This window comes from Calliphora vicina, chromosome 3 (genome assembly GCF_958450345.1).
Source record: "Calliphora vicina chromosome 3, idCalVici1.1, whole genome shotgun sequence".
Lineage (NCBI taxonomy): Eukaryota > Metazoa > Arthropoda > Insecta > Diptera > Calliphoridae > Calliphora > Calliphora vicina.
Genome location: NC_088782.1, coordinates 18,738,636 through 18,872,490, shown reverse-complemented (window position 1 = coordinate 18,872,490; position 133,855 = coordinate 18,738,636). Strand labels below are relative to the sequence as shown.

Here is a 133,855-nt window from a genome sequence, read left to right as displayed (position 1 = left end):
TCAACCAAAACAAATATCGCCAAATCGGCACCACTCTCTGAAAGGATTCCGAATACAAATACATTATAGAAACGGAAATTAAAACTTGTTCTTAGGTATATACTTTTGACAATTATGGTGAAGGATATAAAAAGTCAATTGTACCATCTCAAAATATTAGGATACACAACGTTGCTACTCTTGAGGCTATTTTTCTTTATATTTTAATTTACAAATTATGTTTGTATGTGAATTAATGGGAACAATTTTAACGTACCTTTATATTTTATGTTGATTTTACTTCAATTCTTCTTAGGTATTACTTCTGCGGCAGAATTGAAAGACACAACTTCAGCTGCGGTCACCACAAAAACTCCATGAAGAAGATGCAAAAATTCACTTTAATGTTAACAATTTTCCCAAAACTTCTTGCAATAACACAAAATATAACCATTATATTTTATAAAAATCTTATATTTCAATATTTTCATAATTTTAAAACATAAATTTGCCTCAAATTAACAAAAATCCAAAAATTACACACGGCCGCCACTTGTTAAATAATAAACATAACCAAGAAGAAGCAAATAAACAGAGAATTTTGGTGAGAGTCTTTTCTTTAAACTAACAACAATCATGAATATAAGAAAACAACAACAATTGGAATGCAACTTTTTTGCATTTAACTTCGCACACAATTACTGTTATCTTTTTTATTAATAAAATTGTAATTTCATTAAATATTTATGTTAAATTTCATGTTATTAATTATTTTTACACAAAAACTTATAAATATAGTTAATAAACTTATTTTATTCACTGCCAACAATTTGATCGTACGAAAACTGAAATGAACTAAAAGCAAAGCAAAAGGAAGGAAGTAGAATTGACAAAAACAGAGATGTTAAATGATAATTTGATAGGGACAGTGTGGCCATCTGGTTGTGAAATTGTGGATTAAAATAAAGGTTGTGGAAAATGATATAAGATTTAAATAAAATAAAAACGGTTTAAATAATTTAAACCGTAATAATATAAATTTAAATAAACTTATATTATCCATATTTTTTAATTATTTATAGTAAATACATAATTAACGTATTCATACATAACTAACTTAATATTACTATGAAGCACAAGTCTATTACATGTTATTATTACAATTTTTTTAATCGTAATTAAAAATAGTTTGATAACGGAAATTTTATGTAGGTTTTAAGGATATGTATAGCATTATATGCTTGTAATGATGTTATCCTACATTCAGTACGTTCTATAATTTATGTGTGTTTAATTTCCTGGTACTAGGTTCATTATTATAAAAAATTCAGAAAGTTGTCCCTTTTTGGTACCTTAATACCATAAAGTACCAATTTTCCTTTTTGCTCTTAAACACCTTTGAAATTTATATTTGGTATTTTTTGATAAGTAAATATTATTATTTAAAATTTATTGGATTAAAGGATACATAGGGTGCCAAAACATGTTTTTTGCCTAATGGATTCGAATTTCAAAAAAGTTCCAAACACCTGCTAATTTTTTAAGCTGATCAAGATACATTTTAAATTGTTCTTTTAGTTTAGAAGATATATAATTACCGAATTTATCCTCCAAATCTTAGAATTTCTATGAATTACTTCTTAATGGATCTATAGTCCAAATGGGAACCTATAGTCCAAATTTCATGTCTCTAACTTTACGATATTAACAGTTTATAATTTTCAGATTCCAACAAAATGGTATTACATATATCGCGTAATTATTTATAATTTATGTTTTATTCAGAAACAAGACAATTTTGCGATTAATATTTATTTTGGAAAATCATTAAATTTTTCTTAAAATATTGGAAATGAAAATTTAATTTTTGAAAAAACTTTTTTTCTTTTATTCTTATATACATATCAAAGTTTTTTTCTTGTTTTAGGTTCAAAATTTTAATCCAAAGATCCGAATTTGCTCTGTTTCGCACTTTCTCTCTTAGTTTTCGAAACAACGTCGTTTTAAACATCTAATTTTTCAGTTTTTTAATATGGAGTTACCTTGTTTTTACATGAAAATAACTTTTATATGAGAAACTATATCAAAATTTCGATCTGACATAGTGATAGTAAATGAAACGTACATTCTATTTTTGGTGTTATCTCAATTTTCTCAAAAAGTGGAGTTACCTAGTTTTTCCAAACCTCCAAAGAAATATTTCCTTTAGATTGCCTTATTTTAATTTCCAAATAGAGACCAATATTTACTTCAAAATACTAAACATTTTTTCATTTTAAAAAATATTGGAATTTCTTGTCAAAAATCATCGTTATTTTTTAAATATTTTAAGAAATATTTAATGTTTTTCCAATATTAATACGAAATTTTAGGCGAACATTTGTTTAGTTTCGACAGTATTAAAAATAATTTAAATACATTATGTGTGCTGAAAGCTATTGACATTAAACTGAAAAATGTCTTAAGTTTCAAATTATTGCGTTTTTTAAGATTTTATTATAAAAATCATTTTAATATTAGTACATTTTTTCTAAATATAAAATTCAATTGTCCATTCCACACAAAACACATATCACATCTAGATGACACTTCATTATTATCAACTCAGCCATTTGACATCTCTGCATTTGTTGTTATTTTTTTTATTATTCTAATTTCCTTTTACTCCCTTCAGTTCGTGATTTTATTTCGTACGTTTAACAAGTGTTGGCCGTGAAAGTACGTTAAACTCTTAATATTTATCGGTTTTACGGTATTAAATAAAATAAAAGTGTTAAATATATAAAAATAAATAGTTAAACTATATGTTTATAGAGTTTTTTCAAAAATAATAATGAAATTCCGGGCAGTAAATGTGTTTTAAAAAGTCAATGTAAAAAAATTGCATGTCATCATATAGGCCTGTCTTGACTGTTGCTGTTGTGGGGCTAGTGACTAGTTGTTGTTGTTGCAGTTTAGTAATTTGTTGTTTTTGTTTATTTCATTGTGATTTCGTTAGTGTGTGTTGTTTTTGTTGAGACTCGTGGTAAAAGCTCATTTCCTTTAAACGTAACGTAAAGTAAGATGTTCGATGATTTGGAATTTTAAACGTTATTTTAAAGATATTAATTATCACAAATTAAGAGGTTTTCATGTAAAATATCGGTTTTCGGTCGCTGTAAATGTTTAAAACTATAAAATTTATTTCAATTAAAAGTAAACAAATAAAATATTGAAATTATATTCAAAGTAAATTTGTCTAAAATGTAGGATCAAGAAAAACATGTGTGATTAATAAGAAAGTGTTATTGTTTTTAATAATTCATAATTAAAATTAATACAATTTATAAAGAAATTACAATTGAAAAAATAGTGTGATAAATTAAATTAAAAAAAAATAAAATTATTATGAAATCAAAATAATACAAAATTCAAAAGTATAAAATTAATTAGAAAATTAAAATTTATAAAATTAAAAATCGGTAAAAATTAAAAAATAAGAAATAATAATTAAATTTATAAAAAAATAATAATGAATTAAACTAAATAAATAAAAATCATATAATATTAAAAATAATACCAATTTTAATATGTATTTCAAAACAGCATTTTTCGGTAAGTTGTTTTTTATTTAATTTTTTAATAAAATGAATATAAATATAAAAAATTGTTACGTTTTTACCTTTTAAAAACGCTGGTTTATTTCCTTTAAATAAACCGTATTCTTTTGATTGCAAATGAAAGAAGTTTAGTAGTTTAAAATTTATTTATTCAAATTTACACAACAACAGTTTAAAAAGTCAGCCCAATTATGAATAAAAATTCCCCGAGAGTTTTTTCCCTTTTCTCATTTTTCCTATTCAAATTCAATGGGAAAAAACTCCCGGGGAACAAACTCCCGCGGAATTTTTTATTCATAATTGGGCTGTATGTGTTTTTATACAAATACACGTTTATAATTCACAATAATACACACACTTAAATTACACTTTATAATGTAAAATAATGCAATTGATGTTAACTCTAACTCTAATATTGCGCCTATGATAAATTAACTACTGCAACCTCTACCATTATTTATACACAGCTCCATCTTCTTTCCAGTAGCTTCATGAATGATCTTAACGGACAAAACTAGAATATTCGAATTCTAGAGCTTTTAGCAGCTTCAATTTTATTGTTAGCAGCTTAGAATTCAGAAAACAACAAACATTTCAAAAAAAAATTAACTTTCAAATAAATTTCTTAAGTTTTAAATGATTTGATTATGAAATGAAGCCCTAAAATGAGATAGGTAGTCGGATGAGTAGTGGAATTGGTATCAAATGTTTATAAAACTGTGCAAACAGTACGTGACATTCGTACGCATTTAAATGAAAAAAGGAATCAACACAAGTATTTTACTAATTCCATTTTTCGATATCATTTTAGATAAATAACTGTACATTAGCATTAACTATACCGGTTGGCAGCCACATATGGGAATTTCCGAGGTTCAGACATGTAGCGTTCTTTATAATCTATATCTTCAATACAAATGTCCCCTCTGAATATTGATTGAGCAGTCATAAATATGTTGATTATGCGGCAATCCTGATAAAATTTTGCACAAACTAGTTGGAAGTACTCTGAAATTATATTATAAAGTCCCCTTGCAAGGTTCTCCTCAGAAAATTACTTAAACGTTAATAATTGTCGTATTATAATTAATATCCTGATGAAATTTGACTTAAAAAGGATTTATTTGAACCTAAATCTTTCTACCAACTTTTGTGAGGATCCGTCCATAATTGACTCTACTCCCCTATAATTGTTTTTTTATTGTCACATATTGATGGTGGGTAGACACTCTTACTTGTTCTAAACTAAATTATAACAATATAGCTTTCTGTTAATAGTTGTCGTGTTGAAATATTTGTATTCGTTTTGTTTTTATAACCTTTAGTAAATATGATTTAGCACGCGACATATTTTCCTGTTAATATTGTATTGTTATAAGGATTACTTCAAGGAATTTCAACACAAGTTTAATACTTAAAATTTATTAATTGGTTCGGCACACTTTTTATATAGTGATTCATAACACCACTGGTAATGCATTTTCTATATTCTTAACTGCTTCTTCTAATATTTGCTTGCAGGTATAAAACTAAAACTTCTCTTTTGCTTTAGTATATCGCCCAACTTTTTCTGTCTTCTTTCTTTTAGCAGCTTGCTATTTGGTTTATCCAATTTTCATAGCTCTTTACGGCGCTGTCTTCTCAGCTTAATTATGGCAAAATTGTTTACGTTTTAGCGGATCTTTTTTTAATTTTTCAAATGTACTATATTGTTACTTCCATTTTTTCGACACATGTTTTAACCATCTAAATATGCATGTTAAAATAATAAAAAACTTTTGTTTTTGAAAAAGATACATTTACTATAGCGAATGCGACTTACTTTGAAAATCAAAATAAAATCTTTAGTGTGTTTATTACAAAGATTACTTTTTTTAGTTACAGCCACTAAATTTGTAGCCACTTGACTCAGATTAAATTATAGCGAACGCGACAAATTTTAATAACATAACAAAATATCGTTTAAGTCGACTGAGCTATGTTCGTTTGCCAGTGTAAAGCACGCTCACTTCCAATATACAAAATTATTGAGATTGACCCAGAATATTTAGCATTATACATAGGTCAATGCTAAACAATCTGGAAATTAGTAAATCGGTTCATAATATGGGACAACCTTAACAAATATTTGACGATGCAAAGGATTATCATATTATAATTCAAACTAATTTTGCTCATCTTTTATTAATACGATTTTTTTTTATTAATTTCTTTTATCAAATTGAAAATTTATCTATGTCATGATACTATTGAAAAGAGGTTATGAAATCAACTGTACATAATAAATTTTATAAATCAACAGGAAACGGAAATTAAATAAATGAATAATTTAAATCAATGGCAAAAGCAACACAACTTCTTTCTCTTCACAACTGCATAAATACTTGTATATCAAATAAATTTAATTTATATACAAAACAATGTTAGACACACCAAAGAATAGTAGGAGAAAATAACACCTTTAAGGTGTAAACAAATTCTTGTTTTCAAATACAATATTCAATTTTATTATTTTATGTAGCTGATGAAACAAAAAAACAAACAACCAACCATCTGACTAACACCCAACTCTCTACTCCAAAACTCTACTACCCTCTCCAGGTTTCCCGTTTTTAACTAGATTCAACAAGAATTTCCCTAAAGCATGAAAAATAACGCGTCAACATGTTCAAGTGTTCAAGTGTAAATTTAATAAGCAGCCTAAGGGACTACAAAACTCACGTTCAAATACTATTCTCTGGTACGTATAATAATACGAGTACTTCATGTTCAAAAAAAAAGAAACTCCCAGACTCACACACACGAACAATTTCAAATAAAAAAGATTCTCTTTGTAGGAATGGTTAAAATCCCAGTTGGAAATTTATTATAAGGTATCAAATATGTATTTTGCCTTTAATTTTTTATTTTATAATTTCGACTAAAACTAAGTTTAACTCCAGATTACGATTTGGAATTTTGTAATTATTTAAGCTAAACTTACAATAATCGAGTTTAACTAAACTCGGTTTAACCCAGTTTAACCCAAATTTGTTTCACTAAATAATTTACGATTTAATAAGTAGCATGAAATCATCTTTTATACAACGATAATATAGAAATTGTTTAATTTTTATCACTTTTTTCTGTCTTTATAAAAGTAAGGAATATTTTCATTAGTTTATAAATTTCCTGCTGGGCTACATATGAAATAAACAAGATATATTTTACGTGCATGTTAGAAAACAACAACAAAATTTTATACAAAACACGCATAAAAAAACGAGATTTAAATATAGACATTATACTGCTGCTCGAATCCTCGGAATACATCATGACTCCTATTGTGAAACGCTAAGACTTACACAGCAGCAGCAACGCGCATCTTGTTGACTTCATTTTAAATGCCTTACAACACAAGAGCAGCAATAATATAACTAAACAACAGCAACAAACCATGATATGTTAAACAAACAACTCCCTCTTTCTTTTTTTATAAATGTGCACACAACCCCCTCCACCACCACCTTCTAACCATTGCCTTTTGTGATTCATTAATGCAAAAGACGAAGTCGTTTTTACTTGTGTTCAGAGGAAACTCTGGGATAAAGAACGTACAGGTATACATATGAATATGTTTAAGAAAATTAAAAGAATCAGAAATGCCACACATTTTTGATGAACTTTTTAAAAGATTTTAGCAAAATTTTCTTTAAAGGTACTTAAATGTGGTGGAAATTTGTTTAAAACATCTTCTGAAGGAATATCTTTTTCACAGTTTAACCTGATAAGAAAACTCAAATATCTTAAATCGTTAATAACTTCGTAAATACTGTGATTTTAGGGAAAACTAGCTCAATCTGTGATCACTCATGTTTCATACCAAAAATCGATTTTTAGTTTAAAAAACTCAAATATCTTAAATCGTTCATAACTTGGCTAATACTACGATTTTAGCCAAAATTAGCTCAATCTGTGATCACTCATATTTCATACCAAAAATCGATTTTTAGTATAAAAAACCCAAATATCTTAAATCGCTAATAACTTTGTAAATACTGCGATTTTAGCCAAAATTAGCTCAATCTGTGATCACTCATATTTCATACCAAAAATCGATTTTTAGTAAAAAAAACTCAAATATCTTAAATCGTTAATAACTTCATAAATACTGCGATTTTAGGGAAAACTAGCTCAATCTGTGATCACTCATATTTAATACCAAAAATCGATTTTTAGTTTAAAAAAACTCAAATATCTTAAATCGTTAATAACTTTATAAATACTGCGATTTTAGGGAAAACTAGCTCAATCTGTGATCACTCATATTTAATACCAAAAATCGATTTTTATTTAAAAAAAACTCAAATATCTTAAATCGTTAATAACTTTGTAAATACTGTGATTTTAGGGAAAACTAGCTCAATCTGTGATCACTCATATTTAATACCAAAAATTGATTTTTAGTAGAAAAAACTCAAATATCTTAAATCGTTCATAACTTCATAAATACTGCGATTTTTGGGAAAACTACCTCAATCTGTGATCACTCATATTTAATACCAAAAACTGATTTTTATTTAAAAAAAACTCAAATATCTTAAATCGTTAATAACTTCGTAAATACTGTGATTTTAGGGAAAACTAGCTCAATCTGTGATCACTCATATTTCATACCAAAAATCGATTTGTAGCACAAATAAACTCAAATATCTTAAATCGTTAATAACTTCGTAAATACTGCGATTTTAAGTAAAACTAGCTCAATCTGTGATCACTCATATTTCATACCAAAAATCGATTTTTAGTATAAAAAACTCAAATATCTTAAATCGCTAATAACTTCGTAAATACTGTGATTTTAGGGAAAACTAGCTCAATCTGTGATCACTCATATTTCATACCAAAAATCGATTTGTAGCACAAATAAACTCAAATATCTTAAATCGTTAATAACTTCGTAAATACTGCGATTTTAAGTAAAACTAGCTCAATCTGTGATCACTCATATTTCATACCAAAAATCGATTTTTATTTAAAAAAAACTCAAATATCTTAAATCGTTAATAACTTTGTAAATACTGTGATTTTAGGGAAAACTAGCTCAATCTGTGATCACTCATATTTAATACCAAAAATTGATTTTTAGTAGAAAAAACTCAAATATCTTAAATCGTTCATAACTTCATAAATACTGCGATTTTTGGGAAAACTAGCTCAATCTGTGATCACTCATATTTAATACCAAAAACTGATTTTTATTTAAAAAAAACTCAAATATCTTAAATCGTTAATAACTTCGTAAATACTGTGATTTTAGGGAAAACTAGCTCAATCTGTGATCACTCATATTTCATACCAAAAATCGATTTTTAGATTAAAAAACTCAAATATCTTAAATCGTTAATAACTTCGTAAATACTGTGATTTTTGGGAAAACTAGCTCAATCTGTGATCACTCATATTTCATACCAAAGATTGATTTTTTGTAAAAAAAAACTCAGATATCTGAAATCGTTCATAACTTCGTAAATACTGCGATTTTAGGGAAAACTAGCTCAATCTGTGATCACTCATATTTAATACCAAAAATCGATTTGTAGCACAAATAAACTCAAATATCTTAAATCGTTAATAACTTCGTAAATACTGCGATTTTAAGTAAAACTAGCTCAATCTGTGATCACTCATATTTCATACCAAAAATCGATTTTTAGTATAAAAAACTCAAATATCTTAAATCGCTAATAACTTTGTAAATACTGCGATTTTAGGGAAAACTAGCTCAATCTGTGATCACTCATATTTAATACCAAAAATCGATTTTTATTTAAAAAAAACTCAAATATCTTAAATCGTTAATAACTTTGTAAATACTGTGATTTTAGGGAAAACTAGCTCAATCTGTGATCACTCATATTTAATACCAAAAATCGATTTGTAGCACAAATAAACTCAAATATCTTAAATCGTTAATAACTTCGTAAATACTGAGATTTTAAGTAAAACTAGCTCAATCTGTGATCACTCATATTTCATACCAAAAATCGATTTTTAGTATAAAAAACTCAAATATCTTAAATCGCTAATAACTTTGTAAATACTGCGATTTTAGGGAAAACTAGCTCAATCTGTGATCACTCATATTTAATACCAAAAATCGATTTTTATTTAAAAAAAACTCAAATATCTTAAATCGTTAATAACTTTGTAAATACTGTGATTTTAGGGAAAACTAGCTCAATCTGTGATCACTCATATTTAATGCCAAAAATCGATTTGTAGCACAAATAAACTCAAATATCTTAAATCGTTAATAACTTCGTAAATACTGAGATTTTAAGTAAAACTAGCTCAATCTGTGATCACTCATATTTCATACCAAAAATCGATTTTTAGTATAAAAAACTCAAATATCTTAAATCGCTAATAACTTTGTAAATACTGCGATTTTAGGGAAAACTAGCTCAATCTGTGATCACTCATATTTAATACCAAAAATCGATTTTTATTTAAAAAAAACTCAAATATCTTAAATCGTTAATAACTTTGTAAATACTGTGATTTTAGGGAAAACTAGCTCAATCTGTGATCACTCATATTTAATACCAAAAATTGATTTTTAGTAGAAAAAACTCAAATATCTTAAATCGTTCATAACTTCATAAATACTGCGATTTTTGGGAAAACTAGCTCAATCTGTGATCACTCATATTTAATACCAAAAACTGATTTTTATTTAAAAAAAACTCAAATATCTTAAATCGTTAATAACTTCGTAAATACTGTGATTTTAGGGAAAACTAGCTCAATCTGTGATCACTCATATTTCATACCAAAAATCGATTTTTAGATTAAAAAACTCAAATATCTTAAATCGTTAATAACTTCGTAAATACTGTGATTTTTGGGAAAACTAGCTCAATCTGTGATCACTCATATTTCATACCAAAGATTGATTTTTTGTAAAAAAAAACTCAGATATCTGAAATCGTTCATAACTTCGTAAATACTGCGATTTTAGGGAAAACTAGCTCAATCTGTGATCACTCATATTTAATACCAAAAATCGATTGTAGCACAAATAAACTCAAATATCTTAAATCGGTAATAACTTCGTAAATACTGCGATTTTAAGTAAAACTAGCTCAATCTGTGATCACTCATATTTCATACCAAAAATCGATTTTTAGTATAAAAAACTCAAATATCTTAAATCGCTAATAACTTTGTAAATACTGCGATTTTAGGGAAAACTAGCTCAATCTGTGATCACTCATATTTAATACCAAAAATCGATTTTTATTTAAAAAAAACTCAAATATCTTAAATCGTTAATAACTTTGTAAATACTGTGATTTTAGGGAAAACTAGCTCAATCTGTGATCACTCATATTTAATACCAAAAATCGATTTGTAGCACAAATAAACTCAAATATCTTAAATCGTTAATAACTTCGTAAATACTGAGATTTTAAGTAAAACTAGCTCAATCTGTGATCACTCATATTTCATACCAAAAATCGATTTTTAGTATAAAAAACTCAAATATCTTAAATCGCTAATAACTTTGTAAATACTGCGATTTTAGGGAAAACTAGCTCAATCTGTGATCACTCATATTTAATACCAAAAATCGATTTTTATTTAAAAAAAACTCAAATATCTTAATTGGTTAATAACTTTGTAAATACTGTGATTTTAGGGAAAACTAGCTCAATCTGTGATCACTCATATTTAATACCAAAAATCGATTTGTAGCACAAATAAACTCAAATATCTTAAATCGTTAATAACTTCGTAAATACTGCGATTTTAAGTAAAACTAGCTCAATCTGTGATCACTCATATTTCATACCAAAAATCGATTTTTAGTATAAAAAACTCAAATATCTTAAATCGCTAATAACTTTGTAAATACTGCGATTTTAGGGAAAACTAGCTCAATCTGTGATCACTCATATTTAATACCAAAAATCGATTTTTATTTAAAAAAAACTCAAATATCTTAAATCGTTAATAACTTTGTAAATACTGTGATTTTAGGGAAAACTAGCTCAATCTGTGATCACTCATATTTAATACCAAAAATCGATTTGTAGCACAAATAAACTCAAATATCTTAAATCGTTAATAACTTCGTAAATACTGAGATTTTAAGTAAAACTAGCTCAATCTGTGATCACTCATATTTCATACCAAAAATCGATTTTTAGTATAAAAAACTCAAATATCTTAAATCGCTAATAACTTTGTAAATACTGCGATTTTAGGGAAAACTAGCTCAATCTGTGATCACTCATATTTAATACCAAAAATCGATTTTTATTTAAAAAAAACTCAAATATCTTAAATCGTTAATAACTTTGTAAATACTGTGATTTTAGGGAAAACTAGCTCAATCTGTGATCACTCATATTTAATACCAAAAATTGATTTTTAGTAGAAAAAACTCAAATATCTTAAATCGTTCATAACTTCATAAATACTGCGATTTTTGGGAAAACTAGCTCAATCTGTGATCACTCATATTTAATACCAAAAACTGATTTTTATTTAAAAAAAACTCAAATATCTTAAATCGTTAATAACTTCGTAAATACTGTGATTTTAGGGAAAACTAGCTCAATCTGTGATCACTCATATTTCATACCAAAAATCGATTTGTAGCACAAATAAACTCAAATATCTTAAATCGTTAATAACTTCGTAAATACTGCGATTTTAAGTAAAACTAGCTCAATCTGTGATCACTCATATTTCATACCAAAAATCGATTTTTAGTATAAAAAACTCAAATATCTTAAATCGCTAATAACTTTGTAAATACTGCGATTTTAGGGAAAACTAGCTCAATCTGTGATCACTCATATTTAATACCAAAAATCGATCTTTATTTAAAAAAAACTCAAATATCTTAAATCGTTAATAACTTTGTAAATACTGTGATTTTAGGGAAAACTAGCTCAATCTGTGATCACTCATATTTAATACCAAAAATTGATTTTTAGTAGAAAAAACTCAAATATCTTAAATCGTTCATAACTTCATAAATACTGCGATTTTTGGGAAAACTAGCTCAATCTGTGATCACTCATATTTAATACCAAAAACTGATTTTTATTTAAAAAAAACTCAAATATCTTAAATCGTTAATAACTTCGTAAATACTGTGATTTTAGGGAAAACTAGCTCAATCTGTGATCACTCATATTTCATACCAAAAATCGATTTTTAGATTAAAAAACTCAAATATCTTAAATCGTTAATAACTTCGTAAATACTGTGATTTTTGGGAAAACTAGCTCAATCTGTGATCACTCATATTTCATACCAAAGATTGATTTTTTGTAAAAAAAAACTCAGATATCTGAAATCGTTCATAACTTCGTAAATACTGCGATTTTAGGGAAAACTAGCTCAATCTGTGATCACTCATATTTAATACCAAAAATCGATTTGTAGCACAAATAAACTCAAATATCTTAAATCGTTAATAACTTCGTAAATACTGCGATTTTAAGTAAAACTAGCTCAATCTGTGATCACTCATATTTCATACCAAAAATCGATTTTTAGTATAAAAAACTCAAATATCTTAAATCGCTAATAACTTTGTAAATACTGCGATTTTAGGGAAAACTAGCTCAATCTGTGATCACTCATATTTAATACCAAAAATCGATTTTTATTTAAAAAAAACTCAAATATCTTAATTGGTTAATAACTTTGTAAATACTGTGATTTTAGGGAAAACTAGCTCAATCTGTGATCACTCATATTTAATACCAAAAATCGATTTTTATTTAAAAAAAACTCAAATATCTTAAATCGTTAATAACTTTGTAAATACTGTGATTTTAGGGAAAACTAGCTCAATCTGTGATCACTCATATTTAATACCAAAACTCGATTTGTAGCACAAATAAACTCAAATATCTTAAATCGTTAATAACTTCGTAAATACTGAGATTTTAAGTAAAACTAGCTCAATCTGTGATCACTCATATTTCATACCAAAAATCGATTTTTAGTATAAAAAACTCAAATATCTTAAATCGCTAATAACTTTGTAAATACTGCGATTTTAGGGAAAACTAGCTCAATCTGTGATCACTCATATTTAATACCAAAAATCGATTTTTATTTAAAAAAAACTCAAATATCTTAATTGGTTAATAACTTTGTAAATACTGTGATTTTAGGGAAAACTAGCTCAATCTGTGATCACTCATATTTAATACCAAAAATCGATTTGTAGCACAAATAAACTCAAATATCTTAAATCGTTAATAACTTCGTAAATACTGCGATTTTAAGTAAAACTAGCTCAATCTGTGATCACTCATATTTCATACCAAAAATCGATTTTTAATATAAAAAACTCAAATATCTTAAATCGTTAATAACTTTATAAATACTGTGATTTTAGGGAAAACTAGCTCAATCTGTGATCACTCATATTTAATACCAAAAATCGATTTTTTTTTTAAAAAAACTCAAATATCTTAAATCGTTCATAACTTCTTAAATACTGCGATTTTAGGGAAAACTAGCTCAATCTGTGATCACTCATATTTAATATCAAAAATCGATTTTTAGTACAAATAAACTCAAATATCTTAAATAGTTAAGACTTCGTAAATACTGTGATTTTAGGGAAAACTAGCTCAATCTGTGATCACTCATATTTCATACCAAAAATCGATTTTTAGTAAAAAAAACCCAAATATCTTAAATCGTTCATAACTTTGTAAATACTGTGATTTTAGGGAAAACTAGCTCAATCTGTGATCACTCATATTTCATACCAAAAATTAATTTTTAGTAAAAAAAAACCAATATTATTATTAGGGAAAACTAGCTCAATCTGTGATCACTCATATTTCATACCAAAAATCGATTTTTAGATTAAAAAAATTCAAATATCTTAAATCGTTAATAACTTCGTAAATACTAGCTCAATCTGTGATCACTCTTATTTAATACCAAAAATCGATTTTTAGTTAAAAAAAACTCAAATATCTTAAATCGTCAATAACTTTATAAATACTGCGATTTTTGGGAAAACTAGCTCAATCTGTAATCACTCATATTTAATACCAAAAATTGATTTTTTGTAAAAAAAAATTCAAATATCTTAAATCGTTAATAACTTCGTAAATACTGCGATTTTAGGGAAAACTACCTCCTATGATCACTGATATATCATACCTAAAATGGATTTTTTTTTTAAAAAATTCAAATCTTAAATCTTAAATCGTTCATAACTTCGTAAATACAGCGATTTTAGGGAAAACTAGCTCAATCTGTGATCACTCATATTTCATACCAAAAATTGATTTTTAGTTAAAAAAACTCAAATATCTTCAATCGTTAATAACTTCGTAAATACTGCGATTTTAGGGAAAACTACCTCCTATGATCACTGATATATCATACCTAAAATGGATTTTTTTTTTAAAAAATTCAAATCTTAAATCTTAAATCGTTCATAACTTCGTAAATACTGCGATTTTAGGGAAAACTAGCTCAATCTGTGATCACTCATATTTCATACTAAAAATGGATTTTTAGTTAAAAAAAAAATCAAATATCTTAAATCATTAATAACTTTGTAAATACTGCGATTTTAGGGAAAACTAACTCAATCTGTGATCACTCATATATCATACCAAAAATCGATTTTAGTAAAAAAACTCAAATATCTTAAATCATTCATAACTTCGTAAATACTGCGATTTTAGGGAAAACTAGCTCAATCTGTGATCACTCATATTTCATACCAAAAATCGATTTTTAGATTAAAAAAACTCAAATATCTTAAATCGTTCATAACTTCGTAAATACTGTGATTTTAGGGAAAACTAGCTCAATCTGTGATCACTCATATTTAATACCAAAAATTAATTTTTAGTAAAAAAAAACTCAAGTATCTTAAATCGTTAATAACTTCATAAATACTGCGATTTTAGGGAAAACTAGCTCACTCTGTGATCACTCATATTTAATACCAAAAATTAATTTTTAGTAAAAAAAACTCTATCTTAAATCGTTCATAACTTCATAAATATTGCGAGGGAAAACTAGCTCAATCTGTGATCACTCATATTTAATACCAAAAATTAATTTTTAGTAAAAAAAAACTCAAATATCTTAAATCGTTAATAACTTCGTAAATACTGCGATATTAGGGAAAACTAGCTCAATCTGTGATCACTCATACTTCATACCTCAAATCGATTTTTAGATTAAAAAAACTCAAATATCTTAAATCGTTAATAACTTTGTAAATACTGCGATTTTAGGGAAAACTAGCTCAATCTGTGATCACTCATATTTCATACTAAAAATTAATTTTTAGTAAAAAAAACTCAAATATTTTAAATCGTTCACTTCGTAAATACTGCGATTTTAGGGAAAACTAGCTCAATCTGTGATCACTCATATTTAATACCAAAAATCGATTTTTAGCATCCTTCATAAATGACGACCTATGAACTGACTTTGACTGGATGTGCTGACACTTCGTGAATGATACGTAGATCATCAGTCTCCCAAAAGTTTATATTTTGATAAATTTCCAACGAAATTCATGTTTCAAAATGTAAAGGTTTTTTAGCAAAAAATTGATTAATCATTGTCTAACAAGCTGCACCTGAAAAATCTATTAAGCCTTTAAGTACAACATTAATAATACTTTTTAATCTTCTTAAAAGAGCAATTACAGCGTCATGATGTTGCTGATGACGTTGGAAATACTCATTATTAAGGTGTTCATGTGTGTAAAGAGTTGACGATGACGATGATGATGCCTTTGTATTTTGTCCATTAAAAGGCTCAATCCTGTTTGTTTTTTTGGTTTTCATTTCATATTGTTTTTTAATAACCATAAACTGAAATGTATGAAATGTAATTTTTTAATTGCAACCTCTTGAGACCATTAAAATACTTGAACTTCGAATTTTGTACATTAATAATTGTTAATTTTGTAAATACATCACACATGCACTTGAGAATATGAAGAGTACATGTGTAAATTCCTGGCAAACATGCTGTTGAAATTTGTATTATTAAACACAAATGAGGGCTTATTTATTTAAAAGGGGTAAGGGGGTTTTATTTGTTCTTTTACTTTCAATAAGAAATTTGTAATAAAAATGGTTGGAAAATGTGACAAAGTTTTGATGAAGCAAAAATGCATTTATTTCTTAAAATAAAAGTAGAGAGAGAAAGCAAGAAATAAAGTAAAGAAAGAAGAGAGAATAACTGGGGCAGTGGTAGAAGCAGCTGGTTGCTTCTAGTAGGAATGAAGTTGCAAAAAGCCAGCAGCGTGGATTACACAGTGATCATATTAGTTGGAGTGATAAGAGAAGTATATTAGGAGGGGGTTTCGTTGTTTTTTTATAAAAGTGTTCTTTTTAATTAAAGTTTTTCTTCTAACAACCCACAATTAATTGTTTTTAAAGTTTTATTTAGCAATATTTAATTGCCAATTGCTATTTATTAAAAAGAAATATGCACTTTTGTTTTTCCAATTATTTCGTTTGTGTTCAAGTGTTAATGCAACATTGCATTCAATATTTGTTTTCTAACTATTCATTCATGCATTTCAAAATGCACTTAAGAAAAGTCATTTATAGATTTCGAAACCATCACACAGCTACACACACACACCATAATAATGAACATATGTGTGTATATCAAATTAATTCATAAATGCATGTATAACAACATAAGTGCATCATAAATGCATTCATACATGTTTTTGCATATTTAGATGCATATTTATTAGTCTGTGCTTTTGCATTTATAAATATCGATTAAGTTCAATTAAAAAGGGATTCTAATTGAAATATTTTAATGTACATACGAGTACATACAATACAAAGCCATAGACAGAATCAGACAAATAGACTGTTAGGCTCTTTATTCAATTACAACTTCATTTTGTTTAATTTATGCCGAATAACTTAAGTTGTGTTTTAAATACATCTGCTCCTACACCTACAGCTTTTAAAGGCCATTTGAAGTGACCTTTTGTAGTGTTTAAATTAAAGTTTTAAAATGTTTGTTTGCATACAAACAAACTACTATGTGTACAACAAAACCTGTCATTTCATACAGTTCATAAGAAAAGTGAAACAACACACATTGGTCTGTAGGACAAATAAAGTCCGATCAGATTAGGTTTCATGGGCAGCCATTTGCCAAGCAGCGAACTGATCTCATTGTGATACCCAAGAGGTGCTTTCCGCAGGGTATTTATAATACGTCCGTTGTCTCCGAGATGAACTAACCAGATTCTTTAATGAAGGAGTGGATTCGTCTTAGATTCATACTTGGTAGTTCATTTAAACATGATAGGAATGGGATTCCGAGGATACGTTCCCTTATGTTTATCAGAGCTGGGCAATGGCAGAACAGGTCGGACACAGTCTCCTCCTCATCTTCATTATGACAGCTTCTACAGTAGTCGTTATACTGTCTTCTAGCATGTGGTCCAATTATACCAGTCTTCTAGCATGTGTTCCAATTATACAGTGTCCTGTAATAGCCCTATTTGCTCATCACGGAATTCCATAAGTAGGTTCATCCTGCCGGCATCATATACGGGCAGCCACTCGTCAAGCAGCTCACTTGTTTCCATTCGAAACTGATCCGATTGAGATACCCCAGAGGTAAACAGCAGGGTATTTATAATACGTCCGTTGTCTTCGAAATGAACTAAACAGATTCTCTAATGAGTGGTTTCGTCATAGATTCATCCTTGATAGCTCATCTAAACACGATAGAAATGGGATTCCGAGGATATGTTCCCTTAAGTTTATCAGAGCTGGGTAATTGCAGAGTAGGTCGGACACAGTCTCCTCTTCTTCATTGTGATAGCTTCTGCAGTAGTTGTTATACCGTAGGCCCAGTCTTCTAGCATGTGTTCCAATTATACAGTGTCCTGTAATAAAGGAAACAATTAGCCCTATTTGCTCATGACGGAATTCCAGTAGGTTCGTCCTACAGGTATCATATATGGGCCAAGTAGACCTCGTTATAGTACAGGATGTTAAAATTGGTAAATCTGTTTTGTGCAGTCTTATATAGTTTCTGCTGTACAGCCATCTTGTATTTAACAAAGGCAATACCAAAAAGGGATCGATCACCTCCTCGTCCATCATCGCACCCCCAATTCATCTGCTATATAATTACCCTGATTTCCATCGTGTCCTGGGGTCCATATAAGTGTTATCCTAGAATATCTTGCTATCTCATTTAGGGAATACCCGGCATTCCTCGGTTAACCTACAGCCTAGCAATTCCGTTAACGATAGACTTGCAATCAGTAAATATAAAAATATATTTTCAGCTATTCGATAATACCTCAGCCAATTGGATGCACGTTTAATAACAGTAATTTCCGCCTGAAAGTTCTCAAAGTTCTCAACAATGAAACCTCCACCGACCCTATTACCCCTTATGACATCCTCATTGCGGAAGAGTCCGCGCTGCCATATACCCCTGTTCGGGATTATAACATGGAAATGCATATCGAAAAAAGGTTTTGCGATTCAGTAATCGAGTATGTAAATGCCCATAGTAATTCAGTATCTTAGAGGGACCAAGGTCCTTACCAGACTACGAATAGCCAGCAATCAGTCTCACAGAAGAATTGGGAGTCATTTGTATCACCATGAAATCAACTGGTAACCAGTTCAAAATAGTAAAGAGTGCCTTAGAGAAAATAGACCTTGTAAAGCTTAAAATCAGTATGTTAATACCCCTTATAACTTGTTCAACTGCCTTCCGGTGAATAGCTTTCTCCAAAGCATGCCACCACAAGATGGGTTCAACAACTGCTTTGAAGATCCAATTGATACAATACAGCATAATACCCCAGCTATTACCAATTGCCCTTTTGCAAGAGTTGTGAGGCCAAATATGCCTTATTAATCCTGTTCTGAATGTTCAGATTTCAGGATAATCTTTTATCTAGATTGATGCCAAGGTACTTTGCATTATACCTGATCTCAAGACTAATTCGATTCAGTCTAGGTCATCTAAAGTCTGGTTAATAATGGGGACTATTATTTTGAATTTTTCTAACTTATGTTATCAAATGGTCGTCTGTAACTAAGTATATATACAAAGAACAACTATAAACCTAGATTGGATACCGGTTTGAAATTTCCGAAAACTGCAACTTGAGTTCAGGAGTTTGGAAGTTGTAGTTTGGTCTATCTCCAACCCGATGAATAAGGAGGATAGTGTAGCTTTTAAGTTTGCAGATACCTCAATATCCGTTCCTAAACGTTACTCGCTTTCGTTTTGCCGGCATTTCATTGAGCATCCTGAGAGAGATTGTTTCCAAACTTCACAACCGGTTAAACCAACTGAAGCCGGGGAGACCATTAACACAGCTAAATAATTTGAGGCTATTGACATCAACAGTATATCCATGCTTATGTGGAAACACCCCGCAGAGGGGGAAGTTGACAACCTGTCAACTTTTAACCAATTTTTAACCTATTAGGGAACAGCTTGAAGTCAAAAAGGTAGTCGTCCCGATATTAGAACCCTCAGTTGCCAGAAGTTCGATACCAGCATGAATTCCGAAAAGTGCCCAGTATCACCACTGCTTTAACCTCCATTAACATTCAGATGTTACAGGACAGAGGCTTTATTAAGTACCTGTCATCTGTTTTTAACCGAAAAGCTTGAAGAGACAAAGGTAGCCTGTCATTCCGATACTAGAACTTATGAAACCTTGACTAAGGGACAATCATACAGATCTATAGTCTCTTCTCACTAAGCTTCTACAGACTCAACTCTTCTGCCTTAAACTCCATTGCCATTCAGATGTCACAGGACAGCGAGCTCATGAAACGATGTCATTATGGCGCTAGAGATGTGGAAACTGTCAGCCATGTTACAGTTTTCTCGGAAGTAAGATACAGATATGATGACAAATAAAAAGGTCGAAAAATGTCACCCATTGTCCTGATCCTCCTTTTTAAACTGTAAAGAAGAATAAAGATAAAGTATCAATAATTTCCCCTTTGTATTCTCATTCACCCAGAACCATATATTTATGCTCTATTTAATGTTTCTATATACATTCCCAGGAAAAATTTTGTGAATTTTTGTAATGATCACTGAATTTTTTAAAAATCTCGAACAACGGTAAGTAGTGTTTCAGTCAAATAATAAGTAGTTATCGCTTTGCTCCAATTATACTTGCTGGCTTACTAGGTAAGCAAAGTTTTTGCTGGGTTATTATAAAAAATTCAAAAAGTACCATTAGAAGATCGAAAAACTACCATTAGTTCTCCCTATGTTTGATTAAAATTTTACTCTTATGCACATCAGCTAACTTTTATGTCGATAATTTTAATAATTTAAAATATTAAAAAAGTACCATTAGGATAAAAAGTACCAAGTTCAATTTTCCCTCTTGAACACCCGTAACAAAGTACCAAACTATTTACCCGGATGTGTTTACAAGATATTTGAACTTTTTCGTAATTTAGCACAAGCTGACAAGCTGAAAGGTGACAATTTAATTTTATCCTCCACTGTTCACTTACTAAATACAAGTACACTTGTACTTACTGTCACATAAACAAGTACATATGTCCGACTATTAAACTTGTTGTTGGCCCTTAATACACACACGATTTAAAGTAAATATTTGTCAAAATATTTGCTTCAATTACTCAGGCCAGTTCAATATTAATTCCAACTGCATGTTCAGCATAAATAATGAAAGTGTAAATATCGACACAAACTAAACTCTAAACTATAAAAGACTTTAACACTTTCAACAACATTAACAATTAACAATTGTCAATTAAACCATAAACTTTAACAAAATGTTCAAATTCGTAAGTTTTAAAGAAATTTTGAAAAAACAATTTAATAAACTCCATATTAATGTAAATTTTATTAAATTTTAGATCGCTGTTTGCTTCTTCGCTTTGTTGGCTGTTGCTGCCGCTAAGCCCGGTCTTGTGGCTCCTTTGGCCTACTCTGCTCCTTTGACTTATGCTGCGGCTCCAGCTGTTGTTGGTCATGCTTCATATGTGGCTCCTTATGCCTCCACCTACAATGCCCACCATGTTGCTCACTCTGCTGCCTTCCCCGCCGCTTATGCTGCTGCTCCAGTTGTCCATGCCGCCCCTGCTGCTTATGCCGCCGCTCCCTTTGTAGGTGCTGCTTATGCTGCTCCTCTTGCCACCCCCTTCGCTGCTCCTTTTTTCTTGAAGAAGTAGATCAGAGAATTGAATTTGAATTGAAATACAACTAAAAACGATGTTACTTACTTAGACTGGAAAATCGTATGTGTTTTTATTTATAATTCGCCAAAATAATTAATTTGGAATGGGTTTCAAAGTCATGATGAATACGTATTTCCTCATAGGTTAAATGTTTTCATATGAAATATTATATTGTAGACAGAAACTAACTAAACTATTTGGGATTTATACAAAATGTAATTTTGCTATTGCAAATTGCATTGCTAACAATATTAATGCCACAAATAAGGACGAATGTTATGAAGAAACAGATTTATCCTCAACCCCATGATGACCACAGAATTTTCTGAGATAGTTAATTGTACATGAATGCTAGGACCAAATATTAACCCTTCTTGATTGTAAAACATTGGCTGTATGACTTAAAAATGTGGGATTTACAATAGATGGAGTATCTTTTGAGCGCGGATTGTACATATGTCATTTTGAAGGGTACACATCTGTCATTTATTCTCACTTAGTTATTGAAAATTTTAGTATAAACTACAAAATTGTGTGCCAACAAAGCATCATATGCGGGAAGTTTTGCTTTACTTCATTAATTTAAAAAACAATGACGCTGAAGCACACTAATTGCTTACCAAAGCTTATGGTGAATACAATCCATTGATTTCAACGTACGATAGATGGTTTGTACAGTTCAGAAGTCGTGATTTCGACACGGAAGACAAAGACATCACCTAGGCCAGCCAAAAAAGTTTGAAGTCCAAGAATTTGAGGCATTTCTCCATGAAGATTGTTGTAAAACTCAACAAGAGCTTGCACAATCATTGTGAGCTATTCAAGCAGGAAGTTTGCGAGCAGTAGGATTCATCCAAAAGCAGGGAAATTGGGTACTATGTGAATTAAAGCCGAGAGACCTTGAAAAAAAATATTTTTTGCAACGAATCATTACTTGCGATGAAAAAGGATCCATTACAATAACGAGAAGCGTAAGAGATCGTATGTGAAATCCGGCCAACCAGCCGAATCGACACCAAAGACAAATATGCATGGCGCTAAGGTAATTATTTATATTATGAGCTACTGAAATCTGACCAGACCATCACAGGGTTCCTGTACCGAACTTAACTGATTCATTTGAAGCGAGCATTGGCCGAAAAACTCCCAGAATATGAAACTGTAATGTCATGAAACTGTAATATTCCATCATGACAATGATCGGCCAAATGTTGCAATACCTGTTAAAAACTATTTAGAATGAAGTGGTTGGGAAGTTTTGCCTCACCCGCTTTATAGTTCAGACCGTGTCCCGTCCGAATACTATTTGTTTCGATCGATGTAGAACGCTCTCACTGGGATACGCTTCATCTTAGAACAGAGTATCCGAAATTGTCATGATTCGTTCTTGGCCTCAAAAGATGAGCAGTTCTTTTGGCTCGGAATACATACATATGTTGCCAGAAAAATGGGAAATACAATGGACAATGCATTGAACAAATTTATTTTGTACAAATGTTTCAAAATAAAAGCTAAAAATATAAGAAAAAATTTCGCAAAATTAATTGATTGTTGAAAATGAAGATGAATTTTGTAGAAGAGATGGAGTTTAGGGAATATCTTCTACATTACTGGGACATTTTATGTGATATAAGATTGAGGTTTTTTGGTTATCAAACGGTTGGTGATACAAATTTGTCTTTCAGCTGTTTGTATAAATCTATTTCAGTCCCATTAATCCAATACTAAATCAACAGATTTCCCAAATTGCTCCTAAACACCAATGTTATAAAACATTTGGTCAATTCACAAGGTCTCTTATCATGTCATATTGTCATAATGTCCTAATATTTCACAATGGTTTAAAAATGTTGTTATCGCAGAGTCGGAAAATATTAGGACAAGAGACCTTGTGAATTGACCAATTATAATTCATTTTAGTTTAGGGTCAATTTCTAAAACTTATCAGAAATAAACAAATTTTTGCCTAATAAAGAAAATTACACCAAAACAGATTTTTAATCGTATCACATTTGTTGTTTATTTATTCAAATTCAATTCTCTGATCTACTTCTTCAACAAAAGAGGAGCAGCGAAGGGGGTGGCGTAATGAGCAGCATAAGAAGCACCTACAAAGGGAGCAGCGGCATAAACAGCAGGGGCGGCGTGAACAACTGGGGCAGCAGTATAAGTGGCGGGGAAGGCAGCAGAGTGAGCAATGTGATGGGCATTGTAGGTGGAGGCATAAGGAGCTACGTAGGAAGCATGACCAACAACAGCGGGAGCAGCGGCATAAGTCAAGGGAGCAGAGTAGGCCAAAGGAGCTACAAGACCGGGTTTAGCGGCGGCAACAGCCAACAAAGCAAAGAAGCAGACAGCGATCTAAAATTAAATAAAAATTTGTTTATTAAAATCAAATATCTTTTATGTTATTGAAATATTAAAACTTACGAATTTGAACATTTTGTTTGAGTTTGAGTTGTTTTGTTTGGTTGTACAATGTGTAATTGTTGATGATTGTGGAGGCGTTAAACTCTTTTATACATGATTTAATGCAAGTGTTTTTATTTTAATTAAAAATGTAAAAAATCATTACTTATGCTTGACACGAAGTGAATATATGAGGCTAGTATATCAGCAGTTTCTTGTGAAGGACTTGATAGAGTACGAATTTCTAAAGTTGTCTATACTATATTTGAATTCTCAGATATTCAAATCAGACGCCTTCAGGGAATCCATTCCTGTTCAATTTGAATAGCTACACATTAAACAGTTTTGTTAATATTCAACTCAGACAAGATCTCAAATAAATAGTGTAATAGAAGCGACAAGGAATTTTGTTTTTTTTTGTATTCAGCAGCAGTCTTAACCAGGAACTTGGGAAATGTCAATTGGGATAAAGGTGTTATCTAACCCACAATAGCTCGACAACTACTGGAATAACAGAATCAGCAGGAGAAAAGCAGCAGAGTCAGCAATAGAAACCTGTAAGAGTGTTATATTCGATGTTATGTTCATCTCATTTTCTGAGGAGGACCTTATATGGAGAATAGGGATAAATGTCGCCCGATTTTACAGTATAATTTCTGAGTACTTAGAAAAAAATTGGGTAAAATTTTATAAGGATTGGCGCATAATCAATATATTTATGACTGCTCAGACTATTTTCCATATTTGTATGAGGCTAGGTGAAATCATGGACCGATATTGTCCATTTTCAATAGCAAACAAACCTTATCAAAAGGGAGCCAAATTTCAGCCAGTTAGCTCTTTCGTTTGGGCCCTATCGTATTTTAAACAGACAGACGGACATAGCAAGATCATCTTAGAATCCTACGAAGACCCAGAATATAAATACTAATGTGGGCCTGCGACAAATATTTTCATGGTGGGTATGCTCGATAGAATTTTGTATGCAAGGTAAAGGAGCATGTGGTTTTGTCTCTTTACTTATGCACAGGATAAAACACGCTGAGGTTCCAGTCTTCGGGTATGCGTTCTTCTAGCCAAATGGTTCTAACAAGTCGGTGCATACTCCTTAACAACTCGTTGCCTCCGGCTTCAAACAGTTCTGCGGGCAAACCATCGGCACCTGCAGCTTTGTTATTCTTCAGTCGGGATATTGCCATCTCAATCTCATTTTGGCAAGGTATTGTACATTCGACACCGTCGACCATGATTGGTTCAAGGGTATTTTCGTCGCTACTATCATATGATACCAACAATATGAACAAATGTTGTTTCCATGTCCTGAGTTCACTTTCAGTATCTCTCACTAGATTTCCGTCTTTATCTTTATGCCCTTCGTTTGATGTTTTACTTTTGGGTAGAATTTGCGGACTTCGTTTCTACTCCTGTACATCTCGATCTCCTCACTCTCGCCCCTTTCCAGGAAAAGCTTACATTTTTCATAAATAGCAAAAGTCGAAGAGTCTATTCATTAAAAAATTTTAAAAAGTGAAAACTACGTGAAAGAGGTCTTTTAAAAAATCGAAAAGTCGACTTTTTGTTTCAACTATAAAACCCAACAAAGGAAATTTCTTAAACGAAATTTTTGGAACTCTTCTAAAGATTTGTTCATTAATTTTGTCTTAATCGTAGCTAATCAACCAAATCTTATTTCGGATCATGCTATTCCTATACCGTTTATTACTTTTTTAGCTAAATGTTGAAAAGTTCAAACTAGAATTTGTTTCCATTTTGTAGCAAAATTTTAATAAATTTGGATGTGATTATATTAAAATATTTGGTCCTAGCTGTCATGTAACTCTCTTAGAAAATTCTAAGGTCACCATGAGGTTAAGGATAAATTTCTTCCTTCATAACATTTATTTTGGAGATTTAAGGTCCTTATTGTGATATTAGTATTATTCGCTATGCATTTCATTATATATTTGTTAAATTAAATGCTAAAATCTTTCACTTTGCAATGGCAAAATAACAGTTTGTGTAAATCCTAAATAGTTTAGTTAGTTACAATATGAAATTTTAACAATATTATTTTTCATATGAAAACATCTATCCTATGGAAATACGTATTCTTCAACTTTGAAACCCATTTCAAATTAATAAATTTGGCAAATTATAAATAAAAACACACAAGATTTTCCAGTCTAAGTAAGTATCATCGTTTTTAGTTTTATTTCAATTCAAATTCAATTCTCTGATCTATTTCTTCAACAAAAGAGGAGCAGCGAAGGGGGTGGCATAGTGAGCAGCATAAGAAGCACCTACAAAGGGAGCAGCGGCATAAGCAGCAGGGGCGGCATGGACAACTGGAGCAGCAGCATAAGCGGCGGGGAAAGCAGCAGAGTGAGCAACATGGTGGGCATTGTAGGTGGAGGCATAAGGAGCAACATAGGAAGCATGGCCAACAACAGCGGGAGCAGCGGCATAAGTCAAAGGAGCAGAGTAGGCCAAAGGAGCTACAAGACCGGGCTTAGCGGCAACAACAGCCAACAAAGCGAAGAAGCAAACAGCGATCTAAAATTAAATATGTAGATTAAACATTAACTAACAATTTTTATTAAATTTATCTAAGATTTATTTCAACTTACGAATTTGAACATTTTTGGTTGAGTTTGAGTGGTTTGGGTTGGTTGTACAATGTGTAATTGTTGATGATAGTGGAGGCGTTAAACTCTTTTATAGTTATATTTTGTTTTTAGTATTTATTTTAGTCAAACGTTTATATATTCATTAATAATGCTTAACACGAAGCTATTTTAAATGTTGTATGTTTACGAGTAAATTGTAGTTGTCATTTTTTTAGTGATGCATATCTAGATGCTATAAAATTTGTGGCTACTGTTCATACCGTTAAAGTTGAATGACATAAATAGTGTGAAAGTGAATGTTCTGTTAATTGAAATAGATATGAATACATTGTACAATTTTATCATGAAATATATTTATACAGATATTTGTATACCCACCATCAAAAAAGATGAAGGCAGTCATAAATATGTATTATTCAGCAGACTTGATAAAATTTTGCAAAAATTAGTTGTCCCTATTCTCTATACAAATAGAGTAAACAAGTATATATTTGTGACAACCATTTATATGATGAATAATTTTATCATAATATGTTGTTCTCAGATTATGATATACATAAGCCGAGATCAACATAATATGTTAAGTCCTTCATCATATGAATAGTTGTCACAAACATATACTTGTTACTCTAACCATATATATGGTTGATACAATCATAATGCTCAATTAAGCAGCAAATATTTAAAGGGTGTTTTTTAAGCCCGATAGAACTTACGAAAGGGTTAACTGTCAAACGAACTGTCATATTGCTCACACTTTGTGATATTTATGCTCAGTATACTCTGGCAAATCATCATGAATTGATTGACGCTTGAACAACGCTATCAAATTATCCAAATTTTCTTTGAAAATCAATCATCGATACGCGCAACTCATAGACGACTGTTTTATTCAGCGATAAGGCTAATTTTTGTCTTAACGGGTTTGTTAATAAACAAAATTGTCGCATATGGAGGAGACCAATCCACAACAGTCCCTACAGACTCCATTAAATGCCGACAAATGTAGCGTTTGAAGAAAAAATGGTTCAAATTTATGTAGATTAGATTTAATTTAATCAATGGATAAACGAATTTTATTATGAATAAATTCAGAATTTCGTAAACAACTACTCAGATATCATATTATATATCAACCATTACTAAACTACTTCTAAGTAATGTAGATGGTATGAAGTAGTCATTGAAATATAAATGGCTCAGTAATTGCTAGTCCTTACCAAGTTTTTGGTGAGATATTTCCTGTTATATGTTAAAAAATTTTACAACGATTTCGTGTATTAACTGACGTCTAAAAAAATTTATTATTTAGAGGTATTCACGTTAATTTTTTAACAAAATTTCGTTAGAAAGCCAAAAAAAGTCAGTCAAGTGCATTGGCATAGAAATCTAAAATAATCAGAAATTGGAGTTAATGTATTTGGTTAATAAAGCATTCACATATAATAAAAAATACTCCTAATTAAGCTTTTTAATAAATTTGAAAATTTATTTTGTAAAAAACTATTTTATAAATTTATATATGGGGGATTCACTTCAAGTGAACCAACTTTTAAAATCAATGTCTTCCGATCGGTATGAAATTTACACCAAGGTTAGACCTATTGTATAGTAATTCAGGCACAATTTTTCAACAAGATCGGTCCAGAATTTGACCTTTAAGAACTTTTTGGTCTCGTAGTGGGATGCGAGTGGGATATCTATCAAAATAAATGTTCTAACACAAAAATTGTAAGTCTTGACTTACAAAATATTTATTTTGATAGATATTCCACTCGCATCCCACTACGAGACCAAAAAAAATTTAAAAAGGGGGCCCTTCTTGTTTGTATATTGTATATCTTGAGTTACAAAACATTTATTTTGCTATATATCCAGGGACATAACTGTTATAACCAATATTGGAAAAAATCCTGAAATAATTGTTTATCAAGAATTTTTGAAAAATGGTCTCTGAATAACAGTTAAAAATAACCAATATTATTTTGGTCTTTGGTAACCATTATAAACGATTTTTATTTTATTTGGTCTTCAATAACCATTATGATAGATTTTTATTTTTTTAGGTCTTTAATATCCATTATAAAAGATTTTTATTTTTTAGGTCTTTGATAACTATTATTAAAGATTTTTATTTTTTTGGTCTTCCGTAAACATTATGAGTACCAACAAAGTTTTTTGGTCGCATGGACCTGGTTTTCTTGAATTTTAAAATAGACAGAGAAAGATAAATTGGTTCAGAATTTCATAAGAATCAAGAATATTTATGATTATAAACAGTTTTCTTTTAAAATGTGCAATATGTGGGAGCTATGACTAATTATGGACCAATCGGCATAAAATTAAGTGACATGTCTTCTGTATATATGAAAGTTATTTGTGCTATATTTTATTTGAATACCAACTTTTTTAAGAAATCTATACTCGTTAAAATGCTTTTCGGAAGTGGGCATTGTATGGGAGCTATGACTAATTATGGATAAATCGTCACAAAATTTAGTAGTGAGAGTTCGGCTTATATAAAACTTATTTGTGCTGAATTTGGTTTGGATATCTATATAACTAAGATATTTATGAGGGATTATCTATTTTCAGATAGGACAATCGTTTGGGGGCTAGGAGAAATAATAAACCGATTTTAACCAAATTCAATAGACTTCGTCCTTGGGGCACTATACGCTATATCACTATGGTGGTGTAGGGTATAAATATTTGTAATGACTGTAGTCTATCGAAGACCAAAAAAATAAAATTTTTTTATAATGGTTATCAAAGACCAAAAAAATAAAAATAATTCATAATGGTTATTGAAGACCAAAAAAAATAAAAATCTTTCATAATGGTTATCAGAGACCGAAATAAATAAAAATCTTTCATAATGGTTATTGAAGACCAAAAAAAATATAAATCTTTCATAATGGTTATCAAAGACCTAAAAAAATTTAAATTTTTCATAATGGTTATCATAGACTAAAACTTTTTTGAGTTATTTATAATTGTTATTACGGGACCTATTTGTTTGCAGTTATTTTTTCTATAACCAATTGCTTATTTAAAAAAAAAATAACAGTTATTTCGGGTCCCTGTATATATCCCACGAAGTGACCAAATAAATCTTAAAGGACTAGACCCAAGCTTTCTTTTGAGCAAAAAAATTTAAAAAAAGGGTCCATTTTGGAAAAAATGTTCGATTATGAAAAAAAAAAGAGAAAAATTCCACGTTTTGAGTTACAAAACATTTATTTTGAAAGATATCCCACTCGCATCTTACTAAGCGACCAAATAGGTCTGAAAGGAAAATATCCAAGCTTTCTTTTGAGCAAAAAAAAAAATTTAAAAAAGGGTCCATTTTGAAAAAAAAGTCAACAAAGTTTTTGATTTTGCAAAAAAAGTCAAAAATTGCATGTTTTGAGTTACAAACCATTTTTTTTGATAGATATCAAACTCGCATCCCACTAAGCGAACAAATAGGTCTTCAAGGAAAATATTTAAGCTTTATTTTAAGAAAAAAAGGGCACATTTTGAAAAAGAGTTAAAAAAGTTTTTGATTTCGGAAAAAAAATATTAAAAATTTTTTATTTTTTTTTTCGAAAGAATGAAGAAACAGCTATCTAAACTATTTGGAACACATTTTGCTAAGAACAATAGGTAATAATGAGAAAAATCACATGTTTGGCCAAAATGTCAACTCAGAGAATTCTGGACCGATCTTGTTGAAAAATTGTGTCTGAATTACTATTCAATAAGTCTAACCTTGGTGTAAATTTCATCCCGATCGGAAGACATCGATTTTAAAAGTTGGTTCACTTGACGTAAAATCCCCCATATTTATGTAGCCATTGCTAAATTTCTGTGTGGTCTTCTCAATACTCAAGAATATATATCAATGATTTCATAGATTTTTTCCCAAAAACATAAACTAAATAGAGAATTTTCATAAATATTAGGTATGAAACACATCAAATTATAAACACAAATTGTTCAGTCTTTCGTAATTAATTCATTTATTCAAATTCAATTCTCTGATTTATTTCTTCAACAAAAGAGGAGCAGCGAAGGGGGTGGCATAATGAGCAGCGTATGAAGCACCTACAAAGGGAGCAGCGGCATAGGCAGCAGGGGCGGCGTGTACAACTGGGGCAGCAGCATAAGTGGCGGGGAAGGCAGCAGAGTGAGCAATGTGGTGGGCATTGTAGGTTGAGGCATAAGGAGCTACATAGGAAGCATGACCAACAACAGCGGGAGCAGCGGCATAAGTCAAAGGAGCAGAGTAGGCCAAAGGAGCTACAAGACCGGGCTTAGCGGCGGCAACAGCCAACAAAGCGAAGAAGCAAACAGCGATCTAAAATAATAAGAATTTCGTTTATTAAAATCAAATATCCTTTATTTATTGCTGAAATATTAAAACTTACGAATTTGCACATTTTGTTTAAGTTAGAGTTGTTTAGGTTTGTTGTACAATTTGTAATTGTTAATATTACAGATAAAGTTAAAGGCTTTTATACGGTTAATTATTATATGAATTTGTGACTAAGTAAATAATTTGGTTAATTTCAATAACAAATTCTAACATTAATAAAAGAGAAACAAAATTTTGCTAATATAATTTAGCCCTGATCATGAATTATCGATCAACCTTACAAATAAAACATAATAAAATCATTAAATGTATATCATTACGAATTTTTAAGTTGTCCACATAATAACCGTTAAAATGCATATTTAAATTTAGCCCATATAAAAAACCAACCAATATTAAGCGTCACGTTTAGCATAAATTGCTTTAATTAAATTATTTAATACGAATAGCAAATTCACACACAAATTTAAAGTATAAAAGCCTTTAACTTTATCTTCAACATTAACAATTACAAATTGTACAACAAACCTAAACAACTCTAACTTAAACAAAATGTTCAAATTCGTAAGTTTTAATATTTCAACAACCTTAGAGAATATTTGATTTTAACAAACAAATTCTTATTATTTTAGATCGCTGTTTGCTTCTTCGCTTTGTTGGCTGTTGCCGCCGCTAAACCCGGTCTTGTAGCTCCTTTGGCCTACTCAGCTCCTTTGACATATGCCGCTGCTCCCGCTGTTGTTGGTCATGCTTCCTATGTAGCTCCTTATGCCTCCACCTACAATGCCCACCACATTGCTCACTCTGCTGCCTTCCCTGCCACTTATGCTGCTGCCCCAGTTGTTCACGCCGCCCCTGCTGCTTATGCCGCTGCTCCCTTTGTAGGTGCTTCTTATGCTGCTCACTATGCCACCCCCTTCGCTGCTCCTCTTTTGTTGAAGAAGTAGATCAGAGAATTGAATTTGAATTAAAATAAATGATTTAACTACGAAAGACTGAAAAATATGAGTTTATAATTTATTAATAGTGAGGAAATTGTTTTGTTGGTTCAAGATTTTATAAAATATTTTATTACAAAGTTTTGCTTTCTTAAAAAAATCGGACTGTTAACAAAACTTTGTAAAGTTGCTTAAAAATTAAATCCGTGTTATTTCAAACCTTTTAAGATTTTTGAATAAAAATATGGTTGCTCCCAAAATAAAGTTCTTTTTCCATTTAAGAGTGTTTTATGCTGTGAAATATGGCTGATCTAATAATAAAGTCCTTTTTTCCTTGAGACACATATTAACAAATTTATAGCCAATTTTAAGTTTTGACTAAAAAAAATGATTTTTGAAGGCTTTCACTCAAAAACTATAATAGATTTTTATAGGGAATTATTCGTGATCACTGTAGTATTTGAAGGGATGTATAAAACAAGTTTTTTAATACATAATACTTAATATCCGTTTTTCATTTAGACGCATTTTAACAAAATTATAGACAATTTTAGATTATCAATCGAAAAAGTTGTTTTTAAAAGGAAAATTTTATTTCCTTATTATGATATTACTTGATTTTTCATTTAGACGTATTTATATTGTGGTAAACATAATCTGAGAACAACATATTATGATAAGATTGTAGTTAAAATTTATTATCATCATTATTAGTATCATGAAATATCATATTATGATCAAATAAAGTCGTAATATCATTGTTATACATGATCATAATATGTTCTGAAGTAATCATATTGTGATCCAAAGCAATCATAATACATATTAAGTAAAGTAATCATATTATGGCCCAATGATCCAATGAAATCATATTATCATTAAAAGTTATTTTTGGGAATACAAACTTAAATTTTAATAGGTTTTAGTTTAAATGTACTAAATTCCCAATTAAAATATTATTGATTAATTCACTGCAACTTATTGTTGTTTATTATATTATATTTATATTAAACAAATAAAACATAGAGCGAATGAAAATTACAGACACTCAAATTTTATTTGTGAAAATATTATAGCTTAGGCAAACACCAACAATAGACACTAATGCAAAGCATTCGAAAAATGGTGACGTCAAAATACTACTAAAAGTAAACATATTTTGTTTGCATCTTAAACATATTATGAGTACGCATACAAAAACTAAACATTAAATGGTTATTTGTAAGTTTAAATTGTTGTACATAATATTTATCATTCTTTAGCTGTGTAATAATAATATTATGTTTCGTGGAACCATACTCAAATTTATAAATACGATGAACATAAAAATGTTTACAGTAAATAAAAAATTATTGAAATTAAATTAAAATGACAATTATATGTGTACGACAACAATATATTGTTATAAAGAACACATCAATTTACAATAAATTTTTGATGGGAAATATTTGTGATCTTAAAATGTCGTCGTTGTAGGTAATTTTAAATATTTTGTTTTTCATACACGCATATTAAAAAACTTATAGATAATAATCTTAGTTTTTCACTCAAAAGTTGGCAGATCACATACACGTATTATCAAAGTTATGGCTGATTTATCCATTCAAAATGAAGGTGATTAGCAAATAGTGCCCTTTTTCCATTTATATGTATAATAGACATATTAAAGCTAATTTTAAGATTTTAATTAAAAATTCGATTTTTGATGAGAAATGTGAGTGATCACATGAGTTGTAAATAATTTTAGATTTTTACTCAAAAATGCAATGTTTTCCATTTAGACGATTTTTGAAGGGAAATATGGATGATCACTAAATAATTTTAGATGCATATTAACAAAGTTATGGCTTTATTTAGTTTCTTATCCAAAAAAACGCATATTAACAAAGTTATAGCGGAATTTAGGTTTTTTCAGTTTTTTTACTCAACAGAGATTTTTGCTAGAAAATATTTGTGATCATGATTGAAGTAGGTTTCATCATCAATTACTATGGTTTTATAAAATTGTATTTCAATTTTGTATTCTTGTTTGGTATGCAATCCGATCAGTAACTTTCCAATTGTATACAATATCAGTTTAGCATTTGCTTTTAACTCGAGCTCTTGATAGGAATGTTCGTTACTCTTTTAAATATCATATCTTTTGTTATGAACTGCCAATAAAAATTAAGAGCCTTTTTCTTGATTAGCGGATCACGTTTTTGTTTTCCCGACATAATTTCGGGGCATTTAATGTTCTGAGACTTTTACTATTTTGTATGAAAATCATTTAAATATTCCCAATATGTTTCCATATTCTCTCAACTGAACGATATCTGTTAATCAATTTTAATTAATGATCCATTTCTAAAACTAATCACAAATACAGTTTTTTTGCCTAATAAAGAAAATTACACCAAAACAGATTTTCAGTCTATCACATTTCATGTTTATTTATTCAAATTCAGTTCTCTGATCTACTTCTTCAACAAAAGAGGAGCAGCGAAGGGAGTGGCATAATGAGCAGCATAAGAAGCACCTACAAAGGGAGCAGCGGCATAAGAAGCAGGGGCGGCATGGACAACTGGAGCAGCAGCATAAGCGGCAGGGAAGGCAGCAGAGTGAGCAACATGGTGGGCATTGTAGGTGGAGGCATAAGGAGCTACATAGGAAGCATGACCAACAACAGCGGGAGCAGCGGTATAAGTCAAAGGAGCAGAGTAGGCCAAGGGAGCTACAAGACCGGGTTTAGCGGAGGCAACAGCCAACAAAGCGAAGAAGCAAACAGCGATCTAAAATAATAAGAATTCGTTTATTAAAATCAAATATTTCATAATGGATTTGAAAATATTAAAACTTACGAATTTGAACATGTTGATTTAGTTAGAGTTGTTTAGGATTGTTGTACAATTTGTAATTGTTGATAGTTGAGCTGATGTTAATGTCTTTTATACTTTAGTTAAGCAGCTATTGTTGTTATTAAACGTAGTATTTTGGAGTATTTAAAATGCTGAACGTGACATAATAAAATCTTTAATCGTTTGTACGATAAATGGGCCAAATTAAAATATTTTATGGATAGAAACGCACTTTAACATGTTTTGGAACTCATTAGTTTTTATAAATTGATTTAATTACAAGAAAAATAAAATTTAAATAGACTTTTTATACACCTATTACTTGATAAATTATGAAACCTAGCAGTTAAAATATAACAGAAAAGCGGTGGTAACATTAAATGCCCCAGCGTTATTTATTATTTAGATATGACAAAAAAACATTATTTGTCATTTCTAAATTTTCTTCAGTTTTGGGCATATTCACCTTACTGCCCAGAACTGCAGAAAGCTAACTTAAGTGTCAGAAAATTAGATTCTAAGCATAAATTCCATCTGAAAATATTTCTAGAATAAATGAATAAATTCATGAATAGCCAGCCATAAACCAAAATATTAATACTTAATGCGTTTGTAAACAATGTTCAATAAATTGAAATATTTTTAAGAATTGTTCAAAAAACTTTTTAAATTTAATTTAATGTTATATGCAAAAGGGTTTTTCTGACTCACATTATTATAAATAATGTTATTTTATTGCATAAAAGTAATGTTGTTTTTTTTGTTAAGAATTAGTGTGCTGAATTCCTAATTATTGATAAATTCACTGAAATTTATTGTTGGGGGATAAGTTATTTGAAGTTTTTAGGAAAATAAAAATAGCAACAATTTACTGTTACTATTTATTAATATAACATTCAGAAAATCCCTAATAATAATTCACACTTGCCTTCACAGTAGATTTAATAAACAAACAAAAAAGAATTACCTTGTTTAAAAAACCCTAAACACAAAATAAATAAAAAAAAATACTTAAAATAACTTCACGCCCGGCATAATTAATGAATCAAAACAAATAAAAATTAAAAATAAAACCAAATACTAACTAAACTAAACTATAAAAGACATTAAACCCACTCTACTCAATAACAATTACAAATTGTCATTCAAACCAATCAACCCAAACTCAACCAAAAATGTTCAAATTCGTAAGTTGAAATAAATCCTAAATCATTATAAAAAAATTCTTATTAATAGAAAATCAATTTAATTTTAGATCGCTGTTTGCTTCTTCGCTTTGTTGGCTGTTGCCGCCGCTAAGCCCGGTCTTGTAGCTCCTTTGGCCTACTCCGCTCCTTTGACTTATGCCGCTGCTCCCGCTGTAGTTGGTCATGCTTCCTACGTAGCTCCTTATGCCTCCACCTACAATGCCCATCACATCGCTCACTCTGCTGCCTTCCCTGCCACTTATGCTGCTGCCCCAGTTGTTCACGCCGCCCCTGCTGCCTATGCCGCTGCTCCTTTTGTAGGTGCTTCTTATGCTGCTCACTATGCCACCCCCTTCGCTGCACCTCTTTTGTTGAAGAAGTAGATCAGAGAACTGAATTTGAATTAAAATAAACAACAAATGTGATAGACTGAAAATCTGTTTTGGTGTAATTTTCTTTATTAGACAAAAAAAAAACTTTATTTCTGATTAGTTTCAGTAATTGATCATAAACTAAAATTGATTATGATGAGAATTTCATTTTAAATTAAAATTAAATTAAACAGATATCGTTCAGTTGATGGAATATGCAAACATATCGGAAATATATAAATAATTCTTCATACAAAATAGTAAAAGTTTCAGAACTTTTACTGGTTTATATGGCTAGAAATTATGTCGGGGAAAAAGCCTCCTAATTTTTATTGGAAGGGCATAACAAGAGATTTGATATTTAAAAGAGTAGCGAACATTACTACCAGGAGCGCGCATAAAAAAATGTTCTTATCGTAGGTTATAATCGTGTTAAAAGCAATTGCTAAACTGATATCGTATACAATTAGAAAGTTACAGATATAATTGTATAAATCAAACAGCGATAAAGAAATTGAGATACAATTTTGTAAAAACATAGCAATTGATGATGAAACCTACTTCAATCATGATCACCAATATTTACTAGCTAAAATTTATGTTGAGTAAAAAACTAAAATTGGACACAGATTTTTAACCTAAATTTCGCTATAACTTAGTTAATATATGTTTAAATGGAAAAAGCAGGGTATTTTTGGATCAGCAATATTTCCCTTAACATTTGTTTTTTGAATAAGAAACTAAAATCAGCCATAACTTTGTTAATATGCGTCTAAAGAGAAAAACACATTATTTTGTGATCTCTAATATTTCCCTTTAAAAATCATCTAAAAGGAAAACATTGCATTTTAATTTACTTTAAAATTATCTATTTGTTAATATGCATGATCGATTTTTTTAACAAAAACTTTAAAATTTGCATTAATTTGTCAATTATACATCTAAATGGAAAAAGGGCACTATTTGCTAATCACCTTCATTTGGAATGGATAAATCAGCCATAAATCTCCAAACTTTTGAGTGAAAAACTAAGATTATATTTTTTAGATCATTAATATTTTCCTACAAAAACCCACTTTATCAGTATAAAACTTAAAATTACCTACAACTTTGTTAAAATGCATTTATGTGGAAACGACATTTAAGATCACAAATATTTCCCATCAAAAATTTATTTTAAATTAATGTGTTCTTTATAACAATATATTGTTGTCGTACACATATAATTGTCATTTTAATTTAATTTTAACAATATTTTAGTTACTGTAAACATTTTTATTTTCATCGAAATTATAAATTTTAGTATGGTTCCCTGAAACATCAAACTACTAAATCATAATATTAATAGGCAAGTCGATTTCTTTAGACCCCTTTTATTATACATTCAATTTGGGCAAGAAATATACCATTTTAAAGGGATTTATTCACAGAAGTGCAGAATATATATTTTATTGAAATCGGTTCAGTTTTTTTAGGAGTTATAAACGTTTAAAGATGTTACTAACACATATGCAAAAACGTGTACATGTGAACCTTAAGCAAAAAAGTAAACAAAGCAATGCTTCATGAATGAAATAAACAAGATTGCGCCTTCGCTCTCTTAAAAAATTCTCTTAAGCTCAGTGACGTCAACATTGACTAAAACTGATTGTATTATATGAAAATTGTATGTGATTTATAATGGAAAAGTCAATAATTATATTTAAAAGTTATTTATGTTTAACAAAATAAAATGTATTTTAGGTTTTATGTTGTTAGACATATTTTACTTTATTAATGGGCGATCCTAGTTATTATTATTATTGCAATTTTTGACTGCACACCACATTTTAATTTTTAATTAATTTTTTTATTTATTTTTCACTATTTGTTTTGAAATTTCATATAAAAAGTAAGTATTTTACATTCAAAACATAAGAAAACAATCATTGCTGACGTCACGAAAAAAGAGTAAAGGAGTACACTAAAATAACGGAATTGTCGATGTCGCAATCTTGTTTATTTCATTCATGGCAATGCTTGTTTGTTCAATTTGTTGTTGTAAATAAATAGGAGAAACAATTAAATAGTATTGATTTCGCTCTGTTTTAAGTGAGAGTTGTTATAGAACACAAAGAAGAAGACTTTAGTAATTTAAATTCGCTTTAATAAATATATCATGGCGTAATGATTATAAGGTGTATGCGTTACGGCAACAAATACAATACAAAAACAAATAACTTTTATAGTGTCAAAAACAACAGACATAATGTATACAAACTACAGCAAAAACAAATTTTGACGAGATTAAAGTTGTAAACAAACTCGAGCAAAAAAATAATCAGCTGTTTGATTAATGTCACCTTGTATATCATTACACCATGAAATATATTTTGAAGGTGTTTTTTTTTTTATTTTCTAACTCCCATATGCATAAACAATTTTTAAATTTATCAAAGATTTATAAAACAAAATTTGTTTTATAAACCTTTGATAAATTTAAAAAACTGTTTATGCATATGGGGGTAAATATGTAATTGTAGATAAGTAAATCTTTATTTTATAATATGTGCAGAACTATAATTGTGACGATTTTCAACGGTTTATCACTGCATGAAGTTTAATGAAAAATGGGACGGGTAGTAAAAAACGGAAACTACAAAGTAAATAGTTATTTCTAAATATTTTGTGAACTATAATTGCAAGATTCTTCAAACTTAGTCTAAATGGCTCTTTTATAAATTTGCATAGTTTCGCTGAAATTATTCGGGATTGGAATAGTGGGCATGGCACACCCTATACAGAGTATATAATTAATTTCGAATATCTGTAGAACTATAATTGTAAAAGTGTTTAAACTTTTAGCGAATTAATTTCTTATTACTGTGCAGAGTTTAGCTGAATATAGACGGAATTAGATTATATGACATAGCACTCAAAATGGGAGAGGTCGGAAAAGGATGTGAGTCACCTCCCATAGAAAGTAATAATTCCAAGGTTCTTCAAACTTACCATTTTACACACATTACATTACATTACACACATTTTACTCTCTTACCATTTTACACAGATTGGCTGAAAATGGTCGGGATTGTGGTTGTGCACAAAGTAAATAATTAATTTTGAATATCTGGAGAACTATAATTCTAAAAGAATTTAAACTCGGTACTAGGTATTAATCAATTTATTACCATTATACGGAGGTTAGCTAAAAACGAATTTATTCCTGTTCCCTGTTCGAAGTTTAGCTAAGCATGATCGGCGTAATAGGAATGACCCCTACCTTATAAAGGAAAGTTAAAGTAAAGCTTGATATTTACTTAAAAGGTTTAAAAATGGGTGGGATTAGAACACTGGAGTGGTATGTCCCATACAAAATTAGTTAGTTATTTTCGAATATCAAGTGAACTGTAATTGAGAGATTCTCAAATTTTTTATGTGTTATTTTTGTATTTCCATGCATATTTTTTTAATTTTCCTAGGGTAGGGGTAGCGAAGTGCACCGGGTTATGCTAGTAATGATAAATAGGTAAATACATAATAGTATGTACAATCATTTAAACTTACATATAACCATTAAATGTCAAGTTTCTGTATGCGTACTCATAATATGTTTAAGATGCAAACAAAATATGATTACTTTTAGTAGTATTTTGTTTTCACCAATTGTAGACTGCTTTTGCATTAGTGTCTATTGTTGGTGTTTCCTAAGCTATGATATTTTTACAAATAAATTTTAAATGTCTGTAATTCTCATTCCCTCTATAGTTTTATTTGTAAAATATCTTTAGCTTTCCTAATGCGAACAACAATAAATTTCAGTAAATTTATCAATAATATTTTAATTGGCAATTTTGTACATTAAAACCAGAAAGAAAGTATGGTCGGTAAAGCCCGACCATATAATACCCTACACCAAATAAATGAGTACAAATATTTTTCTTTTAAAATATCAATAATTTATATTCGTGAGTTTTTTTTCGGAAGTGGGGGCTATGATCAATTATGGACCGATCACCATAAAATTAGGTCGTGTGATTTATGTCTATATGAAAGATATTTATGTTGAATTTTGTGTATATACCAACATTTTTAAGTGATTTAAGCACGTTAAAGTGATTTTCGGAAGCGGGTCTATATGGGAGCTATGACTAATTATGGACCGATCGTAACAAACTTTGGTGACATGAATTTTGTATATATAAAACTTATTTGGAGCGCAATTTGTGAAGATACATTTATAAATTAAACATTTATGACCGATAAAGTCCAATTTCGGAAGGACATTTGTATGGGGGCTAGGTGAAATAATGGACCGATTTCAGTCAATTTAAATAGGTTTAGTCCTTGGTCCGAACAAATAATATGTACTAAATTTTATCGAAATATCTTCAAAATTGCGACCTGTACTCTGCGCACAAGGTTTACATGGACAGCCAGCCAGCCAACCAGACGGACGGATGGACATCGTTTAATCGACTCAGAAAGTGATTCTAAGTCGATCGGTATACTTTAAGGAGGGTGTTAGACTAATATTTTTGGGCGTTGCAAACATCTGCACAAACGCATTATACCCCCCCCCCCACTATGGTGGTGTAGGGTATAACGAAAACTAAAACCTATTAAAATTAAAGTTTGTATTCCCATAAATAACTTTTAATGATGATTGCTTTGGATCACAATATGATTGCTTCAGCACATATTATGATCATGTATACCAATTATATTACGCCTTTTTTTGATCATAATATGATATTTTATGATACTAATAATGAGGATAATATCTTTTGACTACAATCATAAGTCTGATCATAATATATTGATCTTAGGTTATGTTTACCACAACCATGATTTTTCTCTGCGTGTATAACATTGTTAAAATACGTCTTGATGAAAAATCAAGTAATATTGAAATCATCATAATAAGGAAATCAAATTTTCCTTTTAAAATCAACTTTTAAATTTTGTTAAAATGCGTCTAAATAAAAAACGGATATTATTTGTATTAAAGAATTTTTTTTATATTTCCCTTCAAATTAGAAAATATACATTATAGTGATCACGACAAAAATCCCTATAAAAATCGAGTTATAAATTTGTTAATATGTGTCTAAATGAAAAGAGGACTTTAATTTTAGATAATCCATATTTCAGAGCATAAGACACTCTTAAATAGAAAAAGGACATTATTTCGTGATCAACCATATTTTTATACAAAAATCTCAAACGGTTCGAAATAACATGGATTTCACTTTTAAGGTAGGATCACACGATTGCCGCAATGAACCATTTTAATACAATTTTTATTGTGCTGAATTGGGGCCCAATAAAGAAATTGTCCCAATCAAATTCTGTGCAGTCACATGATTGCTTCATTTTATATAAATTTGATTGTCGTAAATTGGCGCAAAGCGATTTAGTGGCAATAATTGTCGCATTTCAGTCACACGATTGTTCTAGTTTACGGCAACTCAGAGAAACAGCTGTTGTGCTAGATTTTAAATTTTGTTTTGTTTACATAAATTTACAAGAATGCAGACACATGGGAATCATACCAACACATGTAAGAAACAGTACAAGAACATTAAAACAATTAGTTACAACAAAAACATCACGGATAGACATAGAGAAAATAGAGACAAACTTACACGCAAAGTTATTGAACATAGAGATAAAAGATACACATACAAACACAACATATACAAGATCAGAGATCAGAAAGATTGAAAAGGAGATGAAAAATACACTTGACAAAATGGAACTTACGAAATTCAAGAACCAACAGTGGGATAAATTTTACAATATCAGATCGAGGATAAAACTTACACATTCAATGAAGATGACGAAATTGAAACACGAGAAGTTTGAGAAACTGAACCTCGTATACAATGACGACTGGTTTATTAACCACACGAGTATAGAGTTTGAAATGGAACATAAATGGTTATTATCACTGGGGAACAAGTTTGCAATACCAGTAGATAGAAAGAATTTCACACCTATACCGCTTATAGCTGACATGGAACAATGGGTTCAGGGTATAAAAGATGATACAGAAAAGGACATAACGCGATCGAAAATAGCGAACAGAATTGCATACTTCAAAAGGAATCTTAGGAATACGGAGAAAGATAAATTTATACTGAGTATATACGAGGTCACCAGGAACTTCATTAAGAAACACGAGAAGGACATAATTATAACTACGGCAGACAAGGGGAATAAAACTGTGATATTATATAGGAGAGATTATATGGAGAAAATGTACCAATTATTAGATGACAAGAGCACATACAGGAAAATTGAAATTGACCCAACAACTAGTCTTCAGAAAAGGAACAATAACTTAATTACACAATTGGGAAAAGATGGGTACATTACCAGATACGAGAAATTCAACATGACGACACAAGCGGCAGCAGCACCTGAGTTATATGGACTGCCAAAGATACACAAAGACGGAATACCACTTCGACCGATATCTGCATCCATGAAGGTACCGTGTTACAGTCTTTCGAAGTATATTGGAACAATTTTGAGGAATATTGTGTCGCCCAAATACAATATACAAAATTCAGTAGAATTAAAACGAAAACTGGAAAGCGTCTCATTGGAAAATGACGATATTATGGTCTCTTTCGACGTGGTATCATTATTCACTAATATACCGATTCACTTGGCTATAAGGAATATACTTGACAAATGGAAAACACTTAAGGAACACACGGCAATACCAAGGCAAACATTTTTGAAAATTCTTCAGTTTTGTTTAACTGATAATAACTATCTCACTTTTGACAATAAATTTTACCATCAAACATATGGTATGCCAATGGGAAACCCCCTATCGCCAACAATTGCAAATATTGTACTTGACACACTACTGGACGATGTAATTGACGAATTAAGGGCTAATAATATAGAGATTAAGTTTATCACTAAGTATGTGGATGACTTGTTTGCGATTATAAGGAAATCGGACGAAGAGAAGATATTAAAAACAATGAACGTTTATCACAATAAGATACAATTTACAATAGAACGCGAGAAGAATATGTCAATACCGTATCTGGACATCAATATCATCAAGGATAATGGAAGAATAAAGACAAATTGGTACACGAAACCCACATCTTCAGGTAGAATGGTTAACTTCAACTCTACACAACCATTGAAAATGAAGATAAGTACAGCGACGAATTTAATAAGGAAAGTATTACAGATAAGTGATGTTGAATACAGGAAAACCAATATTAATAGAATAAGAAAAATACTTACAAAGAATAGTTACCCAACATATATGACGAACAATTTAATCAACAAAGTACTAAAATATGAAAAACAGCAGAAAAATCCAAACACTGAGGAGGAAAAAGTTTTTTACAGTGTACCATTTATTCCCAAACTAACGGAGACAAAAACAATGAAGAGAATGATCACAGAGAAAACAACAACAATAGCTTACAAATCAAATATGACACTGAGGCATCTATTTACAAACAACAAAACAAAAATTGACAAACTTAAGAGTGATAATGTGGTCTATGAGATAAAATGTGACGGTAATGAAAGGGAGAGATGTAACTTGGTTTACATTGGTACGACAAAGAGAATGTTGGGGACGAGAGTTAATGAACACAAAACAGATATTGAAAAAGGAAAAATAACGACGGCATTATCTCTGCACGTAAAGGAGTGCAATCATAAGATGGATTTTGACAATATTAAGATATTGGACAGAGAACAAAAAGAGAACAAACGATACACTGTTGAAAGCTTAAGAATACAACAAAAAATACACAATACAATGAACACGAAAGAGGACAAGGATAACACAAAACTGCAATATTCCGCTGCAATATTTAATTATTAAATCAGTTGAAGTTCTGTGATATTAGTATTAAGTTTGACTTATAGTATATGTTTGTGTTGTAATGATTATTTATTTATTTATTAATTCTGTGTCGTGAAGTCCAGTTTTTTAAATAATAAGTTAATTGACAATGTAAACAATAGAATTTCGTAAGTTGAACTGTGATATCTTAAGTTTTTCAATGATTTATAATAAAATATTTATATGTTTTTGTCGCTAGAATTCAACAATAAAAGAAAACCCCTGAAGAAGTTTGAAACGAACAAACGAAACGTTGGGTAAATAATAATAAAAATGAAAATACTTTGATTTTTATTTACACATTTGGTAACAAATGATTGACCATAAATAGCCCGTAAGATTGGAATCTTAAAAACTAAAATTGTCAACATCATTGGTCATAAATAGAAAACTAGTAAAAACAATCTATTTTTGAAAAAAATATTTGTTAAATAAAAAAAGAAAATTGCGTCGGCCTTAATTATCATATAAAAAAATTAATAAAGAAATGTTAAAAGATGTATGTGGGTCAGAGAGTGGCTCACAAAAACAATATTTCATTTACAAAAATTAATATTGGCGCTAATTGTCTTCTTTGATTGCCGCACTAGAACACAATAAATATTGGTGTATTTTTAACTTTTTTATTGGTGCATGTTGCCTATCAAGCATTCACATGATTGCCGTACCAGGGTTGCATTTGAGTGGGCCAAATAAGCACAATATTGTTGTGGTTTGACATATGAGCCAATAAGTTGTGAAATCACACGATTGACGTATAAAATAGACCAATAATTGGTGCATTGCGGCAATCGTGTGATCCTACCTTTAAGGAGCTTTACAACGTTTTGTTGACACTACAGAGTTTTTTCAGAAAACAAAACTCTTTAATAAATTATTTTATAAAATCTTGAACCAACAAAACAATTTCCTCACTATTAATAAATTATAAACTCATATTTTTCAGTCTTTCGTAGTTAAATCATTTATTTCAATTCAAATTCAATTCTCTGATCTACTTCTTCAACAAAAGAGGAGCTGCGAAGGGGGTGGCATAATGAGCAGCATAAGAAGCACCTACAAAGGGAGCAGCGGCATAAGCAGCAGGGGCGGCGTGAACAACTGGGGCAGCAGCATAAGTGGCAGGGAAGGCAGCAGAGTGAGCAATGTGATGGGCATTGTAGGTGGAGGCATAAGGAGCTACATAGGAAGCATGACCAACAACAGCGGGAGCAGCGGCATAAGTCAAAGGAGCAGAGTAGGCCAAGGGAGCTACAAGACCGGGCTTAGCGGCGGCAACAGCCAACAAAGCGAAGAAGCAAACAGCGATCTAAAATAATAAGAATTTCTTTTATTAAAATCAAATATCCTTTATGGTTGTAGAAATATTAAAACTTACGAATTTGAACATTTTGTTTAAGTTTGTGTAGTTTTGGTTTGTTGTACAATTTGTAATTGTTAATGTTGAAGATATAGTTAAAGGCTTTTATACTATAAATTTGTGTGTGAGTTTGCTATTCGTATTAAATAATTTAATTTAAGCAATTTATGCTAAACGTGACTCTTAAGATTGTTTTGTTTTTTTATATAGGCTAAATTTAAATATGCATTTTAACGGTTATTTTGTGGACAACATAAAATTCGTAATGATATACATTTAATGATTTTATTATTTTTTATTTGTAAGGTCGATCGACAATTCATGATCAGGGCTAAATTATATTAGCAAATTTTGTTTTTCTTTTATTAAAGTTACAAATTGTTATTGAAATTAACCAAATTATTTAGTTAGTCACAAATTCATATAATAATTGTAGAGTATAAAAGCCTTTGACTTTATTATAAACATTAACAATTACAAATTGTACAACAAACCTAAAAAACTCTAACTAAATCAACATGTTCAAATTCGTAAGTTTTAATATTTCAACAACCATAAAGGATATTTGATTTTAATAAACGAAATTCTTATTATTTTAGATCGCTGTTTGCTTCTTCGCTTTGTTGGCTGTTGCCTCCGCTAAACCCGGTCTTGTAGCTCCCTTGGCCTACTCTGCTCCTTTGACTTATGCCGCTGCTCCCGCTGTTGTTGGTCATGCTTCCTACGTAGCTCCTTATGCCTCCACCTACAATGCCCATCACATCGCTCACTCAGCTGCCTTCCCTGCCACTTATGCTGCTGCCCCAGTTGTTCACGCCGCCCCTGCTGCTTATGCCGCTGCTCCCTTTGTAGGTGCTTCATACGCTGCTCATTACGCCACCCCCTTCGCTGCTCCTCTTTTGTTGAAGAAGTAGATCAGAGAATTGAATTTGAATAAAAAATAAATGAATTAATTACAAAAGACTGAAAACTTTGGGTTTATAATTTTATTTGTTTCATGAATCTTAGGATTTATGAAAATCATTTAATTAGTTTATGTTTTTTTGAAACAAAAAAACTTTCCTTAGACAATAATACTGAAAGTTTTTCATCATTTATATATATTCTTGAGTATTGAAAATATCACTTAAGAAGTACAGAAATTTAGCAATGGCTACATAAATATATAAATTTATAAAATAGTTTTTTACAAAATAAATTTGCAAATTTATTAAAAAGCTTAATTAGGAGAATTTTTTATTATATGTGGTTCCTTTATTAACCAAATATATTAACTCCGATTTCTGATTATTTTAAATTTCTATGCCAAAGCACTTGACTGACTTTTTTTTTGGCATTATAACGAAATTTTATTATAAAATCATTGTTAATACCTCTAAATAACTAATTTTTTTAGACGTCAATTGAAACATGAAATCGGTGTATAATTTTTTAACATATAACAGGAAATATCCCAGCAAAAACTGGGTAATGACTAGCAATTACTGAACCATTTACTGCTTAATGATTACTTAATACCATTTACATTACTTAGAAGTAGTTTAGTAATGGTTGACATATAATATCATACGTATGTATTAGGGCGATCGATTCTTCGACATTTTTTAGAAACCGGTTTTCGGTTTCTTCGAAAAATTGCAATTTAATATAAACCGGTTTCGGTTTCGGTTATTTAATAATAACCGGTTAACCGGTTTTTTGGCAAAATATTAAAACGCCTAGAAATAAGAAGAAAATAAGTTTTATTTTATATTAAAGATCTCATACGTATGATAAAGAATATACATACATGTATTTTAATTAGAAAAAATAAGCCTTTTTAAAACGCTTAAATACTTTTTAATTCTAATTTTGATTACTTCTTTTAACGTTCACAAGGTCTTCGGGTCAAATTCGACCCATTTTGATATTAAAATTTAATTTTTTCTAAAAGTGAGTGGTTGATATTTTTGATATTTCATGAATTTTATTTAATTTCAAATATCAACAACTACGTTTTAGAAACACAAATCTGTCATTGGGTTAAATTTGACCTGGAGCTAAAATCTTAAATTTTTTTTTCGCACAATTAAGTTAAATATGTTCAGAGCTTTGGTAGCACTAACATATATCCGTCTCTTTTCATCAGACTTGCTGAACATTATCAGCCCAATTATGAAAAAAAAATTCCCCGGGAGTTTTTTCCCTTTTCTCAATTCCATGTTAAAAAAAACCAAAAGGGAAACTGGGATTCCCCTTGTAAATACCAAAGCTATTGTTTTCTTAAGATATTCGGGTCAAATTTGACACATTTTGAAATTAAAATTGAGTTTTTTCTAAAATGAGTGGTTGATATTTTACGATTTTTATTTAATTTCAAAAGTCAACAACTATGTTAGGTTTAAAAAAAATGGAAAAAATATATAGAATACTAGCTGACCGCTCAGTAGTATTGAAAAATTTGAACTTTGACCTTCACGATTTAAGGGTTAAAGTTTTCCGATTTTAGTAAAAGTTTCAGACTATATTTTAAATAACCTGGACTATACTATTCTGAATAGATTTTACTTTAAAATCATAACAGTAAGGAAATTCGGCTCATTCTCCAAAATATGGCCAAAATATTAGTTTTTCTCGAAAATTTCAAAATTTAACTCGCTGGCACGGAAAAACTATAGGAGGTATTGTCATATTTTTTTCATATTTTTATTCCCTATTATGTTGTTAATAAATCCCCATGTGATGATCAAAAAATTCTGAAATTTGTTTAACAAATTTTTTAAAAATTTGAAAATGGAATTTTGAAACTGCCGTTAAAAAAAATATTTTTTTTTGGTCATACCTGGGAATAGGTTAACGGTATCCTACGAAGACAAACACTCATATACAAGTAAATACGGATATATTCTAAGTAAAGATAAACTTTTATTTTAATATTTATCAAAATATGTTAATTTTGTTCCTACATTTCATGTTCTAGTGGCCTGAGACACGTTAATGGCCTGGCGATTTTTTAATAACTTTAACATTTTTTAACCAATTTTTGTCTTTTATATCTTATTAGAACGACAATTACGTACACATTTCGATTCTTATAAATTAAATTGCAAAAGTAATTATTTAATGGCAAAATTTTTACAAAAACTGAAAAAAATTCCTTTTTTCCCCTTGTAAATGCACCTCAAAACTAAATCGCTAAGTCGGCACGGGTTGCCCTTCTTAGAACAAGCTAAACATTTTGTTGGTGGTATTTTATGTCATTACACAAGTTGTCAGGGGGTACCGTCTCAACATTTCCAAAAATTTAATTCTAAGGGACACTCTAATGTATATAGATAAATGTTTAGGAAATTCAGAATTAACATTCATAATAAAATCTGTTTAACCTTTAAATGATTGCATTTTTATTAATTCAAATTAAACTTGTATCCATCTACTTTATGTAAATTTTGTATAAGAATCTTGGTTTGCGTGTTTACAAGATTCAACTTGTAGAGGAATTGAAGCCTCACGTTCATTGTTCGCGGCCTATATTTAATGAATGGGCCGATGGAAAAATTTACCCTCAATTTAATTTGAAAATTTTGTTCAATGGTGAAGCACACTTTTAGTTAAATGGCTATGTCTATAAACAGAATTGCCGCATTTGGAGCGATGATAATCATGAAGCAATTGTCGAAACACCATTTCACTGTTTGGTAGGCTTCACAAATAACGATGATCAGAACGTTACAGTCAACGGTGAGCGGTATAGAGACAGCCTTTACTAAGTTTTTCGTGCCTCAACTATAAGTCACACATCGCGTTGTACAATCAATTTACTAAGAGAAAAATTTGGCGAACGAATAAGTTCATGAAATTGTCCTGTTAACTGGCCACCTTGTTTATGTGATTTGAAGCCATTAGATTATTTTTTCTGAGCATATGTAAAGTCCCATGCAGATAAACCAGAAACAATAGAGCACTTGGAAGTGAATACTTGACGTATTATTGCCGAAATTTAGCCTGATTTACTGTGAAGGGTTTATGAAAATTGGACCTAAAGGTCCAATTTCGATATACACGTAAACATTTTATAGACAATATACAGTAATTTGCAATTTGTCTTTCTTAATTTGAAAAGGTCTCACATACAAAATACCCTAAAACAGTTCTTGGTATAAGATCCATTTCTAGATAAATCAAAGAAAGTTAAATTTTTCAGTCTATCACATTTCGTTTATTTATTCAAATTCAATTCTCTGATCTACTTCTTCAACAAAAGAGGAGCAGCGAAAGGGGTGGCGTAATGAGCAGCATAAGAAGCACCTACAAAGGGAGCAGCGGCATAAGCAGCAGGAGCGGCGTGAACAACTGGGGCAGCAGCATAAGTGGCAGGGAAGGCAGCAGAGTGAGCAATGTGATGGGCATTGTAGGTGGAGGCATAAGGAGCAACATAGGAAGCATGACCAACAACAGCAGGAGCAGCGGCATAAGTCAAAGGAGCAGAGTAGGCCAAAGGAGCTACAAGACCGGGTTTAGCGGCGGCAACAGCCAACAAAGCGAAGAAGCAAACAGCGATCTAAAATAATAAAAATTTCGTTTATTACAATCAAATATCCTTTATGGTTGTTGAAATATTAAAACTTACGAATTTGAACATTTTTGGTTGAGTTTGTGTGGTTTTGGTTGTGTTGTACAATTTGTAATTGTTGATGTTTCAGGTGAAGCGAATGTCTTTTATACTCTTAAGTAAAGTAGCTGTGACATTTGATCGTAAATAAAATAATTCGTTAATTTATTATTCCATACGTGACAGGTTAACATTTTTATTGTCTTGAACTTTTATTTAGGCATGGAAGTATGATATTTAAATATTTTAACGGCTAAACAATTTTACATTTTGTTTTGATTTAGTCATTTATATTTTTAGATAACAGTAATATTAATTTGTATACAAATTAAAAAATTTAAAAAGAATGCAAATTTGTTACAACTCATTATGGAAGGAACTGTGATTAATAAATATTATAATAACATTCCGAAGTATACATATATCCCTATAATGAGAGTTTGGTATTGATATTGTTTCCATCATTAAAGAGCTTAACAATTCATTGGTAATCTTATCCCAAATCTAAAAATAAGCAAGATTTTGTTGAACATTTTTAAATCGAATGCTTTTGAAATGCCTATCGTTTGATAACCATATTTGCCCAATTGTAGCATTGTATGTCATAAATATTTTCCAAACAAATTTTTCGAAACAAAAACAAAACATTAATAAAAAAAATTACGACATACAACGATACGACGCTACGACACCAATTGTGAATTGGGCAATAAAGTCATTGTCGCTTCTCATTTTAAGATGCAAATTGATTTATATTGTCTTTTTCAAGTGTCTTTAAAACTTAATACACTGTACTACACCAAAAATAAGCAGGGGTTCTCATACATCAATTCTCTTTTATTCAGAAATATTTAAGGTTTTTATTGGCAAACATAGTGAAAAATAATATCAAAGTAGCTTTCCAAAACACGTAAGAACATAAGCCGTATTTTGCATTAGTTGAGGAGCATCCTGAATTTAAATTACCATAACTCAGCCATTTGCCAACCGATTTTTACAAATATTTTTCTGTTTAAAATGTTAAACTCAAATCTATTCAACAAAACAAATTCAAAATTAGTTTTAAAATAACTTTTTTCTGACGCTTTGAAGTTGCGACTTTAGGAATATCGTTATTTCACTAAAACAAAGTGATCGAGAAAAACTCTATACATTTCCAAACTCTATGGATTCCAAAAAACAGAATTTCTAATTTCAGATTTGAGATCATCATCATTTCTTAATAACGAAGAAGGCCTAAATAAATTTTATGATTTATTGAACTATTTGTAAAATTCTCATTTAAATCGAAGTTTATAATTCTCACTATCTTTGCGGACACCTCTCTAAAACGGACACGTCCCATAAACGGACACTTTTTTCAGTCCCAAAAAAATCCTTTTGAATTATTTTCTATGAGAGAGTACACTGTATTATGAACTTGAACTCATGTTGCTTCGATCTTTAGTACAATAAAGAAAGAATTTCTCTAAAGCTTTTTGCCTTTTTTCTCCTCTTATTTAGTTAAAATTAATATTTAATTAATCAAAATCAAGTAATTGCTTTAATTATACAAAATGATTGTATTCTGTCTCAAATATTTGTCTTAAATTATGAAATTCTTTTTTAAACACATCTAAAGTTATTTGTTAGTTCAAAATACAATATTGTATAGAAATATTAAAACCACCTGTGTTTTTACTTTATAAACCTATATCACCTTGCTGTTGCTGACTTTTAAAATGCCATCATGTCTGGCATATTTAATGAAGCCCAATTATTTGTTTACAAAAATAGTACACTAAACTATAAAAGTCTTCAACTCTGGCTTAAACCTCAACAATTACTAATTGTACAACCAACCCTCAACACTCTCAACTCAACCAAAAATGTTCAAATTCGTAAGTTTTAATATTTTTGTAAAATTTTTTGCTAAATCTCATCATTAAAATCTATATTTCCTATTTTAGATCGCTGTTTGCTTCTTCGCTTTGTTGGCTGTTGCCGCCGCTAAGCCCGGTTTAGTAGCTCCTTTGGCCTACTCTGCTCCTTTGACTTATGCTGCTGCTCCCGCTGTTGTTGGTCATGCTTCCTACGTAGCTCCTTATGCCTCCACCTACAATGCCCACCATATCGCTCACTCTGCTGCCTTCCCTGCCGCTTATGCTGCTGCCCCAGTTGTTCACGCCGCCCCTGCTGCTTATGCCTCTGCTCCCTTTGTAGGTGCTTCTTATGCTGCTCATTATGCCACCCCCTTTGCTGCTCCTCTTTTGTTGAAGAAGTAGATCAGAGAATTGAATTTGAATAAATGAACAAACTTGTGATAGACTGAAAAATATTACTCTTGTGTATTTAATTATTAGGTCTACATTACTTTAGTTATTAATGAAACAATCCTATACCAAGAACTGATGTAGGCTTTTTATACCCTATTTGTATCGTCCATGAATATAAGTCTGTTATCCACCTTAAAGTATACCGATCGACTCAGGATCATATCAACCAATATAAGATAAATGCTGAAATACATATTGTCTATTTTCTAAACAAATCATTGGGAGTGTAGAAACACAAGCCTGCGGATCGGTATGAAGTAGTTTTTATATATAAAGTTTTGTCGTTTGTCGTTTTCAGTGAACGTGAATTATAAATCACTGTTCTTTTAAACAGTTACCGTGATCAGATTTTGTCTATGTTAAGCATAATAACAAAAATGTTAAGATGAATCTATGTATTTACATCATTAATAACTGCTTAAACAGTATTTCGGGGGGACATTTGTAAGGGGGCTAGATGAAATCCGATATTTCCCATTTTCAATACCAAACATAGAACATTTGTGAAAAATTTCAGCCAGTTAGCATCTTTTGTTTGGATCCTATTTGTGTTTTCAATCGACAGACAAACGGATGGATGGACAAAGCTAGATCGCCTTAAAATCTTACTGCGACAAAAAACAATTTGTTTTTATTTATTTAATAATTTTGATATATACAGATTAATCTTATATATAAAAAGAAGTGTACATTTTGATGTCACCACTAACTGCGAAAACGGGTCTCAGGGTACGTTGGGGATGGTCTGTAGATGGTTTATGTGAAGTTTGCACGAAATCGGCATAGTGGATCCGGAGATATGGCTGGACCGATTTTTATAAAATTTTCAGTGAATCTTCAGATTTTTGATTTTCGGTCTGTGGGTCACAGTGGTGTACTCTGAAGCGAATGATTTGGTGTAACATGTCCGGTACATACCAAATTTTCATATCGTTGTGCTTTTATATTATCAACCGATGATAAACAAAATTTCCGAAAGTACAACTAATATAGTAAACAACGTCGACAAATCAGATTTCGTTCCCGCCGAACTTCTGCCATATGCAAATGAATATTCAATCCGTTTCGACAAGGTATTCACAAGTCTTACAACCAACTACAAAAATTCGGATTGGCTGTGCAATTGCTGGAATGTGCAATTTTGGTACAAAAAAATGATGATGTCAACAAGGTCAATGAGCGTATTAATTGAATCTGACTGGCGAAACAATGAAATACAAATCGATTGACACAGTAATGAACGAAGAACAAGCCTCAATTATGCTACTGAAACATTGAAGGTTGAATCACAGATGATGTTTCTCCGCAACATAAACGCGCCAAAATTATGCAACGGAACACGATTGGCCATCAACAAATTTTCATAAAATTTAATTGAGGCAACAATCATCGGTGGCAGATTAAAATGCGAAGACGTAATGATTCCACGCATACCAAAGATTTCCAAAGACAAAGCATAAGGCCAATCGTTGACTATTGCTGGCTTACATTTGGAAAATTCATGTTTTGTATGTGGTTTGCTCCCGAGTAAATAAAAAAAAGAAACGTATATCCCCTGTCCTTAAGATGAATTCATAAATATAATATCCCGTTTGCCTTAAATACATCCGTTTCTGTTTTTAAGGCCACTATACTTATAGATATCTGCTACAACTTTGTCAAATGACCACCTCAGTATTTCGGGTGCGATGTCAGGTCGGGGAAGTCCGTCCTTTTTTTGTCCGACACTGTATATTCAAATCGAGATGCAATATAAAACAGAATTATTGTAAGGGCCAGCAACGCGGACCGGGTTCAGCTAGTACTTTTATAAAGCGTGTCTCAGTAAGAATGCACTTTTTCATTTTAAAATAAAAATACTTTTTTTTGAGAAAGTTGTGATTTGTTTATTGGAGTGTAGAGAAGACATGTTCCCATAAAGTATGGAATAAAATATCCGCAAATGGCCCCAACGGCTCAAAGAAAAAATTACACTAAATTTAGATATATATTTTTTTTTGAAAATTTCGCTTGAGTATCAAATAATAATTAACTTTCTTTGACCTTGAAATTAAAAGAAAATCAAAACGTGGAGATAATTTATAAGATCTGTCATTTTTATATGGTCTTCTCAATACTCTAGAAACTTATTTTATATCTTTTTTGAATATTAAACTAAATAAATAATTTTCTTAATCTTCAAGGTATCCAACAAAATTCCTCATTTAAAAAAATAAAAAAACATTAATTTTTCAGTCTTTCGTAGTTAAATCATTTATTTCAATTCAAATTCAATTCTCTGATCTACTTCTTCAACAAAAGAGGAGCAGCGAAGGGGGTGGCATAATGAGCAGCATAAGAAGCACCTACAAAGGGAGCAGCGGCATAAGCAGCAGGGGCGGCGTGAACAACTGAAGCAGCAGCATAAGCAGCGGGGAAGGCAGCAGAGTGAGCAACATGGTGGGCATTGTAGGTGGAGGCATAAGGAGCAACATATGAAGCATGACCAACAACAGCGGGGGCAGCGGCATAAGTCAAAGGAGCAGAGTAGGCCAAAGGAGCTACAAGACCGGGCTTAGCGGCGGCAACAGCCAACAAAGCGAAAAAGCAAACAGCGATCTAAAATAATAAGAATTTATTTATTAAAATCAAATACACTTTATGATTGTTGAAATATTAAAACTTACGAATTTGAACATGTTGATTTAAGTAGAGTTGTTTAGGTTTGTTGTACAATTTGTAATTGTTAAAGTTAGAAATAAAGTTAAAGGCTTTTATACTAAAAATTATTATTTGCGTTGGTGAGACTAAGTAAATAATTTGGATAATTTCAATAACAAATTGTAACATTAATAAACGAAAAACAAATTTTGCCATTATAATTTAACCATGATCATGAATTACTAACCTTAAATAAAAAAATTAAACTTATTGAATGACTAACATTACGAGTTTTATATTGTTTGATAACAGTAACATAATAGCCATTAAATAACAGTTAAAATACTTATTAAAATTTAGAGTATGTAAGATATACCACTATTTGAAAGTTACGTTTAGCATAAATTATTTAAATTTAACTGTTCAATACGAGTAGCATACTTAAAGTATAAAAGCGGTTATCTTTATCACCAACATTAACAATTACTAATTGTACAACACAACCAAAACCACACAAACTCAACCAAAAATGTTCAAATTCGTAAGTTTTAATATTTCAACAACCTAACAGGATATTTGATTTTAATAAACGAAATTTTTATTATTTTAGATCGCTGTTTGCTTCTTCGCTTTGTTGGCTGTTGCCGCTGCTAAACCCGGTCTTGTAGCTCCTTTGGCCTACTCTGCTCCTTTGACTTATGCCGCTGCTCCCGCTGTTGTTGGTCATGCTTCCTACGTAGCTCCTTATGCCTCCACCTACAATGCCCATCACATCGCTCACTCTGCTGCCTTCCCCGCTGCTTATGCTGCTGCACCAGTTGTTCATGCCGCCCCTGCTGCTTATGCCGCTGCTCCCTTTGTAGGTGCTTCTTATGCTGCTCATTATGCCACCCCCTTCGCTGCTCCTCTTTTGTTGAAGAAGTAGATCAGAGAATTGAATTTGAATAAATGAACAAATATGTGATATACTGAAACCTTAATTTCTTTTATTTTTTACTAAATATTAAATCAATAGAAGATTTTCGTTAAAAAATTATTCTTAATTTTTTTCTGAAAAAAAATTTATTTAAGGGCCTCATTTTGTAAAATGAAGCGTTCAGAAACGTAAGCAATTTGTATGAAGAATACTGGGAAAAGGGTTTGAAACTTGAATATTTTCCATACAAAATTTTGTTTACGTTTGTCGTTTCGTTCTATAAAATGAGGCTATAAGTAAATCTTGGATTAGATTTATATTAACAAAAATATAATAATTCAAATGTTGAATAGATTTTATTATGAATTAATTCTGAATGCTATATATCAGACATTGCCAAACTACTTCTAATTAAGGTAGATGGTAAGTTGTTCAGTAATTGCAAGAGGGTAGTTTCACTTTTGAACCGAATTCACAATGTAGAGTACTTGGCATAGTAAAAAAGCAGAAAAGCTATTAATTGACAAATATTTCAATTTCTAATGTATTTTGTTTTTAGTTTTTTGATATTGTGCATTTTTCCTACATTATCATTCCAAGTACTATACATTGTGAATACCGCTAATATTTAGTGTTCTGCTATTATTATCGCAAGAACATCCTGTTTTCAACATTGTTTCTAGAAATCTATAATAACACTGTCCAACAGCATTTTTGGAACAGAATAGCGACCCTATAATTCTGAAAGGGCATGTTGAGTAGATCATTTTTATAGAATAAACTTATAGTCCAGCTGGTCTGAATTTTTTTTACATTCGGTCAAAGTTTTAATTTTTTGATCGAAGGTAGCATTATACTAACCGAAAAAAATGTTGTAAGTTAATATGTGAGAGAATTCTTATGGTCAGAGTTATATTGTGGAATTTTATGGGGATCATTTTTGTGGAAGATCTTAACCCTCTAGCTCCTCTCTTTAGGGGTCAATTTGACCCTTTTTTAGAGAAAATCAAAAAAAGTCCTTTCAAAAAGGACATTTAAAGATTCAAATATTCTACGAAAATTTTTGCCGGAAAATATCAGTGGAGGTCACCAAAGATACCAAAGTTCTAAATAAATCACTTTACGCTTAATTAGCAAAATTACACGCCTCTCACATTTAAAAAAAAAACACACAAAAAATCTTTTTATAATCCGAATGAGCTGATATTTAAAATATAAATAGTTCTAGAGAAGATCTACAAAAAATATATATACATATGTAAATTATCACTTTTCGGTCAAGAGTTATTTAGGTTTATTTATTTATTTTTATTTTGTTCGATCTTTTTTTAGTTTTTCAGATATGTAGGACCTATGGTGGTTCGAAATTGTTTTTTAAAATATCACCAATATTTGGGATAAAATTTTGAATACTATAAAAACAACTAACTAACAGTCATGTCGTCCCTATATGAAGTTACACGCATCCAAAGTTGGTACATGTAAAAATGGACGTATTTTTTACGTTTTTTTCAAAAAAGTCCCTTTATATTTTCTTTTGTAGTAAAAAATGTTCACTATTCTGTTCCAATCAAAAAGTCTCAATTTGTTGGACAGTGTAATTATCATATCAAATTTCTTTAACCAATTAAGGGCGGTTTTTTGTCTTGAAGATTGGAGATTAAATTAAGTTTAATCTACGAATGTTGTTTTTGGCTCATGGATTATGTCGAGGTATTCTTATTAAATTGAGCATAATCACGTGATTAAAAACTCGGATTAACAATTTGTTTCCCGATTTTAAAAAGTCTTTGAATTATCTATTAGTAGATATCCATATTGTCTGTATTAATGAATTTTCAATTCAGATATAGATAAAAAATTGGTAAAAAATCAAGGTTGTCCTGGTTTTTCCTTATATCTCAGCCATTTGTGGGCCGATTTTCTTGATTTTAAAGAGCATCCGAACCGGGTCATTTGTTGATATATTGATGTATAAATCATGTATGTATGTTATTTGGAGGCTACGGAAAGTTGATTTCAACATACAGACGGTCAGATGGTTTGAATGTTTGTTAGACCTGATTTTGCAATGCAATTTTGAATGGTTACGAGAGCCCTTCTAGAACACCTTCTGATATAAAGCAGAGTGCGATGAAGGAAGGCCTACAAAGTGAAGCATTAGTAATTTTTTCAGCTGGGTTAAACTAGAATCCAAAAACATTAAAGTGGATTAACCTTAGATTAGAATTGTGTTTAGAAACTAATCTACTTATTAGTTGGCATTTGATCTTCCAGGAAAAAATCCGGCATAAATTTCCCATACTTTGTTTTAAAATAAAAAACCATATATTTTGTTCAGTCTATTATTGTTAATTCATTTATTGCTTATTCAAATTGAATTCTCTGATCTACTTCTTCAACAAAAGAGGAGCAGCGAAGGGGGTGGCGTAATGAGCAGCGTATGAAGCACCTACAAAGGGAGCAGCGGCATAAGCAGCAGGGGCGGCGTGAACAACTGGGGCAGCAGCATAAGTGGCAGGGAAGGCAGCAGAGTGAGCGATGTGATGGGCATTGTAGGTGGAGGCATAAGGAGCTACGTAGGAAGCATGACCAACAACAGCGGGAGCAGCGGCATAAGTCAAAGGAGCAGAGTAGGCCAAAGGAGCTACAAGACCGGGTTTAGCAGCGGCAACAGCCAACAAAGCGAAGAAGCAAACAGCGATCTAAAATAATAAGAATTCGTTTATTAAAATAAAATATCCTATATGGTTGTTGAAATATTAAAACTTACGAATTTGAACATTTTTGATTGAGTTGTGAGTGTTGAGGGTTGATTGTACAATTAGTAATTGTTAATGTTTAAGCTTGAGTTAAAGTCTTTTATACTTTTGTTTATTGTTTGAATTTTGGAATTTTTGTAAACAAATAATTGGGCTTCATTAAATATGCCAGACATGATGGCATTTTAAAAGCCAGCAGCAGCAAGGTGATATAGGTTTTTAAAGTAAAAACACAGGTGGTTTTAATATTTACTTAGGATGTAGATTGAACTCTTGATTAGTGTTAAATAGAGATTCATAATTTAAGACAAATATTGATAAATATTTGAGACCTCTTCTATAAAAATTTAAATTGTTTGTGATTTATAAAAACTAAATTTGTAACAAATTTTTTTGTTAACTACTCATTGATTTAGAAATTCATGAACCCAGATTTTAAAACTCAGGTTCAATTTATTGTTATATATTTAAAGAATACAATGAAAACTTAATAGAAAGTAAACTCATAGCAGAATGAAATGTTTTTGCTTAAATTAGCTACGGCCTTCATCAGCATTCTTCGTGGATATTTGTAAACTATGTTGTAAACAAATATATTTATCTCTCACTATAGAAGAATAGAATTCGGAATTTTATTACAAGCTATTAATTAAAGTTCATTACATGTTGAATTGTAAGAAATTTCCATTCTTTTTACATGTTTTTCTCAATCAAAATTGATTTTTATTTTTTAATTTTTATACAATTTTAATGACATTTATCTAAACTATTAATGACTAAACTAAATGTAACATTTATTTAGCCGTTTAAATATTTAAAATTATACCATGCTTAAATATAAGTAAAAACCATTAAACATTTTTACATATCACGTAGGAAATAATAAACGAGCGATTTAATTTATTTACGATCACAGCTACTTAAATAACTAAAATGTATAAAAGACATTAACTTCACCGAAAACATCAACAATTACACATTGTACAACAAACCAAAACTACACAAACTCAACCAAAAATGTTCAAATTCGTAAGTTGAAATAAATCTTAAATCGTTTTAATAAAAGTTGTTAGTTAATGTTTAATCTATTTAATTTTAGATCGCTGTTTGCTTCTTCGCTTTGTTGGCTGTAGCCGCTGCTAACCCCGGTCTTGTAGCTCCTTTGGCTTATACCTCACCTTTGGCTTACTCTGCTCCCTTGACTTATGCTGCTGCTCCCGCTGTTGTTGGTCATGCATCCTACGTAGCTCCTTATGCCTCCACCTACAATGCCCACCATGTTGCTCACTCTGCTGCCTTCCCTGCCACTTATGCTGCTGCCCCAGTAGTTCACGCCGCCCCTGCTCATTATGCCACTCCCTTCGCTGCTCCTCTCTTCTTGAAGAAGTAGATCAGAGAACTGAATTTGAATAAATAAATAAACAAACAAACATGTGATAGACTGAAAAACTAATTCTTTTTTTTTGTTTTTTTTTTTACTAGAAAATTAAGTCAAACTTATATTATGAGATTAAATTTATAATGGTGATTTGAAAATTAAATGGTTGTAGTAATTTTATGGATCTACTATAAGATAGCATGTAGAAAATTTCTGTTCTAGGACTAATGTCCCAGTAAAAACTTGATAATGACTTGCATTTACAGAACAATGTAATGACTACTTCATACCATTTCTATTACTTAGAAGTGGTTTATGATCGGATATATAAGTACTTGTTTACGAAATTCAAAATTAATTTATAATAAAATTCATCCAGCCTCTGAATGCGTTTGTGCAGATGTTTGTAACACCCAAAAATATTAGTCTAACACCCACCTTAAACGAATCACTTTCTGAGTCGATTAAACGATGTCTGTCCGTCCGTCTGGTTGGCTGGCTGTCCATGTAAACCTTGTGCGCAGAGTACAGGTCGCAATTTTAAAGATATTTCGATCAAATTTGATACATATTATTTTTTCGGCCCAAGGACCAAGCCTATTGAAACTGGCTGAAATCGGTCCATTTTTTTACCTTTCCCCCATACAAATGTCCTTCCGAATATTGAAATCTGTCATAAATGTTTAATTTATAAATGTATCTCCACTATTGCGTTCCAAATAAGTTTTATATATACAAAATTCATGTCACCAAATTTTGTTACGATCGGTTCATAATTAGTCATAGCTCCCATATAGACCCGCTTCCGAAAATCACTTTAACATGCATAAATCTCTTAAAAGTGTAAAATTTAACATAAATAACTTTCATATAGACATAAATCACACGACCTAATTTCATAGTGATCGGTCCATAATTGGTCATAGTCCCCATATAAGGCCCACTTCCGAAAATCACTCTTACTTGTTTTAACTAAAATCTAATGATTCAAATATTTTTTCTGCATTAAATTTTTTGCATGATCAATAGCAAAAAACTGGACTGCAAGTCCAAATACCAGATTTTAGATTTTTGGGTTTTTTCATATAAAAAATCGATTTTGGTCATAAATATGATTAAACGCTTATTTACAATGTTATTAAGGATTTTATATTTTAGAGTTTTTTCACATGAAAAATAATTTTTTTGTTAGAAATATGAGTGATCAGAGAATGAGCTCCTTTTTCGATTAAACGCTTATTTGTGAGTTTTTTTATATGAAAAATCGATGTTGGTCAGAAATATGAGTGATCAGAGATCCAGCTCCTTTTCTCCATTAAACGCTTATTTACAAAGTTATTAAGGAATTTAGATTTTTGAGTTTTTTCATATGAAAAAGTCTATTTTTGGTAGCAAATATGGTTGATCACAAATCGATCTCCTTATCTCGATTAAACTTCTTTACAAAGTTATTAAGGATTTTATAATTTTTAATTTTTTCATATAAAAAATCGATGTTGGTTAGAAATATGAGTGATCACAGATGGAGCTCCTTTTCTCGATTAAACGCTTATTTACAAAGTTATTAAGGAATTTAGATTTTTGAATTTTTTCTATGAAAAATTGAATTTTTATATGCAATATGAGTGATCACTGATCGCGATTCTTTTTTTTAATAAAACCTTTAGTTATATGAGGTTTTATATTAAAAATCGATTTTGGTCAGAAATCACAGATCGCGATCCATTTATCGATTAAACGCTTATTTACAAAATAATTAAGGAATTTAGATTTTTGGGTTTTTTCACATTAAAAATCGATTTATGATTAGAAATATGAGTGATCACTGATCGAACACCTTTTCTCCATTAAACGCTTTTTTACAAAGTTACTAAGGATTTTATTTATTTGAGTTTTCATATGGAAAATCAATTTTTGGTCCGAAATAAGAGTGATCATAGATCGATCTTCTTTTCTCTATTAAACGCTTGTTTGCAAAGTAAAGATTTTAGAGTTTGAGTTTTTTCACATGAAAAATTGATGCTTTTTTTCTCGCTTAAATGCTTATTTACAAAGTTATTAAGGATTTTTGATACGAAATTTTAAGGATTTTAGATTTTTAAGTTTTTTCATATGAAAAATCGACTTTTTATCCCAAATATGAGTGATCACAGATAGAGCTCCATTTCTTGATTAAACTCTTATTTACAAATTTATTATAAATTATTAGATTTTTCATATGAAAAATCGATTTTTGGTCAGAAATATGAGTGATCCCAGATCTAGCTCATTTTCTCGATTAAACGCTTAATTACAAAGTTATTAAGGAAATTAGATATTTGGGTTTTTTCATATGAAAAATCAATATTTTTATTCGAAATATGAGTGATCACAGATTTTTGAGTTTTTACAATGTTATTATGGATTTTAGATTTGTGAAGTTTTTTATATGAAACACCGATTTTTGGTCAGAAATATGAGTGATCACAGATCGAGCTCCTTTCTTCGTTTAAACGCTCATAAACGAATTTATTAATGATTTTAAATTTTTGGGTTTTTTCGTATTAAATATCGATTTTTATCCGAAATAGTAGTGATCACAGATCGCGATCCTTTTATCGATTAAACGCTTATTTAGAAAGTTATTAAGGATTTTAGTTATTTGTGATTTCATATGAAAAATGGATTTTTGGTCAGAAATATGAGTGATCACAGATCGATATTCTCGATTACACGCTTGTTTGGCAAAGTAATTATGGATTTAAAAGTTTTGAGTTTTGAGTCACATTATTTAACATTAAAAAATATTCGCATACATTTTTCTAGAAGCAGTCAAAAGGAGTTCTATTTCGTGTCGCGTTCTTGATTATATTTATTGCTAATATATAAAACGTAAAATTTGACTTTTTGTACTCAATAAATGCTATCGAAAAATGTTTTTTTGCGGAAATATGAGTGATCAGAGAATGAGCTCCTTTTTCGATTAAACGCTTATTTGTGAGTTTTTTTATATGAAAAATCGATGTTGGTCAGAAATATGAGTGATCAGAGATCCAGCTCCTTTTCTCCATTAAACGCTTATTTACAAAGTTATTAAGGAATTTAGATTTTTGAGTTTTTTCATATGAAAAAGTCTATTTTTGGTAGCAAATATGGTTGATCACAAATCGATCTCCTTATCTCGATTAAACTTCTTTACAAAGTTATTAAGGATTTTATAATTTTTAATTTTTTCATATAAAAAATCGATGTTGGTTAGAAATATGAGTGATCACAGATGGAGCTCCTTTTCTCGATTAAACGCTTATTTACAAAGTTATTAAGGAATTTAGATTTTTGAATTTTTTCTATGAAAAATTGAATTTTTATATGCAATATGAGTGATCACTGATCGCGATTCTTTTTTTTAATAAAACCTTTAGTTATATGAGGTTTTATATTAAAAATCGATTTTGGTCAGAAATCACAGATCGCGATCCATTTATCGATTAAACGCTTATTTACAAAATAATTAAGGAATTTAGATTTTTGGGTTTTTTCACATTAAAAATCGATTTATGATTAGAAATATGAGTGATCACTGATCGAACACCTTTTCTCCATTAAACGCTTTTTTACAAAGTTACTAAGGATTTTATTTATTTGAGTTTTCATATGGAAAATCAATTTTTGGTCCGAAATAAGAGTGATCATAGATCGATCTTCTTTTCTCTATTAAACGCTTGTTTGCAAAGTAAAGATTTTAGAGTTTGAGTTTTTTCACATGAAAAATTGATGCTTTTTTTCTCGCTTAAATGCTTATTTACAAAGTTATTAAGGATTTTTGATACGAAATTTTAAGGATTTTAGATTTTTAAGTTTTTTCATATGAAAAATCGACTTTTTATCCCAAATATGAGTGATCACAGATAGAGCTCCATTTCTTGATTAAACTCTTATTTACAAATTTATTATAAATTATTAGATTTTTCATATGAAAAATCGATTTTTGGTCAGAAATATGAGTGATCCCAGATCTAGCTCATTTTCTCGATTAAACGCTTAATTACAAAGTTATTAAGGAAATTAGATATTTGGGTTTTTTCATATGAAAAATCAATATTTTTATTCGAAATATGAGTGATCACAGATTTTTGAGTTTTTACAATGTTATTATGGATTTTAGATTTGTGAAGTTTTTTATATGAAACACCGATTTTTGGTCAGAAATATGAGTGATCACAGATCGAGCTCCTTTCTTCGTTTAAACGCTCATAAACGAATTTATTAATGATTTTAAATTTTTGGGTTTTTTCGTATTAAATATCGATTTTTATCCGAAATAGTAGTGATCACAGATCGCGATCCTTTTATCGATTAAACGCTTATTTAGAAAGTTATTAAGGATTTTAGTTATTTGTGATTTCATATGAAAAATGGATTTTTGGTCAGAAATATGAGTGATCACAGATCGATATTCTCGATTACACGCTTGTTTGGCAAAGTAATTATGGATTTAAAAGTTTTGAGTTTTGAGTTTTGAGTCACATTATTTAACATTAAAAAATATTCGCATACATTTTTCTAGAAGCAGTCAAAAGGAGTTCTATTTCGTGTCGCGTTCTTGATTATATTTATTGCTAATATATAAAACGTAAAATTTGACTTTTTGTACTCAATAAATGCTATCGAAAAATGTTTTTTTTCACTTCAATGGTTAAAGAATGTAAATATACATCTCCAAAAGAATTTAAAACCTAATTTGTACTGTTAAAATTATATTAAACTTAATTTTCAACCTAAATAACAACAGTCTTGCCTGCCTTCAAACAAAGAAAAATATTACACATTTTGAAAACCTTGACCTATTTCAATTTCCTTATATTCTAAAGTAACGTAACATGACTGACAATGGTGTTAAAAAAACCAACTGTAAAAAAACATGTTTAACTAAATTACAGAACTAAACAATTAAATGCGTCATAAAACTGAAAGTGATTAAATTACCAAAACAAAAAATCACTTCTAAATAAACAAGAATAACAAAATTCCTAATCGTACTTTAATTTTATTGACTTCTTTAAAACTTAATTATAATTTAACATTACAACAACTTAAACACTACTGAGCTGACCAAGGGCTCTTAAACAGAGATACGTGCTTGACATAATAAATAATTAAAAATACAAATTACTGCCACAATTTATTTAGTTCCTAAATAAGAGTAGGGGTTTTGGGAAAAACAAATTCTATAATCAATAAAATTAAAAATAGTATAAAAGCGTAAAGGTTTTAAACATTTAATAACAATTACTTATTGTACTTGAAAAACTAAACAACTTATTCACAACAAAATGTTCAAATTCGTAAGTTTATTAAAAAAAAAATCACAAAAATTGTCTCATTAATTTAAATTATTTTTATAATTTTAGATCGCTGTTTGCTTCTTCGCTGTTTTGGCTGTAGCCGCTGCTACCCCCGGTTTGGTTGCTCCTTTGGCTTATTCTGCTTACACCTCCCCCTTGGCCTACTCTGCTCCTTTGACTTATGCCGCTGCTCCCGCTGTTGTTGGTCATGCTTCATATGTAGCTCCTTATGCCTCCACCTACAATGCCCATCACATCGCTCACTCTGCTGCCTTCCCCGCCGCTTATGCTGCTGCCCCAGTAGTTCACGCCTCCCCTGTTGCCACTCCCTTTGCTGCTCCCCTTTTGTTGAAAAAGTAAATCAGAGAATTGAATTGATGAACTGAAATAAAAGTAATTGGAATTATTAAAGACTGAAACAAATTTGTGTTAATTTATTTTTATACCCATCATCGAAATAGTAGTCGCAGACCTACAAACGTATATATATTCTGGGTCCTTATACAATTCTAAGACGATCAAGCTACGTTCGTCCGTATGTCTGTTCAAAACACGTTAGTGCCCAAACGAAAGGAGCTAATTGGCTAAAATTTAGCTTTCTCTGTAATTAATAACTCTTTCTACAAACTTTTGTGAGAATCGGTCCACAATTGGCCTCATCCCCCATATTCGTTATCGCAAAATAGAAATGTAATGGCTCAAAATTTATAAAAATTTGTTTCTGATCATTTCAAAATTTTACCATTTACCATTTTAGCTTTGCAGTTTTACACCGCACTCCTGAAAATTTTAAAAAACCACCTTAGTATAAGTGCAATTCCACGGTCAAGAACGTGACTTCACACGCCTTTGAAATGAACAAAAATAAAGAAATCTTAACGATATTTTTATTTTTTTTAAAGAATTTTATGTTTAGTGTAAAAGTTTTGTCGATTTATTGTTTCCAATACAAGAGAAATAAACATGGAATCAAGAACGTGACTAGAAAAATTAAAAAATCGGCGAACATAATTTTGTTCAAATAAATAATGTGGCTTTCTGTTGTCATGTTGGAATATTGCATTCGTTTGTTTTAAAATTATTAGAATGATTTAGCACGCGACATATTTGCTCATCACGTTTGTAATAAGGAAATTTTTTTTGGTATTCAAATACCATTGGCGAAGTATAAAGTGTCACAAATTGCTAGGTTATCCTATGTCGGTTTATGTAAGTCCCTAGTCGACCTATATAGGTAGCTGGAACGCTAAAACCTTGTTACTAAAATCAAGAGTGGTAATGGTACTCCAACTGTTCATATGTCGAGTTATAAATTCTACTCCACCAATTTACGATTTTGATCTATAAATGGAACTCCACCAGTATCAATGCGTTTTAATGGTCTTCACCAGGGTTTATCAAAATAAAAAGTCAACGACATAGAAAAGAAACCGTTATATGAAGCCATACATCACACACGCGTCAGAGCGAGATGCAAAATTTTTGAAGCCAAATAACTGAAAACGAGCCTGATTGTCCTTAAGAAATAATGAGAATGGCGCGTGAGTTGTTAAACAACCCTGACCTACTTTGCGACAGCTATATGGATTGGTTCAAGTGATTTCCACGAACTCTTCATATTTATTGTTAATGGGTTCGACATACTTTTTATATAGGGCTTCAATAACGTTAAATCTTTAACTAAGCCCTCTTCTTTACTGTTTTTCCAACTGTTTGTTTGCAGGTATAAGGTTCGAACCCACTTCTTCTTTAAAATACCTCTTCATTCTGTCGGCAAGTTTTCCCGCTTTATAATATCGACCCCTTAGCGCCAAATTATCGTAAGCGACATTTTCTAATTTTTTTTTTTTTATTGCAAAAATTAAAATTTTATGGACCGACTGATGCTTTAGCTTTCGCAGAATATCAAAATTGTTAATAACTTCAAAAATATAGGGGGTACGATTTTATCGTAAGTCAATGTTTATATTTTACAGTAAACGAATTTTATCGTAAGCGACACATAGTGGTATAGAAAAACAAGAAGGAAATAAATCTGAGACTTCTAAATCGTTAGATTGGTTTGAATGAAATTTCACATGCGCAAAGAAGAAGTGCTGTTGAGTTTAGGTTCTGAATCTGGACCTCATGGGCCCACCAGCGGCGCGGCGAATGGCCCTCAAAGTAGGACCACTCGGGTATGTTACATTTTTAAAACGATCCTATTTCTTCGTTTGTGTTCCGATTTCAAAAAAATTACACATATAAAATCTTCTCATCGAGCGACCTAGTCGTAGCTATAAATTACGTCTTATAGCTTAGGAGATATTCGCATGTTTTTGTCGCTTACGATAATTTGGCACTAAGGGCTCGATATATGTTTTCCTTTGCCTTTTACCTCTCTTTGAAAAGAGATAGATTCACGACTGCGAACGCGATACACTTTAAAAATCAAAATAAAATGTGTTAATATTATTTTCAGTAACATTTTTTGGATAAATTTTAATTTGAATTAAATCTGATTAGAACAATTGCGGAGTTCTGATAACATAGAATGATTAGGTACAAGAACGCGACATCAGAATATGAACTAAAACTGAAATGAAAAATCGGGAAAAAACAGATTTAAAGTAGTATCTAGCTTGAGGTCAAATATTATGGTTTCATTTAAAGCATAACATGTCCAATAAACGGTTTCCCTATAAAATATTTCCACTAATTCCAGTTTTTATTGGAGCATGACTTAAAAATGAGGGATTTACAATAGATGGCGTATACTTTGAACGTGGTTTTTGTTTTTCATAAGATTATGTGATTTTCAAGGTTACATATCTGCCATTTATTCTCACTTAGTTATTGGATATTATAGTGTAAACAACAAAGTTTCTTTTGCTGTGAAAATGTCGAATTTTATGCCAACGAATCGTCATATGCAGGAAGTTTTGCTTTACTTCTTTAATTTGAAAAAAATAGTCGCTGAAGACCACATATTGCTCACCGAAGCTTATGGTGAATACGTTTCATTGGTTTCAACATGCGATTCAGAAATGGTGATTTTGACATGAAAGACAAAGATCGCCCAGGCCAGCCAAAAAAGTTTGAAGACATTGCTCAAACCCAACAAGCAGCAATTTAAAAACGTTTGCGAACAACAGGATTCGTCCAAAAACAGCGAAATTGGGTACCATGCGAATTGAAGCCGAGAGACCTATAAAGACGATTTTGCATGTCCGAATTGATGCTTGAATGCTATAAAAGAAAATAATTTTTGCACCAAATCATTACTTCCGATGAAAAATGGATCCATTACCATAAACCGAAGCGTAAGAGATCATATGTGAAGCCCGGCCAACCAGCCGAATCGACACCAAAGCCAAATATCCATGGCGCTTAGATCCATGGCGATTATCTGTATTTTATCGGATCAAAAAGGTCGAATCTATAATAAGCTGCTGATATCTGGCCAGACCATCACATGGAATCACGAAAAACGACCTGAATATGCGGCCAGAAATGAAACAGTAATATTCCATCATGACAACGCTCGACCACATGTTGCGGTACCTGTTAAAAACTATTTAGAATGAAGTGGATGGGAAGTTTTGCCTCCACCAATTTATAGTCCAGACCTTGCCTCGTCCGTCTACTATTTGTTCGATCAATGCAGAATGCTCTCTCTGGGATACGCATCATTTTGGAACATAGTATCCGATATTGGTTTGATTCGTTCTTGTTCTCAAAAGATGGGCAGTTTTTTGGCTAACAATGGAAAATAATTTAAAAAAATATATTTTGTACAAATGATCGCATTTGCAAGTCATACACCCAATAGGTTTACGAATATACATAGCAATCTTTCTTGATTCAACTAAAATTAGTCTAATTTAACCTTTTAACGGATATTCTCATATTTCAACACTTATGATATCCGATTACCAACCCTCCCCCTCAAGAAAAAGGCAAACTTTTTAGCAATTGCAGCAATTTAAGGGTTAATTATTGATAAACACAATACCAGTAAAAATCAGGCAAACACAAAATTAAGGAAAGGAAAAATAATAAAAAGGCTCCTATAATCACACATAATTACAAACATCTTTTTTGTTTATTCTTCCCCCCTACCACTGCCCACATCTCCCTCTCTCTCTCGGTTATTAAAACATAAAAGAAAAAACTTTACAAAAGGGTGTTGCTCCTTCACATGTACAAAAGTACATGGAGTATGTGTGCAATGCACGCCACACACACTCATAATCTTTTGTTGTTGTTGCTGTAGTAGATGTTTTTTTTTTGTTTTTGTATTACAACATAAAACATGATTTTGCATGATGCATTTTAATTACACTCATTATGCCGAACTTTCATTTTTGAGCTGTGGTGTTTGCTGCTGCTGCTGCTGTGAATAAATGAGTGCGAGAGAGTGTATGCAGATTATCTCACTTAATGTGACTGGTTGACTGGCTGCATGATTGACTGCCTCCGCCTGCCATGGTGGCTGGCAGAATGTTTGCTCGACTGGCTGCTTTTCTTTTTAATTTGTTTTTTTTTTGGTTATGTTTCGCAAACATTGGAGTTATTAATGTTTGATTAAAGATTTATTATTATGAATTTTTTTGCATTGCTTAATTACAAGACATTAATAATTTTGTGTGAATTTTTGTTCATAAATTAAATTAATTTTAAGTTTTCCTGCAGCTTTTGAGGATTTGTGTTGTTTTTATTTTTTTTTAATAACATCAAAAGCGCAATTTTATGTATGTACATAAATAAGTACTTGTCACTGCCTTTAGAACTTTCACTAAGCAATACAAAACAAGTTGTGATGAAAAACATTTTTTTTTTGTCTAAAAAGGATAAATTTTGTTGGAATATACTTTTGTACATATGTTTTCATTTTATGCAATTTAGAATTGTATAACTACAACAAGTTGATGCCGATACTTAGTCCAGACACCCAGTGATTAATACTTAAGAAGAATTAAAAAGTAACATTGTTCCACTTTATGGGTTTTTACCTCCGTCTAGGTTCATTAACTCTTTGCTGATTAGTGGTCACTTTACTAACCACCTTTTCTATAGTCTTTGAAACATAGTTTATTGGCATTTTGCTAAACAATTAAATTTTGAAGTCATCGTTTTTGTTTATTTGCAGAACTTTGCCAAAGGATTAATATATTAATTTGAAAATATTGTAAACTGCAGTTTTAACAGACTTTCACGCATTCAATATAAACTGCACAGAGTGTTTATTGTTCATCGAATTTAGTGTTACTTTGCTATTTATTAATCAAAATTATTAGATTTCCAATAAAATTATACGAACATTTTTATTATAATTATGTTTATGCCAACCGGGACGATGGTTAATAAACTAACCACCTCATTCCACAAAAAAACCACAAAAAATGGGGTGTTTTTTATGTTTTGATTTTTTTATAATAAACTAACCTTGATTAAAGTATAAATGCTTAAAAAAGCTATTTTCTTAAGAAAATTATTGTTCACCTACAAATGTTTTTTATCTTTTATTATCAAAAGACAGTTAAAAAATAGTCTTATGTGCTGTTTTTATGATACAAGCGAGTAATTTGAGTGGAAATATTACATGTGTTTTGTTATTGCAACAAAAATAATATACATGTAAAATGTTGAGGTCCTTCACATGTCGGAAAGAGGTTCCACGCCGAACCAACCTGACGCACGAATAAACGAAACCACCTTCCTAACATCCCTACACTACTTCTACAGAAGTCATTATATGGAGTATTCAGTCTCTTAGCATGCGCACCAATTAAGCATTGCCCTTTAAGCACGGCTATTCTAATACGTGATAGCCCCGTAATGGATATTTACCTATAATGGTCGTAAACGGGCCATGTAAGCCTCGGTATAGAGAAATTTGTAAAAGTAGACCATCTGAGCTGAGCAGACACAATAAATTAAGATCTATGAGTGATTTACAACAATAATGTCTCGGCATCTCCTTAAGAGATACCCGGAATTCATGTACCAATCTGGATGTCGAATAGATACCAGAGAGTGATTTGATAGTAGCTTTGCTGTCAGTACAAATTCATATATTCACTCCAAATTACCTATAGTACTTCATCCAGTGTACCGCCTTTTTGATGGCTGAAATATCAGCTTGAATTAAACTACATTGGTCATGTACCCTGAAACACAATCGCCCGAGCCCACCCCAATCGCAGACTTGGTGCCATCTTTATAGATGACAAACGTGTCTCTAGAAGAATGATACAGAGTAGAGTCTGTCAATAAAGGAAAAGGGAGTATAATAATCTCAGAATGGACACATGACCAGTACAACCAGATCTCCATGGTCCCACAGTGCTGAGCCTAACCACCGAATTTAGGGCCAATTGTTTGGTAATGAGATCAGCCGATAGTCAGGTACATAACAACTCAAGCTCGAGATGGAGTGCTGCGCTGCACACCCGTGAGCATTAGTGCAGAGATTCACAGGATTCTTTTAATCTCCCAGTACTCCATACTTTAGTATGGTTTTTACCACCATGTCAAATAGGCATTTCGCATTTCTAGGGTTTATTCACCAGGATTTCCCAATGTCCCTTCTACAGCCATAAATAGCAATAGCTGCCTTAGACGCTCTGGCTTGGATATTCAGGCTCCAGGATAGCTTGGAGTCTAGAATGATACCCAAGTACTTCGCACTATCCGAGAGCTTAAGTTCCAGCCCTTTAAGGTGCGGTAGTTGGAAGGATGGTATTTTGTACCTTCTTGAAAAGAGAACAGGCTGCGTTTTCCCAGGATTCACACCAAGTCCACTATCAGTGCTCCAACAGCTAAGTGTACTAAGTGAAGTTTGTGATAATATGTCAAGATGTTTCCCAGAAACAGCCATAGCAACATCATCAACATATGCGACAGTTTTGCACTTCATTGAGTCTAATTTCGTGAGCAGTAGATTAATGGCAAGATTCCACAAGAGTGGCAATAAAACTTCTCCCTGCGAAGTGTCCCGTTTATATAATTTTAAAATAGTAGAAGTCCCCATAGGAAAAAAAATTAATCTACTGGCCTATGAAGCAGATAATAGACTGATCTATATCCAGTCTTCTCAAAGCCGAAAGAATCGTATCTGGTGTCGCATTGTACAAATACCAGAAAGACCACCAATGCATATTCTATGTGCTCGAGTGATTTTTGTACAAATCCCACAAGCGAGTGTAAAGCCGGCTCAACATATCTGCTCTTCGTATAGGCATGTTGAGGCGTAGAAAGTTGGGTTGGAACAATCAATGAACATAGGTGCAAATCGATTATCCTTTCCATGGCATTCAAGAGGAAGGACGATAGAGTAATAGGCCTTCGGTCTAGTATGAGAAGCTCCCTTAGGATTGACGGCAACAGTACATCCGTTCCAGGACTCCAGAATAAATGTCCAAGCTAAGCAGGCCGTTGTATATCAGCCGAAATGGGTCAAAACTACGAAGTCTATTCTCGTTTATCAGAATTGAGACTTCAGAAAGCTCAAAAGAGAGTTCCGCAATCCATCACAACCTTTAAAGTTTCTTTTCCGCAAGTTGTCCAGCTGTCATTTAAGGAATCTGATTCAAAGAATCTTTGGATACAAATTTCCTGAGATCTTTACGTAAAACAATGTTTTTTGTGAAAAGTTTTAGTGTTAGATTTAGTTTATTTTAGAAATAAAATTTAATATTGAAATTTTTTTTGTTTCAAAAAAAATTTTTCCGCTCTAACTTGATTTCATTTCAGGCTACCTAACTTCTGTACGGCTCTTCAGGCGGAAATTACGGCCATTAAACGTGCATCCAACTGGCTGAGGTTTTATCAAATATCTGGTGATATATGTATATTTACCGATAGCAAGGCTGCCGTTAAAGGAATAGCGGGTGTCTTTACGACATCTAGGTTAACCGAGGAATGCCGGGTATCCCTTAATGAGATAGCGAGACATTCTAGGATAACGCTTATATGGGTCCCTGGCCACGATGGTAATCAGGGTAATTGTATAGCTGACGAACTGGCCAAAATGGGGGCGATGATGGATGATGATGAGATCGACCCCTTTTCTGGTATTTCCCTTGCTATATGCAAGATGGCTGTTCAGCGGACACTATATGAATCTGCACAAAGCAGGTGGACCAATGAGTCTTCCTGTGTTACAACGAGGTCTACTTGGCCCGTATATGATGCCAGCAGGACGAATCTACTTATGGAATTTCGTCGTGAGCAAATAAGGCTAATTGTCTCCTTCATTACAGGACACTGTATAATTGGGACACATGCTAGGAGATTGGGCCTACGGTATAATGACTACTGTAGGAGCTGCCATAATGAAGAAGAGGATGAGACGGTGTCACACCTATTCTGTCAATGCCCGGCTCTGATAAATCTGAGGGAACGTATCTTCGGAACACCATTCCTATCATGCTTAGATGAGCTATCAAGGATAAGTCTTAGACGAATCTACTCTTTCATCAGAGAATCTGGTTGGTTTAGCATGGAAACAACGGACGTATAATTAATACCAAGATGTTTACCCCTTGGGTATCACAATGGGATCAGTTTTGAATGGACCCAAGTGAGCTGCTTGAAGAGTGGCTACCCATGGAACCTAACCTAACCTAACCTTGATTTCATTTATTAATTTAATTCCACCATTTTGCAATATATTCTATAGGGTATGTATTTAAATGTAAATAAAAACTAAACAATGCAAACAAAAATATATTAATTAAAAGCTCTGTAGCCATTGTTAGATTTACAAAACCCTGTTGCCTACTTTTAGGAACTTTAACAAGCAAAAACCAAAACTTTACTTTGTTGTTTGTTTCTACACAGTTAAACCACAAAATATAAAGTAAAATAGCAAAAAATAAAATAAAAAAGAGAAATAAGATTTTATTGTATAAACAAAAAACTATTTACAACCCAAGGGATGGCCATTATAACGTTTGTTAAATAAAATGGCCAAAGAAAACCAGAAACGAGAAAAACAAACGTATTTAGCCAAAAAGCCAGCAAGAAATTAGAGCTCATAAAATGCAAGTTACTAGAAATTAAATGATGGCTAGAAAAAAAAAGAAATGCCAACTGCCAACCAACTTACTATATGCTACAGACATATTTGTATATGGAGTGGGAGGAGTTTGTGCTTGGACTGATGGTGGTATACTTAACGGTTAATAAACCCCTTGTTTTACTAATTAGTAGAAGCTACAAACCAGAGTAATGACAAACACACGGACAACAAAATACTGGCATTTAATAAGGTTTATTTTTTATGCTATTTTTGTTATTTTTATATTCTTTAACATAAAATATACGTACGTAGAACACACAGAAATAAACAGAAAAACAAAAACCCTTTAAGGAATTGAAATCATAAATGGCCTGGCTAAATTGGCCAAAGGGATTAAGGCATAAAACAACAAACCCAGTAAAGTCAATTATTAAATAGGCAAAAAAGAGAAAAAAACCAAAGAAAGTCCAAAAAACAAATGAGCTTAAATCATACTGTAAAACCAGTTAAAAGGTTATTTACTAAAGTCTACTTTTTGGTGTGAGAAAAACAAAAATTATAAAGTATATATTAAGGCTTGCAAGTAATTAATTTAAGTTTTTACATATTATATTATATGAATTTAAAATTAAAATCTCAGTTTCTTTTCATCTTTAAAAATTAAAATCCTTTTCTTTACTTTATGGCTTTTCTTTCACTTTAAATAATTGTTTTTAAATCCTATTGATTTTTTTGTTGTTTTTTTTATTATTAAGCTTTTCCTTTGAATTGCATTAGTAGAGTACAATTTTCTCATTAAATCTTTTTTTCCACGTTCGTCATCAATGAGATTATTCATTTCCGTTATTTTTTATTTCCTCTTTCTCAAACTCTTTGCTTCTTATTTCTTATTCTCTGCTCTTAATGTTTTTTCTTCTTTTTTTCTTGTTTCGTTACATTTTTAACGCTCTGTGAACTGTTAATTTTGTCGCCATGTTATCAGTTTAAAAACGGTTGTAGTCTTTTTCTGTTGTTGTGAAAACAACTACAAATTAACTACAGTTTTATAACTGGGTTTTACAACAAAACTCGTAATATGCGCTAGACTGAGTTTTTTGGAGCAAAACTACCGGAAATGGCACTTAATTAAAAAACTTGCTGCTGTTTTTGTTGTGTGTTTTTTTTTTTTTTTTTTTGTGAACTGCACTTACTCGGCCTTTAACATCAATGCATTGTTTCTTAGGAGCTATAATGAAAAGGGAGGTAATTATAATTTTATCTTACAAATGTATTAAACTTTTTAAATTGCACATTTCAAATTGTTCAATTCATTTCTACACGCAGAAAAAAAATATAATTGGGCATGGTTACTGTAACCATTTAAATAGTGTTACAAGATTTTTAACTATATTATAGTCACAGTAACCATTTACATGATTGTGGTAACCATAATATGGTTAATTTATGATTCACATGATTGTATCAACCATATATATGGTTACAGTAAACAAATATATGTTTGTGGCAACCATATTTATGATGAATAATTCTATCGTAATATGTTGTTCTCAGATTATGATAAGCCTTAAGCCGAGAGCTACATATTATGATAAGTCCTTCATCATATGAATGGTTGTCACAAACATATATTTGTTTACTGTAACCATATATATGGTTGATACAATCATGTGAATCGCAAATTAACCATATTATGGTTACCACAATCATGTAAATGGTTACGGTGACCATAATATAGTTAAAAATCTGAAATGGTTACAGTAACCATGCCCAACTATATTTTTCTCTGCGTGTATGGGGTTTTTCAAGTGATCAAGTTTGACTGATCAAGTAGAGGTAAAGGTTTCTTTCATATTTGAACCTCATTTCCCTTGTAAAGGGTGTTTTTTTAGAGGTGAAAAACTTTAAATTTGCAGCAATGTTTTCTGGGATATCTAATTGACAATTTTTGGTTGATTTGAGTTTAGTTTGATTTGGCTATTTATCATGATTAGACTCACACTAGAGCAACGTTTGCATAATGTTCAAATTTATGTTGAATATCATGCTTTTTGTGGTGCTCATAATCGTCCATCAGAGCGATTAATTCGAGGAACTATTGATCGTTTTCACAATACGTTTATTATCGTAACGATAATAAACATCCCTAAAAGACGCCGTACAGATAGATGGTGAGTAGGGTAGTGTCACGTGCACTTTATGGAAATTTTGTTTTGCATGCTTACAAGATTCAACACGTATAGGAATTAAAGTCTCACGATCATCGATCGCGCCCTACATTTGGTGAATGGGCCGAAGGATACATCGCTATAGAACCACAATATTTCAATCCTATAAAATCATAAACACAAGTTTTTCAGTCTTTCGTAGTTAAATCATTTATTTTAATTCAAATTCAATACTCTGATCTACTTTTTCAACAAAAGAGGAGTAGCGAAGGGGGTGGCATAATGAGCAGCATAAGAAGCACCTACAAAAGGAGCAGCGGCATAAGCAGCAGGGGCGGCATGAACAACTGGGGCAGCAGCATAAGTGGCAGGGAAGGCAGCAGAGTGAGCAACATGGTGGGCATTGTAGGTGGAGGCATAAGGTGCAACATAGGAAGCATGACCAACAACAGCTGGAGCAGCAGCATAAGTCAAAGGAGCAGAGTAGGCCAAAGGAGCTACCAAACCGGGCTTAGCGGCGGCAACAGCCAACAAAGCGAAGAAGCAAACAGCGATCTAAAATAATAAGAATTTATTTTATTAAAATCAAATATCCTTTACAGTTGTAGAAATATTAAAACTTACGAATTTGAACATTTTGTTTAAGTTTGTGTAGGTTTGGTTTGTTGTACAATTTGTAATTGTTAATGTTGAAGATAAAGTTAAAGGCTTTTATACTCTAAATTATTATTATATGAATTTGTGACTAAGTAAATAATTTGGTTAATTTCAATAACAAGTTTTGCTAATATAATTTAGCCCTGATCATGAATTATCGAGCTTACAAACAAAAAATAATAAAATCATTACATGAATATCATTACGAATCCAAAAGATAATCGTAAAAATGCATATTTAAAGTTAGTTCATATAAAAAACCAATCATTGTTAAGCGTCACGTTTAGCATAAATTGCTTTAATTAAATTATTTAATACGAATAGCAAACCCAAACACAAATTTAAAGTATAAAAACTTTTAAATTTATCTTCAACATTAACAATTACAAATTGTACAACAAACCTAAACAACTCTAACTAAATCAACATGTTCAAATTCGTAAGTTTTAATATTTCAACAACCATAAAGGATATTTGATTTTAATAAACGAAATTTTTATTATTTTAGATCGCTGTTTGCTTCTTCGCTTTGTTGGCTGTTGCCGCCGCTAAGCCCGGTTTACTAGCTCCCTTGGCCTACTCTGCTCCTTTGACTTATGCTGCTGCTCCCGCTGTTGTTGGTCATGCTTCCTACGTAGCTCCTTATGCCTCCACCTACAATGCCCATCACATTGCTCATTCTGCAGCCTTCCCCGCCACTTATGCTGCCGCCCCAGTTGTACACGCCGCCCCTGCTGCTTATGCCGCTGCTCCCTTTGTAGGTGCTTCTTATGCTGCTCACTACGCCACCCCCTTCGCTGCTCCTCTTTTGTTGAAGAAGTAGATCAGAGAATTGAATTTGAATTAAAATAAATGATTTAACTACGAAAGACTGAAAATTTTGTTTTTTTTTCTAATAAAGGAATTTGTTAAATGAAAAATATTAAATTTAGTAGGCCTAGAGGAAAAGGTACTTATAGATTCTCCTGGTTCTCCTGGTGAAGGGCTCATTATTGACTTTTGGTCATTATACACATGTCAGGTCATGCAACAAACTTGTTAACTTATTCGGTTAAAGTGAATCCAAACTACTGACTAGTTTTGTAAAAACTACTTCCTCCTTATTTCAAAGTTGAAATGATTTTTATGGTTAGTTCTTCAGTTTAAATCTGCACAAATTGTATAGAATAGGGCAAAATGACAATTTCATTTGGGAGGATCCATATGAAAGCGGACAGCAGCCGTATTTACCATCTCTGATTTTAATGAAATTTACCACAAATTTACCAAATTTCGTGATATTTTTGAAATGGAATGGGTTTCCGATGAAAAAGTCATTGATTAGAGAAACCCTTTGGAACCATAATATGTGTTTTAAATTTCATTAAAATCGAAGATGACAAATCCGAAAATAGCAGTTTTCTGTCCGTTTTGATATCGATTCTCCCATTTAATAATTCAAATTCGACGAATGAAATATTTGTAACTGGATTAATGTAATAGAACGATAGACCTTGAAGGCAGCAATTCAAACAATCAATAAATTACGGATTGAAGGAGATAGAGATTGAGAAAAAAGCTTAGTGAGTGCAATAAAATCTGCCTCTTCATTAAAGGCCGAACAGGCAACTCATCATCACTCATCATCACGATCACATGCCTCAGAAAAATAATATATATTCATTATATTTCAAATGAAGAACTGTTCATTTAAGTGAGAAAAATTTTGTTGTACAGGAAATCCAAAAGAGTAACCAAACAAGTGCTCTGATGAAACACTTCATCCTAAACATAAAACTGTTTGACAACGGGCATCATGAAAATGTTCCACTGAGAACGAAATTAACATTTTGGAGTAACCTGGACATTTCGATCTCCATCATGGAGCAGTTCTCCGTTTTTGTGTGGATACCGATATGAATTCAAACAATTTAATTTTATGATCTGCTGAACCCATGGTAACGATTACAAGAGGCCGGGAGGATGTTTAATGAAATTGGCATGGCAGCAGTCGCCGCTTACTTAATTTCTTTCGGTTAAGTACCGTAACTTTTCCGCCAAATGAGTCAGACGATTACCAAACAGATTCAATTGTATAGTTAAGACGAAACTATAGAAAATCGTACAGGTCGATACCACTGATTATTATGGTTTCCATAAGATGCATAGTTGGAACCACAGCTGCATTAAGTGTCGTTTTCACTCCAATCTCACTAATGAAAAGATGAAAAGAGGCCAAACAAAGCTCTATTAACCTTGAATTGTTCATTAAATTATGTTCGTGATCTAATGTCGCGTTCTTGTACCTAAATTACAGTTTTGTTATTAGTAGTTGAAAAAAAGCTGTTGAAAATTTTGATTTAAATCAATATTTGTTTAATTTAAAAAGTTTACTGCTTCAAATTCTGTTTTTATACCTAAATTATCGTTTTTTAACAGTACTCTGCAATTGTTCTAATAATGAGGCTGAAAATTTAAATTCAAATCAAATTACAGTGGCTACACTAAATCGTTAATCATGCTAAACATTAATTTTGTTTTTTAAAATGTGTCGCGTTCGCTATCGTAAGGTTATTTCCAACGTTATCTAAAATAATAACTAACAAATGATTTTTTTTAACATTAAAATCTGTTTAATACAATGTAAAGGATTTTCCAACAGGAACTTCCGAACTTTGCCAGTTTATAGCGTCCATATTGTTAAACTACATCTGTCGAATTGGCTGCTATTTATTCAATTTGTTTTGCCAAAATTTCCACGGACGCATGTAGCGTTCAACAATACGTGTAAATGATAAAATTAATATGGGTGTTTTGTTCAGACAACGTTCCGCGAGCTCCGCCCCTTTTACGGTGATGCCCATTTCTGGATGAATGGGTAAGTCAGCAAATATGATTGTCAAATTTGGGACGAAATCAATCAACATGAGATACGAAAAACATCCTGAAAAAACACTTTTGGCATGAGGGCTATCACCTGTAGGTCGATGATTATCAAATTCATGTAGCCTGAATTGGATAATATTGTTACGTTTTAACCTTTTCAAAACGTTTGGTTTATTTCCTTTAAATAAACCGGATACTTTTGATTGCAAATAAAAGCCGTTTAGTAGTTTGAAAATTGTAACAACTCTTTATTTCTTTAAAATGTACAACAACAACAGAATTAAATAGCCACTCAATGTTTTTTATACACTTTTATAAATTCTCAGAATTACAGACACAATTTATAATGTACACGAATTTACTTGAAAAACACAACACACTTTAAGGCACTCAGATGATGTTTATTATGATCAACTCACTAACGACTGCAACCTCTGCCACTATTTATAACACTGCATTACCATCTAGAAAGCTCTTTAACTGTCAAAGTTCGAATATTCTAGATCATACGCCATCGGTGGTGTACTTTCTACAATGTTCTTTAACTGATTATTCGAAATCGAATGCCCACAGATATGTTACAGTTTTACAGCACTGTTACTTGGAAGCATTATGCTACTTTTAAATCAGCTGTTAAAATAGTTATATTTGAATTCAAGTACAATTTCGTAACAATATTTTGATAAATATTAAAATAAAAGCTCATTTTTACTTAAAATATGTCCATATTTACTTGTATATGAGTTTTTGTTTTCGTAGGATACCGTTAACCTATTCATAGGTATGAACAAAAAAATAAAAATTTTTTAACGTCAGTTTCAAAACTCCATTTTCAAATTTTTAAAAATTTTGTTAAACAAATTTCAGAATTTTTTGATCATCTCATTGAGATTTATTAAGAATATAATAGGGAATAAAAATTTTAAAAAATTATGAAAATATCTGTTATAGTTTTTCCGTACCTGCGATTTAAATTTTGAAATTTTCGAGAAAAACCAATTATTTGGCAATTTTTACTCGAATGAGCTCTATTTCCTTACTCTTATGTATTTTAAGCCAAACTTATTCAGAATATTATAGTCCAGATAATTTTAAATATACGCTGAAGCTTTTACTAAAATCGGAAAGCGATTTGAGGGCATGGTCATCTCACGTGGAGGTGATGTGAACTGGCCACCGTGATCGTGGGATTAGACTTTTTCTTGTGGGGTTATCTTAAGTCTCAGATCTATGTGACAAAGCCACAAACCACAGTGACTCTCAAAGCCAACATAAACCATGTCATCGTTCAAATTTAGCCCGTTTTATGCTCTAGAATCATGGAAATTAGGGCATTTGAGGCGCACATTTGCACGATGTTATATTCAAATCAATGTCTTCGTGAAAATTAGATAAATTACTTTATAAATTATAGAGTTATGACGAAATGAATAGCTAAATGTGGAAAAATTCTTAAAGGAAGTAATAGTTTTATTAGAAATTTAGATTCAAAACAACTGATTTTTTAAAGAATTATGTATAAAATATTGAAATTCCTTAAGAATTAAACAGTTGAGCTCGTTTACTAGAAACATAAACAATTATTTGTTTACTAAACCATCACATAAATATTTAATTTAAACTATTAACAAACAAGCTTGACATAAAATCTAGTTTTCCTTTCTCTATCATCTAATTTTAATTCATGGACTTTAAAGACGTGACATGTTTGGAATAATAACGCTCACTGCAAGTAGCTGCCAATATTTGTTGGGGTATAAAAGACTTGATTTTTTCTAATAGACATAACAATTACAGATTGTAAATCAATCCAAACAAGAACTAAACAAAATGTTCAAATTCGTAAGTTTTAAAATTGAAAATTTAATTTTGTTTTTAAAGAAACAAATCTTAAATTTTATTTAAATTTCTTTTGTTAGATCGCTGTCTGCTTTTTCGCTTTGTTGGCTGTTGCCGCCGCTAAGCCCGGTCTTGTAGCTCCTTTGGCTTACTCCTCAGCGTACACTGCTCATTTAGCTTATGCCGCCGCTCCTGCTGTTGTTGGTCATGCTTCCTATGTAGCTCCTTATGCCTCCACCTACAATGCCCATCATGTTGCTCACTCTGCTGCCTTCCCTGCCGCTTATGCTGCTGCTCCAGTAGTACACTCTGTTCCTGCTGCTTATGCCGCTGCTCCCGTAGTACGTGGCGCTTATGCTGCTACTCCCGTTGTCCATGCCACTCCCGTTGCTGGCCCACTTTTGTTGAAGAAATAGATCAGAGATTTGAATTTGAATCATGAAATAAAGAACTGTTGACTATTTGGATATGTTTTTGAAAATCATAGAATTTGGTGTTTAATTTTAACTACCGAAAACATCGGAAATTGATAGGATTCAGGATTCACTAACTCAAGATGTTTAGATTCGAAACTCAGCTAGAAATTTCTGAAATTCGCCCACTGAATGTTTCATATCAATGTTTTTATGGAGTTTTATATTTAAATAGTTCCAAATCCTTATGTGTGTTTAAATCATAGTTTGTCAATTAGCAAACCCTTTAAATTTATTTTGTTTACATACAAATATTCCTTAAAAAACAGATTAGATTGGTATTTGAAATAAGAGACATCTATTTATATCCAAACTTTTTTCGAAAATTCTTTAATTTTCTAAAATTAATTCTTTAAATCTTTAAGAAAAAATCATAGTTTTTTTTTGAATTTCTGCCAAAACCCAAGAAAGCAAAAACGTATTTAATTATATAATTTATTAGATACCACACCATGCCTCATAGAAATTTACACACAAAAGTATTCACATTTACATGTACATGAAAGTCCTTTATTTACCCCAAAACAACTCACACTTTTACCCACAACAAACTCTGGTAAATTCATGCCCAGCAATCAGACATCAGGTGTTAAAGTCAATGTTAATTTAAGGCCTCTTTAATTTTTCATCCCTTCCACATGTACGAGTATTTGATAGAACTTTCTTTTCAGTACTGTTTCCTTTTTTATGGGGTAGGGGGAAGAGGAGGGCAATTTTGTGAGGCAGTTGGATAGGTTGTGAAGAGAAAGTTGTAGCCTGTAGGATGCTTTTATTGAGCTACTTGTTTTTTATGTTCCTATACATGTTTTTATATATATTTTTTTTGTGAAAAGTGTTGATAATTTAAGTTTAATTTTGCTGATGTTGTTACAATTTTTTTATCAACAACCCCTAAGGAAAGTGTTTACACTGGCATAAATGGAGGCCAAATTCAAAAATCCAAATATTTACTCAGAGAAAACAGATTCGTAGTAGCAATCGAATTTATTGCCAATCAAATGATTCTGTCTTAGAGAGCGAATTTTACAGTTCTGGCTACTATATTTTAGAGGGGGTAACAAAAGTTTGGTTGTATCAACCGATATTCTTCTTTATTAACTGACTTTCTGTCGATAGAACCGAAAAATTCTATGTGTGCAACCGAATTATTCGATTGGCAACAAAGTATATTTCTTCTATGAATCAGTTTTCTGTGTGTATGTATTATGGATAGTAACCCTTAATAGCATTTGGGGTCCAAATGATCCTGAACTTTTTAAATCACGAAAACCACAGTAATTTTGACCCCAAGTGCTCTTAAGGGTTAATTTCCATTTTTGTGCTGTTATTGTAAATACTAGACTTCATTTTATATTTTTCTTAAGTTTCATCAAAATCGGCTCAAAAATTTATAATATCTCGTTATCTCTCCATGAAAAATTCCAAATATTGAAAAATTTGACTTTTGACCCTCAAGATTTAAGGCTTAGCGTTTTCCTATTTTTGAAAAAACATTTAGACTATATTTAAATTGACCTAGACTATAATATTCTGAATTGGTTTTACTTAAAAATCATAACAGTAAGGAAATTCGGCTCATCGCCAAAATATTGCCAAAAAATTAGTTTTTCTCGAAAATCGCAAAATTTAAATCGCATTTACGGGAAAACTATAGCAGGTATTGACATACTTTTTTCACATTTTAATTCCCTATTATGTTGTAAACAAATCCCCTTATGATGATCAAAAAATTCTGAAATTTGTTTAACAAAATTTTTAAAAATTTGAAATTGGAGTTTTGAAACTGTCGTTAAAAAAAATATTTTTTTTTGGTTGTAACTGCGAATAGGTTAACTGTATCCTATGAAGATAAAAACTCGTATACAAGTAAATATGGATATATTTCAAGTAAGAATAAACTTTTGTTTTAATATTTCTCAAAATATCGAGCCCTTAGCGCCAAATTATCGTAAGCGACATTTTTAAAATTTTTGTTTTATTGCAGAAATTAAAATTTTATGGACCGACTGATGATTTAGCATTCTCAGAATATCAAATTTGTTAATAACATCAAAAATATAGGGGGGGTAAGAATTTATCATAAGTCAATGTTTATATTTTACAGTAAACGAATTTTATCGTAAGCGACACATAGTGGTATAGAAAAGAAAGAAGGAAATAAATCTGTAACTTCTAAATGGTTGGATTGGTTTGAATGAAATTTCACATGCGCAAAGAAGAAGTGTTGTCGAGTTTAAGTTGTCATGAGCCCAACAGGGGCGCGAAGAAGGGCCTTCAAAGTAGGACACATCGGGTATGTTACATTTTTAAATCGATATTATTTCTTGGTTTGAGTTCCGACTTCAAAAACATTATACATGTAGAATCTTCTCATCGAGCACTACAAAAAACCTCGTCGTAGCTATCAATTATCTATTATAACTTAGGAGATATTCGCATTTGAAAATTAAATTTTCAACTTTTTTACCCACCCTACTCCAGTTTCAAATATTTTCCGATTTTCTCCAGTTTTCCTTTATTGGACTAACAACACATGTATGTAGCAAATTTAAAAAGAACTGTTTAAAAATAATGACTAAGTCCAAAGTTATATGCATTTGAATTTAAAAAAATTTTAAAAAGCTATTTTTTGGGAAAAAAGAACTTTTTTTCTTTTTAAGTTTTCGCAAAAAATTTCTAAGATGATGTATAAGGAATTTCTACTTTCTGAAAGCTAAGTTTTGATAAAATATTTTAAAGGAAAACCAATTTCAAAATTGTTGTTACCGAGGGGAGCAGGTCCTTTCAAAAAACACCTATTTTTTATGTAAAATAAAACTTTAGGGCAAAAATTCTCAAATCGCGTAGCCGATATCAAAATATAGTAACCGATTATAGGTGGCTCAATATGTTTGTAATTATTTTGTAGAGGGTCCCGATCACCCCGACCCTGGTATGGATATTATAGCCAAAAAACTAAAAATTAGCATTTTTGGAATTTTTGGGAATTACGAGATTGCTGATAATAAATTTTAAAATTTGTTTTAATTTTTTCATTTTAAATAGAAAAATCTACATAACTGTGAAATTTCATTAAAAACTATTTATAAATAAAAATTTAATTTCAATTCGAAAAATTTGTATGCAAATATTCAATAAAAAAAATTTTTTGTTATATTTTTCAATAAAGTATTCCATAAACTTTTAATTGTCAATAGTTATACATATTTTTGAAAAATGGACAAATAGCTTGAACGAAATTATATTATATCTCATCATAACATTTTTAATTCTATGTATAAATTTCAAAATAATCCAAAAAAACCTTCTCCTGTAAAATTTGTGTTCTGTCGCTTACGATAATTTGGCGCCAAGGGCTCGATATATTAATTTTGTTCCACATTTCTTGTTCTAGTGGCCTGAGACACGTTAATGGCCTGGCGATTTTTAAATAATTTTAACATTTTTTAACCAATTTTTGTCTTTTATATTCCATTAGAACGACAAATACGTACACATTTCGATTCTTTTAAATTAAATTGCAAAAGTAATTACTTAATAGCAAAATTTTTAAAAATAACTGAAAAAAATGCATTTTCCCCTTGTAAATGCACCTCAAAACTAAATCGAAAGTCGGCACGGGTTGCCCTTCTTGGAACAAGCTAAACATTTTTTTGGTGGTATTTTAGGTCATTACGAAAGTTTTCAGCGCGTACCGTTTCAATATTTCAAACAATTTAATTCTAAGGGACACTCTAATGGATAGTTATAATGAAAAAATTTAACTTATTCTGAGTAACTTAATCATTATAATGCATCCCAAACATCAGTTGTTGACAAGAAATTTTTCATTAAAACAAACTGGATTTTCCGGAAACAGCGTTTAGTCAAGAGCGAAATGTTTAATTCCTCTGAAATTTTATTTAATTTTTTAACGTGTTTGCAGCTAGTGTAAACGATTTTCCACCTACAAAACCACTGCTACACTCATGAGTACTTGGTTTTTAAACTTTTTCGTTTAAATTCGCAAAATTTATCAGCAGACAACCACAAAAACTGCTCCCAAGGTTTGAAATTGTCCTCCAACCAAATACCGAAAAATTGAGCTACATTGGATAAATAGAAGTTTTGAGTTTTGGATCAAAAAAGCAATATTTCAAAAAAAAAAAAAAAAAAATTAAAAATAAAATTTTGAAAAAAATATCCAATAAAAATATTAAAAAATAGTTTGATAACAAAAAAGTACATCGGATTTAATCCATATCTTCAACATTTTTTAAAATGAAATTTCCAAAAATTAAAAAAATAGTTTTCGATTCCAATAAACTATAAATGAGGGTGAAAGGACAATACTGCTCTTGTCAGCAGACATCTGTCAGTTGACTCCTGTCAAAATTCAAACAAGCTGCATCATTTATTTTGTGTTTGACAGCCATCGATAGCAGACTACCTCGTGACTTGAGGAGAAATTGTAAAAAAACCATCACTTAACTAAAAGCTAAGCTTAATAATTACTATGGGAACTCTGCACCATAAATTTCAATGATAAAGAAATGGTATACTAAATTTCGTTTTGGCCGTAAAAGCACGGAAGATGCTGAACGATCTGGACGCACGGTTGAGGTCTCTACGCTGCGAGAGATTGTGGATTAGTGGTTTCTATTTTGAATGATCACAATCGGGTGCACAAAAGGGTTTCCATGAAAAAAAATCCATGAATTAGGCCACAAAGTTTTCTCTTTTCCGTTTTATTCCATTTTATAAAAACTCTAAACATTAAATAAAATGTGCAACCTTTATAGATAGGAGAACTATCTTAGACTTTTGAGCATCGAAAACCAAAAAAAAGAAGAAAATAGGGGCCACCCTAATTTACATATCTACCTTTGTATGTACGTACGATTATATTGATTTTTACACACACACTCGTGTACTGAATTAAATATTGACAAAACTTGTGGCTTTTATTTATTTTCCTTTAATGAGTTAAAGTAAATGGAAACAACTTTTAACTTAACGCTGGTTTCAATTAAAAAGACCTTTAAAATTTTAAATAATTGTAACAGTTTTGTCCGAAAGACAATATCACCATTTTGTCAGCAGTACTATTTTTTATAATTTTTAAAAATTTCTTTTTTAATCTTTTCTTAAATTTTTTTATACCCTTCACCTTTGTGAGCAGGGTATATATAAGTTTGTCATTCCGTTTGTAATTTCTACAATATAATTTTCCGACCCTATAAAGTATATATATTCTGGATCATTATAGATAGCGGAGTCGATTAAGCCATGTCCGTCTGTCCGCCTGTTTGTTGCAATCAATTTTCTGAAGACTCCAGATATCTTCGGGATGCAAATCTTCAATAATTCTGTCAGACATGCTTTCGAGAAGTTTGCTATTTAAAATCAGCAAAATCGGTCCACAAATGACTGATTTATGAGGAAAAATCCAGGACAACCTCTATTTTTTACATATTTTTGACCAATATCTGGATTACTAAGTCATTAATATAGACATAGATATTTCAAAGACCTTTGCAACGACGTATATAAGACCATAGTAAGTTGGACCTGCAATGGGTCAAAATCGAAAAAAAAAAAAAAAAAGTTTTAACCCGATTTTTTTTTTACAAAAAAATAAAATTGAAAAACAAAATATTTTTTTTAAAATTTAAAAAAAAAAAATTTTAAATTTAAAAAAAAGAAAAATTAAAAATAAAAAAAATTTCCAAAAAATTAAAAAACAGCTCGGAAATTTTTTTTTTGTTTTCCTAAAAATATTTAAAATTTTTATTTTAAAGCACAATTTGGTGAAGGGTATATAAGATTTGGCACAGCCGAATATAGCTCTCTTACTTGTTTTAAATTAATTAGTGAACAAATTTTAAATCAAAATATTTTGACCTATTGTAGGTTCGACTTACTATGGCCTTATATACACCGTTGCAAAGGTCTTTAGATATCCATATTGTTTATATTAATGACTTAGTAATCCAGATATAGATACAAAATCGAGGTTGTCCTGGTTTTATATCTTTATCCTTCTATCTCAGTCATTTGAGGACCGATTTTCTCGACTTTAAATAGAAACAAACCGTCTAGTGCGGTTATATTGATGTATGAATCATGTATGTAAGTTATTTGGGGGCTACGAAAAGTTGATTTCAACATACAGACGTACATGGCTATATAGGCTGCCATATCTATAACGATCCAAAATGGTGAAGGGTATAAAAATTGATCCAATCAATTTTTAGAATAATATTTACCATACAAACCTGAAATTTCATGATTTGAAAAAAAAGATGAAATTCTAACGATTCGAATTTATAAATCCAATTTACTGATTTTATATAGATCCAAAGGTATTTTAATCAATAGATTGATAACTTTTGTCATGGGTTGCACTTAAATACCGATATTCCTAAAGCGCGAAAATATTGTTACGTTTTAACCTTTTCAAAACGTTAGTTTATTTCCTTTAAATAAACCGGATACTTTTGATTGCAAATATAAGCAGTTTAGTAACAACTCTTTATTATTCAAATGTACAACAACAACAGAATTAAATAGCCACTCAATGTTTTTTATACACGTTTATAAATTCTCAGAAATACAGACACAATTTATAATGTACACGAATTTACTTGAAAAACACAACATACTTTAAGGCACTAAGTTGATGTTTTTGCGAAAAGCGTCTCTGATAAACTCACTCATGACTGCAACCTCTGCCACTATTTATAACACTGCCATCTGCACTCTAGATTGCTCTTTAACTGTCAAAGTTCGAATATTCTAGATCATACGCCATCTGTGGTGTACTTTCTACAATGTTCTTTAACTGAATATTCGAATTCAAACAGCGTTGCCAACTTACGATCAATGGTCAACAGAAAGCTTTTATTTAATAATGCCCACAGATATGTTACAGTTTGCTATTACAGCACTGTTATTTGAAAGCATTATGCTACTTTTAAATCAGCCCTTAAAATCGTTATATTTGAATTCAAGTACAATTTCGTAACAATATGTTCCAAAAATTTAGTTTTTTCTTAAAAGAGGCCCCGCTGCAGTTATTTACCATGTAATAATATGGGCTTTGCGTTTTTGTAAATTTGGAAAAGTTTCGATAGGGCTGAGGGGGTAATGTTTCATTAAGTTAAGTTTTTTTTCAGAAATATTTGTTTTTAATAACTAATATGTCATTTTGAAGTGTACATATCTGTCATTTATTATCACTTAGTTATTGAATATTATGGTGTAAACAACAACGTTTTTTTTTTGTTCCGAAATTGTCGAATTTTGTACCAACTATGCGACATATGCAGGAAGTTTTGCTTTACTTTGTTAATTTAAAAAAAAGTGCCGCTGAAGCACACCGATTGCTCACAAAATCGGTTTCTACGTGCGAGAGATGGTTTGTGCGGTTCAGAAGTGGTGATTTTGACACGGAAGACAAAAATCACCCAGGCTTTGATTGTTGTAAAACTCAACAAGAGCTTGCAAAGTCATTGGGAGCTACTCATTCAGCAATTTCAAATCATTTGCGAGCAGCAGGATTCATCCAAAATCAGGGAAATAGAGTACCACGCGAATTGAAACCGAGAGACCTTAAAAGACGATTTTGCATGTCCGAATTGATCGAAAAGAAAATCATTTTTGCACCAAATCACTACTTGCGATGAAAAATGGATGCATTACGATAACCCGAAGCGTAAGAGATCGTATGTGAAGATCGGCCAACCAGCCGAATCGACATCAAATGCAAATATCCATGGCGCTAAGATATTACTCTGCATTTGGAGGGAGCAAAAGGCTACTATATATTATGAGCTGATAAAATTTGATCAGACCATCACAGGTAATCGCCTAAAAACGCCAAGACATGAAACCGTAATATTTCATAATGACAACGCTTTGCCACATTATGCAATACCTGTTAAAAACTATTTAAAATCAAGTGTTTGGGAAGTTTTGCCTCACGCGTTTTATAGTCCAGAGCATGCTACTATTTGTTTCGATCGATGCAGAAGGGTCTCTCTGCGATTCGCTTCCCTTTGGAGCATAGTATCCGATGTTGGCTGGATTCATTATTGGCCTCAAAATATGATATGTGCTAATGGCTCGGAATTCATATGTTGCCAGAAAGATAGGAAAAGGTCATAAAAACTAAAAATTTTAAGAAAAAAATCCAGCATTAAGAATAACATTTGCCTAAAAACCTGAAATTTCATGATTTTTTGATTCAAATTGATTAAAAATACTGTTTGAGCAGTTATAAATATCTTGATTATGCGACAGTCCTGATAAAATGTTGCAAAAAATAGTTCTAAATACTCTGAAATTATACTTTAAAGTATGGCGAAAATCCGTCAACATTTTCCCTTGTAAATCGGTCATTGGTATACAAGATTCTTACGCGGGAAAAATTTTCCGGGAATTCCAGGGAATAGTTTTTTGGTTATTTTCCGAAAATGTTTGTCGGGAATTTCTTCTAAAAGTTACAATTTTCTGATTCGTTTCGATAGACAAATTTGTTGCTAATTGAATCATTATTCTATTATATCCATAGATTTTTTCGGTTCTAGCAACAGATAGTCAGTTGATTTACACTTATTAAAACCAGTGTTTAAAAAACTAGACTACAAGTAGCAGTAGCAACGAAAAAACACAAGTAGTCTAGTTAAAAAATTAATAAAAACTCGGAGTCAATAATTACTACTACTACTGCTACCTTCACATTTTGGTAGCAGTAGTTGTAGTAGTACTAATAAAAGAAAGAAATTTAAAAGTATCAGAGTAATTTATTTTCTATTGCTACCTTAAAAAAGAAAAAGTTTTGATGTAGCAGTCATTAGTTTTTTATTAATTCAGCTACTTTTAAAATTTAGTAGTAATAGAAGTAGCAGTTGAGGTAGTAGAAGAAGTAGCAGTTAAGTAGCAGTTGAAGTAGCAGCTAAGTAGCAGTTGAGGTAGCAATAAAATAAGTCAAAAATAAAAATCTTCAGCCAAAAAAGTATATTATGTGTTGTTGTTGTGAATGTATATTTGTGTATGTTGGTCGTGTTGTAAACAAAAGTTCGGCTTTTTTGTTATACACACAGAAAACACGATCTTTCTGTTAGCAACACGAATATCTGAGACGAATAAAATCGAATAATTCTTTCAAACTCTCTCAAAACAAAAACAACACACAGTGTTTAATTCTGTCAATTTTGGTGTTATGACTGAAGATTTTCTTTTTTGACTACTTTTATTGCTACCTTAACTGCTGCATCAACTGCTACTTTACTGCTACCTTAAAAATTAAAACTCGATATAGAGCAGTAGCAATGATTTGTATTTTTATGCTACTACTCCATTTACAATTCATGTTTTATTACTACTGCTCTGTTAAGAGTTTTATATTTTGAAGGTAGCAGTAGTTTTAAAAAACAAGAAAACTAAAAAAGACAAATGCTACTGCTACCGCTACATACACTTTTTTGAAGCAGTAGTTGTAGCAACAGTTAAAAATTTTTTAGTTATCGTAGCTTTTTAAACACTGTGGCAATACTGATAAAATGAGACTATTAAATTAGAAACCCTTATAAAGGCTGGACCAACATTGTACAACCAAATATAGTTATTTTATACTTATTTTAAAGCCCTGGTACAATTACAAGTCAATTTATTCTAAAAAAAATTTCTGGTTTTTGGTTTAATTTAGTGTTAAAAAACTCCAGGGAATTCCCGGGAATGAAACGATTTTTTAATTTCCTCATGGGAAAGAAAAAAGTCCGGGAAATTAGGAACCCTAATTGTACCCTTTCAGCTTAAATTATTGTATTTTTTTTTAGCGAATCAATAATAATAACATATTGAATTTATATTGTAAATCATGTTTACAAACTATAGAATTAATTAATTTTACTCCCTGAAAAATAAACTTCTGTGTTTACTTATGTAAAATATCACTGCAATTTAAGGGATGTTTCACTTAATTAATTTTTGAACAAGTTTCCAAAAGAAACCATACAGGAAGTTAAGATGTTTTGATTAGAATGAAACAAACTTTCTATTTAAACTTTAATCAATAAACTTTACATTTCCGTTATTATTGTTTTTATTTTTTCAAAAACCATAAAAACTTTTGCAAATGTATTATTTAACATTTTCATATGTACTCGCAAGGCTTACAACAGCTTTTGACCGAGCCAAATAAGTGTAATAAAAATATATATTTTTTTATTTTTGGTTTTGAGTCAGGTGAAGTTTTTTAATTATCATGTTTGATGTTACGGTTCGTTTTTTTGTTGTTTGGTTTATATAATCAAAGTTTAAGTTATGAAATTAAAAATACCCCTAGTACATATACAGAGAGTATTCAAGAAAACCCAGCAAAAAAATATAGATTAAGAAGAAATTTTGGCATTACACTGCAACTAAATCTACCAATGAATTAGTAATTTAAGGCCTAGAAATAAGTTCTGCATAAACAGATCTATTATTTGGGAAAATAGCTGCAAAAGTCATTATTCTTGTGTTAGTAGTTTTAAGAACTTGTACCCAATAATTTGCAATTTATCACTACTTTTCAGTTGAGTATGACAAGAGGCTGTATTGGAATTAATAAAGTAAGCTAAAATTATATCAATTGCTTACAAATTCATTAAAATTTACTGCTGGGTGTAAGTACATATGTATGAATATGTAGCTGCAGATGTTTTCATAGAATCAACTACATATTTACATAGTTACTTACCTCTACATGCTAAAGTTTACTTTCTATTTTTCATTTAAACTTCATCTGTCTATAAAATATTTGAGTTTTTTTTTATATTTTTTAAATCCTGTTTGTTTCCTTCATAGAGAATAGACATAGAGCGGAAACTCTCCTGTCAATAACCTAACTCAGTTGTCAAAAACCTAAGTGGTGCGAATGTATTAGTAAAAAAAACTATGTGAAAACAAAAACAACACTCGTATGTGTAACATTTTTGAGTAATTTTTTTGTTTGAGTTTTTTTCGAGTTTTCGCTCTACGTTCTCTATGGTTTCCTTTTGATTTGCAGAAATTCTAAAGAATGTATGTTAGAGTTTCCATGATAGTGTGTCTATAATTCGTTTTGGATTGCATTGAAATTGCAATTTTTCACAAAAATACCCAACTTTGTTGAAACCTGAAGGCATTTTTTAAATGAGAGTATATTTTTTTTAACTATTAAGCATTTTTAATATTATGGCAGCAAACTTTTTGATGTGAATATTAATAAAATGTTAATAACTATTTAAATAAGTAAGAGTGTTATATTGGGTTGTGCCGAAACTTGCGCACCCACTATCGATAATTGATAATAAAATATTTTTCTGATATAGGGGTTATATGGGGGGTAGGGTCAATTATGAACCGATCCTCACAATAGTTGGGAGAAAGATTTAGGTTTATATTAAACTAACGTATGCCCAATTTCATCACGATAGGAATTATTATAAGACAATTATGAATGTTCAAGTCATTTTCTGAGGGGGACCTGGTATGGGGTCTATAGTTTAATTTCAGTGTACATAGAACTAATTTTTGTAAAATTTTATCAGGATTGCAGCATAATAAACATATTTATGACGGCTCAAACAGTATTACGTGGGGATATTTGTAAGGGGCTAGGTGAAATCATGGACTGATATTGCTGATTTTCAATATCAAACAAACCTTATCAACAGAGAGTATTTGTGGATTCGTTTCGTTTGGACCCTATCGTTTTTTTTAACAGAAAGGCGAACAGACGGACGGACATAGCTTTTGGGCGTATGACTTAATAATGCAGGATTTACAATAGATGGCGTATCTTTTAGATGCGGTTTTTGTTTTTAATAACTTATATGTCATTTTGAAGAGTACATGTCTCTCATTTATTCTCACTTAGTTGTTGAACAACTTTTTTTTTTTGTTTTGAAAATGTCGAAGTTTGTGCCAACAGGGCGTCATATGCGGGAAGTTTTACTTTACTTCTTTAGTTTGAAAAAAAAGCCGTTGAAGACCACCAATTGCTCACAAAACGTGCGAGAGATAGTTTGTGCGGTTTCGAAGTAGTGATTATGACATGTAAGTCAAAGATCGACCATGCCAGCCAAACAAATTTGAACACCTAAAATTGAAGGCAATTCTCCATGAAGATTGTTGTAAAACTCAACAAGAGCTTGTAAAATCATTGGGAGCTACTCATGCAGCAATTTCAAAACGTTTGTGAGCAGCAGGATTCGTCCAAAAGCAGGGAAATTGGATACCATGGAAGCGAGAATTTGCCGATATACGCCCAGAATATGCGGAAACCAAAATATTCCATTATGACAAGCGTTGCAACTCTAAGCCACATGTTGCATTAACTGTAAAAAAGTATTTAGAATGAAGTGGTGGGAAATTATGCCTTACCCGCTTTATAGTCATAGACTGTGTTCCATCCGACTACTATTTGTTTAGATCGATGCAGAACGCTCTCTCGGGGATACGCTTCACTTTGCAACAGAGTATCCGATATTGGATTGATTCGTTCTTGGCCTCAAAAATCTGGCTCGGAATGCATATGTTGCCAGAAAGATGGGAAAACCTTACAATGGCCAATACTTTGAATAAATTTATGTTGTACAAATTTGAAAAATCCCGCATGTTTAAGTCATAAATATAATATAAAACTAGTAAGAAAGTATAGTCAGTCGGGCAAGCTATACATTGCGGAGCTTATACCCTACACTAGTTTTCTCTTACTATTTCAATAATTTAATTTTGAAGGAATCTTTGAATTTATATTTTTTATCGGCAAAAAATTTTAATTTTTTTTTATGAAAGATTAAGGCCCTAATTTTGTAAATCACGTCACAAAGTGATATTTATACACTGAGGGAAAAATGACGTTGCAAAATCCACAACGGTTGGTGTCATTTTGGCACCATAGGGTGTCACTTTTTTTCGACACCGTACGTTTACAATTTGTAAACAAATGGGTACGAATCGACAACGCAATGTTGTTAAATTAATCGCCGACGCATCTCAACGTGAGTTGCTGTCAAGTTATTGTCAAAGTATTGCGGCGAAACTTTTTGCTCTGCTTTGTTTTTATAAGTGAGTTTTAAATTTTATTTACATTAAAAAAGTGGAAATATTTAAAAATGAAAATATGTATAAAAAAAAGTGTAATTGTGTTTAATAGTGAATTTGTGATGATGCAGATGAAGATCCAGACAGTGCAAGAAAAGAGAAGATCACCGAATCCACTGACGACATACAACTCCAAAAATTCCTGGAAACAATAAACATACAGTTTTTGTACATTTAAAAGGAAAGTAGAGCTATATATAATTATCAGCAATGTAGAATACAATAAGTATTTGTTTTATTTTTTAGAATGATGACCTGTGGATGCAGTGCCACAATTAGGGATGCTATTTGAAATTTCACATACAGGAACTCCGACAATTGCCACCAATGTTTTGCCACATTTAAACATGAAATTTATATGTATTTTATATTTAAGTATTTATTCGTATTGCATTTAAAAATAAATGTAAAACATAAAGGAATTATTATTTATTTCAATTACCAAATCGTACACGAACGGTATCAAATCCACAACATATGGTTTCAAATTGACAACGGTCTGGTGTCAAATCGTACACGAACGGTGTCAAATCGACAACGGATGGTGTCAATTCGGCAACTGAATGGTGTCTTATTTTCGTTGTCAAATTGACACCGTTCGTGTACAATTTGTGCACATACGGGGTTGATACACTATTGACACCGAATGGTGTCAAATCGTACACGGATGTGTTCATTTTTTCTCTGGGTGTATGGAAAGCAAAAACAAAATTTCAAAAATTTAAAAAATTTGTTTTTGTTTTATATACAAATTCTTAACAGAACAAACGCACGAAAATTCAAGCGTTGATTTGCCTTTCATAATTTGAAAATTTTATATATAAAACAAAACAAATTTTTAAAATTTTTGAAATTTTGTTTTTGCTTTCCATATAAATATCACTTTGTTACGTGATTTACAAAATTAGGGCCTTAATCTTTCCATTCAAAATTTTTTTTCTACAGAAAAAGGCAATATTTTGACGAAAATATGAAAAATCTTAAAAAAATATTTAACAAAAATGTATATATATAAAACAAGTAAGAAAGTATAGTCAGTCAAGCCCTCCTATATAATACCTACACTAAGTATATACATAAAAACTGTTTTTGAAATATATAAGAATTGGTCCATGATTTAATTTAGCTTTCCAACAATGTCTTTACGGAATAGGTCTACTTATTTACTTATTTAATATTGTGTATATTGTGCGTGAATTTCGAAATTATACAGAATCTGTAAGCAACAAAAAAGTGGTGCTAGTTTTCAAAATTGTAAATGCATGTGATTTTTGCTAGAAACTACTATTGTAATTTCAAGCTACAACATTTTTTTATTGATGCTTATGTTAAAATAATTTAAAATTTATGTTTAAGTAGTAAATGTTTCCCGCAAATATGAAAAGGAAAACAAAGTTTAAAAATAATTCTACAAAAAAAGAACACTTTCAAACAATAATAGCGCAAGTAAATATTTAGTTATATATAAATAGGTCAATGTTAAAATTCTCCACAATATTTGCAAACAAATTTAGTAAAGTAAATTTTTGCTTTTTTAAAAAAAAAATACATTCGAGGAAGGTAAGTAAGCAAGTGACATACTAAACTAAACAAACCAATAAAATGACTTGTTGAAATGCGACGACATTCAATCAATAATGCAGGCAGTGTTACACAAAATTTTATTGTTAATAATAAATAGATTATAAAATTTATAATACTCATTTGTATAATGGTTTTTGTTTTTCAATTTTAGTGTTTAAAAATATTTAAATAAAATAATAATTGAGATAAATTTCTGTTCAATTCTTCCATTTGAGAACCTCTGACCTGACAACTGCATAAAGCTTGTCGTCATTTTGTGGCCACTCACACAATTAATATGCAGTGTGCATTTTTTGTGTAAATACATCGACTGTCAATAAATAATAACAAATTTGTTTTATAAACAAAGAGCACTTTGCATAAGTTGACCGAATTTTTATTTGCACTCTAATAACTTAATATTACAAAAAGCTGTTGCTATTTGTTTTTATTAAAAATTTTAACTAAAAATTAAAAAAAATACATTAATTTTTGCAAGAGTTTTGATATCAACAAATAACATTTTTCATATTTTTAAACTTTTTAGTTAAACGGAATTTGCAAATTAATAAATGTCTTGTATTTTTACGATTTTATATAATTTTGTATACCCAGCATAAATAAAGATGGTGGGGTATATTGATTTTGTCATTCCGTTTGTAACATATCCAAATATTGGTCGTATAACCAAAAAGCATTTATAACCTGGGTCCCCATAAGATTCCAAGACGATCTATTTATTTCCGTCCATCTGTCTGTTGAAAACTCGATAGCGCCCAAATGATATATTGCACAAATACTCTCTGATAAGGTTTGCTTGGTATTAAAAATCGGCAATATCGGTTCATGATTTCACTTAGCCCCCATACAAATGACCCCCCTGAATGCTGTTTGAGCAGTCGTAAATATGTTAATTATGCGGCAATCCTGGTAAAATTTTGCACAAATAAGTTCTAAGTACTGTGAAATTAGACCCCATACAAGGGGGACCTTGTGTGGGGTTTATGAATGACAAGTCTATGAATGACTTGAACATTCATAATTGACTTATAATAATTCATATCGTAATGAAATTGGGCATTCGCTTTGTGAGGATCGGTCAATAATTGAACCGACCCCCCCATATAACCCAATTTAATTGATATCAATAAAACAAGTAAGAAAGTATGGTCGGTCAAGCCCGACCATATAATACCCTACACTAAGTAAAAGAGCAAAAACATTTTTCTTTTAAAAATTCAATAATTTATATTTTTGAGTGATTTTCGGAAGTGGGCCTAACATGGGAGCTATGACCAATTATGGACCGATCACCATGAAATTAGGTTGTGTGATTTATGTCTATATTAAAGTTAACTATGTTGAATTTTGTGTGTTTACCAACATTTTTAAGCGATTTATGCACGTTAAAGTGATTTTCGGAAGCGAGTCTATATGGGAGCTATGACTAATTATGGACCGATCTTAACAAAATTTGGTGACATGAATTTTGAATATATAAAACTTATTTGGAGCGCAATTTGTGGAGATACATATATAAATTAAATATTTATGACCGATAAAGTCCAATTTCGGAAGGACATTTGTATGGGGGCTAGGTGAAATAATGGACTGATTTCAGCCAGTTTCAATAGGCATGGTCCCTGGGCCGCAAAAATAATATGTACCAAATTTGATCGAAATATCTTCAAAATTGCGACCTGTACTCTGTGCACAAGGATTACATGGAAAGCCAACCAACCAACTAACCAACCAACTAACCAGCCAACCAGCCAGACGGACATCGTTTAATCGACTCAGAAAGTGATTCTAAGTCGATCGGTATACTTTAAGCTGGTGTTAGACTAATATTTTTGGGCGTTACAAACATCTGCACAAACGCATAATACCCTCCCCACTATGGTGGTGTAGGGTATAAAAAGGCGCGTTTGAAAATAATCTCTTCACTTATTATTTCGAAAACATAAGACCAATATTAAATGCAAGGTATTTAAAAGAGTAATACAAAAAAAATTGCAGTAAAAATATTATGTTATCAAAAAATAGCTTACAATTTAGGATGTTTAAAAAATATTTGCCTGTATCCACCAGATTAGTTGCGAGTAACGGAGGATTAAAGGCCAAAACTAGATATTGATGATGGGTATAACACTCTTACTTGTTTTCTATCAAATCGTTATTTCTGATTGTAAATCCTAAACTCACTGACGAACATTGTGTTTGATTATTGGTTACTTTGGTTTCGTATTTTAGACTTGGGCAGATAAAGATTTAGATCTTCATAAGGTTGAATAAGGGCTTTGAAAACCGTATTTCAACCAAGACCTCAGATGGTAGCCTAAAATCTAAAATCAATCAATATTCTTTAAATTTCCTATTAGAAAGTCAAAATTCTCAAAAATCTTAGAATTTGTTTAAAATTTAAAAATATCTTTTTAACATTCCTGAAAACCAAAAAAAAAAAAAAAAAAAAAAAAAAACAATCGATAGATGTATTTGGCCTTTGGATAACGTTTTATTTTTATAACGTCCATCAGTACGTGTAACTGCACACAACAAGTAACACCAGAAGTTTTAATAACCAACTTACAGTAACTTACTTTTACATGCCAATCACGTCTTTAATTTTATTATTATAATTTTTAGTTTATTTCTTTTTCATCCATTTAACTAACCACAACTACTTACTATCTTTAGGTTGTATTTATTTTACGCGATGTATTAATTAACCATGACCTTGTGTACATTTACTAAAGTACGAATAGTAAAATTAAACGTAATTTTAACCAAAAATAATAATAAAAATGCAAAGAAATAACATCGATTGAATGCATGAGTAAGTGAGGGAAAAAATCAATGCTGGATTTTTTAAAATTCTAGACAAGTTGATTTTTTTTACGGTCATTCATACCGGTGTAGGCAGGCGTACGATCTAATAATATGTTTGGTGGATAAGCAGCCTAAAATGTAACTGTTAGATGAATCATAGTAGTAATAGGTATTTCATTTGTTTTGTTAATTATTATTCGAGGTTTTTCTTTTAATGCTGTTATTATTCTGCATAAAGAAGTTGCATGACATTTGAAATTTCCCATTTTCACCCCCTGTTGTAATGCTTCTAAAATAAATGAGGTATATGATCTGGTATTTTCTGTATTGAAATCAGGCTAAAGTTCTCAATGCGTCTTTCAGATAAAGCTGAAATATTGGCAATCTGAGAGGTATGTAAATGTCTACACAGAGAAAACGGATTCGTGATAGCAACCGAATTTGTTTCCAATCGAATGCTTCTACCTTTGTGACCGAATTTTACAGTTGTGGCACCACAATTTTAGAGGGGGTACCAAAAGTTTGGTTGCTTCCACCGTAATTCTTCTTTATCTACTGACTTTCTGTTGATAGAACCGATCAATGCAATGTGCAACCGAATCATTCGATTGGCAACAAATTCTGTTTTCGAATCTGTTTTCTCTATGTACGTATTATAACAGTAGATAGTACGAGCACTGATATGTTTTTCAAATGTCAGTTATTTTCTGACTCTTAAATCTTATACCACGTCTACTTTACTTTAGTCAGACAGTGTAAGGAAGAGTTGACCTCAGTGAGAAATGCATCGAAAATTTTGAAAAGTTTTGCTTTTCTTGAATTGGAAAAAAAATTCCGCTCAAACACCGATTGCTTACGATTTCAACTTGCGAGAGATGGTTTGTGCGGTTCAGAAGTGCTGATTTTGACACAGAACCAAAGATCGCCCAAGCCAACCAAAAAAGTTTAAAGCAATTTGATCCAATGTTATGGAGAGTATGGTTAACTATCATCTTCTGAAATATTTAGAGTCCAACAATTTACACAGCGACCGGCAATATGGCTTTCGTAGAGGACGCTCTTTCCTATCGGAAAAATTGTATCGTTCCGTTTTAGCGACAGTAAAGTGGTGTCTCTAGATATTTCTAAGGCGTTTGATAAAGTATGGCTTGTTGCAGTTTTAGCAAAACTTATTGTTTTTGGTGTCGGTATTAACTATTCTCGATTTATATCCAGCTTTCACAAAGATCGCATTATACGAATTGTTATAGATGGGATCTCATATGATCCAAGATAAATTCAGGCGTACCACAAGGCTCTGTTATTTCTCCTACTCTTTTTCTTATTTTTCTAAATGACCTTCTACGTCAAACTTTCAACCCTATATATTCTTTTGCAGCTGACATTTGCCGTTTATATTCATTAAGTTACAGACCAAGCCTGTCGGAGATTGGGGCAAAACATGAATGATTCCCTTAATCGCGATCTTCTGAGAATCTCTGAATGGGGTCGTGAGAATAGGGTCGCTTTCAACGCTCGCAAGACTCAGTGTTGCATGTTGACACATAAACGAATGACAGACCTTGTCGCTTCATCTGTAGTTGATGTTCTGGGCATGAGAACACAATGTGATGTCCATTTTTCAAGTGTCGAAAGAAGCATTCAAGTATCTCGGACTTCTGAAACAGACCAAGCCTGTCGGAGATTGGGGCAATGAGGTAAAACATGAATGTTTCCCATAATCGGGACCTTCTGACAATCGTCGCTTTCAACGCTCGCAGGAGTCACTGTTGCACGTTGACACATAAACGAACGACATACCATAATGATTCATCTGTATGATGGTCTGGGCATGAGAATGCAATGTGATGTCCGCTGGTCATTTCAAGTGTCTAAAGAAGCATTCAAGTGTCTTGGATTTCTGAGCCAGTGAAGGTATTACTTCACTCCATCTGATCTCCTCTCTACTTACACCACCTATGTATATCCCACCGAAAATGGAATACAACTCCCATGTATGGGCCGGTGCTTCAAAGTATATTTTGGAACTTTTCGACCGCGTACAGGAGAGGCCGAAGGTGATTATTGGTGACAGTAGGGTATCCAACTCCATTGATTCGCTGGAGCACCGTCGCAATGTTGGATGCTTTTCACTTTTCTATCGGTACTCCAATCGAATGTATTATGATGAAATTGGGGAACTTGTTCCTGATACCCGCAAATTTTGGCGTAATACACGTTTCTCATCAAGAACACATCCCTTTGTGGTCGATTGGCCAGTGGACCATACAACATACTACAGGGAAAATTCGATATTTAGACGTACTGTACGTATTTGGAACAAACTTCCAACTGAAGTGTTTCCTGTTCAATGTAGGAAAATACAATTCGAATTTCAACAAACACTACTCCCTTTTTCTTCCCTCCCATAACCTATTTTTCTAGTTTCAACACAATACTTTGCACGAGTTGGGGTTATCACCTGAGTGCTGGTCCAAGAAAAAAATCATTGGTAGAAACTCAAGCAGCAATTTCAAAACGTTTGCGAGCAGCAGGATTCATCCAAATGCAGGAAAATTGTCAACCATATGAATTGAAGCCGAGAGACCTTGAAAGACGATTTTTCCGAAATGTCCTAAAACGACTGTCCTAAACGACTTCATCACGACTATAGACCTCATCAACACTATAATTCCCTGTTCAAAACCCAATTGTGTAAACGTCTAGTAAAAAAAATAAATGATAAACCGAGAAATGTTTTCAGTTTTCGTTCAGTCTTTATTCAAATCCAATTCTCCGATCTATTTCTTCAAGAAAAGAGGAGTAGCATAAGCGGCAGGGGCGGCATGTACTACTGGAGCGGCAGCATAAGTGGCGGGGAAGGCAGCAGAGTGAGCAATGTGATGGGCATTGTAGGTGGAGGCATAAGGAGCAACATAGGAAGCATGACCAACAACAGCGGGAGCAGCAGCATAAGTCAAAGGAGCAGAGTAGGCCAAAGGAGAAGTGTAGGCAGCGGTGTAAGCCAAAGGAGCTACCAAACCGGGTTTAGCGGCGGCAATAGCCAACAAAGCGAAGAAGCAGACAGCGATCTAAAAAAGAAATAATGTTTTGTTAGCACTTATTTTTTTGTTTTAATGCAAATAGAAAATAGAACTTACGAATTTGAACATTTTGAATTGCTTGGGTTTGTTTGTGATAATTCGTTGAAAAACGGAATTGAATACAATTTTTTTCAAAGACCTATAGGTTTAAATACTATTGTAGTTTCAAAGATATTTTGGAACACACACATAAATTAGTACGTGTATTAAGAGCACAAGTCTGAAATCCCCAAAACTTTAAAAATTATAAATTCAAAACATGCTGATGTTTAAACAGTTAAGTATGTTAGACGTTATTTAATGCATGTTTTATTTATTAAAAAAAACAGAAAACAATTGTTTATTAGAGCATTGTACTTCCAAAAAAATACCCAAAATGTATAAAGTGTTTAATTTATTTATTTACATATTTGTTTACATTTATAATTGAATATTTAGTTTTGAAGGTGTTAAATTATTTTAGGCTTTAATTTAAAATCAACCCTGACCTTGCTTTAATTTTTAAAAAAAACTTTAAATTTAACGGTTAACCTGTTTAATATGCATTTTGTGTTGTTATGATTGATTTGTACAAAGTATAAAAGCCCGTGTTCAATCATCAATGGTTATCAAATTTTATTTGTCCACTCAACTAAACTTTAACAAAATGTTCAAATTCGTAAGTAGAAATTTTTTAATTTAAAGATTTATAAATAAAGTTCTTAAAAATATTTTTGTTTCTTAATTTAGATCGCTGTTTGCTTCTTCGCTGTTTTGGCTTTGGCCACTGCTAAACCCGGTGTTGTAGCTCCTTTGGCTTATACGTCGCCTTTGGCTTACTCTGCTCCTTTGACTTATGCCGCTGCTCCCGCTGTTGTTGGTCATGATTCCTACGTTGCTCCTTATGCCTCCACCTACAATGCCCATCACATCGCTCACTCTGCTGCCTTCCCTGCCACTTATGCTGCTGCCCCAGTTGTTCACGCCGCTCCTGCTGCTTATGCCGCTGCTCCCTTTGTAGGTGCTTCTTATGCTGCTCATTATGCCACCCCCTTCGCTGCTCCTCTTTTGTTGAAGAAGTAGATCAGAGAATTGAATTTGAATTGAAATAAATGATTTAACTACGAAAGACTGAAAAATATGTGTTTAAAATTTTATTTTTGTTGCATCAAGATTTTATCCAATTATTTATTAAAGAGTTTTTTTTAGTGAAAAAAATCTGAACTATCAACAAAACTTTGTAAAGCCTTAGAAAGTTAAATCCGTGTTATTTCGAACCGATTAAGATTTTTGAATAAAAATATGGTTGATCACAAAATAATGTCTTTTTTCCAATTGAGTATGGGCGATCTGACTAAAAAAATTGATTTTTGAGGGCTTTCACTTAAATATTAGATTATTATGGTATTATTCGTGATCACTATTTATCGTATTTGAAGGGAAATATTGAAAAAAAGTTGTTTAATACAAATAACGTTCGTTTTTCATTTAGAAGCATTTTAACAATATTATCAATCGAAAAAGTTGATTTTAAAAGACAAATGTGGATGATTTTTACTTGATTTTTCATTTAGACGTATTTTAACTAAGTTATGTATGCAGAGAAAAAACATGGTTGTGGTAAACATAATCTAGGTGCAACATATTATGATACGATTTATGATTGTAGTCAAAAGTTATTATCATCATTATTAATATCATTAAATATCATATTATGATCAAATTTGGTCTTAATATCATTGTTATAATGTTTTGAAGTAATCATATTGTGACTTAAAGCAATCATAATATGATCCATAGTAACCATATTATGATATTATAAAAAATGTTATTCGATAGATCAATACATGGCATTAACATTTGAAAATGATTTCGGCCATATGGCCACTCCTGCTGTTCTTGAATTCCAATTATGGGTTACTTTCATGAACAATGTTGGTCTGCAAGGCGTCAATTGTTGCTGGTTTATCAGCCTAACCCAGTGACTTCTCGTGGCCCCACACGAAATAATCGAGAGGTGCCAAATCACACGACTTTGGAGGCCAATTGACAGTTCCATTTCTCGAAATCAAGTTATCCCCATATTTTGATTTCAATAAATCGATGGTTGCGGTCGCATTATGATAAGTAGCGATCATGGTGCGATCTCCATTCACATGGAACGATCTACATTGACCGTAACTGCTTAATTTTTGAAGAAATAAGATCTACTGATTCCACAAGCGTGTAAATCGCACTAAATGGTGCTTTCTTTTGGATATAATGAAGTCTGTTTGGTATGTTGTGGATTGATCTTATTCTATATTCGGGAATTTTCTTTATTAACAAACCCGTTAGACAAAAATTTGCCTTATCGCTGAACAAAATTTTGCGATAAAACAGTCGTATATAAGTTGCGCGTATCGATGACTGATTTTCAATTTAATTTGCATAATTTAGTAGCGTTGTTCAAGCGTCAATCTATTCATGATGATTTGCCTGATTATAACTGTCATAAAGTGAGCGCTTTAAAAAAAGCCGCCTTTATAATTACGTAAAGAATGAAAATTACAGACACTCTTTATTAAAAGTCTATTTTAAATGAAAGTGATTAGAAAATAGTGTACTTTTTCAATTTAGATGTTTAATAGAAACACTAACGCCAATTTTAATGTTTTAATTAAAAATTCGATTTTTGAAACGAAAAATGGTTGCGGTTTAGTGGTCACTTTACTAACCACCTTTTCTATAATCTTTAAAACATAGTTTATTGACATCTATTGACAACATAAAAAACAATATTAAATTCAAAGTATTTAAAAGACACGTTAAAGTGATTTTCGGAAGCGGGTCTATATGGGAGCTATGACTAATTATGGACCGATCGTAACAAAATTTGGTGACATGAATTTTGTGTATATAAAACTTATTTGGAGCGGAATTTGTGGAGATACATATATAAATTAAACATTTATGACCGATAAAGTCCAATTTCGGGAGGACATTTGGGGGCTAGGTGAAATAGTGGACCGATTTCAGCCAGTTTCAATAGGCTTGGTCCTTGAGCCAAAAAAATAATATGTGCCAAATTTCATCGAAATATCTTCAAAATTGCGACCTGTACTCTGCGCACAAGGTTTACATGGACAGCCAGCCAGCCGACCATGGACGGACATCGCTTAATCGACTCAGAAAGTGATTCTAAGTCGATCGGTATACTTTAAGGTGGACTAATATTTTTGGGCGTTACAAACATCTGCACAAACGCATAATACCTTCCCCACTATGGTGGTGTAGGGTATAAATAGCTTAAAACTTTGGGTGTTTAACAAAATTTACAATAAAAAATTCTTGCCTGTATCAACTAGATCAGTTGCGAGTAACGGAGGGTTAAATAATCGTTTATGTTGTTTTTTTCTAAACTGGCCGTCAGGTTGCTGTGGTTAGATAAAAATATTAATTTGAAAATATTGTAAAAATCTGTTTTTTCAAGAGACTTTCACACATTAAAAAGTACATATTGTTTACTTTTCATCGAATTCAGTGTTACTTTGCTATTTCGTTTGTTTGGTCAGAAAATTTAGTCAAAAATATTCGATTTCAAAAAAAAATTATACGAAATAAAAATTCTTATCATAGTTATTTTTAATGCCAACCGCCTCGGTGGTTAGTAAACCAACCACCTCACTCAAAAACTTTGGAATTGGCTGTTTTTTTATGTTTTGATTTATTTTTTCTTACTTTTTTTTTAATAAACTAACCTTGATTAAAGTCAAAATGCAATTGTTTTGATTTTAAACTTATACACAAAACAGCGTTGCTGAAAGATTTAAAATAATGTGTTTTTTTTTCTTTAGACGCCAAAGAAATGTTAAGGGAAACTAGCATAACCCGGTGCACTTCGCTACCCCTACCCTAGTAAAATTAAAAAAATATGAATGGAAATACGAAAATAACACATACAAAATTTGAGAATCTCTCAATTACAGTTCACTTGATATTCGAAAATAACTAACTAATTTTGTATGGGAAATACCACAGCACTGCTCTGATCCCACACATTTTGAAACCTTTTATGTAAATATCAAACTTTACTTTAACTTTCCTTTATAAGGGAGGGGTCATTCCTACTAAGCCGATCATGCTTACCTAAACTTCGAACAGGGATCAGGAATAAATTCGTTTTTAGCTAACCTCCTTAGAATGATAATAAATTTATTGATACAGAGTTTAAATTCTTTTAGAATTATAGTTCACCAGATATTCAAAATTAATTATTTACTTTGCGCCCTAACCACTAATGCAATCCCCACCATTTTCAGCCAGTCTGTGTAAAATGGTAAGAGAGCTATGCGGACAAAGTTTGAAGAACCTTGCAATTATTACTTTGTATGGGAGGTAACTCACCTCCGCCCTCTAATCTAATTCCGTCTATATTCAGCTAAACTCCGCACAGTAATAAGAAATTAATTCGCTATAAGTTTAAACACTTTTACAATTATAGTTCTACAGATATTCGAAATTAATTATATACTCTGTATAGGGTGTATCACGCCCACTATTCCAATCCCGAACAATTTCAGCGAAACTATGCAAAATTATAAAAGAGACATTTAGACTAATTTGAAGAATCTTGCAATTATAGTTCACAAAATATTTAGAAATAACTATTAACTTTGTATAGGAGGCGACTCACCATTTTTTCCGACCCATCCCAATTTTGATTAAAATTCATGCAGTGATAAACCGTTGAAAATCGTCACAATTATAAAATAACTATTTACTTATCTACAATTACATATTTACCCCCATATGCATAAACAGTTTTTTAAATTTGTCAAAGGTTTATAAAACAAATTTTGTTTTATAAACCTTTGATAGTTAGTAAATAAAAAACACCTTCAAAATATATTTATTAAAGCGAATTTAAATTACTAACGTCTTCTTCTTTGATTTCTATAACAAATCTCACTTAAAACAGAGCGAAATCATACTGTTTAAATGTTTCTCTTATTTACAACCACAAATTGGACAAACATGCATTGCTTTGTTTACATTTTAGCTTAAGGTTTACATGTACACGTTTTTGCATATGTGTTAGTAACATCTTTAAACGCTTATAACTCCTAAAAAGCTGAACCGATTTCAATAAAATATATATTCTGCACTTCTGTGAATAAATCCCTTTAAAATGGTATATTTCTTGCCCAAATTAAATGTATAATGTGAGAGTAAAAGGGGTCTAAAGAAATCGACTTGCCTATTAATATTATGATGATGATGATGATGATATGACTGATCCTAAATATACCCAGCTTTTTCCATTTAAACGCATATTAACAAAGTTATAGTAAGCGGAATCTAGGTTAAAAATGTGTTTCTGATTTAAGTTCTGCACTCAACATAGATTTTTGTTGACAAATATTGGTGATCATAATTGAAGTAGATTTCATCATCAATTACTATGTTTTTATAAATTGTATGTCAATTTCTTTATCGCTGTTTGGTTTATACAATTAGATCTGTAACTTTCTAATTCTATCTTATATCAGTTTTGCATTTGCTTTTAACACGATTATAAACTACGATAAGGGCATTTTTCTAAGCGGGATCTTGTTAGAAATGTTCGTTATTCATTTAAATATTAGCTCGTGGCCTGTCAATAAAAATTAGGATGCCTTCTCCTGATTAGTGGCTCTTGTTCTTGTTTTCCCGACATAATTTCATAATTTCTAGCAAAAGTTTTTAAGCTTTTATTATATATAATGCTTGATATATTTCCCTATTCCATAAACTAAATGACATCTTTTAATTTAAAATGAAATTCTCATCATAATAATTTTTAGCACAAATTATACAGATATGAATCAGCTGGTTTCAGAAGAAAAATAACAAAAGAAAATGTCAAAATGGTTGTGGTTTGAAAAGAGGGACAAATATATTTCACACTAGTTTCCTATTGAAATTATAATTTTTCTCTCGCTCTGCAAATCACAACCATTGAAAACTTTTTTGACAACTGTCATTTGTTTCATATCTGTAATAATCTGTGATTTTTAGTTTATGATCAATTTCTGAAACTAATCAGAAATAGAGCTCTTTTGCCTAATAAAGAAAATTACACCAAAACAAATTTTCAGTCTATCACATTTGTTGTTTATTTTAATTCAAATTCAGTTCTCTGATCTACTTCTTCAACAAAAGAGGAGCAGCGAAAGGGGTGGCGTAATGAGCAGCATAAGAAGCACCTACAAAGGGAGCAGCGGCATAGGCAGCAGGGGCGGCGTGAACAACTGGGGCAGCAGCATAAGTGGCAGGGAAGGCAGCAGAGTGAGCGATGTGATGGGCATTGTAGGTGGAGGCATAAGGAGCTACGTAGGAAGCATGACCAACAACAGCGGGAGCAGCGGCATAAGTCAAAGGAGCAGAGTAGGCCAAAGGAGCTACAAGACCGGGCTTAGCGGCGGCAACAGCCAACAAAGCGAAGAAGCAAACAGCGATCTAAAATAATAAGAATTTCGTTTATTAAAATCAAATATCCTTTATGATTGTAGAAATATTAAAACTTACGAATTTGAACATTTTGTTAGAGTTTGGTGGTTTTGGTTTGTTGTACAATTTGTAATTGTTAATGTTACAGATAAAGTTAAAGGCTTTTATACTCAAAATTATTATATGAATTTGTGACTAACTAAATAATTTCGATAATTTCAATAACAAATTGTAACTTTAATAAAAGAAAAACTAATTTTGCTAATATAATTTAGCCCTGATCATGAATTATCGACCTTACAAATAAAACAAAATAAAATCATTACGAATTTTAAGTTGTTCGTTAAATATAACATAATAACCACAAAATAACCGTTAAAATTTATATATTTAAATTTAGTCGATATTAAAAACCAACCCATGTTAAGCGTCACGTTTAGCATAAATTGCTTAAATTAAATTATTTAATACGAATATGTAGTAAAGCCAAACACAAATTTAAAGTATAAAAGCTTTTAACTTTATCTTCAACATTAACAATTACAAATTGTACAACAAACCAAAACAACTCTAACTTAAACAAAATGTTCAAATTCGTAAGTTTTAAAACATATTTCAATAAACATAAAGGATATTTGATTTTAATGAACAAATTCTTATTATTTCAGATCGCTGTTTGCTTCTTCGCTTTGTTGGCTGTTGCCACTGCTAAGCCCGGTTTGGTAGCTCCTTTGGCCTACTCTGCTCCTTTGACTTATGCTGCTGCTCCCGCTGTTGTTGGTCATGCTTCATATGTAGCTCCTTATGCCTCCACCTACAATGCCCATCACATTGCTCACTCTGCTGCCTTCCCTGCCACTTATGCTGCTGCCCCAGTTGTTCATGCCGCCCCTGCTGCTTATGCCGCTGCTCCCTTTGTAGGTGCTTCTTACGCTGCCCACTACGCCACCCCATTCGCTGCTCCTCTTTTGTTGAAGAAGTAGATCAGAGAATTGAATTTGAAAACAAATAAATGATTTAACTACGAAAGACTGAAAAATATGTGTTTAATATTTTTTAATAGTGAGGAAATGTTTTTGTTGCTTAAGAATTTTATTAAATTATTCGTTAAAGAGTTTTATTTTCTGAAAAAAATCTTTAACTGAAAAATCTTTAAATCTTTGTAGAGCTATTTAAAAGTTAAACCCGTGTTATTTCGAACCGTTTGAGTTTTTTGAATAAGAATATGGTTGATCACAAAATAATGTTCGTTTTCCAGAGTATTTTATGCTGTGTAATATGGATGATCTAAAAATAAAGTCAAAAATCGAGGTTGTCCCGGTTTTTTGCTCATATCTCCGTTATTTATGGACTGATTTTGCTGATTTTAAATAGCAAACTTCTCGAAAGCATGTCTGACAGAATTATTGAAGATTTGGATCCCGAAGATATCTGGGGTCTTCAGAAAATTGATTTCAACAGAGAGACAGGCGGTCAGACAGACAGACGGACATGGCTTAATCGACTTTATAGGGTCGGAAATGAAAAATGTAGAAATTACAAACGGAATGACAAACTTATATATACCCTTCTCACGAAGGTGAAGGGTATAACAAGAGAAATAAAAACACAATAGTTTTCTTCAATTTGTAAAGTTGAGAAAAGATCTCAATTTATTTATTACCTTTAGCTATATATGGTAGCGAGACGGAGTCAACTCCTCACAAAGATGTATAAAAACAGGAAAAATTTCGTCGCCATCGTTTTAATACAATTTTGTGGATCTTCGACAAATGTTTCGATGTGCTACAAATGGAATGACAAAATCAATATACCTAAGTCTTTGGTGATGGGTATAAACATTTAAAGCGACTACACCTCAGATTACAAAACGTCACTAAGTGACAATTGGCTCTACAATATATTACTTTTGTTGGCTACAATAATTACTTCCTAAAGTGCAATAGACAATCGACTTCACTTTAGATTACCTGAGATGTATAAAGTAACCAATTGACTTTTCGTTGCATTACAAACAGCACATACTAGACAACTTAAAGGAAGTATCTGATTGTATTTTTGATTCACAATCTCCAAATTGTTTCTCTTTTCTCACATTCGTGTTGTGTACACTTAAATAATCGATTGCTTTCTGCCTCTGATGGCTATGGGTGACAACCACTGCTAACAGGGATACATTACCCAGCATTTCTAGGAAACTGTTCCGAACTAGTGATTTTACCCATCATTTAGGGTGCATATCCCAAGCGAGGGGTCAATTGACCCTTTTTGAATACAATGAGACTGTCTGATAGCTGGTCCAAAGTAGTCAACGCATTGAATTTATAGAGTCAATTATCGTACTAGCTACCTAACGGGTTACTTGTTAACATATACGGGTGCTAATTGACCTCAAATAGTCAGTTAAAAAGACATCTCATAGCCAAACCTTCCTCCTACTACTCTCCAATTGATAACTTCTGATTGGTAAAATAACTATGTACTTTCAAAAGTGCAATACAAAATAAACGTTTAAGTGACTACACTCTAGGTTACTTAGAGCCACTAAAGTGACAATAGACTTCACGCTAGGTAACATGGAATATCAGTATAGTTAAGCAAAAAGAAAATAAACTGTATGGGAATTATGTCAACACAATTTGTATAAAACCAGTTTGTGCGAATTACTCACGATAAAATGCAATAAAAACAAAGTAAGAAAGTATGATCGGTCAAGCCCGACCATATAATACCCTACACTAAGTAAAAGAGCAAAAATATTTTTCTTTTAAAATTTCAATAATTTATATTTTTGAGTGATTTTCGGAAGTGGGCCTTATATGGGGGCTATGACCAATTATGGACCGATCACCATGAAATTAGGTCGTGTGATTTAAGTCTATATGAAAGTTTACTATGTTGAATTTTGTGAGTATACCAACATTTTTAAGCGATTTATGCACGTTAAAGTGATTTTCGGAAGCGGGTCTATATGGGAGCTATGACTAATTATGAACCGATCGTAACAAAATTTGGTGACATGAATTTTGTGTATATAAAACTTATTTGGAGCGGAATTTGTGGAGATACATATATAAATTAAACATTTATGACCCATAAAGTCCAATTTTGGAAGGACATTTGTATGGGGGCTAGGTGATATAATGGACCGATTTTAGCCAGTTTCAATAGGCTTAATCCTTGAGCTGAAAAAATAATATGTACCAAATTTCATCGAAATATCTTCAAAATTGCGACCAGTACTCTGCGTACAAGGTTTACATGGACAGCCAGCCAGCCGACCAGACGGACGGACGGACGGACATTGATTAATCGACTCAGAAAGTGATTCTAAGTCCATCGGTATACTTTAAGGTGGGTGTTAGACTAATATTTTTGGGCGTTACAAACATCTGTACAAACGCATTATACCCACTATGGTGTTGTAGGGTATAATAAATATTTAAAGTGACTACACTCTAGATTACTTAGAGACAGTTAAATGGCGTTAGATTACCTGAGATGTATAAAGTAAACAATTGTCTTCTCTTTGCACTACATATGACCCAAAATATATAAATTGAAGAAAGCCGAGTGATCAGACATTAGGGATAATTACTGACTACTTGTAAAACTGCTGCGGTTTGATTTGTTTATATCCGATTTTAGGTGGAAATTGTTAAGGATTCGGCTCAGCTGAATTATTGTTTTTAAAGCAGGGAGGTTTCCTGAAAATTCTTTCATAAGTTGCTGGTAAATTCTTAATTGTTTTCTTCACTATTAAAATCATTTCTATAAATTAAACAAAATTTAGCTCGGTTTTTGTTAAATTATTTTTTTTATTTCAGTCTAAAATGTTCCAATTATTAAGCAATTTACTTCTTCAAGAAAAGGGGAGCGGCGAAGGGGGTGGCAAGAGGAGCAGTATAAGCAGCACCTACAAAGGGAGCAGCGGCATAAGCAGCAGGGGCGGCGTGAACAACTGGGGCAGCAGCATAAGCGGCAGGGAAGGCAGCAGAGTGAGCAACATGGTGGGCATTGTAGGTGGAGGCATAGGGAGCAACATATGAAGCATGACCAACAACAGCGGGAGCAGCAGCATAAGTCAAAGGAGCAGAGTAGGCCAAGGGAGCTACAAGACCGGGTTTAGCGGCGGCAACAGCCAACAAAGCGAAGAAGCAGACAGCGATCTAAAAGGAATTAAAATTAAAAAAAATGGAATTAATATAAATGTTTCTCTATAATTGTAAATAAAGGAAGTTACATTTTTTTATTTAACAAATACTTACGAATTTGAACATTTTGTTTGAGATTGGTGTTAATGGTTGTACAAATTGAATTTGATACTTAAACCACAAAAATTAAAGACTTTTATACTAAATTGAGTTTGTAAGCTGGGTAAATGACCATAAATGACAATAATCATTGAGGTTGTTGGTTGATTCACATTAAGAAGTCATAAAAATAAATTACGCGTAATAATAAATAAATTTCATAAATACTTTGAAGGCAACAAACAGACTTAAACAATTGCTTGATGTGGGGGAGGTTGGCTTAAGGTTTACACCAGAAATCCCCATCACATTTATTTATTTTTTTCTTTCTAACTTGAGAGACCAACATAAAATCACAAGTATTTAGCATTTGGCTAAGTAAAACTCACAGATACTCAATCAAATATATTTATTTATTTATATTTTATATTTCTTTTTATTATGTTTTCATTTTATGCCATCAGTATTTTGTATTTGTTTTTGTGTTTATTCGAAACATGTCCAGAATTTATAATTATTTTATGATGGTCGTCGCTATTTGTTGGTCAATTTGTGTGTTTTAATGAATTCAAGCCAAAAATTTGTACAATAAAATACAAAAAATAATAATATTTAGACAATGTGTGGCTGGCTATAGGTTGTTTGCTGTCAGTTAGTTTATTAATTAAATTTAGTATAAATAGCTCATATCTTAAATGCAATTAACTAGTTAACATTTTAACGTTAAACTAAAATACCAACAATTAAATAAAATCAACATGTTCAAATTCGTAAGTTGAAATTCTTTATATTAAATTTTTCTAACAAAAGGACTTTTAATATAAAAATAATTCCTTAAATTTTCTTAATAATTAGATCGCTGTTTGCTTCTTCGCTTTGTTGGCTGTTGCCTCTGCTAAACCCGGTTTGGTAGCTCCTTTGGCCTATAGCTCCCCCTTGGCTTACACAGCTCCTGCCGCTGCTGTGGTTGGTAGCGCCGCTTATGTTGCTCCTTATGCCTCCAGCTACAATGCCCATAGTGTTGCCCACTCTGCTGCCTTCCCAGCCACTTATGCTTCAGCTCCCGTGGTAGCTGCCTCACCATATGTAGCTTCACCCTATGTTGCTTCGCCTTATGTTGCCTCTCCCTATGTTGCCTCTCCTTATGTTGCTGCCTCACCTCCTTTGCTCTTGAAGTAAACTGTGATTTAAATTGGTTTTAGTTGTTGATGGTGAAATAAACAAAAAGTGATACGTTAAAATTTAAAAACAAATAATGTGTTTATTTTAAAATAATCAAGGAAAAAAGTGACAGAGTTAAATTTAAAAACTAGTGAAATAATTGAGAATTCAAAAGTGAAGCAACAATTTTAGTGATTTTGGAATGATTATATACTTAAGTGTTCTAGGAGACTGTCCCGAACAAGTGATTTTAACTATCATTTAGGATGAAGAATAGTTACATAATTAGCTACGTGACTAGTTATTTTAACACGTACATGTCCTAAGCAGAGGTTGGCCCATTTGGATTACAGTGAGACTGTCTGAGAGCTGGTTAAAAGTAGTCAAGGAATTGGATTCATATTCTGGTTACATAGAGACAGTTACCTTACTAGCTACCTAACTGGTTACTTGATCAGCTACATAACTAGTTATTTTAACATTTACGGGTGATAATTGACCTCAAATAGTCAGTTATAAAGACTAGGGTGGCCCTTAATAAACGAAAATTGGATTTTGGCCATTCTCACCCTCCAGTTTGGTGAACATTAGTAAAAAAATCATCCTGAAAAAATTTTAGGTAAATCGGTTGGGGTTAAGACGTGCCGCAAGCCCTCTGAAGTTTTGAGATGCATTTACAAGGGGAAAAATGCATTTTTTTCAGTTTTTGTAAAAATTTTGCCATTAAAAAATTACTTTTGCAATTTAATTTAAAAGAATCGAAATGTGTACGTAATTGTCGTTCTAATAAGACATAAAAAAAGAAATTGGTCAAAAAATGTTAAAGTTATTAAAAATTCGCCAGGCCATTAACGTGTCTCAGGCAACTAGAACAAGAAAGGTAGGAACAATATTAACATATTCTGATAAATATTAAAATAAAAGTTAATTTTTACTTAAAATATGTCCATATTTACTTGTATATGAGTTTTTGTTTTCGTAGGATACCGTTAACCTATTCTTAGGTATGAACAAAAAAATAAAATTTTTTAACGGCAGTTTCAAAACTCCATTTTCAAATTTTTAAAAATTTTGTTAAACAAATTTTAGAATTTTTTGATAATCTCATTGAGATTTATTGTCAACACAATAGGGAATAAAAATATGAAAAAATTATGAAAATATCTCTTATAGTTTTTCCGTATCTGCGATTTAAATTTTGAAATTTTCGAGAATTACTCTTGCTGATTGAGTAGTTCCCAATATTTTTGCAAGCTCTTGTTGACAACAATCTTCATGGAGTAATGCCTTCACTTCTTGGTCTTCAAACAGTTTTGGCGGGCATGGGCGATCTTTGCCTTCCGTATCAAAATCACCACTATCTAACCGATTAAACCATCTCTCGCACATTGAAATCGATGAAACACATTCACCATAAGCTTCGGTGTGCTTCAGCGGCACTTTATTTTTCAAATTAAAGAAGTAAAGCAAAACTTCCCGCATATGACCTTGTTGGTACAATATTCTACATTTTCGAATCAAAACAATTTTGTTATTTACACTATAATGTTCAAATACTAAGTGAGAATAAATGACAGATATGTATCCTTCAAATTGATACATAAGTTATTAATTATTTAGTATCTATAAAGGATTTGTTTTAATTCAAACTGTGAGGACTATATCAAGATCTACAATATGTAAAATAAAACCTAAACTTTTAAATGAAATGAAATTACATTAAATTGAATATACAAATTTGTCATTTAGTGAGTTTATTAAAAAAATTACAATTAAAATAGAAAAAAAAAATTATTCTAAAAGTGGTGTTAATCTATTTGTTAAGTAATTTATACTTATTTTTATAATCTCTTGTATACACTTAAAATCTAAGGCTGGTTCTTTTGTAACGAAAAATCAAATGCAGCTGTATTGAGAAACAACAAATCTGTTGAAAAAGATTAAATTATATGAAATTGAATTTTTCAATCACTTTTTATAAGTTCATCGCACAATTCAAATATAAATAAATACAGAAAACCACATAAAAAGGATCAGATAGATGGATGAATCCAAGGAAAGTGTGTGGCTGTATGTGAAAGATGTTGGGCAAAAGATGAGCTGATATGTGTTGTGTTTCCATGTTACAGGAAATTGTGCATTAGGGAATTAAAACGAATTTTGAGGGCTCTACATTGTAGTAAATTTAGTAAGAAATATTTTGGCTATACCCCAGACAAATTTCTAAGTTCTTTTCTAATAGCGGAATTTTTATAAAATTAGGAATCTAAACTTTAATAAATTCAATTGTTTTTTTTCAACAAAAATGGAAAATACTTACTCACATGTTATAGGGCGCAATATTTGAACTGTATTTCAATATTGCACATTTAAATACACAAGAAATACAAAAATAAAATCCAAGACTTGTAACTTCATCACATCACTATCAGCAGCACACAATGATGATTTTATTCTTGATTTCTTTATATCGATATAAGTAAAATAAAAACAACAAAAAAAGAAAAAGAAATCAACCTCGTTTTCATCATCATCAACATCATTTATGTATGAATATCAATGATTCTTGAAAATGTATTTGAATATTTGTGCCACAAAAATCGTAAGACAGGCAGGCACGTCAACATCATCAGAACCAGAGCCTGCAGTAAAATGTTTGATAATGCCCTACGGCAAAACTTGCTGTAAGATAAGCTGTATAAGTTTGTGCTAATTCTAAACTCAGCAAAAACTGTATCACTTGCAATATAGCAAACTCACATAATATTTAAATGTTGTTGAAGATTTTTGATAAAAAAACTGTTAAACAGAAAGATAACGAAGCCATTTTATAACATAAACACTTGAATTAATGTTTCACTTAATTTGTTGTAGGGTATTATTTAGTTATAAATATTGATTACTTCTTCGTATATGACGATATGTTCATGTGCTTAAATTGCTTGCGAATTCTTTTGTAAAAAAGGAATAAATTTTTATTTATTATTAATGTCTAAGTGGTTTCATATTGCAAATTTTTATTTATACACAATTTTCTTTATTAATTTTGTGTTAAGTTGCGTAAGGAAAAATCTTGGTTCTCAAAAATAATATTATCTTTGAAATTATTCATGTAAAAGAAGTAAATAAGTAAATGATTTTTGGTTAAAAGAATATTGTGAATTCTCTTATATAAAATAACATAACAATTCTACTTCAGTGTCAGTTCTAGTTCAGGTTCTAGCTATCACTCATATTTCTGATCAAAAATAGATTTTTCATATGAAAAAACCCAAAAATTTTAAATCCTTAATAACTTTGTAAATAAGCATTTAATCAAGAAAAAGAGCTCGATCGGTGATCACTCATATTTCTGACTCAAAATTGATTTTTCATATGAAAAACTTTAAAAATATAAAATCCTTAATCCTAAAGCCCTTATTAATTTTGTAAATAATCATTTAATCGAGAAAAGGATCGCGATCTGTGATCACTCTTATTCCTGAGCAAAAATCTATTTTTCATATAAAAAAACCCAAAAACCTAAAATCCTTAATAACTTTGTTAATAAGCATTTAATCAAGAAAAAGAGCTCCATCTGTGATCACTCATATTTCTGACTCAAAATTGATTTTTCATATGAAAAACTTTAAAAATCAAAAATCCTTAATAACTTTGTAAACAAAAATTGAATCGTGAAAAGGAGATTAATCTGCGATCACTCATATTTCTAACAAAAGTCGATTTTTCATATGAAAAATCCAATAAACTAAAATCCTTAATAACATTTTTTTATAGGACTTTAATCGAGAAAAGGAAAGCGATCTGTGATCACACATATTTCGAACCAAAAATCTACGAAAACCAAAATAACTTTGTAAATAAGCGTTTAATCGAGAAAACTAGCTCAATCTGTGATCACTCATATTTCGCACCAAAATTATAAATTCCTTATTAATTTTTTTTATAAGCGTTTTAAACGATAAAAGGAACTCGATCTGTGATCACTCATATTTCTGATAAAAAAATCGATATGAGAAACCTTAAAAATCTTATATTTTTAATAACTTTGTAAATAAGCTTTTAATCGAGAAAATGAACTCGATCTCTGATAACTCTTATTTATGACCAATATCCATTTTTCATATGAAAAACCCAACAATTTTAAATCCTTATTAATTTTTTAAACAAGAGTTTAATCGAGAAAAGGAGATCGATCTGTGATCACTTTTATTTCTGAGCAAAAATCGATTTTTCATATGAAAAACCCAAAAATCTATAATCTTTAAGCGTTTTATCGAAAAAAGGAGATCGATCTGTGATCCTAAAATCCTTAATAACTTTATAAAGAATCGTTTAATCGAGAAAATCAGCTCGATCTGTTATCACTCATATTTCGTATCAAAATCGATTTTTCATATGAAAAAACCCAAAAATTTAAATTCCTTAATATCTTTGTAAATAAGCGTTTAATCAAGAAAAGGAGCTTGATCTGTGATCACTCATATTTCGTACTAGAAATCGATTTTTCATATGAAAAAACCCAAAAATCCTTAATAACTTTGTAAATAAGCGTTTAATAGGTCGGTTCTAGTTCAGTTCTAGTTCAGTTCTAGTTCAGTTCTAGTTCAGTTCAGTTCTAGTTCAGTTCTAGTTCAGTTCTAGTTCAGTTCTAGTTCAGTTCTAGTTCAGTTCTAGTTCAGTTCTAGTTCAGTTCTAGTTCAGTTCTAGTTCAGTTCTAGTTCAGTTCTAGTTCAGTTCTAGTTCAGTTCTAGTTCAGTTCTAGTTCAGTTCTAGTTCAGTTCTAGTTCAGTTCTAGTTCAGTTCTAGTTCAGTTCTAGTTCAGTTCTAGTTCAGTTCTAGTTCAGTTCTAGTTCAGTTCTAGTTCAGTTCTAGTTCAGTTCTAGTTCAGTTCTAGTTCAGTTCTAGTTCAGTTCTAGTTCAGTTCTAGTTCAGTTCTAGTTCAGTTCTAGTTCAGTTCTAGTTCAGTTCTAGTTCAGTTCTAGTTCAGTTCTAGTTCAGTTCTAGTTCAGTTCTAGTTCAGTTCTAGTTCAGTTCTAGTTCAGTTCTAGTTCAGTTCTAGTTCAGTTCTAGTTCAGTTCTAGATCAGTTCTAGTTCAGTTCTAGTTCAGTTCTAGTTCAGTTCTAGTTCAGTTCTAGTTCAGTTCCAGTTCAGTTCAGTTCTAGTTCAGTTGGCTAAAATAAATAATTCCTAAAATAATCAAGTTTAACTTGACTAAACTTTTTAAGGAGCACTAAAGAGCCACTTGGCTCTACTTTAGTAATGAGTAATGTAAGCAATTGGCTTCTGTTTTAATACTATTTATAACTAAGTAAGAAAACTTGGTACTATGTTCCATAAAATTAAATTTTGCTCAGTTTTATGACAATAAATAAATCTGTATGTATATTTAAAATTTCAATTATGTTAAAAAATTATTTATTCTACAATATAATAATTTAAAAACTTAAATTAAAGTTATTCTCTGAACAACCAATTAGCAAGATTATAGGTTATTAAACTGACTGGGGCAGATTTCAATTATGCTTTTGAGTTTTGCAGGCTTCTATAAAAATACAGAGAAAAATCAAATTATTAAACTTACAACAAAAGTTTTGCAAAATTACTAAAAGTGAATGAATAATAACTGCTAAAAACTTTAATACAATATTGGAATTTTTAATGAGTAAAAGAAAGAAATATTGTCTAATTTCTTTCCCACGCGTGGGAAGATGAAACTATTTAAAATTCAACACACTTATAAGAAATTTCTTTTGGAGAATAAAAATGATAGAAAACTATTAGTTTTAAAGAAAAAAGGAGAAACGGGCTGGAGAGTAAAGAGCTTAAAGCTGGAAATGATGAATGAGAGAAAAAATCGTAAGACCAGTGTCAAAAACCTTTTGAACAAAAATGTATTAGTGAATAATAAAAATGAAACTTGACGAAAAACCTTCATTATTTTTACAACATTAATCAGGAAATCGAAATAAAAAAGCTTTAGCTAGGAAACTGGGAATAAAAGCTTGATTATTTTGAAAGCTTTTATCAGGGAATAAGGGAATGGAATGTGAATGATTATAGAAAATGGTAACAAAAAGACAGTTTTATTTTATCCGAACTTTATAAAACACTGGATAAAATAAATATTTACGTCACTATTAAATAGAGCTTTAATGTTCCAGTAAATATTTAAAATATATAAGAAAATTGTGGGTGACCTTTGAACTTTAATATACTAAAGCTCAACGTGAACCTCTTTTTAGAACCTAAAACTGAAGGTTTATGTCTATGTTCTCTGGTTTTGCCTGCAGTTGTAGTTCCAATATTTAATTTCTTTGAAAATGTTTAAATCGTTTATTCAGTTATTTTTGCAATATCAATTTGTGTTCCCCCCACAATAAATAAAAAAGTATTTTTCATATAAAAATATAATTTCACTTGGAATTTGTACTAACGTCTTACGAAATAAGCTGCTCCGCCCAAATGAGGATAGACAGCATACGAGGGGTAGGTGGCATATGAAGCAGTATAGTGGGGATAATAGGCGGGAGCGGCAATGAAGGGCGTGTGTACAGCAGTAGCAGCTACAATGGGATGTGTCACAACGGGATGGGCTACAATAGGAGTAGTTACTACAGCGGGAGTAGCATAATTTACACCAGTAGCTATTAAGTGAGGCTTAGCGGAGACGCTAGCTACCAAAGCTAGAAAACAAATGGCCAACTGAAAAAGCAACAGAAAATAATAGTAATGAAATCAATTATATATAATTTTATTTGTTTAAATTTCCTTAAAAAACCTTAAAATATTTACTTACAAATTTCAACATGTTGCTGTGATTGAGTGAATGAGTTAAGAGGATGTAGCTGCTTCTACGTTTGGTATCCAAGTAATTGATGTCTGAATACCAAATGTCAATTTATTTTATACTGGCCTTCATTATGCCAGAATCATGTTTTGTTATCTTGCCTTTATGTTGTTTATCGTTGTTTCTTTCTTACCGCATTTCAGTTTTGGATTTTCTTTTGGGTTTTTTTTTTCTTTGCAAGCTGTTGTTGTTTAGTATTTTTGTTGTAGGTTGCCATAACTATGAAATGTAAATTGTTTTCATTCCCTACTATGCACAGTGGTTTATACATACAGCAAATAATGTATGAGAAACCAGACTTAATTTTTAGGGAGTGAGTATTTTTTCGTGAGCATTCTTGAATAAGTACAAGAAGTTACAGCAAAGTTTATGCTCCGGGTGTGTTTATATCATGATTTCATATTTTACACAAACTAAATATTGTAAAGTATTATCGCGATCTGTGATCAGTCATATATTTTAAAATTAAAATTCATTAAGAACTTTGTCCATAAGCGTTTAATCGAGAAAAAGAGCTCGATCTGTGATCACTCATATTTCGTACCAAAAAGCGCTTTTTTATATGAAAAAATCCTAAAATTTGAATCGACAAAAGTAGATCGATCTGTGATTACTCATATTTCGTACTAAAAATCGGTTTTTCATGTGAAAAAACCAAAAATCTAATTTCTTTAATAACTTTGCCCATAAGCGTTTAATCGAGAAAAGGAGCTCAAGCTGTTATCACTCATATTTCGTACCAAAAAGCGGTTTTTTTTATGAAAAAATACTAAAATTTAAATTCATTAATAACTTTGTTTATAAGCGTTTAATCAAAAAAAGGATCGCAATCTGTGATCACTCTTATTTCTGAGCAAAAATCGATTTTCATATGAAAAGCCCAAAAATCTAAAATCCTTAATAACTTTGTAATTAAGCTTTTAATCGAAAAAGGGATCGCCATCTGTGATCACTCATATTTTGCATAAAAAAATTAATTTTTCATATTAAAAAACCCAAAAAATTTAAAATCCTTAATAGCTTTGTAAACAAGCGTTTAATCGAGAAAAGGAGATCGATCTGCGATCACTCATATTTCTGTCCAAAATTTTTTTTTCATATGAAAAAACCCAAAAATCTAAAATTCTCAATAACTTTGTAAATAAGCGGAAAAAGTAGCTCGATCTGTGATCACTCATATTTCTGACCAAATTCTCCAATAACTTTATAAACAAGCGTTTAATCGAGAAAAGCAACTCAATCTGTGATCACTCATATTTCGTACCAAAAATCGTTTTTTCATATGTTAAAACTCAATAATCCTTAATGACTTTGTAAATAAGTGTTTAATCGAGAAAAGGAGATCGATCTGTGATCACTCCCTTTTCTCAATTAAATGCTTGTTTACAATTATTAAGGATTTTAGATTTTTTAAGTTTTTCATTGAAAAATCAGTTTTTGGTCAGAAATAGGAGTTTCTGACCAAAAACTGATTTTTCAATGAAAAGCTTAAAAAATCTAAATCCTTAATAATTGTAAACAAGCGTTTAATCGAGAAAATGAATGTGATTTGTGATCACCAGGGAAACCGGAAATATGCTCTAAAAAAAGCGTTTTAGGCGCTTTAAATATGCAGTAAAAACTTTAAAATATGCTCTTAAAATTTAAAAAATATGCTCTTAAAAAATAATTAAAAATAATAATTACATAATTTTTAAACAAAAAAAATTTACTTAAATTTTCAAATAAAAATCGTTGTCTATTGGATCTGAAAACATTTTTAAACATAGAAAATGTTCTTTCGACATCAACTGATGTTACAGGAGCAAATTTAAAAGACAATATTTCTTTAACACTTAGAACGGTTAAGTTTGAATTAGACCTAAAATTTGATATTTAGATGGCGCTATTATTAAAATAGTGCTTATTTTATATTAAAACAAGTAAGAGAGCTATATTCGGCTGTGCCGAATCTTATATACCCTTACCTCATTATACTTCAAAATAAAAAATTTAAATATTTTTAGGTGAAAAATTTTTTTTTTCAGTTTTTTAATTTTTTGGATAAAAAAATTTTTCGAATTGTTATTTTAAATTTTTAAAAAAAAATTCTGTTTTTTAAATTTTTCTTTTGGTGAAAAGCCATCTATTTTTTAATTTTGAATTTTAAACAAAGGAAGTAAAAACCTGTAACACAACAGCGAAAAATAAGTAAGACAAAATTTGTGTTTGATAAAGTCAAAATATGCTATTAAACAGTAAAATATGCTCTAAAAACGTAAAATATGACATAAATATGCTCTTAAAACAAATATATGCAAAAATATGTATTTAAGGGTAAAATATGCAAAAATATGCACTAACAAATCGATGCCAAAATTCTTAAATAGTTCTGAAACGTGTAAATATCTTATCCATGTGCTCATTAGACTCACCAGAAAAAACATGCATTTGCATATTTTGGTTTCCCTGGTGATCACTCATATTTCTGACAGAAAATCGATTTTTCATATGAAAAAACCCAAAAATCTAAAATCCTTAATAACTTTGTAAATAAACGTTTAATCGAGAAAAGGAGATCGATCTATGATCACTCATATTTCTGACCAAAATCGGGTTTTCGTATAAAAAAAACTCAAAAATCTAAAATCCTTATTAACTTTGTAAATAAGCGTTTAATCAAGAAAATGAGATCTACTCGTGATCATTCATATATCGTATCAGAAATCGATTTTTTATATGAAAAACTCTATGAGATTTCAAGCTGCTAGAAACCAAAAAATATTTTGAATCAAATGGATTACGAACAAGTAAGAGAGCTATATTCGGCTGTGCCGAATTTTATATACCCTTCACCAAAATATACTTTAAAATAAAAATTTTAAATATTTTTAGGTAAACAAAATTTAATTTTTTTTCCAGTTGTTTTTTCGAAATTATTTTTAAAATTTTTTTTTTTAATTTTAAAATTTTTTTTTTTAAATTTAATAATTTTTTTTTTAATTTTAAAAAAAATTTTATTTAGTTTTTAATTTTTTTTTAATATTTAGTGAAAAAAATTTTGGTGAAAAAAAAAATAATGATTTAGAAATCCAGATATGGGTAAAAAATAGGTCAAAAAATCGAGGTTGTCCTGGTTTTTTCCTTATATCTCAGCCGTTTGTGGACCGATTTTCGATTTTAAATAGCAATCGAGCCGGAAGAATTTCGGAGATATTGATGTATCATTCGTGTATGTAAGTTATTTGGGGGCTTCAGAAAGTTGATTTCAACACACAGACGGACATGGCTATATCGACTCCGCTATCTATAACGATTCAGAATATATATACTTTGTGGGGTCGCAAATGAAAAATGTAGAAATTACAAACGGAATGACAAATTTATATATACCCTTGCCACTCATGGTGAAGGGTATAAAAACGTAGGAAAAGCAGTGTTTAAAAAACTAGACTACAAGTAGCAGTAGCAACGAAAAAACACAAGTAGTCTAGTTAAAAAATTAATAAAAACTCGGAGTCAATAATTACTAAAACTACTGCTACCTTCACATTTTGGTAGCAGTAGTTGTAGTAGTACTAATAAAAGAAAAATTTAAAAGTAGCAGAGCAATTTATTTTCTATTGCTACCTTAAAAAAGAAAAAGTTTTGATGTAGCAGTCATTAGTTTTTTATTAATTCTGCTACTTTTAAAATTTAGTAGTAATAGAAGTAGCAGTTGAGGTAGTAGAAGAAGTAGCAGTTAAGTAGCAGTTGAAGTAGCAGCTAAGTAGCAGTTGAGGTAGCAATAAAATAAGTCAAAAATAAAAATCTTCAGCCAAAAAGTTTTTTATTTGTTGTTGTTGTGAATGTATCTTTGTGTAAGTTGGTATTGTTGTAAACAAAAGTTCGGCTTTTTTGTTATACACACAGAAAACACGATCTTTCTGTTAGCAACACGAATATCTGAGACGAATAAAAACGAATAATTCTTTCAAACTCTCTCGAAACAAAAACAACACACAGTGTTTAATTCTGTCAATTTTGGTGTAATGACTGAAGATTTTCTTTTTTGACTACTTTTATTGCTACCTTAACTGCTGCATCAACTGCTACTTTACTGCTACCTTAAAAATTAAAACTCGATATAGAGCAGTAGCAATGATTTGTATTTTTATGCTACTACTCCATTTACAATTCATGTTTTATTACTACTGCTCTGTTAAGAGTTTTATATTTTGAAGGTAGCAGTAGTTTTAAAAAAATAAGAAAACGAAAAAAGACAAATGCTACTGCTACTGCTACCGCTACATACACTTTTTTGAAGCAGTAGTTGTAGCAACAGTTAAAAATTTGTTAGTTATCGTAGCTTTTTAAACACTGACGAAAAGTAGAAGACCGATCCAATGATTTAAAAATATGTTCTAGATAAGAATAAGATTGGGAAGCATTGCTTTAGAGAATTGATATTTAAACTCTTCAGTTTATTTTAAATTTTATTCGATTAATCGTCAACAATTTATCGAATATTTTTTATTCTAAATTGAAAAATGTTATTCATTCGTATAAATAATATAGATTTTCCTCGATTATTCGAATAATTTTTATTCGAATGGCAACCCTAGTAGTCAATTTAAAAAATTTTATATAATTTGAGATTATGTTGACATTTTAGTGCGTTTTTTTTGAAATTTGTATATTGTTTAAAGAACTAGCTATTTTACTCCACACATTGACCATTTTGGACCAGCTACCAGGCTATATATTCGTAATCTATTTAGGATATGTTTCCTTCATCCTAGGGCAATAACAATAATCTGATGCGGAAAGTGTTGGGTTCGGGGAGTCTTAAAATTTGCCGGTACAGCTATTTTTTAAAAAACATATACATAAATGATAAATTTCAATTCTATATAAAAATCACATCAATGAACTCACTCTATTATCACTACTCGCTCTCTCACTCATTTAATTCTCGTTAAGTTTAAATTAAACAAATTCTCTATCATACTCGGGCTCAGTTCATTAAATTCATTATTAAAAATTGCGAAATTCAAATAAATGAATAAAAAAATAACCAGAATGGCAAAAAGGAAGAAAGAATAAAACAAAAAATGGTAAAGAAAAGCAATAAATGTATTTTTTTTGGGGTGTGTTATGTTATGTTGCGGTGCTGTTGTCTGTTTCTGTGTCTGTTATGTATTAATTATTTTAATATAATTTTATTTTATTATTATTATTTTGCACATTATTGACCATAATGATACGGTTACCATGGTCAGTAATGAATGAGTAAAAAAGCAGAAAAACAGAGAGAAAAAAGTGAATTAATGAATGAAATTCTTATTTCGGTTTTCAATTTGGCACGTAGTAAAAAATACATATTTAATCAAAATATTAATTAAATGCCTGGTTTGTTGTTCATTAAAACGCAATGAAATGTTTGTGCTGAAAATAGTATGGTGACGTTGTTGTTGGTGGGTGATGTTGACGATGACGACAATGATGATAAAATTTGTGTGTTATTAACAAATAGCAGCATAAGTCGAGTTAAGTTAATTAAGAATGAAATACATATTACAATGAATATATTCGAATGAAAATGGGGGTGGTCAATAACTGAAAGGGCAACATTGCTCCTGTCAACAGATATCTGTCAGTTGATTCCTCTTAAAATTTGAATAAGCTGCGACATTTAGTTTGTGTTTGACAGTAAATTTCGAAAAATGTGAAAAAATTTTTAAATCTTAAAACTTATATTTTCGACTTAACATGTTTTTCTGTATTGCTTTAGGAATGTGAATGTGTATATTTAAGGAAAGGGGCGTTGGTGTCTGTTGATGTGCTTAAATATGATAAATTTAAATTAAATAATTTTGATTTTTATCGATAATTTGCTGTTGGTTGTTTATAACAAGTTAAGTTGATTTAATAAAAGTCAATTTAAATTATTTCGTTAAAGTTTTTTAACCTTTATTCGTAATACGAAAAATAAACCTAATGGAAATTTAGTCTGTAAGTAGACATTTTCACGGTCCTGAACGCGACATGTACACGCCTTTGACAATTGTTTTTATTTGATAGAATAACATTGGAGCTGGAACGCTACAAAAAATAGAACTTGTTTACTTGTTTTCAACATAATTCTTTAAACTAAAGTATATAACTATTGATTTCTGTTGATTGTTGTCATGTTGATCTAGCATGCGACATCTCATTGATAGTTCTCATATTGAAATATTTCCATTCGTTTTTATACCCTACACCACCATAAAGTAAAGAGAATATTGGGCTAGTGCTAGTGATTGTAACATATAAAAATACAATTAATATAAACATTTTTGTTTATTAAAAAAATTACACACGATAGCGAACGCGACACACTTTGAAAATCAAAAAAAAAAATGTTTAGTGCGGTCATTATATGCAGTAACTTTTAGTAGATAATGTTATTAATTTTGATTTGTATTGATATTTTATGGTGAACGCGACACTTTTAGAAAATCAAAATTATTTGTTTTGTATGATTATTTTATGCAGTAAAATTTTATTAATATGAATTTATAACCCCGAAGGACAAATAACAAAATTGTTTTTAGGTACAAGAACGCGACATTACAACATGATCAAAATCATATGAAAAATTGTACTAACAACTAAGATTACATGAAAACAACTAAATACTTTATTTTAAGATTTAAATAGTGGACCTGTGGACCTTGATTGATCTTATTATTCAGAATAAAATAAATTTGCAATAAAAAATTTTCCCTAGAAGAGATTCTTAGCTTAAAATTGGAATTTAAACTAAAAATGCTGAACTGTTAAATATTTTTTGAAAAAATGCTCCACTTTTGTACCCTAGGTTTCCACGTAGCAATTTTTATTGCTAAACACAAGCAATAACGTCGGCAGAACAACAGCACAGCGATTGCTGATTGCTTTAGGTGGAGAAAACGTTCGTCACAAAAACAAAATTTTCAACGCGAGAAGTTCTATGAAAAACTTATGTATATTTTGTTTATATTTTGTGTTAAATGATTTTTTTCACTAATTTCTTTGTTTTTTTACTTTTGGTACTTAAATAAATTAAATATGTATGAATTAATCGCACATAATCATAGAAAGAAGAAATTTTACATTAATGACAACTGAACTGACAGCTTATTGCTTAGCAATAATTGCTCAGGCAATCAGTAAAGCAATCATTGCGCAATGGATTGTTACATATGGCAATTTGCCGTCTACACTCGCAGATTTCATTGACGCAATCAAATTTGACAATTGCAGCAATAAATATTGCTACGTGGAGACCTGGGATAAGGAAAAACTTATTGCCCAACTGGGGAAACTCATAATTTTAAGCAACATTAAGTTAATAAAGCTGTAATGTAAAAAGTATAAACAGAACTAAAATATGAATTCCTAAATATTTTTTAAAAATCTCTCCAGAATAGATTTTCTGTTTGAATTTGGGAATTCATAATTCTGCAGGAAACATAGAATTTTGGAGCAAATAATGCCTAAAATAAAGAAAAATTAAAACAATTTCATTTCTAATATGAATTCCCAATTTAAAGTGAAAAATTCCAACTGGGGAAACTCATAATTTTAACTAACATCGGTTTTAGTAAAGCTATAATATTAAAAATCAGTTATTTTTCAATCAATAAACTAAAAATTTAAATTCCCAAATATTTTTGAAAAATCTACCTAGAAGAGATTTTTCGTTTGAATTTGGGAATTTATATTTCTGCAGGAAACACAGAATTTTGTTATAAAATAATGCCTAAAATAAAGAAATATTAAAACAATTAAATTTCTAATATGAATTCCCACTATAAAGTGAAAAATTCCAACTGGGGAACTCTTAATTTTAACTAAAATCGGTGTTAGTAAAGCTGTAATATTTAAAATCAGTTCTTTTTTAATTAACAAACTAAAAATTTAAATTCCTAAAATTTTTTGAAAAATTTCCCTAAGAGAGATTTTTCGTTTGAATTTGGGAATTCATATTTCTGCATGAAACATAGAATTTTGGAACAAAAAATGCCTAAAATTAAAAAATATTAAAAAAAATCCCATTTTGAAGTTAAAAATTTTAGCTGGGGAAACTCCTAATTTTAACCAACATCGGTGTTGTAAAGCTATAATAGTAAAAATCAGTTACTTTTAATCAACAAATTCAAAATTTGAATTCCTAAATATTTTTGAAAAATCCCCCTAGAAGGTATATTTTGTTTTAATTTGGGAATTCATATTTTTGCATGAAGCACAGACTTTTCGAACAAATAATGCTGTAGTATTAAAACTCAGTTATTTTTTAAACAATAGACTAAAAATTTTAATTCCTTAATATTTTTTGTTAAATCTCTCTACAAGAGATTTTTCGTTTGAATTTGGGAATTCATATTTCTGCAGGAAGCACAGAATTTTGTAATAAAATAATGGCTAAAACAAAGAAATATTAAAACAATTAAATTTCTAATATGAATTCCCACTATAAAGAGAAAAATTCCAACTGGGGAAGCTCATAATTTTAACCAAAATCGGTGTTAGTAAATCTGTAATATTAAAAATCAATTATTTTTTAATCAACAAATTAAAAATTTTAATTCCTAATTATTTTTGAAAAATGTCCCTGGGAGAGATTTTTCGTATGAATTTAGGAATTCATATTTCTGCATGAAGCATAGAATTTTGAAACAAATAATGACTAAAATAAAGAAATACCAATTTTAAAGTGAAAAATTTCAACTGGGGAAACTTCTAATTTTGACCTACATCGGTGTTAGTAAAGCTGTAATATTAAGAATCAGTTATTTTTTAATAAAGAAACTAAAAATGTTAATTCTTAATTATTTTTGAAAAATCTCCCCCGAAAAGATTTTTTGTTTGAATTTGGGAATTCGCATTTCTGCATGAAACACAGAATTTTGGAACAAATAATGACTAAAATAAAGAAAGATTAAAAAAATATCATTTCTAATATGAATTCCCACTTTAAAGTGAAAAAGTCCCACCTGGGGAAACTCCTAATTTTAACCAAAATCGGTGTTAGTAAAGCTGTAATATTAAAATTCCATTATTTTTTAATCAAAAAATTTTAATTCCTAATTATTTTTAAAAAATCTCTTTAGAAGAGATTTTTCGTTTGAATTTGGGAATTGAAATTTTTGCAGAAACGCAGAATTTTGAAGCAAATAATGCCTAAAATAAAGAAATATTAAACAAATTTCATTTGTACCTAATGTAAATTCCAACTTTAAAGTGAAAAAGTCCCACCTGGGGAAACTCCTAATTTTAACCAAAATCGGTGTTAATAAAGCTATAATATTAAAAATCCATTATTTTTTAATAAACAAACTAAAAATTTAAATTCTTAAATATTTTTAAAAAATATCCCTAAAAGAGATTTTTCGTTTGTTGTAAGAATTCCCACATTAAAGTGAATAATTCCAACTGGGGAAACTCACAATTTTAACCAACATCGGTGTTAGTAAAGCTTTAATTTAAAAAACCTGTTATTTTTGAATCAATAAACTAAAAATTTTAATTCCTAATTATTTTTGAAAAATCTCCCTAGAAGAGATTTTTCGTTTGAATTTGGGAATTCATATTTCTGCATGAAACATAGAATTTTGAAAACAATAATGACTAAAATAAAGAAAATTAAAAAAAAATCATTTCTATATGAATTCCCACTTTAAAGTGAAAAATTCCAACTGGGGAAATTTTTTTTGTATACAACAACTAAAAACTTGAATTCCTATTGAATTTCGTTTTATAGTTGTCTAGTTTTTATTACCAAGTTTTTGTTGGGAAAACTGATTGTGGGCTGTAATCGAGATTTTCATATGCAAACCAAAAATGTCCTGTAAATTTCCAACTAACCACTTAAACACTTGGTTTTTTTATTCCAACATAGATTTAAAACATTTGCCGTTTATTTAAATGAACTCAATTTTTTTTGTCTCTAGATTTAAAACCTTAAATATTATTTATTTATTTATATATTTTAAATGCAACAACATTTTGTGTCGACAGCTGACAATTATTCAATGTGTTGGTTGACTGTTTGTTTAAGTTTGTGTGTATTACTGTTTTGTTATAAAAACGGAAATGGATTTTAAGTTGAAACAAAATAATATAGTAAAAAAAACTATATAATCCTCATGAAAAAAACAGGACAAAAAAAAACACTATTGCCATCCAAATTGACCACATTGTTGATAAAGGGGGGAAACAATTGTAGCCACTTATAGTAAAATCATAAAAGTATTTAAAGCGTTGCTTAAATTGTTTTGCAAGGGCTGTCATGTTGGTTTTAAAGAGGGGCTTATGGTGGGATTAAATTCTTTAAAAGGGTGATATGATAAGGTTTTCAAAATGTTGGTAATTTCCACAAAGTTATTTCATGATGTCAGTAATAAGAATATAACCGAAAGCCCTAAATAACTGGGGAGCTATGTAAAGGACGCAATATTTAAATTAATTTTATTATATGATCTAGAGGATTAATCCTGATCAAAACAAACGAGAGAGTACACGACTGGGAATATCACGTCCTTTGTTATTAATCGAGCCCCAATAACAATCAGTGCTTGACAAGCCTCATTTGCGAAGAGTCTGGCTCTATCACATGTTTGTTCTTTTTCCATACATTTCTTGTTAAGTTTTAATTTGTTCCCATGTCATATAACAACTAAAATCTTCAAACAAGTTACAAATAAATCGTTGCCTAGTAATGATTTCTGTTAATAAAAGTTCAAATACAAAAAACCTATTGAAAAAAACTTAACGAAAGCTAAAATTACGATCCTTTGTTTTCTTTTCATTTCCTTTGTCTACGCATCTGTAGAAAAACTTTATAACACACACTCTGCCATATATAACCAGTTACATATGTATGAGTTTGTATCATTTTTAACGTATGTGTAAATGTATTTATATATAAAAATATGATGTTTGAAAACTAGTCTAGACAGTGTGAAATCATATGGATTTCCTGGTTATGTGGTTCCTTTTTTTTATTTATTTTATATGTATGTATATGAATACAGTTTTTATGTATAAATTTAACACAGATTTAAAAGTGTTTTTAAATTTCCAGAAATAAAGAAATATCGAATACTCCAGTAAGATAAAAATCTAAACCAATGCATAAATGAAAGAAAACACATCCAGCCCACTGACATTTTTCTTGGATATAATTGCGATACCTTAGACCTTCCTTCTATCATATCATGGTTGCACACACCTTATGAAATTAGTTTATCAACAACAAATTAAAAATAAAGCTCGAATAATGGAAAATATTGAATGTTTCATGATTTAATGTCGCGTTCTTGTATCTACATCATCGTTTGTTATTAGTATTCCGATCATTCTAAGCTGAGTGGCTGATTTTACTTCAAATCAAATTTAATGCTCATACTAAACGTTTTATTTTAATTTTAAAATTTTGTCTCGTTCGCTATCGTTAGTGTATAATCTAATGTTTTTTTATTTAACATAAAAATGTAAAACCTGTAATGCGATTCTTGAGGAAATTTAAAAGTGTTCCATTTAGCTGAGAACAAAACTTCTTCAAAACTTGACAAAACTTCATATAAATTCTGCCTTAGTTAAGCGAGAGAAAGAAAAATTATCCTTGCTTAAATCTTTTTTTAAGCAAGCAAATATTGGGAACAACAGTAAAATAAACAGAAAATAAATTACCAGTGGTCTTACTTAATGATTTTAAGTAAAAGTTATTGAAAATTATGTCGGATCAAAAAGTAAATAATAAATACGATGCTTTTGTTGAAATTACTTGAACTAATTCTTATTAGTACAAGGGTGATGGGGACATATATCGATACTAAAAGA

The 133,855-nt window shown here is 30.9% G+C and overlaps 26 protein-coding genes across 26 annotated transcripts; 14 read left to right on the top strand and 12 right to left on the bottom strand.

The window, feature by feature from the left end:
- Positions 1 to 21,355: 21,355 nt before the first annotated feature.
- On the top strand, positions 21,356 to 21,884 carry LOC135956016 (cuticle protein 38-like). Its single transcript, XM_065506477.1, has 2 exons — positions 21,356 to 21,433; positions 21,506 to 21,884. Exons 1-2 carry the CDS (start codon positions 21,422 to 21,424, stop codon positions 21,818 to 21,820), a joined length of 327 nt encoding a protein of 108 aa, XP_065362549.1. The 5' UTR covers positions 21,356 to 21,421; the 3' UTR covers positions 21,821 to 21,884.
- Positions 21,885 to 23,820: 1,936 nt separating this feature from the next.
- LOC135955896 (pupal cuticle protein C1B-like) lies at positions 23,821 to 24,315 on the bottom strand. The gene is made up of 2 exons (XM_065506300.1): positions 24,257 to 24,315; positions 23,821 to 24,187 (listed from the first exon to the last, which is right to left on the bottom strand). Exons 1-2 carry the CDS (start codon positions 24,266 to 24,268, stop codon positions 23,873 to 23,875), a joined length of 327 nt encoding a protein of 108 aa, XP_065362372.1. The 5' UTR covers positions 24,269 to 24,315; the 3' UTR covers positions 23,821 to 23,872.
- A 2,094-nt stretch (positions 24,316 to 26,409) lies between these two features.
- On the bottom strand, positions 26,410 to 26,902 carry LOC135955906 (cuticle protein 38-like). The gene is made up of 2 exons (XM_065506318.1): positions 26,863 to 26,902; positions 26,410 to 26,788 (listed from the first exon to the last, which is right to left on the bottom strand). Exons 1-2 carry the CDS (start codon positions 26,872 to 26,874, stop codon positions 26,474 to 26,476), a joined length of 327 nt encoding a protein of 108 aa, XP_065362390.1. The 5' UTR covers positions 26,875 to 26,902; the 3' UTR covers positions 26,410 to 26,473.
- Positions 26,903 to 30,839: 3,937 nt separating this feature from the next.
- On the bottom strand, positions 30,840 to 31,286 carry LOC135954140 (cuticle protein 38-like). Its single transcript, XM_065504214.1, has 2 exons — positions 31,275 to 31,286; positions 30,840 to 31,204 (listed from the first exon to the last, which is right to left on the bottom strand). Exons 1-2 carry the CDS (start codon positions 31,284 to 31,286, stop codon positions 30,890 to 30,892), a joined length of 327 nt encoding a protein of 108 aa, XP_065360286.1. The 3' UTR covers positions 30,840 to 30,889.
- Positions 31,287 to 31,730: 444 nt separating this feature from the next.
- On the top strand, positions 31,731 to 32,225 carry LOC135955150 (cuticle protein 38-like). Its single transcript, XM_065505459.1, has 2 exons — positions 31,731 to 31,786; positions 31,855 to 32,225. The coding sequence occupies exons 1-2, from the start codon at positions 31,775 to 31,777 to the stop codon at positions 32,167 to 32,169; spliced, it is 327 nt and encodes a 108-aa protein (XP_065361531.1). The 5' UTR covers positions 31,731 to 31,774; the 3' UTR covers positions 32,170 to 32,225.
- A 2,390-nt stretch (positions 32,226 to 34,615) lies between these two features.
- Positions 34,616 to 35,012, bottom strand: LOC135954138 (cuticle protein 38-like). The gene is made up of 2 exons (XM_065504211.1): positions 35,001 to 35,012; positions 34,616 to 34,931 (listed from the first exon to the last, which is right to left on the bottom strand). Exons 1-2 carry the CDS (start codon positions 35,010 to 35,012, stop codon positions 34,617 to 34,619), a joined length of 327 nt encoding a protein of 108 aa, XP_065360283.1. The 3' UTR covers position 34,616.
- Positions 35,013 to 36,147: 1,135 nt separating this feature from the next.
- On the top strand, positions 36,148 to 36,620 carry LOC135956036 (cuticle protein 38-like). The gene is made up of 2 exons (XM_065506512.1): positions 36,148 to 36,184; positions 36,253 to 36,620. The coding sequence occupies exons 1-2, from the start codon at positions 36,173 to 36,175 to the stop codon at positions 36,565 to 36,567; spliced, it is 327 nt and encodes a 108-aa protein (XP_065362584.1). The 5' UTR covers positions 36,148 to 36,172; the 3' UTR covers positions 36,568 to 36,620.
- A 6,314-nt stretch (positions 36,621 to 42,934) lies between these two features.
- On the top strand, positions 42,935 to 44,407 carry LOC135954136 (uncharacterized). The gene has a single exon (XM_065504208.1). The coding sequence runs from the start codon at positions 42,935 to 42,937 to the stop codon at positions 44,405 to 44,407; it is 1,473 nt and encodes a 490-aa protein (XP_065360280.1).
- Positions 44,408 to 45,366: 959 nt separating this feature from the next.
- LOC135953993 (cuticle protein 38-like) lies at positions 45,367 to 45,848 on the bottom strand. The gene is made up of 2 exons (XM_065504037.1): positions 45,807 to 45,848; positions 45,367 to 45,737 (listed from the first exon to the last, which is right to left on the bottom strand). Exons 1-2 carry the CDS (start codon positions 45,816 to 45,818, stop codon positions 45,423 to 45,425), a joined length of 327 nt encoding a protein of 108 aa, XP_065360109.1. The 5' UTR covers positions 45,819 to 45,848; the 3' UTR covers positions 45,367 to 45,422.
- Positions 45,849 to 46,306: 458 nt separating this feature from the next.
- LOC135954132 (cuticle protein 38-like) lies at positions 46,307 to 46,758 on the top strand. The gene is made up of 2 exons (XM_065504205.1): positions 46,307 to 46,318; positions 46,388 to 46,758. Exons 1-2 carry the CDS (start codon positions 46,307 to 46,309, stop codon positions 46,700 to 46,702), a joined length of 327 nt encoding a protein of 108 aa, XP_065360277.1. The 3' UTR covers positions 46,703 to 46,758.
- Positions 46,759 to 49,963: 3,205 nt separating this feature from the next.
- Positions 49,964 to 50,436, bottom strand: LOC135955180 (cuticle protein 38-like). The gene is made up of 2 exons (XM_065505495.1): positions 50,398 to 50,436; positions 49,964 to 50,328 (listed from the first exon to the last, which is right to left on the bottom strand). Exons 1-2 carry the CDS (start codon positions 50,407 to 50,409, stop codon positions 50,014 to 50,016), a joined length of 327 nt encoding a protein of 108 aa, XP_065361567.1. The 5' UTR covers positions 50,410 to 50,436; the 3' UTR covers positions 49,964 to 50,013.
- A 1,775-nt stretch (positions 50,437 to 52,211) lies between these two features.
- Positions 52,212 to 52,696, top strand: LOC135954889 (cuticle protein 38-like). Its single transcript, XM_065505133.1, has 2 exons — positions 52,212 to 52,259; positions 52,329 to 52,696. The coding sequence occupies exons 1-2, from the start codon at positions 52,248 to 52,250 to the stop codon at positions 52,641 to 52,643; spliced, it is 327 nt and encodes a 108-aa protein (XP_065361205.1). The 5' UTR covers positions 52,212 to 52,247; the 3' UTR covers positions 52,644 to 52,696.
- Positions 52,697 to 54,921: 2,225 nt separating this feature from the next.
- LOC135954131 (cuticle protein 38-like) lies at positions 54,922 to 55,372 on the bottom strand. The gene is made up of 2 exons (XM_065504204.1): positions 55,361 to 55,372; positions 54,922 to 55,292 (listed from the first exon to the last, which is right to left on the bottom strand). Exons 1-2 carry the CDS (start codon positions 55,370 to 55,372, stop codon positions 54,978 to 54,980), a joined length of 327 nt encoding a protein of 108 aa, XP_065360276.1. The 3' UTR covers positions 54,922 to 54,977.
- Positions 55,373 to 55,828: 456 nt separating this feature from the next.
- On the top strand, positions 55,829 to 56,308 carry LOC135953991 (cuticle protein 38-like). Its single transcript, XM_065504035.1, has 2 exons — positions 55,829 to 55,875; positions 55,945 to 56,308. The coding sequence occupies exons 1-2, from the start codon at positions 55,864 to 55,866 to the stop codon at positions 56,257 to 56,259; spliced, it is 327 nt and encodes a 108-aa protein (XP_065360107.1). The 5' UTR covers positions 55,829 to 55,863; the 3' UTR covers positions 56,260 to 56,308.
- Positions 56,309 to 58,581: 2,273 nt separating this feature from the next.
- LOC135953992 (cuticle protein 38-like) lies at positions 58,582 to 59,067 on the bottom strand. Its single transcript, XM_065504036.1, has 2 exons — positions 59,024 to 59,067; positions 58,582 to 58,955 (listed from the first exon to the last, which is right to left on the bottom strand). The coding sequence occupies exons 1-2, from the start codon at positions 59,033 to 59,035 to the stop codon at positions 58,641 to 58,643; spliced, it is 327 nt and encodes a 108-aa protein (XP_065360108.1). The 5' UTR covers positions 59,036 to 59,067; the 3' UTR covers positions 58,582 to 58,640.
- A 934-nt stretch (positions 59,068 to 60,001) lies between these two features.
- On the top strand, positions 60,002 to 60,430 carry LOC135953995 (pupal cuticle protein C1B-like). The gene is made up of 2 exons (XM_065504039.1): positions 60,002 to 60,041; positions 60,112 to 60,430. Exons 1-2 carry the CDS (start codon positions 60,030 to 60,032, stop codon positions 60,400 to 60,402), a joined length of 303 nt encoding a protein of 100 aa, XP_065360111.1. The 5' UTR covers positions 60,002 to 60,029; the 3' UTR covers positions 60,403 to 60,430.
- Positions 60,431 to 65,655: 5,225 nt separating this feature from the next.
- Positions 65,656 to 66,137, top strand: LOC135953994 (pupal cuticle protein C1B-like). The gene is made up of 2 exons (XM_065504038.1): positions 65,656 to 65,714; positions 65,781 to 66,137. The coding sequence occupies exons 1-2, from the start codon at positions 65,703 to 65,705 to the stop codon at positions 66,072 to 66,074; spliced, it is 306 nt and encodes a 101-aa protein (XP_065360110.1). The 5' UTR covers positions 65,656 to 65,702; the 3' UTR covers positions 66,075 to 66,137.
- Positions 66,138 to 77,114: 10,977 nt separating this feature from the next.
- LOC135955940 (cuticle protein 38-like) lies at positions 77,115 to 77,548 on the bottom strand. Its single transcript, XM_065506369.1, has 2 exons — positions 77,511 to 77,548; positions 77,115 to 77,441 (listed from the first exon to the last, which is right to left on the bottom strand). Exons 1-2 carry the CDS (start codon positions 77,520 to 77,522, stop codon positions 77,127 to 77,129), a joined length of 327 nt encoding a protein of 108 aa, XP_065362441.1. The 5' UTR covers positions 77,523 to 77,548; the 3' UTR covers positions 77,115 to 77,126.
- Positions 77,549 to 77,934: 386 nt separating this feature from the next.
- LOC135956008 (cuticle protein 38-like) lies at positions 77,935 to 78,412 on the top strand. The gene is made up of 2 exons (XM_065506468.1): positions 77,935 to 77,982; positions 78,052 to 78,412. The coding sequence occupies exons 1-2, from the start codon at positions 77,971 to 77,973 to the stop codon at positions 78,364 to 78,366; spliced, it is 327 nt and encodes a 108-aa protein (XP_065362540.1). The 5' UTR covers positions 77,935 to 77,970; the 3' UTR covers positions 78,367 to 78,412.
- Positions 78,413 to 82,238: 3,826 nt separating this feature from the next.
- On the top strand, positions 82,239 to 82,663 carry LOC135954129 (ice-structuring glycoprotein-like). The gene is made up of 2 exons (XM_065504201.1): positions 82,239 to 82,250; positions 82,328 to 82,663. The coding sequence occupies exons 1-2, from the start codon at positions 82,239 to 82,241 to the stop codon at positions 82,661 to 82,663; spliced, it is 348 nt and encodes a 115-aa protein (XP_065360273.1).
- Positions 82,664 to 102,964: 20,301 nt separating this feature from the next.
- Positions 102,965 to 103,468, bottom strand: LOC135954313 (cuticle protein 38-like). The gene is made up of 2 exons (XM_065504430.1): positions 103,369 to 103,468; positions 102,965 to 103,299 (listed from the first exon to the last, which is right to left on the bottom strand). Exons 1-2 carry the CDS (start codon positions 103,378 to 103,380, stop codon positions 103,009 to 103,011), a joined length of 303 nt encoding a protein of 100 aa, XP_065360502.1. The 5' UTR covers positions 103,381 to 103,468; the 3' UTR covers positions 102,965 to 103,008.
- A 476-nt stretch (positions 103,469 to 103,944) lies between these two features.
- On the top strand, positions 103,945 to 104,429 carry LOC135954310 (cuticle protein 38-like). The gene is made up of 2 exons (XM_065504427.1): positions 103,945 to 103,969; positions 104,041 to 104,429. Exons 1-2 carry the CDS (start codon positions 103,958 to 103,960, stop codon positions 104,371 to 104,373), a joined length of 345 nt encoding a protein of 114 aa, XP_065360499.1. The 5' UTR covers positions 103,945 to 103,957; the 3' UTR covers positions 104,374 to 104,429.
- A 4,973-nt stretch (positions 104,430 to 109,402) lies between these two features.
- LOC135954312 (cuticle protein 38-like) lies at positions 109,403 to 109,873 on the bottom strand. Its single transcript, XM_065504429.1, has 2 exons — positions 109,840 to 109,873; positions 109,403 to 109,770 (listed from the first exon to the last, which is right to left on the bottom strand). Exons 1-2 carry the CDS (start codon positions 109,849 to 109,851, stop codon positions 109,456 to 109,458), a joined length of 327 nt encoding a protein of 108 aa, XP_065360501.1. The 5' UTR covers positions 109,852 to 109,873; the 3' UTR covers positions 109,403 to 109,455.
- Positions 109,874 to 110,345: 472 nt separating this feature from the next.
- On the top strand, positions 110,346 to 110,744 carry LOC135954127 (cuticle protein 38-like). Its single transcript, XM_065504198.1, has 2 exons — positions 110,346 to 110,357; positions 110,430 to 110,744. The coding sequence occupies exons 1-2, from the start codon at positions 110,346 to 110,348 to the stop codon at positions 110,742 to 110,744; spliced, it is 327 nt and encodes a 108-aa protein (XP_065360270.1).
- Positions 110,745 to 113,555: 2,811 nt separating this feature from the next.
- On the bottom strand, positions 113,556 to 114,071 carry LOC135954311 (cuticle protein 38-like). Its single transcript, XM_065504428.1, has 2 exons — positions 114,030 to 114,071; positions 113,556 to 113,930 (listed from the first exon to the last, which is right to left on the bottom strand). Exons 1-2 carry the CDS (start codon positions 114,039 to 114,041, stop codon positions 113,616 to 113,618), a joined length of 327 nt encoding a protein of 108 aa, XP_065360500.1. The 5' UTR covers positions 114,042 to 114,071; the 3' UTR covers positions 113,556 to 113,615.
- Positions 114,072 to 114,742: 671 nt separating this feature from the next.
- On the top strand, positions 114,743 to 115,270 carry LOC135955256 (uncharacterized). The gene is made up of 2 exons (XM_065505591.1): positions 114,743 to 114,784; positions 114,870 to 115,270. Exons 1-2 carry the CDS (start codon positions 114,773 to 114,775, stop codon positions 115,191 to 115,193), a joined length of 336 nt encoding a protein of 111 aa, XP_065361663.1. The 5' UTR covers positions 114,743 to 114,772; the 3' UTR covers positions 115,194 to 115,270.
- The last annotated feature ends 18,585 nt before the right edge of the window (positions 115,271 to 133,855 follow it).

Coding starts and splice junctions, on each gene's coding strand:
- LOC135954136 (XM_065504208.1), top strand. CDS start 42,935: ATGACGACACAAGCGGCAGCAGCACCTGAGTTATATGGACTGCCAAAG.